We start from the raw sequence: 144,179 nt of genomic DNA, 5'->3' as shown, positions 1-144,179 counted from the left end.
TGGTTGAGGGTCTGGTTATCTATCTGGCTCACCTCCCAGGATGCACAACCCCGAAGTCCCCAGCTCAGTAAGAATCTGATGTTGTAAAATGAGACTGTGCTGGTTTTAACACCAGCAGGAAATAAAACTACAATAAAGCCACTCCCCTTCCCCTGCCCCTTCCCATAAGGGGGAGGACAAAAAGGAGAGACTATAGGTTGAGATAACAATTTACTAAGAGCACAAAGCAATGGAATAAGACATGCTCAATATAGTTATATTAACAATAATAATAAATAATTAATATAGCAATATTAACAGCAAAAGTATACAAAAAAGAGGTGTTTTACCCAAAAAAAGGTATTCACCATGGGAAACAATACCAAGATGGTGGCCACTCTGTGCAGGTCATGCCTGCATGGTTTCCCCAGACAAAGGCGATGTGTGGCTGTTCCCACCCACCTCCCTCATACATTTGGGAACAAAGGCAATATGACGAGGGAGCTCACATGGCGAACGCTTCCCAGCCCCAAACAGCGAAGAACACTGATCTCCTGCCAGCCGCCTCCTGGCTGGCGCTGTTGCTTCAGCACTATAGGAGCAACTGAGTTTTCGCCACTGTCCCTTTCAGCACCAGAGGTCCACAGGTGCAGTTCAGAGACAACAGGAGGGGGGACTGGCAGGATAGCAGAGGGACCGAGCCTGCAGGAGTTGATGCCAACACTTTGCCAGAGCAAGGCAAAATAGCCCTTTCTGAACCAAACCATGACCCCCAGCAATGACACGACCGGTAGAGAATAACAACCTGGTCACACCTACACAGCACTAAACTCCCCCTCCACTGTAACCAGGACAGAGATAAAGGCACTGGAGACTGGGAACCCTACAGCAGTGGCCATATTTTCTAGCAATCTTTTTTCTTCTAGTTCCAACAGTGTCCAATACTATCTAATGTATTTTTTTATCCGTGCGGTGGGATTCAGTGAGAGGAGGACATTAATGCTCCCATGCTTTTCTGAACATGGCTGTCATCCCTGGCAACATTTTCCTATGTCCTTGCTCATGGTGTAGGGAGCTAGGATGGGAACCCCTTGACAAGGTGGTTACTGAGCATAAAGAATCCAAGAACTATGGAGAGGGGGGAAATGGCAGTTTGTGTTACTAGTACCAACATACTGCTTGGTTGTACCTTCTCCCAAATGAAAGAAATGGCTTAGGAAAAGGGCAGTTTTGATTTCATTTCACAATCCCTCAGACTCTGCGAAAAACAATGGTGAAAGGGAAGTGAAAAGACACACAGCTTCTGAAACTCTGCCACAGGATACTAGAAGTACAAGTCATCCACAAAGATCCAAGACTGTTTTCACTAACGCAACTTTTATTAAAGGCTGCAGTGTTATTCTTGGGATCAAATTTAATAATCCAATGGTACTGAACCTCCTTGTGCTTTTGGGGTATTGATTAATCCTTTGATGCTCATTTGGCTAATATGCATGTGGGCTATTCATGAACTAATTTTCATAAAATTTGGATCAGAACGGTATCAAGCTACTCTCACTACAGCACAAGCAATCTAATAAAAATATCCCCATATGTCATAAGTCAGATATTAAAAAGAGGAAAAAAACAACACAAAAATCATGGACTTCATGACTCTCATGAGACTACAGAAAAGATTCATCCTTAGCTATAATAGCAAAAATGACCTTGGCACAGGGCACTTCCTGAAAAACGAAGGACTGGCTGGGGTTAATGGCCTACAGCTTTGCCTAAGGCCATCAAGTCTCCCAGTCAGTCATTAATCCCCCGGAAGTACCCTGGTGCCTTGATCATTTCTACTTAATTAAAGTCAGTGATCCCCAGGATGCCTCCATTTCACCAGGAGACTCTTTCTAGTTACTTCAAGGAATGTGCCTCTCAGCTCCCTCCCTTCGCTTCTCTCTCTCTCTCAAGAAATTTGACATGACATGTTCCAATTTCCTTTTTAATGGTCAATGTTTAATATGGCTTACAAATAATTATTTTTTCTTTCATCTTTGACGTGAACCCTTGGTCCAAAATTGAAAAATAAATTCTTTTTTTTTCCAAGGGAAAAAATACATCTGTGGTTCCCGCACGATGGACACTGAACCCAAAGTAAATAACTACCAAGGTTTAAAGAGCTTCCATCTTAAAAAACAAACAAAACCAAAAGCAATACCTCTAAATGAGGACAAAAAACCCCCAGAATTATGTCATGGAGATGAGCAGAAATCACACAGAATGATTTAATGGAAAGTCAAAAATGAGAATCTGCTCCTCTTGCCTTTTTCCCCATCCAAGTCTGGAAGCACTTATGAGACTTAATTTAATGATTATCAGTGGCCCCACAGACTTCAGTGGAATTACACATATGCAAAGAGGTAAATACTTGTGTTTTCAGAACCAAAGCCTATACTTACATAAAATAAACCAAACAAGCCAGAAGGGCCACCAATGTAGCTCTCTTCACAGAATCAATTTCATCCCACCGACACTTTGTTAACAGCCTGTTTCAGTTTACAAAATACAGATCTAGACTTTGAAATTTCAAGTGATGATCTGAAAACAGGCTACGTGTTAAAATTACACTCATGCACATCTGAAAATTGAGGTACAGAGTCAGCATCATATACAAGAGCCTGAGATGCATTCATTATCCCAAAGATCTGATAACCCAAGTCCTGATCTTTCAAATCGTCGGCATCCCATGTGGTAGGAGGCTGCAGTGCATCTTTAAATTAATATTCACACTTAAACTTGTACCTACTGTACAGGGTTCATGCACCTGATGATTTGGAGTATTTAAAGTCCAATTTAGAACTCTGCAGCCTACTTCTAACTCTATAACAGACTGCACCAACACTATAGGTAATAGTTCCCTTGGTTGGCCTAAGTTCACACCAGGATTTTAACTTTGTAAGGAAAGCCAATGGCTATTCCAGACAACAGCAAAGGAGGCATTCCAGTAGCCTTTCAAAACTCTACATTGCAATAGGTCATGATGTATAGCTACTCCGGCAAAATAGCAAATATTACAAGCATGTGCATGTATGTATGGCCCAGCACACACGATGGACAAATAAATACCTATAACCTATGTGTACACACTATACACTTGGGGTGGGGGGGTGTATACATAGGGAGAGATAGAGAAGGCATGCATAATTTTGTAATTTCCTAATACTATCACAGAACTAGAATATAACTAGACTGATTCATTATCCTAGCAATTTTGCAGAACAACTTGACAAGCTTGTTGATTGTCTACAGTCAGAACATTCCATAAAAAAATAAAACTGTCATATGATAGCCATATGTATTGAGTCAGTATTACCAATACTTTATTTCATGCTAGTCAAAAGCAATGACTTAGCGAGTTAGACTGTAAATCCAAATGCATTTACACATTGCATCATAACTGACTGCTTCAGTCACTGACAGCATAACTGAACTTGATTGCTATTGGTCTGATCACAAATGTAAATTTTCCTCTCATGATTATAATAGCAGTGACACGTGTTTTTAAGATACTTTTGTAACTATTTAACACCACTTTCAAGGCATTTATGCCTGCTATAAGAGCAATTATTATTAATTATTCCAACTGAAATAGCCTGTAGGAGTTCCAGTTCCTGGAAAGACTTGTGTAATACAATTTCCCAGTCGCAACAAAAGAAAACTCACATGTGCATTGAATATACAAGTTATTTAATGATATTCAGATCATCACCTCAGTATTCTTCAGCAACATTACAGAAGTTATAGTTATCATGGGTTCCTTTTAAAGTTGCCCTTTCTGGATATAAATAAGCCTTGACAAAGTCTGCCCAATCTTTTTGTTATTTCAAGTTTGCCATCACTAACGCAGGAGGTGAACCCTCTCCAAGGAAGGATAGCTGTGCTATAATGAAGATGGCGTGATCTTGACAAACATAAAAGAAAGAGGTAATTCAAAATTTCAAAAGCTGCAGGTCTGAATCCAAACTTTTTCAGAATATTGACTTTCTCATCTGCTGTTTTGGTTTACAAACAACAAGCAAAATGAGCCTATGCTGAATAGACCTCTCTGTCTTGAATTTATCAGGATGGATGAAAGAGCTTTATGCCTCTCAACTAGCACTAGTCAGAAAGAAGTACATCCCCACACAATGCAGAATATTTGCAACTCTGAGATAGCTTCTATCCCTGAATAAGTACACCCTGTTTATGACATCTAACTGTTCATATTTCATTTGCTACTCACCTTTCAACAACGATGCTTTTCTTACAATGGAATGAGCTAGGGAAGAATGACACCAAGTTAAATGCAAACCTTTTCTGATACCTCCAATACCATAGTATTGATTAAACATTACTATTTGCTGAATTCCACCCATATCAAGCACAACATAGCATTAAAATATCTCCCATATCCCATTGCATGCTCTTCCACTAGACAACAGGACATTTCAAAAGTCTGAGATGGTGCCTGCAGGAGCTCAGTTGTGACAATAGAGAAGATACATTTTGTACATTAAAATGCTTTATTGGTATTAACTTGGTATTTGTATTAACAAATGGATCCATGTATTTAAAAAAGAGCAGTTTCACTAATCATTTTGCTGATCAAAAAAATCATTTGCTAAGTGGACAAACTTTAAGCCTCTCAGTGAGGACAAACTTTGAACAGTTAAATGATGCTCTGGAAGAATTCCTTCTCTTGAGCTACAGCTAAAAGACCTGTAAAAAATTGTTATTTCAACACTGAAGCAGTTTAAGTGACTGACTGAAACCACAATATATAAGAAGCATAACTCGAGCTTGGCAGATCAGAGCCAAATAAAAAGTGATGATAAGCGACATATCCAACAATGTAGTCTCAGTGTCTTGTCATTAACACAATTATGTCAGTACAGTCAATCAGCACTTTGCCTTGACTTTAAAGTAAGATTGTGAATACATGTTTCTAGATTTGGAGGGAGTAGGGCATAGAAGAATCACTGAATTTAAAGCCATAGTTATTCATGGCTTTTTAGGAAAACAAGGTTATCCATTTATTATCTGCTTTGTGCTGGAATAACGCTAAAATGATTCTTATGAGTTCAATACCATCTGTAATAGCCCTCTGGCTATAAAAAACAAAGGGACTCAAGATGAAGCATTCCTTTCACGAATGAGAAACTGATTTACTACCTGAAGTGATAATTAATGCCATTCAGTTTGGTTTTGAGTAGGGATGAATAGGATAAAATGACAATGCTTTCCTCTTGAAAAAGGTTCTTTGCTATGTGCTGGGAGGACTGACAAACATATGCCATCAGCAGTGGCAAGTGATGGCATCTGCCAGAATTAGTTATCCTAAGCAAATGATTTTGAAAACGGATCACCTTTGTAGCTTAGTGACAAAGTCTGTATAGAGGCCTGGATAGGCAGAAGCACATTCTCTATACCGAAGCAGGGATATAGCCTCGATGCTACTGTAGTTCACAACAGCAAGAATTTATTACAGAATGTTCTTCAGGTAAAATTTGCCTGCATAGACTTCCACAAAAGATCTGTCTGCTTCAAGACATCAGTTTATTTTTAGATAAATTATTAAAATAATGCTGAGATCCTGGCCATAAGCTTCCAGATGTTGGGATGTTCAGAAGGTAAGCTGCCTAAAATCCTTAGGTTGTGCCTTACAAGGGCAGCTATCCTGAGAAATCACTACTGGATTCCAAAGGAGCAGCTAGGACAATATCCAACAAACCAAATCCTCATAGGATATAAATTAAGCAAGAGCCTTGGTTTTGCTAATGAATCAGATCTGCCATATAAGATGCCAATATTCGTGGTACTTTTCCCCTTGGAGTTGCTCTGTAAGGGCTTCTGAACTAACTGCAGTATGCTGAACAATAGGCATCATTCTGCCCCTCTGGCCACTCGGACCAAATCTCTGTAAGCTTTTCTGACCCACTCCTGGCTTTCCTGACAGCTCTACATGTAATCCTTTCCTGATCCCCACTCAGCTCTCCTGATACCATGATTTCTGCTCTATCCCTCATGCAGCTCTAATATTTGCTCTAATAGTTCTTTCTCTGCTTCACTTTTACTTCCTTCTCCATATACTTAGGATCCAATACCTCTTCCAGTGCTTCTGATTCCCTGCTCCTCTGACCTTGTGTCAACCAGGACAAAATTGGTCTGATCCTGTCTGATCACACATTTTTCTCTGAACAATACTGTATATAGCTACAATCCTCTCTTTTCCTTCTCCTTGGTATTTTGATCCTTTCTACCTCCATTTGTCCTGTTTTGATCCACTTTCAGCTTCCCCTGAGCCTCTACATTCCTCTCTGAGCCTTCTTTTGCTACACTGGATCCCTTCTCCACTCTTCCTGTGTGGCTCCAATTACCCTTCAACATTTCTTTCTCTCTCAAAATCCCCTGAATCTCAGCTCTGTAACATGTAGTATATTTAATATATGTGTACTGTGAAATCTGTGGGAATTTAACAGCAAAGAAATACACTGCCACTACTGCTGTAGAACATGACTGTGAAAAAGAAAACAATATTTACTACCCATTCACAACATTTATTTCTCAAATACCTATTTTAATTGCGTTTTGCCTACGTTGTTAAGATATGGGCTCCTCATTCTAGTTTTAAATTAACACTGTTAAATCCTGCACCCTGTAAGCCTCTATTTTGCACAAGTTAGATCCTATTCTCATCATCCCCCCCACCGCTTTGCTCACACAGGTACATTGCACTAGCAGTGGACACGCACAATGAGGACTAATGCAAGGTCCATCAGCTGCTATGAGTGAAGAGCCATCCCTGGGTGGCCTGTGAGCCATGTCCCTGCAGTGCCCGGCTCTGTTGGCACTCAGCCTGCATGTGCTGCTCAGGATGGCAGGGCGGGAGCTCGGTTCAGAGCCCATTCATTCAGTCACTGGAAGTGGAATTATTTCTTCATTTGCCAGTGGAGCACGACAAGGGGCTCCCCACGGACCACAATACTGCAGGCCTTGTACAGACCCATGTGCTCAACAAACCACAAACACTGGTAAGTCCTCACACTGCAGTGGAGATGTGCTAACGAAGGCCTTTTGCTGAGTGCTCATACACAGGTATTTCACATCAATAAACGGGAAGTTTCCAAATAGCTGATGGTTCAAGTACATGTTGAGTTAACATTTCTCTCCATTTAAGATTATAAAGCATCAGCAAAACTTCAGTAAGGAACATTAATTATCAAATGTGCCAGTTTTGTGGCTATTAAGTACCTCGTTAGATTCAGTTTTGGAAAACACATTCATGAGTACTTTTACACAGGACAGAACAGCACATTTGGCATTGTTTAACCCTTCAACATGACCCAAAAGATTATGTTTTAAATTTATTAAAGTTTTTTTGGATAATTTTCAATTTTGAGGGTTTTCTTAATATACAAAATTTAAAATGCATTTTAGCAGTTCTTGAAAAACAGGCAAACTAAAGACATTAAAAAATGGCATTCTTATATTCAGTTGGAATAAAATTTATCCCTAGAGCTGCTACATGATTTTCATTCATACCTACAGCATTAAAAGCTGGTTAAAGATAAAAACATTGTCTACATATTGTATATAATCATATATTCATAAACACTCATTACTGACAACAACGCAAGTCTTTCTTCATGTTTATATTAGCACAAACACTTGACATAGAGTCAAATTTTTCAGCTACAATATATTTCCTTTAATCTGTCAGAAAGAAAACCTTATACTTCAACAAAGGCAAAAAAAAAAAAAAAAGAAAAAGAAATTAAACCCATATTTAAAATATATCATCTAGCCTAACCTTTACTCCATTAGGGAAAATATGCCTGCAAAAAAGATTAAATACAAATTTGCTTTGCTTTTAAACCTACTTAAGAAGCACCTATCCTATCTGTTCGTATAAATTCCAATGGAAAACATGATGACATGCAATTACCAATCTCAATGTACACAGCTATGCCTCGGGGACTTAGTGGTTCATATTTTACTGTTCTGTAATCAAATACAGAACTAATGAGTAAAAATATGCTTCCCCCAATAAATTCCCAGCACCTGGACAAGTGTCTGACAATGAAATGGAGGATGCTCTCACAAAATTCATTCTGCAAAGCTATTAAAGTGTTATACTTGCCAACAAGTGTTCATTAAACAAGAATGAAGGATCTTTATGCCACTTTCCTACCAAAGGCTTTTTAATATTTTAATGGAGAGTAAAGACTATTTATCTGAACTCTGATCAGTTAACGTTCAAATCTGTTATGAAAAAACAAGGAGTCCTTTATAATACCTTTCATAAAAATCCACTTTGCAATGCTTCAAATAAAGACTAAGAACTGTAAAAGATTATGTTGCATATAAACAAAATCAGTAACATTTTGAAATTATATGGTTATCCGTGGAGCTCCTTGGCACATTTGAATCATGTTGTATTTTTATTTAAAGAGTGGTTAGCAACAACCATGATACAAATGTAAAACAGGATTAGAGATGACATCACTTGTGCAAGAGCATCTTCAGACTGCAGAGAAAGAAACCCAAATTTAATGGGACAGATGAAAGAAGTGGGAGAATAATAGATTATGCAAAGCTAGGCCATATACCTGTTGGGGAAACAAAAGCACTAGAAGAAACATGCCTGGAAGACTGGCTGACACTCTCTTTATCAAAAGGAATTGAAGTTTGAATCTAAACCAAACCCACACCCAATATAACCTACAAAAATAGAAGGATAGATCAAAAGTGTCTCTTAGAAATAAAAATATGGATCAATGCAAGACTTTGCCAACACTTCCTTTTGCAAGAAGACTGATGACTTTGGATTTGGGTTTAGCCCTTCAGAATAACACAGATCTGATATATTTGCCAGGTTGAAGGGTGAGTAAAAAGCACCATTCACTTTTCAATTCCAGGTTTTTACCCAAGGACAGAAGAAATAGAGGCCAGGTCCTCTTTTACAAAATCCAGTCAGATGGGAAATGGGAGGATCCCAGTTACTAGTGCTTTTCTTCTTGGGCCACTTCAAATTCCCAGCGCTTGTGGCAGTGTATTAACCAACAAGATACGTAAGAATATTTTGGATATGGTTTTTCTCTAGTTTTCAGCAGCCAGCATAAAACAGAAAATAGTGTAAAAGGTGAAATAAAGATGTGGAATTATAGACTGATCTTTTGGCTATTAATTTCTGATCCCTACTCCCAGGGTTAGAGGCCCTGGCTAAAAGCAGGAGGAGCACGGAGAACAGGAATGGGAGTCTGCTCCCAAGACCTGCTTCCCACACATTTTCCTTGAGCTAGCAGCTTCTAAACCCGTATGTTTCAAAAGCTGATTTATATGCATTTATTTGGAACCTGGTGAATTTGGTGGTATTTAACAGCAAATGCTTTGAGTTGCTCTCAAATATCTGCAGCATTTTGGAGGAGAGCTCTCCTCTTCACCCTTGATTCCTGTCTCTTCTCCTCATTGAGCCTGATGTAGCTTCTGAAACTGATGGAAAAATGACATGAGAACCAACGGAGCTTGGATGTGCTTGTTGCACAGCTTCTAATTGTCTTCTGCAGTCCATTTGCAATGTACTATCACATAGGTGGCTACTTCACATTTGACAAAAAATAGAAAGCTTTCTTCATGCTAAAAGAAAGTAATGTGTAGCAGTGTGGAACACAAATATAAAGAGGTGAACTTTTAAAAGCTGTAAAGGTAGCAATGTGCAAATACACATTTAAACTGCAAACCCCAACAATTATGTGGCAAGTACCCAACTGTGTGCACAGGTTTCAGTTATACAGACATGTGCATACTTTTAAAGGACAATAATTATTTTATTGTTTTAATTTAAGCCTCTGCTTCTGAATGTTTCTGAATTCATTTTGGGGAAAGCCAAGATTTCTTAGACTAAGCAGGTGTATGGTAGACTCCACCAAGAGTGATGCTCATGAAGTAAAGTACTGTACTGTGGAAAGAAGTATTTTTAAGGCACAAGAAAGTTAGGGTTTAATAGGGTGTGAAGTTGTCAGGGAAAGATTTGTGAGGTTGGGAGTTCATTTTAATGCTTACTAATTAGAGTAGAATTGGCAGCTATAGTCCTGAGGAGTGAAGTACCTCTGCCAATGGAATACATTAACTGGCACATAAACAATAGAAGTACCCACTATCCTCCGATGTGCAGAAGGAAGAGGTGGCTAAACCAACAACATGAGCCTGGGCAATGCCAGTCTGTGATCTTTCCAGCATGAAAACCAATGAACACACGCAGTGCTATCCCTCAAAGCTCAGACTTACTTTTGATTGCATATCCAGACAAGCCTCCTGACTTATTATTGAAAGACAAAATATTTACAGTAGCATGAAACCCAGCTCCAATTAAACTTTACTATTGATTAAACTAGGAAAAGGACCAGGATCCTCAGCTCAAACAGTGTACACCTTGTTCATTAATTGCTGCCCTGAACAGTAGGTTTGTTTGATATTTAAATTGTATTTAAATTATACTTATCCACAGAAAAGTAAAATAACTAAAAAAATAAATCTAAGACAGTTTTTCTCCACCACTTTTTCTAGTACAAGTGTTCCTTTATGGAAAAGATCGCCTATCAATAAGAACAATTTCAAGCAGATTCTTAACCCAGTTATATTATCACCTACTGTGATTACTACATTAATGAACATATGGTTAGATTCATTCCCATATCAGCCTTGGAATACTGATGTAACACTAAAAGCTCCATCAATGACCAGCAGTCACATGAATGCCCTAGTGCATATGCCAACACTTTTGTGGAATAAGGCTCTGTAAACCTTATGTTATTGCATTCATGAGCTCCAAGTAGAACTTTTTAATTGAACTAGCTTGGTAAAGTACCATGCACAATGATGGAGCTGTATAAGTAATACATAATGGTGAACAAATAATGTGTGAGGGAAACTTTGTCATGTTAAACTTATATTTAAACAGGTGAGACACAGTCCACTAAATTCTCTGCATGAGTTTACTACATTGAGTTTACTATAACTGACAGCAGTTACTCCTCAGCTGCTCTTCTACTAGTCAGAACTCACATCCTGATTTTGTTGCAGAATTCTCAGTATTTCAGTCTCCCACCATACTCTTGCTGGGTTGAGCAGCTGTTTGGGTTAGTGTATGTAATAGCCACCATAAAGTTTAAAAAATCAGTGAAACACAGGCAGGATCCATTGGATGAGTGGTACTGCTAGATATGACTGGCATATTTCCAATAGTTCATTTATGTAGGCTTTAATCAGTATGTACAATATTTCTTTCCCTAAAGCAAATCCATTTTGTAATCTTTCACATGTAACTCTATGTGTGCCTTTTGTCATTCTCTCCAGTGAAGCTGATTCCTTATATGTCTTTTTTTAATGCACCAAATAATGACATTTTGGTGCTAAGTATACTTCCTTCATGTATTTCAGAATTTAATTGTGAAAAGTAAGGCTTTCTAATGGTCAGATAATAGTTCTGAAGCTCTAAAAAATAGTTCAGTTGTATCCATTCCCTGCACCTCTCAGTCCCCCAGTGAGGCAGGAATAATTCTCCTTTTTTTACAAATGGTCAAACCAGCTATACAAATCTGTAACCACAGGTAAGACATTGAACAATTTATTCATAATAATATGGGATCCCAGCTGCATGGTCCTTCCCGTAAACTAAAAAATGCATGGCAAGAGAGGACTGAAGGGTCATAATAATTATATCAACATTTGGGTCAATATTTTGCTCTGAGTCACAATAATTACACATAGTCTAACAAGCATCTGAAACATGGACCTTTTTAAAAAAAATTATTTTAAAATGGGGAAGGACTGTTCAAACCAACATTTTTTTTTAAAAGGAAGGACAATTTTTCTAGTCTACAACCAGGCTGCTTTACATACAAAAATGTCGGAATGCTTGCTGGCCCAGGAATAGCCAATGAATAAATACAAGATGACACATTTTGCCAGGAACAAGGGATGTACCATAATAAAGTTACAAAGTAAACAATTATTATCAATTGCCTTTTTGATATTCAGAGGGAAAGAGGATCACACTCTTCTTTACACACAACTGTGTCAAGGAAAAATGAATAGCAATTTTTTTACCTCTCCAATTTCCAGGAAGTCAAATAGACTGCTTTCATACTAAAACCTGGAACAAAGATGGGGTTTGTCCATTGCATTACAATATCTTACTTTATAAGGAAGTATTTGACAGCCTTAGATTAAACTCCTGAAAGCTAATGAAGATTCCTCCTTAATACACATATCTTTTTTCCAAGTTTGGGCTTGAAGTGACAACATTACAGAAATACCCTGAAGGTTTTTATTTAAATAGCATCCTATAAAACAATGCCCTCTTGTCAGTCAACACTAATTCAGCAGAAGTGAAGCTATAAATCTGTCCAAAGGCCAGCAAAGTGCCTAACTTGGCACATCCCTAATAAAATTAGGAATGTGAGTTTATTACATGAACCTTAAGTAGGTTTGGCCAAGATATTAAGGTTTTTGCTTGTGGCAACCATGGCTAATGTGGATTGGTATTTTCATTATAACGCACCCCACAGCATTTCTCAGTAACGTCTCAGGTTTCCAAATTGGACAATAATTTTCTACACTATATGACACATCACTAGGTGTTACAGATGAAACTCTGTCACTTAACTAAGTACAGTTTAACTTAAAGATGGCAAAGACTTTTCAATAATGCTAATTCTACTGAAAAATGAGGCCAAATTAATTAATACTTCTATTAATGTAACGTGATTTCACTTTGTTAAAGTAAAGAAGCACTTACAGGCTTTTAACCCAAGCTCAGATGCATTGTTTCAGCTCAAGGCAATTGAGAAGTGATTTCTACTGTAATAAGCTGAAATGCATGTTAAGAAAAATAGTGAGAAGGTATATTATGCAGTCTATATTTTAGTTGTTTTTAGCCAAATATGCTTCTCAATTATATGGATACAGAATGTCTCCTCAGAACACTATTCTATAAAGCAGCTTCATGCTGTAACTCCCCTCTGACCATCTTCCACACCAAATTTTCGTGTCACAGAAACATCTTTCCTTTGAGGGAAGAAATATACTCTGAGGTTCTCACCTGGCTCAAGAAGAACATATAATCCATGGCTTCTGCAAAACAAAGGCTTCTGTTTATTACAGCCTGGTACCACATGTGGTTCCAAGCCACACACAGCACTGCAACCACTGAAACAAGAGAAGATGCATCTTAAGATGCTGCAATACCAAACACATGAATGTGCAGAGTTGCTGAAGTTCACTTCATGAAAAATACAATACACTCTGGGAAGGAAATATGATTGATTTCCCTTGAGTAGACTGTTTATCAGACAAACACATTTTGCAAACTTTGACATAAATTGTTAGTTTTCTTATCATACTGACAATATAAAACCAGTACCTTTGTAGAAACTTCCTGAAAACTCTTTAATGACCTCTAAACAGTGTTATCTTATCATCATCTGACTTTCTACTTCAATAAATCATTTTAAAATAGGCAAAAAGAAAAATAGATATCAAAAATATGAATTTATTTTCCATAGCTTTAGTATTTAAGATGTGAGGAGTCTTCTCACAGAATAGTTACAATGCTGATAAAGCATTCACATCTTTGTATTTGCAGTCATTTTGCAAGAAAAAGAACAACTCTCACCAAAGAGCCTCAGGAGAAATGAAATGAAGACTTGCAGTTTTCAGGTCCCTGTATGTAAAGGTCTGACAGCACTGTTCACTTTGAAAGGCAATTGCATATGCAAATCCCTACTTGATGTCCATAATAGAAAGATGCAATATGGTAACATTTTGTGTGTGCAGTCTGCTTGTGAACATATCTAGGGACCTGCATGCAGAGGAGGCCAGAGCCAGCACACACAGAGGTATCCAAAGCACATTGTCAACACTTGGGCTATCACACAATACACAATTAATATTTCAAAACTTTTAAAATAAATTTTTGCTTCAAACAAATAATCTCTTCTGTGCCTGCATTTGCAGCTGTTATTTTAGCAGTCCATAAAATGTATACAAGGAACGCATTGGGTGACAAATGTTCACCAAATTAATGAGTAGATAGAAAACATGCAATGGACACTTCCCACCCAAAATAAAATAAGTCACTCTAAGAATCAAAATTGCATAGCCAGGGACAGGAAAAATACCACATAATCTTAGGGACTAAGAAAAAGTGTATATGCTTCTCAGAATCTGAAAAATCAGTCTTTTCAAAGAACCTGTGTAAAACCAAGAATATTTTATTGGAATTATTTTCAGTGCAAATTCCAAACAATAGGTATTTTCAAAGATGTTGCAGAGCTGTTGGACACTTTGAGAAGACATAAAACACGTTAGTTACTTGTGTGAATAATTTAGAGCCCTCTGCATGATACTATCATCACAAAAAGGCTATGTCTAACTGCTTATTAGTAGGAAAACACAAAGTGCCTGTAAACCAACACAGCTCTACAATTTTCCTGTTTTCTTCTGCTGTCTGGGAAGAGTCTGCTGGTAACATTGTAGTCCCAGGACAGCTGTCTTCCCCTGTAGCACAAACACACTTGAAAGCACCAAAGCAGCTTTGGAACTGACCAGACATCCTGGCATCTGCATGCCTTTTGTTACTTCTTCCCCTGCAAGATGAAGGTGCACCAAGGGTGAGAATTGGTGTGATGAGAAAGGCGTATCCTAACCTCTGTGGAATGATCTGAACCAACTCCCGTGTCTGGATACCTCAGAACAGTGTGGACCTCAGTTCAGATCAGAGCTCCACAGAGTAAGTCACATTTTCCTTTCAGAGCTACAATTAAAGTATCTCCCTTCTTCTGTGAGAGATTTTTGCGCAGCATTGTACTGGATACTAAAAAACCTCTCTCGATCCTTCTGATCCCCCTCGATAACTCATTAAATTGACAGAGCAAAGCCTATTATCTTACTTTTGCCAATTGCACAGTGATTGTGTGATCTAGAGAAGAACTCATCTGATATCACCAACCAAACTAATATTCCCTACTGATCTTTATCCAATTTACAAATCCCCCCTCTCTCCAGAGATGAAAGGCCAGAGCATTACTCCAGGCTCCCCTCCACAGCCAGCATCTCACATGCAAAAATAAAGGAGGTAAAGAAACACTATGAATCTTGCCTTAAAGCTGACAAACCCTCTCATTGAACAAGATAGTTTATTTCAATTTAATATGAATAATCATATGCAGGTCTGGAGTTTTAAAGTCTTACAGCTCTTCCTAATTCTATGTCTCCTTATTACAGACAGTACAGGAATAAAATATTTCATCACGGTCTTTAGTAAAAGTGTTTTGAATAACCCACCATTCTGCTACACAGCAATTCCTATCCAAATTCCCATCCACATTAAAACTATAGGATTTTGGAAACTACACTGACATGACTAATTGAGACCAAATTAAAAACTGTATTGTACAAAGCTAGGGGAAGAAAAACAAAAGAGTGTAGCATTTTTAAGGTATGATTTTAGAGAATAGGTATTATAGACAAAACAGAGATTCAATTAAGAATTATTTTACAGCTGCCTTTAAAACAATAATTGTCCCCAAGCCTTTGATTGAAAATAAAGTAGTTAGTTTTTCTTTCCAGTGTTTACCATCTGAATTACACATCATGTAAAACATCATGTTAAACATACATACATATTGAAGAAGAAAGTCCACAGTACAGTGTGACATCAAATCGCCTTAGTTATCAAAACTTAATGAGCTCTGAAATAGATACAATCCCAATACTGCAGGTCATAAAAAAGATTTTACTTGTGACCTACATCATTCACATAGAAGAATTAAGAAATTAGGACATCTTTCCACTTTCCAGTCATTGTCTAAGTGCCTATTCACAGAGTCTGAGTCCTAAGGGCAAGGAAAAGCACTAGATTTGGCAGGTTTTCCCTATATTTTGAGACATCATTACACAGATCTGTCACAGCTCTGCTCTGCTGACCAGTTTGCACCAGAACACTTCCCACACACACCACCGAGATGAGCAACGAGTTGCAAACTTCATTATGGTCATGGTAGGAAAGAACACAGTACAGCTTTCATTATAAAACACAATATGAGATACAAGATCAAGTGAGAATAACAATCCTCCAAAAAGTAACATGTAGCTTCAATTTTAGCATTTTAGCCACATGCTTCGCATTTACAGAAAAATGCAATTTCTGAGTACCCGGTCAGCTTGGTAAAATTGTGGAATTGAAATGTAACAGTGAGCAAAACCAAGCCATGGGGTCACCTCAGACCCAGCTACACCAAGCAGGGCACCAGCACAACTCACCACCCAGGTCTAAATGCTGGTGAAACATGTCAGGCCTGCAGCATGCTGTGGAAACCAAGATGCCGAAGCTTTGTGCCCAGGGCTTATAAGAATTAAACTCAAAGAGTACAGAGAGTCAAGCAATAGGATTTTCTATTACAGAATGTCACCAATATATATATATTAAAAAAAAAAAAAAAAGACTGTTGCGCTTCTCAGTTTGCTGTATTGTGTCGGACTACTGAAGTCAAGAGAATCCACCATCTATTTCCACCAAGATTTACTGTTAATTGAGGAAAGCTGAAAAACCAGAGCATCTGAGGCTGTCATGGGCACAACCAAGGATGCAAACAAGGAAACTACTGTTCTGACAGTCCTCAATCACTGACAAAACCAGTTTCTGGTTACTGAAGGGATGGCCACCATGAGAATTCCAATGAGCTTCATATATTCCATGTATGTACGGTGACAAAAAGGGAGTGCTTCACTCCTGACTAGGCTTTGATTCAATTAATTGTGGTGAGATTAAGGGAAGAGAAAAATGGAAGAGAAACAAGAAATCTGCCTGCCAGGTTGTTTATATTCCAGCAAGAAGCACTTAACAGTACTTCACTAATTCTCAGCTGCTAAATGATCAACCCTCACAGCTCTCCCGTAGATATCCAACATGGCAACTCTTCCAATATAACCTCTTTTAGCTGGGTAATAGAAATCTAAGCGGTACAGCGCTGACACTCTACCCCACCCTCACCCATGTCTAATGATACTCTAGTCCTGTCCTGTCCACTATAAAATTAAAATAATCACTTTCTCCTTGAAAAAACCTACATTACATGCCTGCAAAAAAAGGCTATTATATCCAATGTATGTACAAATCATCACCTGATCATATTACTACAGCATATTTTAGACCAGACTGGTGAAAAGCTCCCCTGGATAAAAACATGAGAGCAAAATCACCTAAAGAGCCAAGAAAATAATTTTGGAAGGACTTGTTTCTTAGATTTCCCTAAGTGAAAATAATAATTAAAAAATAAATTCCATACACAAGCAGAAACACTGTTAAGCTACACAGTTCCATCTTGAATATGCAAATATCAGACCTCAGTCCTACATCAGCTTGAAAAAGATGATGTCATGCAGAAAATTAAGATTATCTGATGAAATAATGTTATGAAAAGCAGTTTGAGAAGGTAACTTCTTGAATATAAGTTTTATATATTTCCACACCAAAACACAAGTGGTCCAGGCAAAAAAAGTACGAGACTTTAATATCTTGATCACATTTTGCTTCATAGAAAAACAACTGGGAAATCAGGATATATAAAAGCACATTTTTAATTAAATCTTCAGAGATTGGTGTATTGAAAGGAACTAAATGTTTCATCACCCTATTAATTTAGTGATATGAAATTAATTTCACGTTAATGTGGATAAATAAGGCTGCCTTTAATGTTAATTTCATAAAGCTAATGTCCCATTCAGAAATTAAAAAAAAACCCTAAACAACAGTGTGCAAGCTATCCAGTCTTCAATGTTGTACTCAAGGGCCTTGAGTAAGTTAGAATCCATTTCCAGCAGCCTGAGAGATGAAGAAGCTTTGTCTGGGATGAAAAAGTGGTACTGTAAGAGAGCAGATTTTAGCTCTGTTCTCATGGCCTAAAAGGGGAATTTGTGTCAGGACAATGAGTGTTGTAGATGTCAAGTCTTTTTCTCCTCCCCCATTCTCCTCCCTGTCCCGACTAAATCAAAAGACCTGATCAACATTTCCTCTTGCCTTCAGTTTCCATCCAGAAGACTGATTCTTTAAAAATGACAACAGCTTTAGCATAGTAAAATTACTGCACTTCAGAATCTCCCCATGCACATCACACAGTCTCTGCAGACCTAAGAGAAGCATATTCATGGTGAGCAAATGCAATGAACCTGTTATCTCTTTCTTTCCTCTTCAGGGGATGAGAAAAGGAGAGTTGCAATTCAGCAAATCACTCTTCATACAGAATTTTTCAAAAGGGCTTCTTGTCCATTTAGAAAGCTAGAACTGCAGCTGTATAGGGGAAAGCACTTACTAATAAAAGGAGTTGAAGAATGGGGCTGAAACTCTGAATCTCCTGACCACTAAGGAGTCAATTCCCGCTGCCTTGCACGAGGGGAGAGCAGTGAAATCTTAGCAGTGGTGCTACGCCTGGTTAATGGGGTAGGGAGCTGACACGGGCCCTTTGCAAAGTGGATTACAACAGAATGAATGACCTGTGCTGGATGAATTATTATCATATAGTTCCTTGAAATATTATGCAAGTTACAACCTGTTAAACCACATTTCTGGAGTCTTGTCCTTCTTCCTTCAGGATCTGGGACAAAGAAAAGGTGAAATGCAGGAGAAACTACAAGTGCATTTCCTAAGTTGCTACAGCCGTTGTTTTGATTTCTAAGGTTTTTTCTCCAGCAGGAGAGAAAGCCCGACAGGCATTTATTGGAACAGAAGTTATTGTACTGGATTTATGGAAGGAATTCATTTTAGGAACATAGTTAGAGGAGAAAGAAAAACAAACTACATACAACTAGTCTACACAATCCAATGAGTTCTACTGTCTTACTACCTTTACATGGTTTAAATCTGTTCTTTCATTCTTCCTTCCACCCAAAAGCCAGGAATGTTTCCAACATAGCAATAAAATAGAATACAAGTAAAGCACCAAATTAAAAATATTACAACCTCTACATTGCCATGATTCAGCATTTTTCTCTTCCTTGTGTTTTCTGATTGTTTGCTTGTTTTGCGGGGTGGTGTTTTTGTATACTTCAGAATGACACTGACAAGGTCAGGTGATAATGATACAGGCTCAGAGAATGAGTTTAACACTGGGAAAGGAAATTCAATTAATCAAAGAAACAGATTACTTCCCTAAATTTATTTTATTTGTCCTATTCTACTTCATTCCTTACCTCTCCACCTTTTTCCATCTTGACTTCAAGCACTTTTAAGGATGCATCTTTACATTCTGCACCTTTCTCTTGTCCAAGGCAAGGGAAAGAACACAAGGATGATCTTGCCCTATGAGGTCACTCAGCAATTACTTTTTTGAAAACACTGCACTTTCCCTGATACCGTCAACATAAAACTGAAAGCTGAATGGGTTGGGTCAGAGAAGTTTCAGTCATCTTGGCAAATAATGGTTTCTGTTGAGAAAGGGTCCATAGCTAATTCTAATGTACTGGGACACATGACAGCTCCTCATGCCCACCTGGCTGAAGAGTTGTACACGTACACTCTCAATCACACTAACGGATTTGGGAGGAATGTAGTGTAGATGACACTTACTTTATTAATTACACAACAAATTCAGTTGTATGCTCTATAGTGCAATAGAAAATGTCCAGCTTGTAACTAGTAAGCATACTCCAAGAAAATGTCATAGTTTTAACCCTGGAATTAGCAGCTTCTTCCCTTGCTTGGGAGAACAGGCTGGCGTAACCAGTGTGAGCAGAGGAAATGAGGCAGTGCTGTACCTCCCAGCAACTCTATTGGCCCCAAGAGCACTGTGACAGCAGTCCCAGTGGGTACAGGTGTGTATAGTAAGCCAGAAGTGGTTCCAACAAAGCTGCATATCCCGAACCCAGCGCTTCTGCACCATTTGCACAACAAAGACCCAGAGAAGCCCTCATTTACTGGTTTACTGCAGTCAGTCACTTACAAGAGGAATCAGTCCTCACAACACTTGTACAAATTCAGACTTGGCAAGTTCACTGAAACCAACAAATCAAACTAAGAAAACTTCACTGTGTGGTATGAAGTAGTTTGAAGAAAGTGTTAAAAGAAATAGACTTTCTTTCCTCCTTTCTTTCCCACCAGACAGCACAGTTTCTTTCTGAGAATCCATGTCATCATTCAGCTGTTTCTTCTGAGAAAGCCAGAATCCAGAACAGAATCTTCATGAAAGAGAAACCAATAAATTAGAGCTCTTTGTGAGGAATTTGCCATTAGTTCTGTTTCTCCCTGCCTATTAAGATTCTTTATTTGCTTCACCCTGAGATTTCTGCTACTCATTTACTATTAGCCTAGATAAAATGCTAATAAACAAAATGTCAAAAAATGTATTTGTAAAACTTTCCCCTTTACGCTGGGCTTGTTTTTAAAGGGACCATAGAACTAAATATTAACATCTGGTGAAATCAGGATGCTTGTTTCCCCTAAAGACTAAGTTCTATTTCAGGCTTAAAAACAACTTGTGAAAGAACTACCTCAAGTCTCCTTATTTCTCTGTTCTGTCGGGCATGCACGGACAACTCTACTGTTCCACAAATTTCAGCAACTGTCCCACCTCCCATCAAAACCAAACAAGAATACTCATATGGATATATATTATACAATGCTACACTTTCCACAGACTGTGGCATCGCACAGATGTTTTATAACGGGATTGTAACATTTCATTAAGCTCCACAGATAAGTTGTCAGTACTTCTACAGAATCGAACAGAGAAACTCTCCAGAACCTTATTTTTGCTTTTTGCTCCCATATCAGTTTATGTTTTGTTAATGCCTCACTCCCTACCATTAGACTGCTGTGGAGCAATTACATCAAAGTGTGTGCTCTTTGGTTGGGTATTCCCAAGGGAGTCCTCACTTCAGCAGATTTGTGCCAGTGAAGTTCAAGTGTAGGAATGGGTGGCATCCCAAAGTAACCACTCCTAAACAAAGACACATCAGAAATTGTCACTATGAATTAAAGAGTCCAGGAGTGAAAGCTGCAGGCAGCTGGCCACTGAGAACAGAGACAACCTGTCATTAGCTGGGCATAAAACACCTAGGTAGAGTGCCAAACTGAAAGGACTCCATAGGAGACTCTTGTATGTTTTCTCATTAATCTTGACCATTCAGAACTTCTGGAGACTGTCATTTTCTTTGTGTAAGACTACTTGTTCAGCCTCTTTAAATAAACATGCAGTTGAGATGCAAGACAGGAAGCAGTGGTGAGATACTCCTCCTTTCCTTACCCCCCAGTTCCTTTTAAACTGGAACATATGATCCCCCAGCAACAGCTAGATGTTCTGTGGGGTTGGCATGACACATCTCTCCAGCCAAAACTGTCACTTGTCCTAATACAATTTGCTAGACATTTTCAGAATGAGATGGATGGGAAACACAGCTTCACCTGCTTTTATATGGAAGTAGAGCTCTGCAGTGAGAATGGCTGATATTTTAGTTTTAGAGTGTGTTTTGTGAACCATTCAGGTGGGAGGAAGAAAAAGCAGCCCTGAACATTTCCATCTTGCTTGGACTCTAAATGAGACACCTACAATAGCAAACAAAAAGGTACCCTCAGGACACTTTTATGCATTTATTATAAAACAAAGATTAAAACAATTATATGGAAATTAAGGATAATATGGGATAATATGGACAATTTGTCTTCCTCTCAGTCAAACAGTAACATGGCCTAGTTCAACAAATAGCTTCACAGCTTGAGGCACACTGCCTGCAAAATGATAAAATGGCTCAGGCTGTGAGGACAGCCTGAATGGCTCAGCTCTGGTAGGTGTGTCTCAGAGAGATCTACAAAACATCTGCACTATTAACCCTTGGCAGAAAAAAACCGGCAGGTTTTTTTCACAAGTTTTCACAACGACATCGATGAAAATACAGACAACTGCAATTATTCACCAGCTCAGAAACCTAAAGAACCAGCATGGTGAAACTAACAGAGCTTTTCTCCCCCATCACTTTCCACTCTTCTCCTCATTTCTAGCCAAAAAGAGTAGCTCCTAAATGTCTGCTCTTTACAGAGCTTCAAAATCTGTTGTGATTTTCCTCTAGTTACCAGTGCCACACCTATGCAAGTCATTTTACTCCTAAAGGAAACTATGTTTGATTAAAGAAACTCCTCTAAGAGTGAAATCCTTTTACAGCGGTAGGGTTGGAAACATTCTGGTTCTGAAATAAGGCCTCTCTATTCTGCTGGCACCAAGTGACAGCCTATTATTATTATAATCCAGAACACTTCTCACCACACAGAAGTTAAACTTGGAGGCAACTTCAAAAATATGGGCCCTGGTTTCAACTCAGATAGAGTTAATTTTCTTCTTAGTTGCTGGTACACTGCTGTGATTTGAATTTAGTATGAAAATAATGTTAATCACACACTCATGTTTTAGCTATTGCTAAATCATGTTTACCCTAAATCAAGCATTTTACACTTTCCCATGCTCTGCCAGCAAGCAGGTGCACAAAAAACTTGATGAAAACACAGCCTGGATAGGTGACCTGAACTGGCAAGAGGCATATTCCACACCATGGAATGTCATGCCCAGTATATAAACTGGGAGTAGTTGGCCAGAAGTTGCTGATCATTGCTGGGGAACAGGCTGGGCATCAGTCAGCAAGTGGCGAGCAATCGTATTGTGCGTCCATATGTCCATCCATCCATCCATCCATCTCTCCTTTCACTACAGTTATTACTATCTTTTTTACAGTTATTAAACTATTCTTACCTCAACCCCAAGCATCACACATTTTTCCCCCCAGTTCTCCTCCCCCCCAAGGTAGGAGGAATGGGCAGTGAGTGGCTGTGTGGTACTTAGTTGCCAGCTGGCATTAAACCATGACAATATGCTGTTCTTGGTGGGGCAGGCTCTCTCCAGGTAGATAAACTTACAGGGAAGAAGAGAGCAATAACATAGAAGTGACAAATTTAGGGCTGCCTTGATGTTCCAAACAGAAAACAACAGGGGTTGAGGGAGAGAGGGGAATGATCAGTAGCTAGAAGAAATCACCAAAACTCATATTACCCTCAAATTTGATAAATATTCACCTAACCTGTTACTATCACTAGCTTTTCTTTTGGGAATGGTTTTCCACAGCTGGCGATAAAAACATTGATTTAATTTTCATACTTTTAGGAATGTAACTAGAAGAAGCTTTCTGCTTTTAGATACAAAAACTTAGAGAACCTGTGAATTATTGAGTTACAACACCCTTTGAGGTACATTAAAACACAAGGTTTTCATTACTGCCAAATACTACTTATCTTAAAGAAACTTATTGCTTAATTATACTTTTTAAATGTTGAAATAATAGTGATTTTTATTATTATAAATAAAAATTTGAAGTTTATCCAAACAATAGAGCAACTTGCCTTCAGAAAAGCAACATAATGTTACTTCTTTTTTTTTATTTTGCTTTGAGTAATACTGTCACAAACAGTCTTCTTGCTGTTAATGGATACACTTGAAGTATGGTAATACTACCCAAGCAAGACTGTAGCACAGTTTCTCCCTTCGTGAGTTTAAATGTGACCTACCTTATTAAAGAATCACAAAGTCCTTTTCCATCCATTTTTACAAATGTTTTGAATATAAGAATTCATCAGGATTTAGGGGATTAAGAAATCACTGTCCACAAAAAAAAAATCTGCAGAAATTTTCATTAGTTCTTTTATGAGTTGGCAGCAAATACTCTAGCTGTGAACTTTTATGAAGCTATAAATATAAAGGACCTTCTGATACTGGTGTGATGATAATTCTAAATTTCCTTTTTGCAGCTGCAGTTGATCCCCTGTATTTGGTAAAAAAAAAATCTCTCTTTTTGTAATTTAACAGAGAAAGTTGGCTCAACTACTGTATTGCCTTTGAGCACTCTGAGTGGAAGTTCATGAATTAAACCCACATGGCACACAACCCCCATCCCCACCTTTCCCTTAAGGTGGCTATAAAATGTCAGTAGAAAGCCAAGCTGTTTATTTTACTTAGCATTTGATTTTGTAAGTAAATGAGTTTCTAGTGGGGCGTATCTTTGTAACCAGCTCCCTTACATCACTAAACTTTTATTAAGCTATGCAAGAAATATTAAATCAATCATCGAATATTTAAATTCAATACTAAGCATGAAAAATAAGAATATATGGTAGGCAATATATTCCATAAAAGACTAGGATGTTTGATCATGGGGGAAGAAAAAATATTCTTTGCTACTGACAGCTTTTTACAAAACTTGATTCCCCAGGGGTTTTATTTTTTGGGAATAAAATTTAAGAAGGGATTTTGTCTACACATTCGAGAATCTCTGTGGTGAACAGTATTCCTAAGTTACTCTGATAGATTTGTGCTACTCTAGATTTGCTGGAGTACTGTCAATATATTTCACTTAATTGCCCAATAAGCAAGATTCATTTTCCTCACAGTATCTTGGAAGAAGGACACAATCTGAGACAGAAAGAAACTGGAGCAGCAAAGAAGCAGTCCAGAATAAAAGCCATCTGACAAGAGAAACAGATGTGCTGGCCTACAATTACTGCAGTAGTAGCACAATACTTGTTTTTCCTTGTATGGTTTCCTAGGCTTCTCAGGAGCTTGAGCAGAAAAGAGGTAAAGTAACCAGGCTGCCCAGATCTACTCCAAAACTCACCGTGAGATCAGTTGCATTGGTTCGTATCTCTCCCAAGGCAAACCCAGTATCACCTTAACTAATGGAAAGTTATCAATCATGCAAAAGAAGAAAGCCACATTTAGATACCCACTCCTTGTATCTGTAAATCTAAGAATTGAGATGTCATATTTCATTCACTGACTCTGCTTGGGATTATGAAATAAGGTCAGCAAGCAAACTCTGCAGAGAATGTACTTACTGGACTGGACTAATGATGGCCTACAATCTACATCTGAAGAGCTTGGCTAGAGTCCTGCACTCAAGATAAAAGATACTTCAGAGCTGAAATAGTTCCTCTGAGTACCTGCTATTCATCTCCACTGATGGAAAATATAGGGAGTCCTATATGTCCTTTGTCTCCATATATGGTGCATTTTCCTATGATAAAACTGGATAATGCAGGGTGCTTGCTGATATATCTAAAAAGTAAACAATTATTAGTCCTTTTTTTCCCAGCATTATTCTGTAGTGATTTGGAAAGTTCAGCCTTGCAATTTAATATATGAAATATGTTTCGAAAGAAGCTATAAGTAGCTTCAGTGATGAGAACAGAGGGTCCCTGTCCCTCTTTCTATGGTTCTATTTTACAAAGCAGACCACAAAAATGAAACATTGGAGATTCTTATTTGCTATCATTTTAATAGTTGATAAATGGATCTCAGCTCATGTACACAATTTTTCACAGAACCAAAGAATCATTTAGGTTGGAAAAGGCCTCAGAGCCTTTTCAAGTACAAACACTGACTGGTCACCACCTTGCCAACTAGACCATGGCAGTAAGCACCATGTCCAGTCATTTCTTGAACACTTCCAGGGATGGTGATGTCACCACCTCCCTGGGCAGTCCATTCCAATGTTTAACAATCCTTTCCACGATGAAATTCCTCCTGATGTCCAACCTGAAATTTTCCTGGCACAGCTTGAGGCCATTTCCTCTTGTCCTATCACTTGCTACCTGGGAGAAGAGGCCAACCCCCACCAGGCTACACGCTCCTTTCAGGCAGTTGTAGAGACTGGTAAGTTCCCCCTGAACCTCCTTTTCTCCAGGCTGAGCTCCCCCAGCTGCTCCTCACAGAACTTGTGCTCCAGACCCTTCCCCAGCTCCACTGTCCTTCTCTGGGCTCACTCCAGCCCCTCACTGTCTTTCTTGTCACGTGGGGCCCAGAACTGGACACAGCACTCGAGTTGGGACCTCACCAGTGCCAAGCACAGGGGGACAATCGCTGCCCTGGTCCTGCTGGCCATACTATTGCTGATACAGGCCAGAATGCCATTGGCCTTCTTCAATTTCAAGTTTCCTTTGGAAAAAATACAGTTCTAAGGCGCCTAAACGCACATTATTACTGAATAGTGGTTTATTAGGTGCTTCCAACAGGTGACTGTAATTAAAAATACGGTCACATCTAAGGAAAGTAATCCAGGTGAACAGGGGCCTCCATTTGTCTCCTTTACAGGAGTTAGCCATGTAAAGTTCAAGAAGTGCACAGATATAACTTAGAAACCTAATTAGGCCATTAGAAGGAAACTCCATTAAAAACCACCCTTCAGCTTTAACGATAAACTGCAGCCATTACAAATTTAATACTGCAGTAGCAAGTAATACTGCCATTGAATAATTCAGCATTCTGTAACATAACGCGAGATGAGAGGAATGAGAAAGCACAATTGCTATTTTCATTATGACATGCCTTTTTGGGAGGTATAGTATAAACCTCATATCACTAACTATTTTAGCATCTTATTGGCAGTCACAATTAGACAAAATGTAGGACTTTCTAAGAGCAAAACAAGTTCTTGGCTAGATTTCTTCAGCCCGATATACTTCAGACTTTTATTTATGGCTAAATTGAAGCTGGATGTCAAATCTGGGTCCCTCAGAACAAAATCTTAATAATTAACTGGCAAAACTGAACATGATCGTTTCTGACACACCTACGCTGGTAATTATTGCTTTGAGGCCATTTACTAATGAAATTAATGTATTCATTGCCCTAACAAATTAGCATAACTCATACATAATGCCCCACATTTCAAGACCTTCCTAGAAAAACAACACTTAATACCGCAGAATGAAATGGCAAGGGCATTACATGGAGACAGTATTCACTGAATTACTACATGTTAAAACCACAATGGCTAAGTGTTAGCTATAAAGTAAAATGTAAACACAATGTGGGTATTCAAACCATTAATAGTGTAGTCGAGAGTATACAATCGATGATTATCTTTGCACTTCAAATAAACACACATTACAATAGCAGTAACCATGGAATGTAATTAACTGGCTACTTTTAGAGATATGAAGTATGAAAAGGAGGCAGTGCTGAAGCAATTTCTTCTTCCTTCTCAAATTCATAATAAATACAGTGTGGCTACTGTGCTTTTTCACTCATATTTCCATTCAGATTAATTCAGTGCCTGGAAGTGGCTACAGCAGCCATAGGGTCAAGCAACAGCGAAAGGCAGGATTAAATGCATTACCTTTGGAAATGACTAAAACATTAGCACCAACCTATTGCCATTATTAATTGGTAAGATTCCCTGAGTTTTCTATTTCTCCATGCAGAACAGAGGTCACGAAAGCAAACTACCATGTGGGTAGATGCAGCCCCAGTTTGATGGAGGGCAAGATGGAAAGCACATCTGCTATGCTGGCTCACCTGGCAGACTAGGGGCTGCACTGAGGCCCCCAGGCCACAGACCTAACATGCACTGCCACTGACAGACCACTTGCATCCTGTGACCTGCAGAGTGCTGGTATGAAGCAGATTATGTAGGAGGAGCCATTGCTTTTGAGCAGGAATAGTCTCTGTATATACTTGAAATGATAAACTTACTTTGAAGGAGAAGATGGGGGCAAAACCACAATGGGTTTGCAGAAAGTCATCTATACTCTGCATTGCTCAGAATTGGCAGATGGGAGGCCTGAGAGCTAAGGAAAATTTGACCAGGTCTTTCTTCCACACGACTGAGGAGACAGCCCTAAGGTCAGTTACAGTAGGGTTACTTTGCTTGTCTTCTCTACAACTGTCTAAAGGTTATTTCCTTCTGAGAAGCACTTATTAGGAGCATATTCTTGTGCCACCCTTTTCTCCCCTCCTACACAAGCACAAATGCAAAGAAACACAGAATTTCTTAGCAGACCCTCAACTGCATCAGTTCCTATTGCTACAAAGGAAAGCCAAAAAAAAAAAAAATTAAAAAAAAAAAAATCCAAAGGGAATATTATGGAATAATCACCTCAAGCAAGAAGTTTCCCTGGAACCCCATGCATATGTGTTTGGCTCCTGCCCACAAGCATAAAGTTTTACATCTTTATTAATGTTTTTAGTCTAGTCAATGTAATTTAGATTCTCTCATTATCCATACAAATGCCTGATCTTTTTCAACCCTCTTAAGTTCTCCACTCCCATGATATTTTATGCCAATGAGTTCTATATGCTAATTAAAAGTTGCACGAAATTTCATTTGACCAGTTCTCTATTTCTTACTTTTCACATTGTTCCCTTTCCTCTCCCAAAAATTCCTCTCCATTTTAGACTTCCTCATTTTGCAACTTTGCCCACTTTGAATTAAAAATCCAAGTCTCTCCTACAGTAGTCTTTCTTTGACTGTATCTAGATTTCTTCTGGTTTAACTTCATATTTTTTCATTATTTGTTTTTAAAATAGAAAATAACCAGAACACAGGATAGCGTAAGAGATTTTTCTAGCCTCTTGAATTTGCTTTAGACACTGCAAACATCCCAAAAGCACATTTTAGAATGTTTAAACAGTCCAGCAATAGATTCCCAGTGTTGAATCACAAAATTTCTTGTATTCTTTCTCAGAAAGACATGAAACCTAATTATACTGTGGCTATTACTAAGTATAGATTGATACCTTGAGGCAATTAATGTATGACTGAGAGCTCTCTGTTTGTGCCTGTCTGAAGAAGCAGCTGATCTTTGGCCTAATCTTGCAAATTGTCAAGAAACTGCTTCTTTGAACTTTGGCCTGTTGACACACAAAGCCATTTTATAAATGGGTAAATGCTACCTCATTAATACTCCTCACAACTGCACAGGCAGGGAACAATTTTCATTTACACTACCCCTTCTTTACACTCAAACAGTCGATCTCTTATGTATTTCTGTCTGTGTTATATAAAGCCAGAGTAACAGCAAGCGGCATTAGTGAGAACAAGAATCAGGTCTTCAACACCATTTCATTGAACAAGCAACAACGAGTATAAGGCTACCTTTTTTTTTTCTGGTGAGTTTTCTTCTAATTTAAAAATAACTCCACACCAAAACACTTTCACAAATTTTAGATATTCCTAAAATATTTAAAAACACTGCACTAGAAGAGCAGCAGTTCCCAGCCAAGCTATTGTATACCTGTGCATTGAGAAAGAATAGCTGGTTGGACCACAGAAATCACAGAATCACAGAATAACAAGGTTGGAAGAGATCTCCAAGATCTTCGAGTCCAACCCATGTCCTAACACCTCAACTAGACTATGGCACCAAGTGCCATGTCCAGTCTTTTTTTAAACATAGCCAGAGATGGTGACTCTACCACCTCCCTGGGTAGACCATTCCAGTAATTTATTATTCTTTCAGTGAAAAACTTTTTCCTAATATCCAGCCTATACCTTCCTTGACGCAGCTTGAGACAGTGTCCTCTCATTCTGTCAGTTGCTGCCTGGTGGAAGAGACCAACCCCCGCCTGTCTACAACCTCCTTTCAGAAAGTTGTAGAGAGTGATGAGGTCACCTCTAAGTCTCCTTTTCTCCAGGCTAAACAATCCCAGTTCCCTCAATCATTCCTCATAGGACTTGTGTTCCAAGCCCCTCACCAAACTTGTGGCCCTCCTCTGGACACACTCAAGCATCTCAACGTCCTTCCAATCTATACCCCGTCCTCATGGCTGGTCTGTTCTATGGCATTTATAGCCCTAGACTGAAATACTCCCACATTTGATCTATTTTGTCCAGCTAATAATTATGAACTACAATATTGCATTACTATCAACTGTTTGAGTCACATTTGTGTGGTGAAGGTCAGTCCTCTTTCATCCCCAGGCACTTAGTTCACCTGCTTTTCACTTTAGGGCTCTCATTGGTACACAGGTTTTATTTTTGGCAGCATGCCTACTTTTAGTTAATTCCTTTGTCTGACATGTTGTTACTTCCCTCAAATATGCCTTTGCAACCTTTCTTCCTCCAGGTCAGGTGTAATTTCTGTTCTATCATTTACTACTGGATACAGAGTTACCTTTGTATTGCTGACATTCCCAGCAGATGTCTTTGTCTGACCCAAGTGCTCCTCACCACCTGTCGCCTTGCTTCCACATTTGGCTATAAATAATCCTCCCCTTGCTGGTTTGACTATAAATAATCCCCTCCCCATCCTGCTGGGTTTTGGAGTCAGCTGGTTCCAATTTAGGCAAGGTAGAGCTTCTCTTTCCTTTACAGAGTTAGAGTTCCCTCTCTTTGTTGTGTTACCCACACAGAAATGCTACCACTGCACAAACTCACAGAAATGTATTGGTAGATCCCTAAATTAAATCTTTTGCCTGTTCATCTATGTTTTCATTCTAGCACCTCTCACATCTCAAAGTTACAGTACCATATGTACAAGAGACACTGGGCTGTGCTTATGATCAAATTGACCTCTGCTTGCCTTGCTTCCCACAGGAGGGCCAACATGTTTACTTTGTGGTCAAGTCCTACAGGGCACCCTCAGCTACATACCTTGCACATATGAATGTGCTTGTGGACCTGGGCAGGTCAGGTCCTCACCAGGATCCATCTGTTCTAGCCCACATACCCTCTGTAGGTGCCACAGTCAGTGTCTGGACATGAAGGCAGACGGGAGTTCTTAGAAACGAACCCAACATAACTTTCTGGAGACTCCCTGAAGCACGTTATGGGTGTCTAAAGTATGTGGACAGGTATCCATGATCTTGTGAGTTGTGAGCTCTCGTGACTGCAGGTTTCTATCAGCACAGGTGCTTTGCAGTTTTACTCAATGAGCTGCAATTAGATCCTGACAAACACCTGTCTGACATATCCAGAAACTGTTCCCTTGGAGCTCAAGTATCTGGTGCTCAAGGAAACAGGTTTCTCTTCAGCATTTCTCATATAAGATCTGGCATTTTAATAAACATTTTGCACATTTCAGAAGCAAAGAAGTGCATTAAATTCACTTCAGTAGTTTGGTTGTGAACTGTACAGAGGAACATGGTATGTTAGTGTACATTTACTTGTTTCCCTTTTTAAAAAAGATAAGATGGAGGAATGCTTTAGTCAGACTAGTGTGGCTAGCATGAAGTTCAGAGGGAGTTAGTCTACATACCAGCAGTCAGGATTTAAGAGGCTGTCTCCTGACAGTTCCTATAGAAAGAAGGGAGAGGGGAAAACCAAACAAGAAACATTCCATCCTACCCTACCCACAAAAAAAAAAAAAAAAAAAAAAAAAGGTGCAGCATGGAAGTTAAATCCAATTGAAAGACGCACATGATTTTTCTTAATGGACTGTCTTCCATAGCTTTGGCACACCACTTCTTTAGGGAGTCTCTTTCACATTCCTCTACACAGCAGGTAGCTATACCAGGTAATAAATGCTGCTTCTCAAGGTTTTGGCTCAAGACTGTCCTACAAAGGATGAGGCAGAAAACAGGCAGCACCAGAATTTGACTTGAGAAAATATTCTGTGTTTATGGCATCCTTGGGAAAAGCAATGACTGCAGCAGTAGTAGTGGGCCACCTGCAGCAAAATAAGCAGTAAGTGAGAATTAAAGAGGAAAGAAAATGCTGACTGATTTTCTCAAAGAAATTAAAGAGCCAGAAAAAAGTGATGGATTTGCTGGGGTAAAAATTTTTATCTTCAGTAAAAATTTAGAGTAAAAGCAGAGATTAAGTAGTGACTAAGACTGTGGAAAAGAGCTGGTGAGAGAAAGCATAGTAAAATCTTCAGAAGATAGAGGTGTCTGTATTTATTTAATGGCATTATGCCACTTTACATGTAGTGAAAACCTATATTTAGTGCCATGTATTATCTAACCTAGACAGAGGCATTGTGTGATAGGGGTTAACGTGGAGAGTGCCAAATTCGGCAGTGATGTCCCTACATGCAACTGGAGGCACTAATGCAGCATAGCTGGAGGAACTCTGTGTGACCTTAAAGGCTGTACATACAAGTCTTGCCTGCAAAACCATGAGAACTTTTCCTGCTATGATTATAAACTTTACTAAGTTAGACTCTCACGGAGTTATATAACCCTATGTGGTAGTTAATGAAGTGCTGGATGTAAGAAAAATAACTGCAATGTTATTTTGCCCCTGGTATGCTTTGCCTTATAAGGATTGAACCTAGAGCTAACTCACTTGTGTTTTGTGATCTCTATCATGCTGCAATAATAATACCTAGCACTCTATAGCACTTCTCACTCATAAAAAGTGCTTTATAAACATTATCTAATTATTAATCTTCACAACAGTCCTGTGATAAAGGTATACAGGTCAATTTAATGTTCTCTTTTAATAAACTACTAGTACTTTATTAAATGGAAAAGTATAGAACACATTAAATTCACTTAAGAGAAACAAAAGTTAGTGAACAAATTGCAATTCTCCCTACAACATTCTAGATGGGCAATACACACAGCAAACTGTCAGTGATCACCACCTCAGAGGTCCACAGAACACAGTCCATATAGCAAATACTTCAATTACCTAGTTGAGACTCATTGTTTTTCCGGTGATAACATGAATAACATGAAAGCAGAGAGACTACAAAAACAACTGAAGTTCCTTGATCAAGACCACACTATACTAAGTTCTACACAAGCAAAGCACAGTAGTCCCTACCCTACAGAGCTGGAGATCTAGGTATAACACCAAGGGGTAAGAGATGGGAAATAGGAGGAAATCAATACAGTTAAGCAGCAGTCATCCCTGCTCATACTGCATCTGCCTACAGAAACATACACAGAGCAGTTTTACACCAGTATACTCCTTATCTCATTAGTACCCTGTAGTTCTCTCTGGTGATACATCTCAAGCTTCAGTGTTTACGATCAAAGACAGGACAAGAGTTTGGCATTTCGTTAAACACATCATACAACTAGTCCCATACTAGCTATTGTGAAGAAAATTAACTCTACCCAATCTAAAACAAGTACATTTACTCAATCGCAAACTGAGTTTTCCACAAGGTCACCATTTTACACAGTGCGTGGCATGGTGTCTGTGGGGTGAATCGATGCAGGGCAGAAGGCTGCTGCCCAAGGATGAGATGGGCTGCCCCACGCATTGGTGACATTCAGTTATGTAATGAGAGAAGAATGTAGGGAGGGTGGGAAAAAAAGGCAATTTCCTACTCCAGGTAGTTAAAAAGTCACCTCAAAGAGTTTGGAGCCTACATCTGCTTTTTTCATAAGACAGTCTATGAGATGCAGGACAAGTTTCCTAAAGCCAAGCTTTTCACTCAAGGTCACCTACTAGCTGTATGTTCCTCATGTGCTCTGTGCCCAATTGAAACTGGGGTCTGCCCTGCTCAAAGCGCTGGTCACTCATGAATGCAGCTGAAATTAAAGGGAGCTGTGCTTTCAGCTTACCACCACTACCAATGTTAAGTATTATGCAAAAGATAGGAGCAGGATGTCTCCTGGATTCCCAATTAGTAGGTATTTTCAAGTAGGTGCCTTGATTTACTCTGCCCCAGTCTCCATCTGTCAAATGAGGACAGTAATTCCTCCTCATTTCACGGCCTGTTGTGAAATAACTTCATTAATGGTTTTTGAAGCACTGTAGTGTTGAGTGCTATGCAGAAACCTAGGAGGAAATTAATAGTTCTGTCTCTGGAGCAAGTTCTGAAAAGCATGCAATAAAAAGGCCCTGAAGGCACACACTTAACTGAAGAGAAAAAAAAAAAAAAATATTGGATTTGATACACTTGAACAAAATATTTGAACTGCTCAATGAGTGACTGCTGTACTTGCATTATCCAGCAGATTTCATCCTGATTTTAAACTCTCAAGTCATAATCTCAGCTTTTATTTGTAAATTACCATGTTTCTAAAAATTCAGATCTATCCAGCTCTCCACAAATACCATAGCATGGAATCCTACTGATAAGCCTGTGACTCAATAGCATCACTAGGAATATTTAGAGTCGCTGTACAGACCTCAATCATTCCAGCTCATGAAATAAGGCAACAATAGCATCTTTCTCAACAGGAACCCGTACTTAAAGGAAAGAAGATCACACTTTGACAATAGATTTTGATGGTATACTGAAATAGCAAAAGAAAGATGCAATTCAAGGGAGAAAAAGTGCTCAAAATTTTACACAGAACAATGCATATTCACTTCCTTTCCAGAAACAACCAAACCATTTTGATCATAGTCTTTCCAAATGTTTTGCCCGAGGAGGAAGCCCAACATGGAAGTTATCAACCCAAACAGTTAAAGTTTGTGAAGAAATTTATTTTAAAAATCCTGTTTACAATAATTTATGAGAATTTTCAGGCAATCTTGATGACAGTCAAGATTCTCTGCCCTACCTAGAATACACATACTCACACTGTTCTACACAGTGTTTTGCTTGCTGTGCAACTTATTTTAATTCTCTCCTAGCACATCTTCTTCAGTGCTGAGGGGGTTTTATCATTTATTTATTTTTATTACACACTCCCGAGCTGTTTCTAGGGAAGAATATTTTTCTAGGGAAGAATATTTTTCTAGGGAAGAATATTATTCCTTAGCTTCCCTTAAACAATATACAGATGACTAATCACTGTGGCACCCAGGAAAGATACGTCAGGTAAAGTAAACATTCTGAAAAGAATGAACCCTTGAGCTATCCCTGCCAAATACTCTTACCTGGAACTGTCACAATGATTGTGGTGCAACCAAAGAAGGAGCCTTTGATGACTGAGGAGTTATCTGAATTAAACTGCTTGGTGAGAAGAAAAAAGCCTACTGCCAGTTTGTCTAAAGCAATGCCATTTAACAGAAATTATAGAACCACAGGACTGCCATTCTTGACCATAACACTGAGGCTATCAAATGCATTTCTAAAAATGTGAGTGAGAGAAAACGTTATTGTCTGCTTTACTGCCGCTTGTTCAATTTGCTTAAAAAGTACAAATGCAATGGCTGGTTTTTGGCTGAATAACATTACGCTAGTATGTTTTATAAGAGGCTGGAGCTAAAACTAGAACTGCAGCTCCCCCACCAACAACCTAGAAAAAAGGACATTTAGTGCCCTACATACCTTCTAAATCCAGACTTTATAAAAATCAAGTGTGCAGAACAGTGCTTTATGTTTATGATTCCCGGGGTAAAGAAAGTCCTGAATATTATGATGTTACTCCCAATATGAAAGAGGAGGCAACCTTTTTTAGGTGTGCTGAAACAATCTAGTTTAGGCGTGCTATGGTACAAACTACTTGTTCTTTGAAGTTTCTTAGAACTGTTCTTATGTGCATATCAAGTCTAACTTCTTAAATCTCCTTCCCGCCCTAGTGCTGGCTACTCAGCCTAGAAAACAACTTCCCCCTAATTTTAAAGCAATGTTTGCAATGTCCTCTCCATATTTCCACTTTTTGTCCCTAGCTGTCTTACTTTATGTGCTTCATCTCTATTTTGAGACCAAATCCAGTCATCTGAGTAACAATTCTGATGCCCTGAAACCTGTCGTGCAAAGCAATCAAAAGAGGATGTTGTCTGAATTAATGGAAGTGTGAAGCCTAACATATCAGATATGGCTGGCATGCAGCCTGTTACAGCGTTTAGGAGACCAACACCCCACCTCCCCCAGAGTCCCCACAGATTTGGGGGACTCACACTGTATATGCAGCCCAGAGGCAGAGTAGAGAGCACAGAGGCAGTTCCAGGGACAGCAAATGTCCACAGATCTCCCAACTGACAGTCTCCCATCCTGAACTACTTCTGTCAAAACTGAACTCCATCCTGTCACCAACACATCACTGGTGGAGAACAAAACTCTAAGCAAAATACTTGGGATAGAAGAGAGCTCACTTAACTGGCTACAAAACTGAATTCACAGCATTGAACACAATACTACAGTACAGTATTAAATATGACACCTCAGACAAGAAGTAACTGATGTCCCAGCAGTAGGCTTAAAACTCCTACTTTCTTAGGGCAAAGTAAAAAACCACAAACCAACAACCAAAAAAACCAGCAACTTAAAATGGGCAGATTCTTTCTCCTCTTGCCACAATTCCTTACAATAGTTCTTCATCCACAGTGGTCTCTTTGTTATCAGGCAGCTAGTATTTCCCTTTTCCAGATGTATTCTCATATACTTTGTGGTACAGACAGTAATGGTTTGTTTGGTCCTCACAGGCATCTGGAATATAAGCCTGTGGAATGCAGCTGGGAGCTGCATATGCACAAATGCCTGTGCTGGAGCTGAAAAGACCAAATCCACTTCAAAGGAGGAATGGAGAAAGTCAGATAGTGGTTGGACAAGAAGGATGATGTGAAGAAAGGGAAAAGATAATGGGAGCTGTGGTTTGAATGTGACACTTATGAGAGGATTAATACAAACAATTATGACCAGCTAGCAACAGTGTCCTCTCAGGTGGGCTGCATCTGACCAATGTTAGCAAAAGCTCCTTGGAGCACAGAGTCCAGTATGAATTTTCGGTAATTTACTCTGATATGAAAATAGACCTAATCTGATAATATGCTGCTGTCAAGAATCAGTGAGAGGAAAATATCTCAGGCCATATTTGTCTATCAACTCACTCTTGTTGTCTCACATAAACTCAAACTTATGATCAGACACTTATTTCTTCATGGAGCCACCTCTGAAGTATACAGTTCAGTAACATACCTCAGAAAAGTAGCTTCTATTACACAATAAAGAGAAATGCAACCTCTTTACTTTTCAAGCAATTTGTCTCATTACTCCCAAATTAGAGTAACAACCCCTTTAAAATAACAGAATAAATCCACCCCTTTATTTGTTTCAAAGGCAGAGGAAGTAAACATCTTTTAATCTCCTCTATGGCAGGAGACAGCAGACTGGAGATTATAGGGGTGTACATGTCCACAGAAGAGAGAAGGGAATTCACCCACAAAACTGTAGCTGAGGAAACAACAGCTCGAACTCCATCTGGCATGTGAGAATGACTTACAGCCCTGGATGCTTGTGTTTCAATGAAGAGATTCAAGAGAGAGCTGATACGGAAAAAGGACTCATTTCTAATACACTTTTATGCCTTGGAAGTGGTCTGTCAACATTAGAATGACTTACAGCTATGTGCTGTATTCTCCAAATCGGTATTTCTCATTTTCCTAGTACTTCTAGAGCACTACCTACACCATGCTTTCCTGATCTGTAGACTGCCAATTTCACATTAATAAATACTGTCAGAAAATTGCATATAAACAGTTACGTCATTTACCTATGCTGTAAATACACTTTGTGTCAGATTATCTCCTATTCAAGAACACTAGAAAAAAAACCCACACAAACAAAACAGATAGTTAGTAATTAAACTTATTTAAATAGTATCTTTTCCAGCCAAGTACCCATAAAACCTTCTAGTATCGTCCTCCTGGCAGCATTCAAGAATAGCAAGGGCAGATCTGTAATGAAAAGTGAATGCCTGACTATCCTGAAATCTATTTCATATTTGATAATTGGCACCTTTCTTCCATTTAGAGTTTTCATATTATGCAAATGCTTGTATACTGCGAGTCAATGAAGTATAGAAAGATAAGCTTCAAGTACATTATGGACAATCAGCACAAACTAGAGATCAGGATCCCTGGGCCTCCCTGAGCCTTTGGAAACAATCAAGGTTCATGGTGTTCAGCCATTGCCTCAAGGGAAATACACAGTTTCAGTGAGATAACACACTCAAAGTGACATGAGTTTTTGTAGCAAAAGTACGACCGACAAAGACCTGTCCTTCATAAACCAGCTTTCAATAATATGGTTATCAAATCCAAATTATACACTTTACAGACCCCAAATGTGCCCACATTTCAGACCTTGAAACAGAAAACCTGATTCTTACATAAGAATTTATTTATCAATCAAGTTTAAATGAGGTTCAATAAAAGTCCAACTACAAAAGGCAGCTCTGCAAGACACAGAAGGTTCAGCAAAACAAGGGCAACTTTAGCTGGTCTCAAACACAGCCTGAAGTAGGAAAGAAGGGGAGAGGGGGAGAGTGAGAGAGAGGGAGAGAGAGACAGCACCAATCTCTTCTAAAGAGGTGCACCAGTGACAGGATGGGAAATAATGGACACCAAGCTGCAACAAGGAATATTGCAATTAAATATTGTTAAAAGGGGAAAAAAATAATCGTTAGGACAGTAAAACACTAACACGTAGGACAGAGAGATTGGGCAATCCCTGCCACTGGAGATGTTTAAAACTTGACAGGACCTGTCCTGAGGAACCTGATCCAAACTGGCCTTGCTTTGACCTGAGAGCCTCAATTCTTGCAGACTTGCCTGAGGGCTTGTGGCCTTCACCTGACTCCAAGGTGGAGTGGAGCAGGCCTCTCCTTGTGCTCAGAAGAGAGTGAAATCTCCTACACCATGAAGCAAGTGCAAATTTTAACCTGGAAAAACCTTGGTCTTTTGCTTTGTGTATCAAACTTAATGGTGGTTCAAAGTATGTTAAAGAGTAATCAAATAACTGATAAATTGCCTAGACTGCTAGCAGGCAAACTGCCCCATCATAACGGCATCTTCACCTGAAAAAGACTGTGAAACAAGCATGTCACATGCTATTTCATAGATGTATTAAACTACTTACTGTAGTGGCTTCCTTAAAATCCAGTAAAAAGTGAGATATGGTACAGGACAGAGACAAACACCCTGCTGTGCCTACCTGGTTTCCAAACAAAAGCCCACAGAGCAGAGAAGGAGAGAGGCAGTTTAAGTTCATAGTAAGTGCGGCTCCACTGCAGAAGTTCTGGAAACATCACATCATCTCAAATTCATTAAATCAATTTTCAGTTCCTAAATATTCGTGACAGATTGCCATACAGCTTAGATTACCCATTCTCTGTAAGAAAGGGAAAGCTTAGCTAATATTTCCCCAAGAAATCTGAGGGCAGCCTTTTTGAAACACTTTGTGTTACTCAAGAAGGAAATGAACACAACTTTTGAAGAAGTGTAACACTGAGGCACACGCTGTTCACAGAAAGTGACTTGTCTGTGGTCTTATGGGCTGAAATAAGAGCCAGTTCATACTTCAACTGTGATATCAGAGGGCTAGGTCCCAGTAGGAATCCAGTCAACATAATAACACTGAAGAGAACATATTGTCTTATATGGGTTTTATATTTCCTTCTACAAACAGCTCCAGAGACTGTTAAATACAGAAATCAACCTAAAATGATCAAAATAGAGTGAACTTAATAGCACATTGAAATCCATAAGAAAGTTTTGAATTCAAGATTATAGTGAATAAAGCACTAGAATGGATTGCAGGAGAGACAATACAGAAATGAAATGCAACCACTAAAGGTTTATGAAGCATCTCTGTTTTTCATTGTTCATTTCTTTTGCTACCTGACCTTCATGTTGCAGAGTTTCAGAAACCAGCATTTCACACTATCCATATTTAAAAGTGACCCCTACAGAATATTCTCAGTTTAAATAAGAGTTTGTGTTTTCTTGGTTTGTTTTGGTTTTTTTTTCAGTTGTGGCTTCTGTGAAGTGCCCACCAAGGAACCAGATCAACCATGCCAGTCTTGGTTTTCAGTACCTCTCCTTTCTTCACCTTCAATGAGTCTTACATAAACTTTTCTGGCTGGAACTATAGGTAGCCTACATCATGGGAAATATTTTTCCCTTACATTTTAGAATCCTATAATTTATAACATGAAATTCAAACCAACATAAATTAGTAATTCAATCCCTATATTCCAATTTAATGAACCAGAGGTTTCATTACTTTATTGTTTTGTGCCAGTGGACCAATCATTTGGTTTACAGATGGAATGTAGTTCTTTGTTAATAAATAAATGCATAAAAAAATAAAGGTAATCTCAATGCAATTATGCTGATATCCCTTAGGAACCAGAATGCAATTATTTAAAATATTATTTTCTTAGATTACTCTCAAGAAAATAAGGAAAGAAATATGAAATTTGTGTCCTTTTAACTTAAACTCATTTTGAGAGCATCAGCAGTGATGCAGATAGTCCCCAGTGGCAACTGAGAAGCATGTAGCCAGAAAATTGTTATTGGATTACAGTTCTGGCTTCATAAAATGTGGCTAAAGACCATTTTAGACATCCATGGAATGACCCATTGTCATAACTGGTATGACAAACAAGTGACAAAGTTACTCTATTCAGCCATTTTGAGGATTTTCCAGATCACAACAGTAACTTGGGGCTGTATCAGCTGACACAGTTTTGATTCAATTATAAAAATAACTCACAATAAGAATAATTCTAGCATAAATAATTGGATCTCTCCAGAGGAAAAGAAAAATTCCCACAAACACGTGCATATATTTTCAAGTGTTCCTGATGTATAAAGAATTGTGAAGTGATAGGGTGATCAGAAGTCAATTCCAATAGAGAACTATCTTTCAAACTAACTGGTCTTCTTTATTAAACAAGATGAAAAGGGCACCAAAGGACACTGCATGATTTTTAACAATGCGCAAACTGAAACCACTTAGATACCACTAACGTTCATACGATCCTTTTCATTTCATTTTACAGTCTTTTTCAAACAGACGATTTCCTGGATAAGAATCCTGCCTCCCATATTTTAATCTGCTGATAAAACCCCACAACTAATGTGACTATATAGCAGATACACATGTGCATACTTAAATAGATGCAAACAAGAAATAAAACTCTTCACCTTTACATTTGAGGTCACCAGTGACCACTGGTAACACAGTAAAAATCAGAACCTTAATCAAAAACCTAACATGGGATTTAATTTCCTCATGTAAGGTCTTTGTAATTTTTCTTCTCTGCCCATTACACGGTATGTTTTTGCTCATATAATTACATAATTAACATCCTCAGCACCTATTTCATCCCTTGTTAATTTTTCTAAATATTAAAACAGACATGCTCAAGGAAACAAACTTGGCAAGTGAAGAAGCATAAACAATTTTAAAGGAAAAAATAAACCTATTCACATCCTGATAATTGCTACGTATCACTGAGCACTACTACGTGCTTGTAATCCACATGATGGCCTTCTGACTAGAAGTGCACATGCAAGAACACCTGTTGCTGGACTGACAGAGATCACCTCAAAGTGTGGGTACAAGGAGGCCTTGGTTATGTTTATCTGTAAGCAGTGTTGAAGCTTGTAGCACCAAAGAGCAGGAGTGGCAGTTGATAAACCACACTGGTCTCACAACACCGTTGGTTCCCAAATCTTTTTTCTGAAAATCAAAAGGATTTGGGATGGGGTGGGTAGGTGGAGAGAGGGAGATAAACTTGGCAGCTAAAGGCCCTTAAGATTTTTGCAGTTTATCCCACAGGCTGAATTCACATTTAGCTCCCATTGCTGCATGACTGTGATCACAATTCAATTGAAGATATGAGTTTGAAGATTAGGGGCAAGCAGAGGGCTCCTCCTTCACACCTCTGCCATGAAAGAAGAGAGCAAGTAGCAGAAAGTCTATAGTAAACAAAAAACTGGTAAATTTCCCAAAGTTTTAATCAATTCACCCTTGGCAAGCAAATTGGCAGTTTTATTTCTTCCTCCACAGTGTCCAAAAAGTAGTTCTGTTCACCCTTGTGAAAAAAGGAAAATTTCAGATGGGTTCCATTTAGTGGGGTTGCAGAAACCAGATCTGTATTCATCCTAACATATGGATTGTCACATGTAAGATCATATTTTAAAACTGTTACAACAAAAATTACTTTGTTCCCTGAATGATACCACCAAGTCAGGGAAGGTATTGTTTTTAAATGAAAGGAAGAGGATCACTAACTGTTGTTTGCATCACAAATATACTTTTAAACTTACTGCTTCCATAGAGGATACTGTGTCTGTATGCAGATGCATAATGGCATTTGATACAGCAGCTTGCAAATAGAACTAGAAAGTCCCTCTTGTTAAGAGTTAGCACTGAACTTGTTTTGTTGCATTCACTAGCTAGTACAATCTTAAATTATACCAAGCTTTGTCCCCCAGTATACTGTGCTGACCTGCTTATCCCTAGACTTCTGTTTAATTATTCAGAAGTGCACAACAAAGAGGAGAGTCCAGTTTGAACCCCGATGACGTCTCAGCAATTTCTGCTTCCAGCACATACTATTTCAATAGCCAGTGATCACTGGAGTTAAAAGTGCACACAAGCAGCTGAATAGGATGCAATTCTTATTCTTATGATGAATATCAGGGTCAGAGGTGAGTGCCAGATAACACATAGCAGATGTGGAGGGAGTAGAAGGAATTCTGTTTACTTTGGGTGACCACCTACATTTCAAGGGGGGTGGGGGAAGCTAAAACTTCAAGATAAAGACTGTTTAAAGGACAGCATTGTACAATATTTTGCAGGACAAAGGTACATACTTGCATATTAGCACAAACTATAAATATAAGATACAGTGTGGCCCAAATTAACCACCCACAGAATGTGACTCTTCATGAAACAAATAAATCTTTTGAAAACATGCCTCATACTATATGATTACTTCAGCTGATATTGAAAAGTTCCATTTCTTTTTGTGGTGCCGGTATTTCTTTCCATTTCAGAATTTTCTTCAGATATTAGAAGCAATGCAGCCTTACAAATGTGAAATGGAGAAAGTCTGATCTCAGCCTGAGGGTAGTTCTAGATAGCCACTGAGAAGACTCTGCAAAATGCAGATGACAGCACATTTACAATCTCTCATTATGGGACACGAAAGTACTGCAAGTTATTGCTAGCTGCTTGGGCTTAGATCATCAGTCCAGACTGTGCAGAAGGGACATGAAACTGCTCCAAACAGACAGGAGGTGATTGTTACAAAGATGATGCATGGAACTGAAGATCTACAAAAATTCTTCAAGTTGGTAAAAATACCAGCAGCCATTTAGCTGCTCAGCTTTTCACAGACCATGGCAAGGGATGAAGAACCTTTTTCCTCAGTACCATCAGCTGTTAACTCCCAAGCAGCAAGGCAGCAGCTACCATGAGAGACAGGTGAGAAGACTGATCACTTCAGTTGTACCAATGAGTTTACTGTACAATCAATGACCTTTGTTTCCCCTGCTCCCTCTTCCTCTCCCAAAGAAACCATGAAAGCAATTAAGCATCTTGATGTTTTCCATATGGATGTTTCTACAAGTTATAAGGTCAAAGTGGACCAGTTAGGAGAACTTAAAATCATCAGAAAAGACTGAAAAGGAGAAAGGGGGCAGGGAAAGCAGCATTTTTAAAAGAAAAAACAAACAAACAAAAAACACCAACCAAAACTCCACCCTCAAACTAAACTATCCAGGGACAAGTTGCATTTTCCAATGTTCTACAGGCATCTATTTCCTGAACTACTGAAAGCTGTTTCAATAAAGTCTCAGCAAACAAATGGATAGGTTTTGTTGAAAATCTTGCCCCAAATCATTACATATAATTTTTAAAATAGGCCTAGTAGTTACATTCACATAATATGATCCAATCAGTTCTCAAAATTGAATAAATGGGACTGTCATTGTAATTTTTAACTAGTACTTATAGAAAAACTAATAGAGACTAGTCATCTGTGGAAGAACAGATCTCAGAAACAAGTTCAATCCAAGGAGGAAAAAACAAACCAAAGTAATCCCACCACACAGATGTCCACCAGTTGGCCTGCTAAATTAGTTGTTTTATTTATTTCTTTATAAGCTTTAGTCTGGATGTTGAGTATTCAATCTTTTTTTTACGAGTGAAGTACACAGCAAGAAAGTAAGTTTGGCAAATGGCCTCTCAACTACACTGAACTCTGAAGATACAGTAGTACAACATTTTTAAGTATATACACTGTCTCATTTAGAAGATGGATAGAAGTGGAGGATGGAGGGCAATTTAAGTAGAAAATCCAACAGTTTTCAGTTTTAAGTCTTCCATGCAATGTACATCTCTTCTCAGGTAACACTAAAGATAATTTAAAAAGATCCCAAGTCTTTAAAGCTGAAATGAATTTGCAGCATGAAGTAGTCATTCTTTTTCAAAATCAAAACAATCTGCAGAAACAATTCTGATATTGCTAAAGTTTGGCTGAAACAAATGAGCAAAATGATAATTATTTCTCAGAAAGTGGAAGGGAATGTATCCCCACACCTCCATGTTCACTTCTGGTCTGCTGCCACACTTCCACTTTGGCAACCAAAGGAATGCTGTGGGCACCATATAAAGGCATGTGTGGCAGCCTGAGGGTTAAAGTAGACGTTTCTTATCTTTGACAGATGGTTAATTCATGGTCATTATTACTAAATTCAATTGCTCAATAATTTAGATATGACAAACGTGTGCAGAAATATATGCCAGGGTACCCTTCCAGGAATCCCAAAATGCAGTATTTCCTCCATGCTTTCACCATACATTCTCATGCTGAGAGTGACAGATTGAAACAAATGTAGGCTTTCTGAGCACTTCAACTCCCTCCCGCCACTCTTGCTACATTAGAGTGGTATTGCAGAGAGTTACTGTGTCTCTAGACCCAGGATGGATGAATGGGCTTGGCTAAAACAACTATTTTGTCAGTATGTGTAATGCAAGCCTAATAATTTTTTTTTTAGGCCTAACTTTTCCAGTTCTGTGGTGCAAGTATCACCACTAAAGCAATCACCCGGAACTAATTTGCAGACAAGGTCACAGTCTAGTGCTACTAGGTCTCCTTAAGAGCTGTCTGGAATGGCTTTAAAACAGACCATATCTAGCTTAACATTTATATAAACGGTGAGCTGTGCACCCACTTCTACCACACAAATAAAGATTCAAAAAGTGAGGCCACGCAACAAGTTGCCATTCCCTCTCCATTACCATCCCCTATTCCAAACCCAGTCCATTTTCTTACGTGGTGACAGGCACAAACATATTTTGGCAAATGTTTCTTAAAAAAATAATAACAATTAAAAAAAAAAAAAAATTTCTTTTACTTTCCATGAGTTGATACAGGAAACTGAACTTCTCCCGTTCTCTGTTCCCACTGATATTTCTAAATTGGCTAGCCCAAGAAAGCACCTCAAAACACCTCTGCAGTTCACTCACTGAAGTTGAAAGTCTTCCACTGACTTCAAAGGCATTTGGATCAGGCCCAAAGTCATCATCCTACCATGTGAGCATAGACTACCAAGCCACAGCATGGGCAGCTGCACTGCCAAAGCAGTGCAGGAAGCTTACAGAACTTCAGGTCTCCAAAAGCACATGCTCATTACTTTGCAGAACATTTTGTGAAGTGTCACCAATTCCTGTGCTGATATAGGTTAATTTACAGTTTTTTTAATCTGAACCACAAAATACAGGAATCACAGACTGACTTTGCCTTTGACATCCTATGTGCACAAGTTTTCTGTTCCCTCCCTGTCCAGAAATTTCATTGTCTTCGTGCCTGTCTATAAAGCTCTGAGATGTCATATTTTCAGTTAGAATATGAACCTCCTATAGCAGAGACCTTGCCTTTACTTGTTAGTAACTCACTTGGTACACTATTGGCATTACATAATATTAAAGAATTTGAACAACAATAAGCAGGAAAAGTCTCTGTGCTATCTTCCACCACAGCCATTAAACTTACTCAGAGTACTTGCATGGCAAAAAACTCCAGGCAAACATGTGCAACCTGAACCTTACCTGTAAGTTTGCAAAGTATCTCAAGCCAGAGAGGGAACTGAATCTAACCTTCTGTATACTCAAGGCAAGTGAATCCTTTAAAGCAGCTCAGGTAAAACAACCACAGTGTCTCTTTCAAAGACCTGTATTAGCACCTGAATCAACGTCATCCTGTTTGCGTGTCTTTCACACCATTCTAAATTACAGCTGCTTCAACCCACAGCCACAGTGGACCTAAAAGATGCTAAGATGTCTCAGGCCCTAAAGCTAAGGAGAGTTAAAGAACAACACATCTCACAGGAATTTCTCAACATCTCATACAACCTACCCTTTGGCAATCAAATGCTCTGACGTGTTGTGGTGTTTAACTGTCTCTCATTTTCTTGCTCTCTAATTGAGTTTGTAAACTCTGCTTATAAGAAGTTTGTAGAACTGAAGTAAAACTAACAGAAGAGTTCCATAATTTCAACATATGGGCACCACACAGCACTGAAGGTAAGCAAACTGGAAGAGAAAATGTGCAAATTCCTCTTGCCTTTTGCATCCAGGCAAAAAAACTTCTGGGAAGCAATCAAATTATTTTAAGTTACAAAAGCGCAACAGAACATCACAACTCATCTCTTCTCAAAAGATAAAGCTTTCTTTTGTCTCTAATTAAAAAGATTAATAAAGTAAGAGAACACATCAGGTTTGCATCAATCATTGCCCATGTGGTTCTTATTACTGTAATTAAAAGTTATCTCTTCAAAATTGTTGGATGAAAATGCCATGATCTGCAATTGAAAACACATTGAAGGGAGTTATCCACCTTATTTGACTATTTTAAGACAGTCAAATTTAAGAATACTGTGAAGGTAATATTCAAAATAGTCCTTAAAGGCAATTTGTCAGTAAAAGTGTCCTATGAACCCTCTATAGAAGAATATGAATAGTGGTAAGGCCTTCCTTAAAAAAAAAAAAAAATTAACCAAAATAATGAAGATTTTTCTAAAAGAAGTTACTTAAAACTTAGACACTGAAATTCAAATTTTTATCTTCAGGGCTCTTTAGGTCCTGTATATGTTAGAAGTGCTCATTTCCCCTAGGGTTGAATCTTTTAATGTGTTTAGATTTTCACACTGAGTGGGCCAAATTTCCAATAATCCTGAACAAACCTGATTCTTTTGCTGACATGTCACCCCATATTTCGTAAAAATTAATGCTCAATTTTGACATCCAGCTTGCACAATATATGGGATTTGGAAAATGGGTGATCTAAAGAGAGATTTTTTGCATATGCAGGACTGTAAACTTACAAATCTGCGAAACAGAAATGCACTGCAAATAGAATGTATAATTTAATTACAGTACCTTTCATTCAGACATTAGTGCACGATAGTTTTAACATCAAGCTAATTACATCAAAGCTAGTAGCATGCTTAAAACCAATGTTTTTTAAAGCTTTCTTTGTGTAATGTAACTTAAAAGGGTTTTTTCCCCCCCGCTCTCTTCTTTATCTTCACTGAATGCAAGCTTTACATTTTGGCATAGCAGACAGTGACTTCATGGAGTTCTTTTCAAAACTGTTCAGGGTGTAAAACCACTCACTACTTTTGAGAAAGGTTTACTGGATACCAGTAAAAAATTATTTAATGGGTAGCTTCTGTAACATAAAGAAGAAACCTTTTCTTTAACAAATCACAGGAAAACAACAAAGGGTGTTAAAGAAGGACTTGTTTGGGTTTTATTGTGAAAGAGAAAAGAACATTTTCCTGCCATCTTTATTTACAATTGAACTCTGCTACCAGTTTCCTTCTGTAGTTTGTGAAATCCAGTAGTCTCTTGCATCTTCTTTCCAGTTACCAACAGACACCTTGACCCATGCACATTGGATTCTTATGACAGTGCATTTACATGACAAGAGAAGAACAGTCTGTGTCTAAAGGCTATTTAGAAAACTAAGATAGACTGTGCAATTTGTCCAACAATTCTCAGCTATTAAAACCAACTTTAATTTAAATTTTTGCTCAGATGGAATTATCCAACTCTCAGGGAAAAAAAAAATAACAAGGAATACAAAATGAAAGAAGTGCAGAATTCTTAAACAAGACTATGGGAGGAAAGTGGCATAATGTATTCACTGTGTGTCTCTAAAATTTCCTGTAGAAAAATCACCCTGTATCAAAGAAAGTGTGGAGAAAAGAGAAACAGTGATGCTGAATATGACAAAAAGCTTGTTTATGTTTAATACATAGGAGAAATTGTTCAAGGACAGTTAAATGTGACCCATTTAATACACCAAGGTCTCACATACCCATGGTACTCTGCTGAGTAAGTGCTGATCATGCAAATTAAGGCTGCCTGGGGATACACAGTGCTTTTCAGTTGCAGTTTGAATTTTCCAAGTTCTCAAGAAACTTTTAGAGATGTGGATACACGTTACTGGGTCACTAGGGCTACTTCCGTTTCTTCAGTTGTTGGCTCATTTTGAAAATTCATTTGTCTGACATTTTTGAGTCTTCTGGCACACAGATTCATTTCCAGTAATGTAAAAATCTAATTATTGCTACTAGCTGTGTAATTTAAAGTGCAGATAGGCAAGTCAATATGAAAAGGTGTCCCAAGACAAATATTTGAGCTTCAAGAGAAAGGAGGAATAAAAATCTACTGGTCATTGTGACTCTAATTAACCCAAAAGTTCAGCAGAGTCTAGGAGTCCTCAAAGTTAGAGTGTGCCCTCAGTATTCACTGCATTCAAGGTGTGATACCTTCCGGACTGCCTTACACTTATTGGCTCAGATTCTTTCCCAGTTCACAGTATGCTTACAAATCCCAATAGCCATAATTTGGGTTCATTATGTCTGAGCAAATGCAAGGAAATCCAAACTACACATCACCTCTGAAACTGGCATCAAACACCCAATCAAAATTTTACAAGGTAGGTAAAGATTAGCATATGAAATGAAAGGGCTAAGAAAAATATACAAGTTAGAAACATCAATGTCCATGTAAGAAGGGAACAGTGTGCCCACTGTCTGAATACAAAAGAACACAAAGGCAGATAATCCTTTTTCATAATTTTACTATAATTATATAATTTTATCCTTTAGGGAAATAATGCTCCAAAACAAGTTGCCCTAACCCCCATTCCCCAAACATTTCTCTAGAAGATTAAACTGTGTTTTTCCTATGGCTATTTTTAGTAATGGCATCAGTAATTAAACATTCCATGGTCTGGGGCCCCAAAGAAAACATCACTCTAGGTTCTGGATGTGTTCCATGATATCTTGAAAAAATGTATGCAGCCAGTGTTGTGATCCCCACTGGATCTGCAGGGACCCATTAGGATCATCAAAGCAAGCATGTGGTTGTGACAATGCAAGCAATTTAGCATTACTCACTGGAGCTGAAGCAGGACACAGTGTGAAGCCGCTATTGTTCTCCTTGGTTTTTCTGAAGACACTCAAATTCAAACCTACTCAGAGGCTAATACACACGGAAATCAGAACCAGAGCCTGAAGCCTCTCAAGGGAAAAAGATTAACAGGGGAATGAAGCTGGGGCTTCCCCATCCCCACCCCGCCCAAAAATGACCATGAAATATGAAAGATTGCTAGAAGCCATTTCACTACAAATCTCTTTTGAACTGTTTGTGTAACTGAAAAAAATGGATTCTCTTATCTTTGTGTTTACAAAAATACAAGCTGCTGTATACTAACAGAAAAGCACAAAAGCCTGCTTCTATAGCTTACTCAGGATGACCTCCTTCCCTTTGCAGAAACAAATCTACTTATAAGGTAATTGTTGTAAAACACTTTCAAATGACTGTCTGGAAAACTACCTCAGCTCTTAAGGCCAAAGCAGTGGCACAGTCAATGAGTGCAATGGAGTTCAGGCTAGACACTGGCACAGCTAACATGATGAGACATCAACACTTTCTTTCAAAAATGATATTTCATTAGTAACCAAGTGAAAAAGGAATGGGAGTGCTTGAGGACACTTAGGGTAGACTGTGTGTGCATGTGTATATATATACCCAGTACTTTTGTGCAAGTAAACACACACATTGTCAGAAGAAGGATACTCTACTACACAGGGCACTGAGATAGTCCTTGCTAGTGATATTCTCTTTATGTTTGTGTACTTATAAAACCAGTCCAAGATACAAATAGTTCAGAATGACAAACTGAAAATAAAAAAAGAAGATCAAACACACGAGGAGACAGTACACTTAAACCCCCACTTATTAGTATTAACAGTTATGGTGTGAGAATGACAGAAAGTCGACCTTGGTTAGTTAGTGGTTTTAAGCCACAGAGGCAAAGTGGGTTTCCTATAGACACTATAAAAAACTGCACTGTGGAAGCATTTATGGGGTACAACTTTCAAAGTTCACAGTGAGGTTTTATAGCTATCTCAGACCTACTGGGCTAAATCCTGAGCCACTGAAATCAACACAATTCCACTTAGTCTAGCAGCACTACACCAATTTACATCATCTGAGAATCTTGCCCAAAAAGTGCAATGGGACTCCTGTGGCCTCAGCTTTCACAGAACAATCTGATACTATATAACATAATCTGACAAACCCAAGAAATTTGAAATTAAGACTTCTGCTCTCCCCATATTTCACCCACTTCTGTTTAAGTGCATTACTGCAGAGGCCTTGAAATTACACAGTCAGTGCACCAAAACAGAGCCACAAGAAAAATACTGTTGACTTCAGCATGACTCATTTATTTCAGCGAGATCTTATTTAAGCAAAGAGTGAGTCTGGGCTAGGTTGAGTGACCACTGTGATATAAAAACTTTACAGGCTTTGCACAGTCGGGTTTCAGATGATACCATCCTATGTGTTATGGCCCTGAAGTGGGAGCCAAGCTTTGTTTCGTCAGGATTTCAAATGTAAACACTTAGATCTGGATACCAACTTCCTCTTATATTGTAAATGATGTCCCCAAAATTCAGAACCAGAATGTTATTCTTGGCTGACCAAAATCAAATAGAGGGATGTTCTAGAATTATAGTAATTTTGAAAGAATCTAACTATCCAAGCTCACTTTATCAACTGGCACAAAACTAACATTACTGCATTTACTTCAGTCAGCCTAAAAATCTCACCTGAGTTGAAGGATTGACCCGTACATATCTACAATCTCTGTTAAATTACTTGGTATCAGTGACATGAAGTACTAGGCTCTGGCTGAAATTTCATGAAAGATGGATTAAAGGCCATCTCTGGACAGAGACCATAGGGCAAAAACATATTTCAGAAAAGAAAATTTCATGTTTCAAGTTCTCTTCACAATGAAAGGTGACCTTTGATATCATTCTTGCCTTGCACTTTGTATGAACTCCTTTTGCTTTCAGCACAACTCAAACACAAATGAGCACTCTCTTCATTCTTTCCTTAGCATCTCCATTTCAATATTCCAGACTCAACCGTCATTTACCCCAGCAGTCCCCTACTGTGCATCTGTCCCTCAAATCTTAAATACCTGTCCTCCCAATCTGTTCTGAGGCCAAGTCCAAATGAGTTTTGTGCATGTAAATTCTATTATCTACAAGCATAAATGACAGAATCTACTGCCTATGCATGCAAATGTTAGCTATTTAGACCAACCAATGTGCCATTGTGTATTAAGGGGCAAAGGTTTTTGTACATAAAGAGAAGCCTATTAAGTGTACCTTTGAAACTGCGGCCCTAAATTTATGTACAAGAAAAAGAATCACCCCTGCCTCTAGAGAGCAGGTATTTCCAGTAAGTATAATTTTCATGTAGCTTACATCTCTAGATAACCTTCAGAGGTTGAGTTACCCTTGTTCATAGCTCTTCAGGATTCACCTGGCCTTTGGTAATACTAGAGTGTATGTGCAATCTGTCCAGTTAAAATGTTCAGACAAAGAAACAGCATCCCACTAACACAGATTATATGCAGCATACGAAAGATTTCAGGTCATAAAAACATACAAGCAAGTTTAACAACTTGCTCACCAGGAAGACACAGTGATAGGTAAAAGAGAAAGAGAACTTGAAAAGCCAGATGACATTTCTGGTCTGGGGTTGTTTTTATTTTTAACTAAGGCATGTTTTCTTTTAAATGCTGCAAACATCAAAATTTTTATGTCTATTCACCCACAGACAGGTAAAATTAGATGATAGACTCCCCCTTCTTTTCTTCTTCTTTTTCAAATCCAGGAATATTAATTCCAGGACTGAGAACTTCTAAAACACTAAGTTTTGCCTTAGGCCAACTTACCAACTATCACAATCCCCTCTTGAAGAGGTCTGAAAATGGAATATTTTATTTACCCTTTATTAAGGAAGCACATGGTTCATCCTCTACATCTACGAAGTCAGGGGTTGGGCTCTATCAACTCAGTTCTGTTGCCAAGCTGTAATGAAGAACTGAATTCAGTTCAGCCTTCGTCTGTGTTATCCACACATTTATATACACCATTATACAGACTCCAGTTATCACTCAGTGCATGAATCAATCCCTTAGCAATTTATGATTTATGCAGCTTGCTAGAAGAGAAGTAGGCCATGCCAGCCTTGAAAGCACTTTAGCTTAGTTGTTTTTACTCATGAAGGACATGTTGTCCTGTAATTATTCTGTCATTTCTTAAAAGGTGAAATTCTTAACAGGTTCATGCTTTCTGTGCTGCTATGTGTATGTGTGAGTTTATGTCTGAGCACGTCTCACCAAGTAAGAATCATCATTCCAAATTACTTTACAAGGAGCTACATAGAGCTGGACAGCTTAAAATGTGTTAAATATCCTTAGAGTTTATATGGATGGGTGCAGGGGGAGCAGGGCCAGAACAGGATAAGGGGGAGGCAAGGAAATCATTAATATGTTCCAATTACTGCCCTGATTGACAAAATACACAACTGTATAAAAGTGTCACTTTCTGTTTTGATCCTGTTGATAATGTAATGTAATGCTGTGTTTACTTGTATCATTTAGTACAGGCAGTATCAGCAAAATGTGCAACTTTAAACAATTATGCAAATTTTCAAGTAATGTGTTCAGAGAAAAACTGAAAGGAGATTCTGACATTAATCAAAGATCTCAGGCTCTACTTGCAAGAGTTCTGTAAAATATGGGCTAACGTTAACGTTTGTGGCTGAAAGGCAAAGATTTTTCCTGCCTCAAATTAACTGTATTTTTAGTTTATCTGGAAAAGAAGCACCAAGAATACTAACTTCCCTGTTCTACAGAAAAATCTGCCATTCAGCTTCAAGAAATAGCACTAAGACATGTAACATCTCCCCTTCCTTAGATATGTCAGAATATTTGGAAAATTTTAATAAACTTCTAGCATGATGTATAAATTCCATGAATCATGGGAGCTGTACAATAGATTCTCCCTAAGAAGTCCTGCTGTGCCTAACTAAATGCTTATCTGATATACTGGCAACATGAAGCTAATGAAGTGTATAAACACAGCATACTGAACTTTTGCAGTGGAAAAAAGGTCAAACTGGACCTCAAATGAAAACAGGGGGAATCCAGATTCTTCTGATACTTCTGGCTAGTTGGGGTCTCTTATAAGTGGAGATTAGAGAGAAAAACAAGTCTGATTAGGATCCTTCAGGCCTCAGATTAAAATTTCAGATCTGTATTTGTTGGAAACTGCTTGTGTGCTACTCAGCCCTTGCTGTTAACCAGGGAATGAAGCATAAACTGGCCAGAGAAAAATCATGTTCAGTATGACCATGAAAAGGAAATGCCGTATCTTTCATGAGAAAGAATGATCTTTAAAGACATCTATCCTGCTCACCCGACTACTGGCAGTCAGGCAATATCCAGACTCCTAAGATTATTATCTGAACTGCTCTCTGAACCTCTGCTTCTGCACTGTCAGCTGCAATACATGAGGGCAGTTTACAACAGAGTGTTAGTTACACACTTTGAATGTCCCAGCTTTTGTCAGTTTAAGTGAGACCCTTAATGTGTTATATTTTAATTTTGAAAGGATTATCAAGAAAATCTACCCTTTCCGTTAACTTTCTTTGAAAAACGATTAGGAGTTTTAGAAAGGATCTCCAAATATCCTCACTGTGCCTGGTAAATTATCCAGAATGAAACACATATTACAGACAAAAATTAAGAAAATGCAGAGGCAAAATACAAAGTTCTCAATCTGAAACTACAAATAGCAGTGTGTTGTTTGGGAATGAAACGTGAGCAAACATTTTAAATCATACTGAAGTTTTCTTTCTGTTGGTATTTGGCTCTGTATAGCCTTATTGATAAAACGAGCAATTTTTCTTTTTATGGGGTTAACAATTACACACCACTCAAAAGAATTTGATTCCTATTAGCTGACTATAGAACTTGCAAGGAAAGAATCCCATTGTCTTACACAAATGTTACCAGTAAGAGTCCACCTAAGAAAGGCTTTGGAGAACTGCTAATGAGTCTTCTTTAGCTACTTCTTCCTAAAATACCACATTTTGTAATCTTGAGCTCCAACTAATTTTCCTGGTATTACGTGTGGAAGTCACTGTGAAAACTAGAGATAGGATGTAATGAAAACTTCACTCATAAATATGGTTTCCTCAAACATAAAAATCTGGCAACGCTCAGAGAGCAGAGCAGGAGGTAAGACAGCTTTCATATGCTGCTGTCTTTAGTGCTTTTAATGTACATTGGATAATTATGTACTTCATTTCTTCCAAACTGAGTGAGTTATTTTGGTTTAAATCTATTTGCGGAGTATCTGGCTATGTGTCTCTCTTAATTTAGTATAGTATTCTCTGGTCTAAAGCAAGCAGCTCCAAATTAAATAAACTAGCATACCTTTTGCAAAAAGCAACCGACTGCATTCCAGTGAAGCCCCTTTGAAAGCTATGTCAAATCTCTGCTGACTCAGGGAGGAAAGGACGTCATTCCCTTTGAATTAGTCACCCTGGTAGAGATTAATCCTAATGAGCTTTTTTACAGGCTTGGCTGGCACACCCAGGATTTGCATAACATACCTGTGATTTCTCAATATTTAGCCCAAAATGTGTTCGTTCAAATGCAGATAGATATCAGCTTTTCCAGAAACCATTAACTACAGCATTACTGCAAGAGCTTATCCAGCCTAGAGTGAGCCCAGCCACAGGGTGCTTCTGCAGCTTTGGTAAGCAGCCATCACACAACTAAGTACTGTAAAATCAGCATGGGCCAACACTCACACAAACACCCGTGTAAATGACACATCTCACAAAAGGTCATGGCATTAAAGAACAACAGTGTTCTCTTTTTCTTTATTTCATTATCCTCATTATCTTCCTCATATCTCCCTATTTCACTGATTTTTGGCAAACAGTGGGCATCTATTTGATGTCACTAGATTGTTTGCAGACTCTGTGATGGAGTTTCAAGCTTCCTCCCAGCTGTATCCTGCCCTCATTAGGCAAACAACCATCCCTTGGCCTTTTCCACCCACCAGCATGAGAAAAGACTAACAAAATTTCAGTTCACAGAGAAAACAGGAATTGCACACCTTTGATCACTCTTGAGTTACTTTACTCTACAAATACAACGCCCAAGAAATTTTTACTGAGGGAACAATACTAAACTAGTAATCCATATCTACAATACCATCAGACCATCAGAGAAAAGATCTGTCATGCAAAAAAAATGTTTGCATGCAACTTGGCTCAGTTCTTTTGAAAAGAAAATAGCCATTACTAGGTGCATAGGCTAAAGCAAGAAACCTAGCCTATTCTGGACCAAAGGGGTTGGAAAATAATTTTCAGATCTGAAGAATTTTAAAAGAAGACAGTAACCAGCTCTTCCCAGTTAAATGAGGGTACTGCTAGCTTGGTTCCTGCAACCAACCTAAATCACTGCAGTGTCCCATGGAGTGAAGCTGTGTCTTTAAGGTAGCCAAGTAGCAAACTGCTTTCCTCAGAAATAAAAAAAAAAAAAAAAAATTATAATAATAATAACAAAGTCATCACAGCTCACAGTCTAATAAACTCCACAAAGGACACAGTCTGAAACCCATCAGTTTACTGAGCACTAGTTCATAGTCCCAAGCTCTCCAGCTATAGTCTGGCAATGGCAGCATAAGAACACAATATATAGCTCAGTCTCTATTAACAAGAAATAAAGTAGCACAGCTGTGTTTCATCATGACAGACCACAGCCCCAATGATCATTCACTGTCTCTCCCTGAAGTACTCGCCTAGCAGCCTGTATTCAGATTTCTACTGCCCTTAAGGATTCCTAAGGTACATACCATCCTAGTAGCTAAGGATGTAAATGAAATACTACGAGTTGTACACCTGACTTTTGGACATCCAGCCGCTGAAGTGGTACGCAACAAAACTTGTGTTAATGTCTAAGTTTCCTAACAAAGAATGAGTACTTTAGGAAGTGCTGGCAGTAATGCCTTGGCATGGGGCTCTCAGAAGGAGTCATCAGAACTAGCCAGGAAGATGCATGAACACAGGTTGGATCTAAATCTCTACCTCCCTGAATGAAAGATGCTCAGGCATCTGAATAGACCAAAAAAAAGGTGTCTCCAGCTATCCTGGAGCTACATCACAGAACTGTCTGCACCACAGTATTTCAATGAAAACAGCAGGCCTACTCTTTTATTTTAAATGGAGTTTTATAGCAGTGCCCTTTCTTTTTAAATCTAACAAGACTGGATTTGAAATATTCCAACAAATGCCCAAATTAGTATCTCCTGTGCATGTTTCCTAACCACCAGGCCATCAGACAGCCAGCATGGAGGGGCAGGGACCCACCATCTCTCCTGACAGTCCATCTCATCAGCAGCTCTGTGCGATTCATGAATGTTTTGAACAGTGCTCAGGGCCTGGTGACCTCAACCAGGGCAGAAGTCTGAAGAAAAACGAAGCCTAAAATCCTTTAGGAATTCTCAAGTCTCTGGACACCTAAGACACTATCTGGAAACTGAAATGCAGTGTTGTTCTGTTGCTGCATACCTATGATGATTTTTTCATGAAGGAGAGCTAAACCAATTCTGCCAGCTCCATGAAGCAGGAATTCCCTTTCTCCTGTGTCCCACAAGCAGGCTCTGACAGAGACATTGCCAGCTGTCTCTGTTCACACAGGCCTCACTGTGAAAAAGCCAAACAACAACACGACTTTCATTCTGCACCATTTAGCTTTGGCTGAAAGTGTAATCGTGTGTCTGTGGTTTTCCTGTTTGGGTGCCTAATTTAATTGGCTGAGTCCACTCCTTCAAGTGTGGAATGGACTCTGAGGGTATGAGGAATTAGTATGTTTCTGCCAGAGACATTCCACCCGGATCCCATGTTTGTTTAACATGTACAAACAGCTAAAATAAAATACTTGTTGGCCTCTGTAATAAACAGAATATAAAATAGTGTGAAATTAAGCAAGACCAGCTGGGCTCCAGGAGAAATGAAAGGAACTTACGCTACACAATGATCTGGAATGCAGACACACTAAGATGGACTGCTATTGATGTCTGGTTTTGATGCATTTTATATACAAAGTACTGATTAGATCTAGCTACCAAATTAGACCCTTTCATATCCATATGTCAGTAATAAACAAAATTTAGAGGAACAAAACAATTGCTCTGAAAGCCAAGTTGACAATGTTGCATCACTGGCTGTAGAAGTGTGAAGTCATCACAGCAGTGATAATGATTCCATTCTTCCAGAGGCAAAGAAAAGGGAAAAGACCAAAAAAGAACATTAAGAATTCTGAGCTAAGACAGGATTTGTCCAGCCCTCAGGGAGTCATGAGAATGTCAGGATATGTGTCTGTATAGAATCTGTGTAGGAGCATTTGGGCCTCCATATATATACTGAAACCATAAACCAAGCAACTGCTTAACTGCTGGAGAACTTTAGAAAGTTGTTCCCTACAACACAGGGCAGGATGAAGGTTCTCCCTCTGATGGGATTTTTCTTCCTCAATTGGGAAGCAGAGTCAGGGACTCTATGATACAGAGGGCACGATTCTATCTCATTGCATAATGCAATTTTAAACAAAGAATTCAAGCAGAAAAGTGATTTAAGTTGCAATTCCTGTGAAGGATGCTCTGTTACACAGCCCAGATTACCCCTGTGTCTTTCTTTGGCTAGTCACTGTGCTCCAAACCTTTCCCACTTCCCTTCCCTTGGGATTATACATGTGGCATTGTGGCTAGTTGCCCTTTCAGCAAACTTTTCCTGGCAGCTGGACATTTTAGATCTTTCCCAGTTTGTTAAAAACAATGTATCAAATGCATTTATGTTTCCAATATCTCTTTTAAGAAAAAGAGGCTAAATGAGGAAATAAAGTCCTGCCCTTGGAAAAGCTGCATGGGAAATAAAAGTTTGTCAGGGCTAAATCACTGACAAAATAAAATGTCTGGGGGAACAGATTTAGAACTCTGTCAGACAAATTACTACTTATATTTTATTTTACTGGCAGCTGGATTGTTTTGATGTTTCATTTTCTTTTAAAAAGAATAAACTGGGAATAGTAAACAGGATCTACTTCTTTCTCCCCGGTGTGAGCTCACCGTTGAATTTCCAAACCAACAGAATGGATTTTCTCTCAGTCACAGTGTAGGCACCTGCTTCTTACCGCCTAAGGGCAAGATTCCTCAAATCATCCATAGTGAAGCCTAAGACCCAAGATGCCGCTTCCTGTGGAAGATCCTGTCTGTACAGTCCAATGCCACTATGCCTCTGAAGGCACAGGAACATCAGGTAGGTAACAGGAAACAGCAGCTTTAATGTTAGCCCAGTGATCATTTAAAAACACCACTTCCATCCATTGCTTATTCTCCCACAGTTCTTCTGTCATGAAAGAAAAGATCATGATGACTCATTTGCTAGAGAAGCCAATATGGGGGACTGACTCAAAATCAAAAGAGTAAAGAATTTCACAGCACCACCTGTATCAATGGCAGAACACACCACAGCATCACCAGTCTGAATATCTGTACCATAAGTTAGAATCTGGATGAGAAATGACTGTCACTTGAATGTCTCTTCCCACCCTTTATTATTTTCCTTTATCTAGAAACAGTTGGAGTAAAGCAAAACAAACAGAATTTTCATTCTCACCCCAGGAAAACAATTTTGGGAATTTGTGGCCACCCTGGATGCCCATTCTTCTGGGCATGCAGACCCAGACTGCTCTCTCCAAACTTGAGCTTGATAGACACATGAAGGCATGCTCCAGTGACCGATAACATACACTCAATCAGGTCTTATTGCCTAAAGAGCATGTAATGCTCTGGAATACAGAGCTTCATATATTGCCATTGTAAAGGTTTGAGAATGAACTAGTAATGGGGATTGGTCACATAGTCATGGTAGAGTGGATAAATCACTAAATCATTCATTTATATAGTACAATACAGTTACAGTAATAATACTGTACATATGGTGAGGGGCCCAACTGGGGAAAAATATTCTTCAGCACCCTGCACAGTCATTCAAGAGCTTCGTTTTAACGTCTTCTATCACTTACTAAAGCTGCACAATACGTAAGTACGTCAGCTTTCTGCCTTTAGGAACCTGACTCCAACACCTTCTTTTCACCCTGCTGCCTTGAACTTACGCTTTCAGCATCAGTTAGCATCATCCAGCAGGAGCTTTTAAGAAGTCTACTTTTAAGGGACTCCAGAAGTAAGGCTGGGGATTAAGATACTTCATCCAGAAGCTGAAGCTAACTGGACTAAAGGTAGCAAGGACATGGGCTGCCTATGAAGAAACGCAAAAGGATTTTATGAGGTGAATTGCTGGGTGACAAATTGATCAGTGAAATTTAATGTAAGCGAATGTAAAGGGAAACAAATGGAATCAACAATTCTGACTTTATATTTAAAATTATGGTCTCCAAGCTCATTACTGCACCAAGAGGAAGATCTGGATAGCACAGTGTAGGCAACAGAATAGCCAGATAAGTAACAGAGATAATATAACAGATAATGAAAGCCTTAGCTCAAGGAACAGTTGACAGAAGGAAACAGCAGATTAAATGTTAGGAATCACTGTGAAAGTAGAGAGCTTGATTGCATCAGTGCATAAATCCACACAGCCCTTATACCTGGTTCTGATCCCACTTCTCAAGTAGATATACAAATACAAAAGGCATGGAGTAGAGTGACAAGGATAATAAAAGCTGCAGAATGACTGCTGGACAGGAAACAATCAAATTTGCTGGCACGGTCCAGTATGGAAGACATGCCCCAGGGAGGATATGATAGACACCTATGAAATTGGAAGTGGCATGGCAACAGTAATAGGGGATCCATTCACTGCTTCCTCCTATGCAAGATCTCAGAAGCATCAAATAACACGAACAGATCCCACACTCCCACACTCAAATCAGTGAAATGTACAGTCAAGCTGTGGAACACCTTGAAGAAGGATGCCATAGTGGATGCAAATGTTTAAACAAGTTCTGTGACTGGATTCTTGAGGAAACAATTGTGAAGGTCTACCAAGGAGGAAAACCTCTCTTCTGGCTTAGCAAGGCTAGAACAGTCTGTCTGTGTTCAGAATAGCATTTCAGAGGGGAATAGCTACATTCTTCAACTTCTGATGACACATGAGACTATGATGGGGCTAGATGAGCTTTTGGGTCTAATATGACTCACCTCATGTCCTTTCTCAATCATCTGCCTTTCAGTGTGGACCAAGTAAACTGAGTACACAAATCCTCCTCCCCTCACAGCTCTGCAGGCTGAAAAGGCTTCTATCCTCAGCAAATCATCGTTGCCTCACTGCTGGGGGCCATATCAAATCTGTTAACTAGGGCTGCTTCTTTATGCCCCCACCTGTTTTAGTGAAAATGAACCCTACTTACAGTGACACTATTATTTAAATCAATCAAGACACTCCAGTTCACTTTTTGAGGAACACAGGTTAAGGGTTCTCTTCTGAACAGCTCAGTCACCATACAGGAGTAGGGAGGCGACAAGCATCTGGAAAGGCAGAACAGACTACAGACCTGTCTTTCCTTTCCACATTCCTTCTCCCAGAAATGAGGAGTATCAAATCTCTCTGGATCAGGAATTCAACTTTTGTGAATGAAGATGGTTGACGATTTTTCAAAATGTTCTTTTTATGTTCCTTTTGGTTTTCATTTTCACTGTTTCTTTGTCAGACCCCTTTTTTCCACAGGAATTTTATGTTTGAAAAAAACCTAAACAAAATCTCCACTTTCAACATGAGATATCTGCCACTCTGTGATTCATTTAAATACTTTACTGAAAACATTATCAAAAGGGTTGTTACAATTGGTTATGTCTTAAAAGAGTGAACTCCTTCCAGTAATATTCTTAGTACCTCAAATTTATTCCAGAGTATACACTATTATTCAAAAAGAGAAGCTGTTCTATATGCTTCAAAATGAACAATTTAAAGCTAAGAATTTTCACTGAAATCACACTCACTCTTAGTGAACTCAATGCAAATAAGGAAATACCCTAAATCTGACTGCAAAATCATTGTATTTTTTATCTATTTAAGATGTGAATACTACTATCAGTGAAATATTAGAAGATGATGCTTCCCATATTTATTTTGACTTTTTTTATTTGTAATCATCATATAGGGAAGATTTTTCAGAAGCCTCCCTTGGTAGTTTCGTGTTTAACTATCTGCATTAAATTGCAACCCAGTCTATCCAGAAAAGCATTTCTGCCCTTGAGAGTTCAAGAAAGGAACCACCACCTTACAGCCTTTGTCTGCTGCTGTGGAAGGAAGCAGCATGGCCCCCAACAAACACCTTTGGGGTTAAATTTAAAAAAGAAAACTACGTGATTGCCTTTATACCCTATTTAATCAATCCACACCCTTCTTCATCAATCCAGCAGCATCAATAAGAAATTAAGGATGAAGATCAGGGCTGTGTGCTAATGACCAAAGCTGAAAATGTATCCCAGTTCATTAAACATTTTCACTCTTTCTGTCTTCAGAGTTGATAATATGTTTTCATAAGCAGGCAGGTTATTAAAACCCAAACTTCCTGGTGAGAGCTGGGACATTATCCATTAACTTGTTTCTGAAGAGAGCTGTCCACAGACAGATGAAAAGGAGAATCTTTACCTCACTAACTGCTCATAAAAAAAGGTAAAAAGTGGTCCTCAAAAGATGGCCTTCACCAAAAACCTGAAGTTTCAATTTAAATCTTGATGAAATCACAAATAAGTAAGAACAAGGCCAACAGGCCAATTACATACAAAGGCAGCATATACCATACATCTTTGTTTCACTATACAACAATAGAAGAGAACAAGCACTCCAAAGAAACAGGGGAAAAAATTGAAAATTTTAGTATTTTTCCCTGTATTTGGTACTTCTATGAGAATGTTCTTTTTTCAGGGTCTGCATCTGTAAAATCAGGAAAACCTTACAGGAGGGAAAAAAAAAGCAGACTCTTTGACAGAACTACTGTTCTCAGTGATTCATTTGAAAGTGCTGAACTCATATTCAGAACCTGAAATCTAAGAACCACCAGATGGGCTGGCATTCAAACTTACATGGACAGAGTGATTTTTTGAGTTGTGAGGCATTAAGTAGTGGAGGCACTTGCTTTTCTCACCTATTCCACAAGGAAACTAGGAGGAGAAACATAGAAGAATTAAGAAAAGAAGACTTAGTATTGTTGGACTACAGCATCTTGCACTGCTGAACCAGAGGTTGCTTTAGAAAGGAACTTAAAAATTTTAAATGAATCTTTTACAGTGAATCATTTCAAGATGGAGCTGGAAGAAAGACAAAACAAATAAGATAAAATTGTGCATAGTAAATTAGTTAAAAAAGAATATGCTTATGTACTGGGAGTTCTCTCACAATAAGAGGGGCAACAAAAGGTTCTGCCAAGTATCAGCATTATTGCCAAGGGAAGGAGGAGGGAGTTCATGAAATAAGTGTATGAGGGAATATCTATAGGTCATATATAACAAGCATGGAGAAAGCCTGCAACCAAAGGAACTACACAAGCACATACTCCTGTACACTGCTTAAGGAATGCAGAGGGTCACAGACCTCTTCTATTTCAGTTTAGGAGTGATTAAAAAACGCTGTCAGCTGTCCACACCCAGCTGGGGAGATGCCTGGTGGGCAGGATTCTCCTTAAGCCCACGTGGTATCACTGCTCTATGCAATATACATTAATTTAACCCGCACTGCAGAATGTGCTACCTAAAATGAGCCCAACCAGACCAAGGGCTGGAAAACCTGGTACTGGTTCCCAGGAGCCAACCACTGCTAATGGCCAGCAGCTGCAGCCACAGTGCAGGATGGAGAGGAATGTGGCTCTCATGGGTGTAAGTGGCAAAAGAAATGTATGCAAGTTAGCAACCCAACAACACAAATGGACTTCAGGATCAGGCAGAATTTTCAGCAAAACAGACAACAGGAGTGTGTAAAATAAAGCAGGCCGGATCTGCTTTAACTCAGCTTTCACCCTTCCCAGCACACCCAGGCACAAATGAGCATCCCTCCTGGAACCAAGGACAGAACAGGGCTGCATTCATTCCAGAGTAAATTACTCCCGTTCTTTGCATAATTTACACTAGTCTACCTCTTACAGTCACAAATTATAGCAACTTGCATCTTACAGGTATTTACAACCATGAGGTACTGGAGTTGGGTGAGGGAATTGTGATGAAAAGAGGAAAAGCTACAGAAAGCTCAAACAAAAGATCAAAAAGGCTCTGTCAATGTAATAAGTGTAACAGTAAACACTCTAATTTCTTCACCATATTACTGGAAGTGGCGTTTCTATGGTAAACAAATTAATATTTTTAATTCAATTTACTTAGAACTACCTATGACCTCCATTTACTTTTGCTGTTTTTCCCAGTTTGAACAATGAAAAGCAATAAAGCAAGTTTCACTTTTGCTTCCAGCCAGTTTCACTTTCAGAAAAGACTATTTATTTGTTAAAAAAAACCCCCACAGGTCGATTTCATTGGAATCAAAAGCTGCAAACATTACTGTTGACCTCTGATTCAATAACAGGTTTATGGAACACTTAGGTCTAGGTTAAATTAAGTTGACAGAGTTTTGATAATAAATACTCAATTGATTTACAGAGAAATTAATTCAGTCCAAAGTGTTAGTACAGCTATTTGTTAAAATTGCAGATTATAGAATTTTACAGAATCACAAAATTATTGAGGCTGCAAGGCACCTTTGGAGACTGCTCAGTTCAAACCCCTGCTCAAAGTAGGGTCAACAAGAACAGGTTGCTCATTGTTGTGTCTAGTCCAGTTTTGAATGTGTCCAAGGACAGAGACTCCACAACATTTCATGGCAATCTGTTTCACTGTTCATTCACCCTTACAATTAAAAACACTTTTTTTTTACATTTAAGTGGAATTTTCTGTATTTCAGTTTGTACCTTCTGTCACTTGTTTTTTTGCTTGTGTGCTTCTGAGAAGAGCCTGGCTCTTTATCTTTCATATCCTCCTGAGCAGCAGGCCCACATTTTCCTTTGCCTTCTTTGTACTGACAATGCACCTGCAGGAACCTTTCTTGCCACCCTTTCCCAGATCCAACTCCCCAACGGCTTTAGCTTTCCTCACTCCATCCTTGTACATTCATACAGTACCTCTGAAGTGCTCCTGGGTGCCTCCTTTCACCTCTGGCATACTTCTTTGTTTCTTTTTTGTTTAACAGAAATTTAATGTACACAGAAAGCTATGCCAGCATCCGATTTTGTAATTTTGTGTGGACAGACCCATTAACGCAATTGTTTTTCTAGTACAGTGCAATGGAAATATCGAAGTCCTGTTTATACGCTTCTAAAACTTTTAAATAAAGAAAAAACCCAACCAACCAACCAAAAAGCAGAAAACTGTGTCTACAAAGGCACAGTACTGTGTCTTGTTCTTACAGTCTCTTCCATAGCACCCTGCCGTACACCACGAGCTCCAAAAGCTGGAGGCAGGCTATGCTGTTGTACTGCTATCAAGTCATGGCTTGTAAACTCTGAACAAAGACTGGCCAGTGAGGAACTGCACCTGTAGTCCATACAGTCTTCCTAACATCAATTAATGAACAAATAAATATTCCCTGATGGATGAGCCAGACAGTAAATATCCCATAAGTTCCTCCCCAGCCCTATTCTCACAGGTAGGTTGAGGACTCTACGCACACTCCCACAAACACTGCTGGAAGGCCTTGGGCCCATTGCTCCTTTGCACTGCTGCCTTTTGCAGATGTAAAGGCCAACAAAATGTGAACATAAAAACCAGTTCTCAGGTGGTTTAGACCACTGAACACCTCCAGAGACCAGGACACTAGCATTGCTTCTGCTCCCCTCACTGCCCTCAGTATGTGGCTTGTACAGCTTTAGTTCAGCAAAAATACCAACAAGCACTTTAAATCCTTCCACCAGAGAAAGCATCACCTTCTCTCTTACTTCCAGCTCAGCTTTTTGCTCCTAAGTTCCTCAGGTTTCTCTGTGAAACATCTGGGGCCCAAAGCCTTGGGTGGCCAGCACAGTCACTGTGAGACACAAGTCTGTACACTCATATTTGGAGCACAGTTGCCCATCTCTGCCTGCAAAACTGTGCCTACAGGACAGGCGCTGCTTAAAAACTGCTGCTGACACATCACAGCTGAGAAGGACTCACCGTCACTTGGCAGAGCAGTGCCACCACTTCCCCCTCAGTGGCACAGTTCTGCCAAAGACATCCTTCAGGGACAGAGTTGGGGCTTTGGATTTTTCCGTTTTTTTTTTACTTTCTCTTAGGGAATTTTCTCCCATTTGTTGCTAAGAGACAATAACTACTGATACTTAAGAGAACAAAGATGTGGCTGGGAGGAGGGGGAAAGGTGTAGCTGGCTACTCTCTTACCTGGGGGGTCTTCTCTTGGGAAGTGCAGAGTTACCGAGAGGTTTTAGGCTGGGGGCGAGCAGTTGGGCGAAGATTCTAGCTATCTCAGTATCGGCATCAGAGCGGAGACACCTGGAGTGTCTGTGGAAAGAACTCGCCACCACCGCAAAATTCCATCTCCTGCTGTCTTCTCCTACCCTTGCTGCTTCCGAGGTTCCAGCTATAGGTCATTTCGCTATCCAGAGGGGCACCAGGACTGGCTGCCTGCCGTGAATTTGTAAAGGAAGCCCCCCTTCCATCCTTTCCACTGGCTGCACCCGCCACTATCCACGTGAGGGAGACACGACTGAGCTCGCGCCACAGCGCCCCCTGCAGGCGCGGGGCATCCATCGCACCCACCCTGCCCGGCCGGGAGCCACCGGCGCCCCTGCCGGCTGCGAGCAGAACTGCACCAGAGGGGAAAGGGCTTGACAGCTGCGAGAAGGCCGGGACTGGGTTTCTGCTTTTGTTCGGCATTGCTGCCATTGTGGTTGTTTGTTTGCCTTGTTATACATAGACATACTAGTAAAGAACTGTTTTTCCTTTTCCTATATCTTTGCCTGAAAGCCCCATAATTTCAGAGTTATAATAACTTGGAGGGAAGGGGGTCACATTTTCTATTCCAAGGGAGGTTCCCGCCTTCTTTGGCAGATGCTTGTCTTTCAAACGAAGACAGGCAGGAAACTCCTTTGGGAGCAGGGCAGCCCTCTGGGAGTGGAATAAAGCTCTAGGGCAAGAAAACGGTAGCAGAATAAAAAGGAATCTAAGCAAAACTTCATTCTTTTTAAAATCAGCACTGCTAGTCTCTGCTGGTTCAAAGACACAAAGACTGGACACTACAGCACCAGCTTTTCATTGTAGAACAGGATTATGTAACAGCTGGCTAATTTAACAGAAGGTTGGTCAGTAAAGAATTATATCAAGTTGTTTGAAATGTGTAAATCCTTGGCTTTGGTTGGTTTTATCTACCTCCATTCTCCCCACCTTGCCAGTGCTGGTAACAGCAAGACCAGACTTCAGACTATGACCACCAAGGTTGCTCTGTCTCCCATGAAAATCCTCCTTAGCAGTGTAATTCCCTCACTCTCCATGTGGGAAATACTTATGAAGGAAGAGATCCAGCTTTACATCGACTCCACAGTAACTACTAGCCCTACAGGTACTACTAGCTACTACTAGATACTACCAGCAAAGAATAAACAAATGCAGTCAAATACTTAATAATACGTTGTTTTCTAAAGACATGGTTCATCTTACTTCACTGTTGTCTGTAAGGGTCTTCACTGCCACTGCATCAGAAAGGCAAGGGGTTTTCCTGCCTTAACATTAAAAAAAATGAGTCAAACACCACAGAAACCTACTGCAGCAGATGAGATGTCATTACGTAAGTGATACCCTTCATCTCAACCCAAGCTTAAACTTCCCTTGGTCTCAGTGACCACTTTGCCTGTGTATGGACAACAGCACTCATGGAGTGCAGGCAGGGGAGGAACACATGACAAGTCGACATTGGCAATGCCACCTGACTCTTACCAAGAAATAAATGGATCTATAGTTCTTGAAGTACGCTAAGAATGAAGGCCAATAGATTCCAGCATCTGAAAACATGAGATAGTTCCGGGGGGTGATTTTTTGGGGGGTGGTGGCATCAGCATTTTATATCCCTTTCAAAATTTGGTCAAAGACCTCAGCCATGGTTGCCACTTTAGTGAGGTCTGTAGTTGCCTCTTTCTTTCTCATGTCCTTCCACCATCCATACACAGATAAGCTCTAAATCATACGTAATTTACTTCCACGAGCCTTTAAAAAACATTCAGCTTGTTTATCACTGCTTGTCATTTTCTAGTTTGATGGCAAGATTACCATCAGTTACTGTTTTTAAGAGGCATACAAGGGACATTTGTCTTAGCATCTGTTTCTTAGAATTCTGTCTCCTCTCTACTAAAACTGGATCCAAATTCTGTGCTGTGCTGCTTTTGCAACAAATACAAATAGATTCAATAGCAAGGTGAAATATTTGCTTTTACTCTTTTAATGCAAAAAAAAAAAAAAAAGCTTGGGGTTTTGCATGGTTATTTACTGTTCTTTGCAAATCTGGCTGATGGAATAGTACTCAAGGAAAATTAGTGAGAAAAAGCAAGAGACTCGAGAGGCGCAAGCCAACAGAGCTCACTTTCACCATTCAGACAACATTTATGCCACCTGAGAATGTGGAATAGCTATATTAACAGTAATTTGCTTTTATTACAAGTCCTGTGTGTTTAGACACTCTGGAAAAAAAAGCCAAAAAAACAAGTATACAAACCTCTTTTTTTGCTTGATTCCTTCCCCTCCCACCTCTGGAAGACAACTGATTCTGACAGGCAAGAGGATCTAGCTCATTACAAAGCTGTATGCTTTCTCACTTCTATTTCCCATTACCCACTTTCTACTTCCCATTACCCTTCCTACCTTAACTCCTTATACAGGCTTAGAGTAAGCACCTTCACCAGGTGTGTCATTAGGATGAACACACAGAGGAATGAATATAAGGGGTAGATTCTAGAAAGATTTTTAAGAATTCAGAGCTGTTGTCACTCATCTAGTTCTTTGACCATTTGAAAATGTCTTTTATGATTAAAACCTTCCCCCCCACCCACATATATGTCCTCGAAAATTGAACAAATCTTATTTTTATTGTGTTTTCTTCCAGATTTTACCACAGCAATCTGGGCACCTTCCCAAAATGTATGAATGAAAATCTCATGCTGTACAGCATCAGCAACACTGAGAAGCAGCTTAAAAATTTTCTCTTTGTCTCTGTCCTGAATCCAAACTTTGGCATATCCATGTCACACATCTGCTTCTTCCAAACTGGTGCAGCAGAGGTGGTTGTGTTTGTGTAGGAAGTCAGAGCCACTGGCACCAATGAGCATTCGCACAGCTGGCTTGGCCCCAGGAAGGGAACACTTTCCCTTGGAAGAGGAACTGAAACTATGCCTAGGGAAGCCTGCTTTGCCTCTGACCAAACTAGCTGTCTTAAGGAAATGCCAGACCTTACTGCACTGGGGTCAAATGTAGAGTTATGTGGCAGTTTGATAAGCTACAGTACACTAATTTATTGGCTATTTTCAAAAATATAGAGGAAATTTTATTACGGATTACTTTGCTTTCCTGAAAACTTTTTATAATTAAAAACATCTGGAAGACATTTCAATATATCATAAACAAGAGGAAATCCAAAGCACGTGACTTCTAAGAAAATGATGCAAATACCCTTCTGTGCCAAAATTTATAGTAATCTGTTTTTCTTATTTTGTGGGGGGCATGGGGGGAGAATGAATAGAGGATGAGTCAACAAGGAGAAAACTACTAGTGTAAAGAAATATTAGGTACCACTGTTTCATGAAACATACTATTTTTTATAAAACCCAAAATTGCTAAAATAAATTTGCCTTATTGTTGCCACTCTCCTCCTCCCACCATTTAGTTTCCAGGGAATATAGCATTCTGGACTGGATAAATGATGACAACAATCCTGACAATATAAGGAGGCTGTGAGTGGGAAAGAAGGAAAGGAATAAGAATATGTTTTGGATGATTGTAGGTAAAGGAAACTACTGGTTTGATCTGATGAGTACTATGCTTTTTAATTAATATCACTAAATATCTACAACTTTTATGACAGTTCTTGAAGAGATAAAATAAAACAAAACAAAACACCAACACAGTCCAACATATTACTATAAATCTGAGTTTGAGTAATCTGTTGTCTTATAAAACACAGTAGGATTTATGGGCTCTAACAACAAACACAGCCAAAAAGCTTTACAAGAAACCTCCAACACATTTACTGAAACCCCCAACAATTAATTACTAAGTACACAGAAAATGAAGTAATGCACAAGAAAAATAGTGAAAATGTTTATAACCAAATCTAAAATCCATGGGAAACTTAAAACTAGTGTTGGGTTCCCTGGAAATACACAGGAAAACCAAGCTGAACTGTCTCAAAGTTCAAGAGGTTTTATATCTAGAATTTCAGTTGAGTGCATGAGCAACTATCATCAAGTTTATATGGCCCCTAGCTGCAACTTCACCCAAAACCACTATCTGAATTCAGAATTTTCATTCAGTCCTAGGGTTGGGTTTTTCCAGATCTGTTGCTCTTGAGAACAAAGTTGGTGTGATGTGGGAAATAATTTCCTTTCACCTTGCAGAGCAAAATGTGAGCGAAACGGGTTTGATGCCTTCTCCCAACAAACAGGAGAGTGGCCATGGCAAATCTGGGCTGAGAGCAGTGACCAGCCCAGTCAGCCATGAACTGTGAGCTTGCTAGAGCTGTGCTCTGTGAGATCCAGCAGCTCTCTTTCCCAGAGGAGGCTGCAGAGCAGAATGGAATGACGTGTACTGATTGCGTTCTGCTAGCCTTGCCCACCTTCCTTCTATGACAGCTCATGGCTGTTCAGTCACAGGAGCACCAGAACATCCTTTACTGGGGAGGTCTTAACATGGGCCAGAGGAAGTGAGGTCACATCCCTGGTGTATGTGGAGAGGAGCTCTGTGTCTAAATCCTAGAACTTGGGGTAAGCCGCCTCCCTGCTTATTGAAATCAGATTTTATTATTAAATCCACCTTGTGTGAGACCACTGACATTTTACTGTCCCTTTCTTTTCTAATCAGTTTTAGCAGTAATAAAATAATTACAATATCTGTTATTTAAATTGTTCAGTTTATTATCACAGGGCATCTAAACTAACTTTACATGTTAGAACAAATTTTGCAAATCCTACCTTTCAATGGCATTGCTTCAGGGTCTTCACAGACTCAGGTATAACTTAACTGCATTGGCGACACTCATAAAACATTTTAGAAGTTTTTTCCCAGTACTTACAACTTCCTTGAAAAAATAAATTTATTTTTGAAAATGTGATGAGAATTTTAAAAAAACAACAGCAATTCCTCTAGCCTAAAATAAGCACTAATTATGAAATTATAATATGTCAAATTTTAATAGAGAATGCAGCACTTGCTGGTGAACCTTACTATATAATTTAGGGAAGAGTTGATGAACTATGTTCTCACAATTTCAAAGGCATTTAGTTTGTTGAAATAACTTGGTTATGTACTTCATGAAATTAATGTCTTTTACCAGCACTATATACAAAGAAGGCCCAATTCTGACTGAGTACTCTGATTACTACTGTAATGTTGCCATTGCATCAAAATAGGATAAATACTAAGGTCTTTCTATTTCCTTGTATTTTGAAAATAAAACATTTTGGAGTGAGAAAAAAAATTATGCTCTTAAACAATACATGGTGTTTAATTAATCGCAGGGAAGGAATTGTGATAATGTTCTGATTTTTTTTTCCCTTTAATGAGTATTTGTGGACCAAGTCAGAGTTCTGGCAACATATTTAATAATCACATTTATCAAAGCAAACAGGCATTGATACTCTTTCTGCAGATGAATAATACCTAAATTATGCTTTGCATAATACCAAGTATGCTTGCATTTCTTATGAACAATTTTGGTCTTAAAGGTGGCTTGCAAAGTAAAACATTTATTATTAGCAATGAAGATTGTGGTTGGCCATTTAATGACCTGACACTGTATCTGTTCTTTGTTTTCAAATGAACTGATAAGTTTTAGGGAACTAGCCAACCTTTACCTAAACAAAAACTGTTCTTGTAAATGTTGGCAAATAGTACAATGGGATATGAGTTTTCTTGAACCAAGCACAGTTCTGACAAATGTTCAAAAACATTGTCTGGGCACTATTCAGCCAGCTCTTGTACATGGTATTTTTAGTGTAATGGAAAAGACTCATTAACATTTTCCTATGAGAAATCTGAGTTTGTAAGGAAATTATATTTCCATGGCATTATCACAAATTGAATCCCTTTATCCAAAATAAATTAAACATTTGTTTCCTGGAGTACAATACTGGAATGAAAGAACAAGTCAAATGGCTTAATCAATAACTTTTTAATTTTAGGACTTGTCAGCTTTCCCTTTCTATTTCAAGTTTTTCCCTTCTAGCATCAATGATGACAGATTGAAGGGATATGTAAATGGGTGAAATGCCTCAAACTTGCAATACAGTTGGAAAATATAATTTCATTTGGGAAATCTCACCTCTGCAGAAAAGTGTAAAAAAGTTCCAAGGTGTAATTGCAACAGGCGAAACAATCCCCTGTCCTAATAGCACCTGCCAAGGACATACTTGCACTGGCATTTTGTTCATACTGGCACAGAAACCATCACTGAGGAAAGGAGGGGAGAGCTGGTGCTACAGTACCAGGAAGGCCTGCCACGTCCAACCCCCACCTCAGATCCCTCTGACAAGGCAAGGCTGGCTGTGGTGGGGCTTTTTACTGAAATGACTGACTATCTACAATGACAGCCACTGCCTTTGGGCAGCACTAACATGATTCTTCCCAGAGAGAGTAATACTGTCTGGCGGGTACCAACAAGAGGGACCTGCAACATTTTATCCTACTGTGGCTAATTTTGGAAGAGGTCATTCCTGTCTGTGACCTCTTGTTGACATCCAGGTGCTTCTGAGGCAGCAGGCATACTGCTATTTGTACATGTTGCTATTTCTAATGTGCACTTTTATTTTGGGGTGAAGGTGCAGTAGAAGAGAGAACCTGAGCAAGTGCTTCCCTCAGCTGGATCTTGGGTGTCCAGACAATCCAATGAATCAATCGATTGAGGTTTTGATCAGTATAAATAACAAGTGCATAAATGAAAAACCTCCATATGATTACAGAAAAAATAGCATGGTTGTTTCTAACACTGAAATGACAGATGATCTATAGGAAACACATTTAGAAATCGAGTGCTAAAAATAACGGTGCAATGCTGTGCAGTAAGAAGAAAATAGTTACTCTTCTCCCTTAATCACAGGAGAGCAACATTCCTACCCAGGGAGGCTGGACTAGAATTGACTCACCCCCCTCTTGTGTGGTTTCCTGACAGATGATCAGTTCATTTTTAACTCTTCAGGAGTGCAGTCAGGTTATGGTACTTTAACATCCTGTCTTCTGTTTATTTCTTTCACCCTGCTTTCCGTACTCCCACTGTGCTGTGTCTCATCTGCCCTCACCATACTGCCTCTTCATTTAATCACGCATCAGAAGTCCCCTTCTACCCTCCCATCTCACTACACTGAGTCTAATTTTCTCATTCACAGAGGAGGCTGTCCTCTCCTCCCTGCTTTAATTATGACTCTGCATTAAAAATAAAAATAATAAAAGCTCATTTTCCTGAGACATAAGTTATTGATGCTCTGGCCCTGGAGAAATATACACACATTTATTTGAAGTAATTTTAAACATTTTGTTTTTACCAAAAATATGTATTTAAGTAAATGAGAGCTGGGAATGTACCTTTCTTTTTTGGCTGCCTGGCCCCCTTGGAGCTTTGCCTTGGGTGTGTAACTGAGAGACGGTCATTCATGCATGAAGAATAGAGGCTTAATTAATTGGACTGGAATTGTAAAATGGTGTACTTGATGTGGGTAAGGCATATTCCACACTTTTCCCCCATAAAGATTGTGACATTTTTGTGGAAGTGTTGAAGAGTGGGTCCAGGAGCCATCAGATGGATGAGACTTCATTAAATAGGTACAGCAGGGAACCCCTAGTCCTGAATCTCACACAGATTTTTCCCCACTCATTCATTTAATTAACTCTCAATCTGTATCTATGGCTCCAGAACAATTCTATTTAATTTTTATGTTACATGTTATATGTAATTTATAGTACATAATAAATAGTTTGTGAGAGGTGGAGCCATGAACGGTTTGAAACAGGTTTTCCATGTCCAAATGAAGCTGACACAGAAATAATTTTTCATTTCTGCCAAAATTAAGGTTCCATTTTTTTCTTTTCAGCCTTGAAAAATGTTGTTAAAAAATCCCAAATCATCCAGGAAAGTTTATCAGGTTTCAATAAAATAGTGACTTCATTGTTAGCAACTGCTTATTTCAATCGTTCATGAAATGGCTCTTTTCTACAATATAAGCATTGCATACAAAATAAAAATAAATGGCTTCAAAATACTGTTTAATGATATTTATTATAGAAATAAATTAAAAGGCATTTTGGGCCCTCTCTCATTCCCTCATAAAGTGCACTTAGCCTCTTTTTAAAATACACTAGTTCTGTGGTGGGAAAATGAGTCTCAGAAATGTCTCTTGTACTCTGCTACATTTTAGAGTGGGAAGGAATAGGTTCTTAGAGGTAACTTCATCCACTAGGAATGAGAAATCACATCGTTTTGTGGTCAGCAAGTATTTTAGAAAACAATGGTAAATGATTTTCCTTTAAAAAATATGTCCTGTAAGCTGACTGGTTGTTTTCTTTTGGTTTTCCAAGACCTGTATCTTTCAAAGTTTCATGAAGCACCCTGTCATATGTGGCAGTCCCTAAGTTTGTTTCATCTTGAGGTATTTTAAGATTGGAATACATGTTATTTCTCTTGGAGTGTGCGATCCACAGTCAGTGAGTGTTTTTAATGACCTTCCATGCAAGATCAAAGTGTAAACAACATCCTTATCACACCTATCTCCTTGTGGACAGTGGCCCTGGAAAAATTTTTTTCTCTCTCATCCAAGATATTTCAGGGTGGAGATTTGAAGCATTGATATCTTTTTTCTTTTAAGCTACTGGGTTTACAAAGCTGTTCCTCATGTTCAGAACAGTTTGAATTAGAAAAATAAAAGGACATATGATAAGCCATAAATGTTTAACAGCAGAGGAACTTTTGGTAGCATTCATCAAGGTCTCCTTCATTTTGTCTCAGTGATACAGTTTATACACTATTGGGACCAGAATTCCATCATTCCTTATGAAGGTGAGGGGTAGGTTTTTATTCCTGCATCACATCTATAGATGTCATATTAGTTACTCAAACAGTCTGATGTGAATACTTGAGTACTTCCTGAAACTAACTATTGTGAGCTGTTTTGAAGCCTTGAATTGCTACCACCTAGAAATGTTGGGTCATAATAATTAGGATATGCAGTGACACTTGTGGTCTAAAATAAAGACTGGTTTGAACCCTGTAAAACAGCAGTAAAAAAATAATTTTCCCCTTCTCACAGTTATGTGGGACCAAGGATTTTATCACCATTCTGTAAGGGTCTGAAGCCCAAGTGCTGCATGTACTGAGCAACTTTGAAAATTTAGCTATTATTGTAGCTAACCACCTGATGTATATATAGCCCCACCTTATATAAATTATGTAAACATCTTGGTTCTACAAGTTTGAGCTGGAACTCTGTAAGCTGTCTCATGAGACTTTCAGTTGTAGCTTGAGCTAGAAAAGTATTGTGATTCCTAGGCTTTCTTGTGGTAGTCTGGCATTTCATATTCAGGCCTGGGCAAAACAGGGATGAGCATATATTTGCAGAAAATAAGGAAAAAAGAATGAAAACCAATTCCTCTGTAAATATTATAAACCTCAAGGAAATGTTCAGGTATGAGGCACTGTAAATGGTTTATTCTTTCATTATCTGCCAAACCTTACAAACAAAATAGCCAAGGTTTCCTTGCCTGCTTCTTAGAGATGCCTCATACAAAAAACACTATCTCTTACATCCGATTTCTATGCATTCACATGTAAGTTGAATGTAGCAAGTATAGCTACAATAGTTAGTGCCAATGGATCCTCACTGCTGGGAGGCACACTCTCATCTACCAATAGCTTTAAGTTAATAAGTGTACTGCTTTCCATCAGAAGAGACAACAGAGAAAAATGTACAATTTATTATTTTTTTATTCTAAAGCCACTTTAATTCCAAGTTCCATGGCTCCAAAAGTGTCCTGCCTTTTTATGAATTGGGAACAGACCACATTCTCATTTCTTTTAATAGATGAATAGATGAATGTGAGGTAAGAAAAGCCACCAAAGAAACAGTGTGTATAACGAATTAGAGTAAAAGGAGATTGATATGCTTCCAAGATGGTGATGTAGCAGTCCATGCTGAGTTTACAGTGCTTGTGGTTTATAGCATGTGTCCTAATTACTTCAGCTTAGAGCTAAATTGACTTTGAAAATCCTGAAAGAGTTACTGAGACTGTAAAATGTGATACTTTGACTTTAGTGAATTTTTTCCAAGAGGCAGAAGTTGAATTTAAAAATGGAATTCCAACTTGCAATGCTCCTTTCTGAGGCAGGTCCAGGAAAAATGTCTCTTTGGTTCAGCCACGTATTTTGATGCATCTTAGCTCAGAAACCATGTAGAGAGAAAGTTATGATAAACAGAAAAGACAGACATGCAGTTAGTAGCTGAGTTACCGTCTTTAAGTAAGGACAGTGTTACAAGACAAAGAAGTCTGCTAAGCGCACTTGAAGTACAAACATAGAGCCAGTTCTGGCATCTGCACAGAGATGATGGGACAATCTTCAGTCAAAGGAGAGTTGGGAAAAGGGGAAAAGCATATCCAAACATTTCCAAGTTTAAGCCCTTTCAGTTTAAAAAAAATAACACCAAAATAAAAAGAGTAGAATCACAAGATTCCCCAAACCAGAGATTTTTTTCTAGAGCAAGATGAGCTCATTTGGAATCTAAGATGGAAAAAAATGGCCATCTCCTGCCTTGGTTTCCCTAACAAACCACAAACAGCTATTTGCATATCACAGCAATGCATCTGAACTCCTACCATTACATAAAGCTTTCCCAGCAAGTTTTCAGTTACAGACACAAATAGCGGCCTTTCAAAAAACTGGCGAGCTCGGATTGCTACCAGTCCATTGGAAAAAAAAAAATGGGAGCAAGAACATTTGATACAAAAGGTAAGGTTCCTGAGGTATACAATACCACAAGAGGGATAAATGAGCTCTCTAGTTTGAGTACAAGTCACTGGTGAACCTGCTATATATATTTCATGGCTCCTTCTGAGATATATTTGCACTACATCTTGTTAATGTCAAACTGACCCACCATTCTGAAAGGTTCTGCAGAATGTCATAGATTAGTTTATTTGCTTCTCAATGTGATTTGTATTTAACCAATCTTCCCTAATCTCATGACATTTTTGCCTGCTGTGCAGGTGAACCTTTTCATTATTAGAAGTAGCTGTGCTTGGCCTGCCTGCTTCCCATGTAATAGGTAACCATAACAAATATTTTATTTGAGAATAAAATTTATATAAATGATACAAAAATTTGATGTAAATAAGTACAGGGGAGAAGTTATTGTGGCCTGATGGGCAAAGGAGCCTTTCTTTCATGCACTGGGACCAGTTCAGCAGTGTGTGTAAGAAAGCTATCTCTGTAGATTGTTTTGGAGTCCTCAGTCCATATGAGGGTTTAAAGGGTCTGAGTGTTTTACTGAGAATTGGTCATGAAACAGTTTGGCCAAGAGCCCCATCTCTTGTACATTTCTGTTGCTAAACTGCTTTTGAGCAGCCACAGCACTGATGTAGGATGAATGTCTGGGCTCAGACCGAACCAGTCACATCAGGAGTCAGCAGTGAAGAGACCAAGCTATCCAGCCCAACATGTACCACCAATCAATGTCACCTTTTCTCAGGTCCAGAGTCTCTCCATTCAGGACTATATTCTCTCATCCTAATTCTCTTTCCTTATAGATAATTTCAGCTTTTTGTGATTTCTTGAGACATACGCATCTCTTGCCTCCTTGGAAGAGTTGGAAGAGCTGCCCAACTAATTCACTACCCACTCTTTGTTCTTTTTCTTCCAGGTCCTCAATTTAACAAGATTGTGTCAAGCAATTTACAGGCTCACTCAGGACTGAGTAATACTGACTTAGCTCAGTTTTCCCCAGAAGCATTAAAGACTTGCTAGAGTTCATTACAGGCCCTTAGGAAACCAGAGGAAAAATATCTGAGGGAACAACACTTGTGAATAAAAACTAACTCTTAAATCTGCAATGCAGTTGAACAATTATACACCTCACTCACCAAATAACTTTCAACAAAGTAAATGGTAACAACATTAAATTTTTTTTGGAACACTCAAGTTTGTTGAGCAATACAGCTTTCATTTTCTTGTTAAGGGCCACATATCCAAGAAGAAAATACATCTTTCAGTCTCAAAGCCTGTCATGTGAATAATGGGATTGCAGCACTGGAGATAATTTATACAAAATTTAAAACAAAAAGTATTTTTCCTAAAAATTATATTTTTAGTTTGCACAAAGTTCTATACTTTATTAATCTACTTGTATCTGTATATTCTAACAAAGAAGCTTTCATAGTACAATGCATACAGATTTGTGAAAATTCAGATTTATTTACAAGAAATCACAAGTATGTTATTCTTAATAACTTAAACTGAAAGAAAGCCTTCATTTAAGTGACTTAATCATACCCAGAAAGCATGTAATAAAATAATGACCTCCATTACAGATTATAAGTAGCAATCAAATCTCTACAAAATAATGATCAATCCAGATAATAGGTCTGATTACATTCGAAATCGTGTGCTTATACTCTGTTTTATTTCCAGAGTGTGAAATAAAAATTGACTTATAAAAAGATGCTGGGCCAACAACCAAGGGGGGTCTAAGTACATTGAAGAATGGCAATTAAGTCTGGAAGAAGTCTAAATTGGGGTAGCTTACTTCTTCTTCCAGACCCCTCACTGTGCATATCATACCACTTTAAACCCCCTAAAGACTCACTTAGACACGTTCACTGAGATTTAGTTACTTAGGTGAACTAAGTAATGTGTAACTTCCATATGGCCTTTAAATATGATGCAATATCCAAATTAGTATAGCTCATATTCCAAGAGGTTGGAAGAGAATAGTAAATGAAGAAAAAGTAAAGTAAATAAAGAAAAGCAACTAGCTGGAAAGAGAAAGAAACTACAGCAAGACGCCACCTTTCCAGTGATCTTTTTCTGGTTTGGCAGCCTTTGAGGTACGCCAGTATAGCCCACAGTGCAAGTAGCCAGTGGAGCTTAACAGATTCCAATGTTTCAAAAGCTGGTTCCATCAGGGCCTCTTAACTCCCTGTCTCCCAAACTTTTTGGATGTGCTAAAAACTCTTTGACTTGCAATCACATGTCTGACAAATCTGCATGTTGGGATCTTTCTTTAGTTATGGTTTTGCTCCTTCTGCTTTTCTATCTGACAGAAGCATGAAGTACTGACATGCTAACCTTCCTCAGCCTGCCATAAGGGAAATATAAGATTAATTTCTCCACATTTCTGCAGTTACCAATCAACAACTCTCATTTCATAATTTATATGTCAAAGTCTTTACATTTTCAGGGCAACACCTACTATCCCGACTGCAAGAGTATAGTCTCCCTTGAAATATTAAATCCTAGGTACTAAAGATAAAAGACATATCCATATGACAAAGAAGAGAGAGATGCAAACCTCTCTTTTTGGTCCAATCTGACTGAAACGAGCCAGCTCTGGGGCAGATGTAATTTAAAACTACAGTAACTGCTACTTAAGCATTCTATTAGGGTATATGAAGACTCCTCTTTCCAAAGGATTCTCGATAAGAGCCAAACACCCAACATTTGCAATTAGTATGGGATGCAATTTCTACCTTTTTTTTTTTTTTTCATTTAGAACTAATAGAGCCCTACCCAGGTTCTCTCCCAACTCCCTCAGGAATTACTGAGATTGCCTTGTACTCATCTTTCATGTAACCACCATGCCACAGTTTATGCTGAAGGGGAGGAAACTCCCTTGTTCACTTTGTTCTGGAATCCCTTCTAATGGAAGCCACTCTGCAAAGCCTGATCAGCAGGACAGGGAACAGAGCAAGCATGACTACAGCTTAGTTGTCAAAGGACAGGGACTATGTACACACTTTTGAGAGATACACTTTTATCCACAGAATTGGAGAGACCTCCCATACCACCCAAAAATACTGTGTCTGTGTCTGGGAACAGTCACCCACTGACAGTATTATCAATGGCCTTTGCAAATTTTCATTTCACTATCTTCATTCAGTATAAAAAAGCCTGGGTTTGCTTGTTCAGTAGTTGTACAGAACCTACAGTAATAACAACCAAAACATACCTTAGACACTGCATTGGTGATTCATGATGATGTGAACAGGTTGCTCTAAATTCCTAACCTGTTAAAGGAAAATTAAAAGCTTCTCATTTTGCTAACAGAACGTTTTGTTTGCTCATTTGCTTCACCCCAGTACAGTCTCAAAGAATAGCCTGAAGCCATTCAAACAGCCCTCAACAAACCTGAATATCTGTTTTGGTCCCCACATTTGCAAACTAGAAATCTAACTGAAAGTCAGGTGCTGATTAATAGAGACATCAAAGCCAAGGCTTTAAGAATATGTTTGATCAGTACAATGAGGTTTGTGTGGGCGAGACACCTAATTCCAATCCATTGCTATAATTCATAAAGCTACAGAAATGACTAAGGGTTGCAGGTTACAAAGAACCAAGAGAGCATGTACAGAAAAGGCAGAGAGAGCACAGAAAGCCATCACATGCTAAGTTAATAGAAGCAGCTTTAAGACCTTATTAACAGCATTGTTGAAAATAAAATAGGAGAGAATCTTCTTTATAAATATGTTAGGCAACTGCTCAATCTGCAATCCACCCTCTAGGCAGAGGAGAACAAAAGCTGGTGAGACTCAAAGTCTGAGAGAACAAGATGGTACAGCATCTTTTCTGTCCACTTACCATCAGCTTAAATAGAATCTTACTTCCTGGAGATACATATAAACATCATATATCACAGCATGTGCAGGACAAACTAGTTCAAATTCAACAGTTTTCTCCATAGGACCCTAGCCTACCAGGCAGGGGTCAAGAGGGCCTCCTTGAGTGCAGGTTTGGTTGCATCTCACTTCAACGTGAGGCAGCAACTCCCATTATCCTCTGTAAGAAAGCAATCAGCTCTCCACAACAGTGGGCACAGAAGTAGTTTTCAAAGTCAAAATGGTGCTGTGGCATGCTGTCAGCTCACTACCAGCGCTGTGGGCACATTCACTTCAGTATGGCACTATGCCAGTGTTTGCATCATAAACACAGGCCCCTCTCTGGTTACAATGCCAGAAAATACACTAAGAGTGAGCTTTGAAAATACCTTGTTGGGAAAGCTCAAAATCCCATAAGCAGGTCTTGAACATCATAATGCTTTGGGAAGGTGTTATTAGTACCTAGAAAGGGCTCTGGGCAATGAGAGCTTGTGTGCTCTCCACAATGAATCCACAGATATTCAGGTAATCAGTTGCTTGTGGGGAGAGCTGACGTGAGCTAGTTCTCTGAAAAGAGCTTATGGATAACTATGAGGAACCATAATTGCACATTGCTCATATCTAATACAGCATTTTAGCACTAAAGTTCCAATTGTAAATGATAATTGAGAGTTGTTTAATAATTGAATAAATACTAAATAATAATTTAATAGCATACTTTGTTTACAGATATCTGTATATGATATGCTCTTTTAATACCACAAATAGCATCTATTTGCTTGTCAATACTGTTCTTTAGGAAAGTCATGTGGCACTGTAGTATCTGCTACGAAGCAGTTGCAGCCTTATGAACTCAGACTGAAACATACTACTATACATATTGATTCTGAGAATAATATTGTCACATTGCATAATTTTATCAATTTAATTTCTAAAACATTGTCAAAATAAATTTGGAAATCGAATTTTTAAGAAAATTGATCTAGATGCCTTATTAACTACATTTCTTTTTATCTAAAATGAAAAAAAATTTGGATTCCTCACATTCTACAGTAACTGTTTCTGTATTACACTGCCAGTATCTCAGGGCAGAGACTGTCTTATGTTACATGCATGCAACACAATATACATACTTATCCCTCACATAGTATTCATAATAAAATAGTAACAGAAACAGAAAACCTAAACATGAGCTCAGCTAAAAGGTCTATAAGGAGAAAAAGGCAGATTAATCAGATGTGAAACAGAGTTCTTTTATGAGTCAAGAACTGGGCTCAAGGCTGAGCTAGGTTTTCACCCAAACCTGTAAGATACGGTGTTATAAGGAGTTATCTGTCCCTCTGTGAATGAGATACAAATATTAGGCATTATAGCAAAGACCCTGCAGAAATGGTTCACGCTCCTGAACATTTTTTTCAAAACCTCTTTCACATCTAGAATGGATCTGGTTTTCGTCATGCTATGAGGCATGGGAAAGCATGGGGCATGCTTATCCTCAGAGAGTTGGCCCTATCCCCAACTATGCAGAGTTAACATGTTGATCTTCTCTATAGAGCTATGAGGGTGAAAGGCTCCTCTCTGCTTTCTCTCTAGACTCTGTAAGTCAACCTACTAAATTGAGGGCACTTTCTGAGATGGCTTTTATGTGCTGCATAGAAACGGAGTAATTAGGGAATCTGTCAATAAGCATACACTACAGACAACAAACATGGTGGGGAAATTCAGCTTGATATACCTCCTAGGAACATACTTGAGGAAAGCCCTGCAACTCGGGCAGTTATCAAAAGCTGCCACTGTGTGAGTTAATAGAGAATAGCTAAAAATAAATGGCCAGACTGAAAAAATGCTGAATGCAGATCCAGAGGGACTGCTGATAAAATTTCTCTGCAAATCTCTACCCAGACAGTAGAGGGCTGCAAAATTTCTCCAGCATGGGAAAGGTTTAACGTGACAGAAGGCACAACTGAGCCTGTGCCTGATCCTGGGGAGAGACGCGGCTTAGCCCATTTCAGATACAACAGGGCAGCATTGGTCCAGCAGGAGCCATTTCACAGGAAACAAGTGATGTGGACAGGCCTTGAGCACACCAAGTGAGTGACTGAACCTTGGGTGCTTGCAGGGCAGGTTTGGCTTGCCCAGTGCCCCTTGCTTTGACCAAATACAGGGCAGGGGAAATGGACCGATGGAGAATTATAAGGGAGAATTGGGTTGTGAGCTGTAAAACCTGCCTGCAGAAGCACATGGCAGCACAGAGGAGCACACGGCAGCACACAGAGGCTTGTCTCCACCGGACCCTGGGGGAGGAGGTGTCATGTGGCCGACCCCTATGGAGAGGAGCCTGCCGGGAGCTGACAGACCAGTGAACAGCGAGTGATCACCCCATAAAAGGACACTGAGAAAGTGTGTTGCTGATGTGGCAACACGGGATAGGTCATGCCATATAAGGAAATGCTGTGCCTTAGAAAAATGTATAAAACCACCTCACGCCTTTGAATAAATGATTCAGATTCCCTGCCAGTCTGGGTCTGAGATTCAATCGCCGACAAATGGTGCCCCGTGTGAGGAATTTATTATACGCCTATCTGTGCATCCATCGGTGAGCCCCATGGGACTTGAAGTGCTGCTAAAGAAGCAGGAACGCTGGCCAGCAATTAATCCCTACAAGTTGTAGGTGAGCCATGAGGGACATAGGGGATGGAGTATCCCAGGAACAGAACGTCCCAGAGATGTTAAAACAGATTTTAAAGAAACATGGCAGGAAAGTTGAGTCTACAGATTTGAACAGAGTCTTGTTCTGGGCAAAAGACTGTAATTCAACTTTAGAGAGAACCAATATTTTTAATCCTTGGACATGGGACACTTCAGATGCATTGTGGAACCGAGTTACATGTGGCGACGCAGAGCTGACAGAGCTTTTGTGTCAGTGGAAGACAGTGTGTAAGCCGCTCACAGCACATGTGGCACCTGGAGACTGGACAAAGAAAGCCGCTTGTGCCACCGCAGCAGCCATGCCGAGCCCTTCTGCACTGCCAATGAGTGACCGTAAGTCTCTCAGGGCTGTGGGAGGAGAACCAGAAGATGGCCCCTCGTCCCTTGACCCGTTTGACCCTGGAGGGAAGCCGGATGGTCCCGTAGAAAAGCTTGCGCCGCCCTCTGCCATGCGGCATCAGCTGGAGCTGGGTCACAGTGAGTGGCTGGAGCTGGGGCGTCCCATCCTGGTAGCGTGTTCCCTCTCTGTTTGCTCTCTGCGAAACTGCAGCAGCAGCAGCAGCGGCAGATGCGGCAGGGGGGACAGGGATCGCGCGACACCAGGGAGCACACGCTGGCAAGCACATGGTGGTGTGGCACCAGCGAGCACATGGCAGAGCTGCGCCGTGTCGGCAAGCGCATGGCGGCGAGCCATAGTGGCGAGCACATGGCAAAGCTGTGCCACGGCCGCACCCAGCAGCCGCCCCCACGCCGCGGATGGGCAAGATTGGCAGTGCTGGAGGCTGGCGGGGCTGCGGCTCCGCTCAACGCATGGCGGGGTCCATGAGCGGCTCTCTGCATGTGGGAGGTGAGGAGATGGGCCAGCGGACCTCTGCTGGCCGCCCGACCTGCGCAGCCAGCGGGGCTGGCGCAGCTGGTGGGGCCCGCTACAGCCAGGGCTCCTGTTCCCTGCGGAGCCTCAGGAGCTGATACAGTGCTAAGAAAAGAGGACTAAGTGGACCAATAACCCCTTCCCCAGGAGTGGGGAGGCTGCAGCATACAGCATTTGCACCAGCTTGTGCGAGAATGGCTGCAAGCTAAGTATGTTGTTCCTGCAGATAGTCCATAAAATCTCAGACTGCTTTTTTTTACCACACCACCTTGTGACAACCTGCCTTGTTCTGAACAGCTTCCACGTTGCTGCTTCCCTGATTTAGAAAAAGTTACCACTAGAATGAAAGACTGTAACCCTCTCATCCTACAGAACTTCTAACTCGAGGCTTTTGTTGCCTTTAAAACCTCTTAGAGAGTTAATGTTATAATTGTCATTTTCTAAGACCTAGATTTATATATATTCTGTGAAACAGTGAAGTTGTTAAGCATTTAATGATATTACCTTGCTTATTTTTACTTGTTGTATTAGATGTATTATTTCACTGTTCATAGTAAGAAAATTGCAAGTAAGTAGCATGTTACGTCACACATTTTCCTGAATTTAGTAAGTTGGAAGATGTTCGTGTTACATATTGTTAGAACAGAAAAGGGGGAAGTGCAGGAATGGGAAGTGCAGGGATGGGGTGTGCCCCCCACGAAAGGACTGTAAAGAAGTCTATATGTTCTTAATTTTTCAATCGTATTCAGAATGATATTAATAAAGTTTTAAAGCAATTTTATAAGTATTTTAGAGAAACCCTCTCAGTCAAAGCTTAAGGCTCTGACCAAGCCCTAGCCATGGCTGACTAGGAATTTATACTATCAAACCCAGGTGTTTCTGCCCTAAAAGTGTAACCAAGTCATTTTGACTTGCTAATTTGATCTCATAAAAGCTGGATCCTCTTTCAAAGTAAACTTGAAAGTCTTGCCTAGGAAAGACTTTCTAAGTCTTCACTGTGAAACTAGACCTTCCAGCAGTTGCAGACTGTGAGTGATGGTAAAAGTTTTAGACAACTTTATGTTGTTTCTCAAAGTTCTATCTGTTCAATCACTGCCATAATTCTTATTTGTATAAAACACAAAAAGGGGAATTATGGGGAATTATAAGGGAGAATTGGGTTGTGAGCTGTAAAACCTGCCTGCAGAAGCACATGGCAGCACAGAGGAGCACATGGGGGCACACAGAGGCTTGTCTCCACCGGACCCTGGGGGAGGAGGTGTCATGTGGCCGACCCCTATGGAGAGGAGCCTGCCGGGAGCTGACAGACCAGTGAACAGCGAGTGATCACCCCATAAAAGGACACTGAGAAAGTGTGTTGCTGATGTGGCAACATGGGATAGGTCATGCCATATAAGGAAATGCTGTGCCTTAGAAAAATGTATAAAACCACCTCACGCCTTTGAATAAATGATTCAGATTCCCTGCCAGTCTGAGTCTGTCATTCAATTGCTGACATGGAGCCAACTTCACACCTGGGCTGATTATGCCCTCAGGCCTCAGTTAGGTTTAGATCCTGTTTACGATCGAGAATATGCCTGATTGACTACAACACATTCCTGGTTCCCTGTTTTGTACAGTGACCCCTCATGACTGCTCTTGGCAGAAACCCTGCTCACTTTGCTGCCTTCATCATGAGGGCTCACAGCTTTCATGAGTGCTGGAAACATCAAACCCAAACCACAGGCTAGCATATGGTCACTTTTGGACCTCTCCTTAGTGCTTCAGTCACTATTTTTTGCCATTTTGCTTTCAAGGAAGACAAGGTAGGAGATACTAGGGTTCTCAAGCCAATTCTCCCTCCCCAGAGTCACTCCAAAACAGGTCCAGACTGTTTGGGGCAGCCTCATTTTATATTTGCTCTACTTATGGGCTATTTACTCCCAACAGCAGCAGTAATTAGTCTCTACCTTACATCACCTTTTGCTCTTGTCTGGGTTCTACATTTGTCATTTATCTGTCTCTGTGAGTGATTCAGTTCCTGTGTTACACAGGAAGGGACAATGATAGTGCTTGTTCTGAAGGTGTAGCACAGACCCTGCTCTATCAAATGCCTAAGCACTGATATACTACAGAGCTCACGGCAATCCCTGGCAGTGGGGTCATTCACTATAAATATTCAACAGAGAAATGCTTGGAGAATAATGATACTGAGATATTGAAGGGTGATAGTTCTAGAGAAACAAATTACCCCCCAAATTGCCTGTATGATTTCCTGCCTCATACACCGAAGCATCAAGGCACAGAATAGCCTTACTAATGGTGAGGGAGATTTGGGGCTTTTGGGTTTATTTTGCTCAGAGACACCAAGTGTCTTGAGAGAGATAACACACTTTATCAGGCCTTACAAGAGAACTGGAAAAAGGAGATACATTTTCCAGAACACAGGACCTGTATGATGTCATTTAGTGTTTTGATCCTTTGAACATCATCACTCTTGGCTCAGTTTGAGCACTGCATCTTTCCAAAGGCACTAATTGATTTGGCTCTGTACAAGATGAATAAGAATATCGCAACTGAAAATTTATACTTGACTAGAATGCTGAGGAATGAGTAATATACCTCTTTTCCACTAATTTCTACAATAGGTTCTAATTAAATATGGCAAAGAAAAAGATAGGTAGAGGTTGCCTTATTCAGGAACAAGTAGATCATCCAAGCACAAATTTGTGGTATGGCTGTTTGGCATTTACCTCTAGCCTAGAAATTTGTACCAATTATCTTACCATTACTGGAACATGGTACATCACAGATTGCATACTTCAGGCATATAATTTCAAGGGCAGAAAAGACATATCAAAACCATCATTTTCTAATTCTGTAGATGAGGGTTTGTTTACACAATCTTATACCATTTCAGATGATTGGAGGCAAGATCAGTAGAAAAAAATAGCTTTACTATAGATAATGTGAGCCTCGCCAGGCCTATTTCTTAAGGCTTATATTAATGTCAATAGAAGTTTCAAGGGACTACCCATAGGATACTCTTGAAAATAAGATGTCACATTTCAATGAATTTAACCCAAGGCACAATTTTTTAAGTGCACACTGTAAATACTAAATAAATTTGTCTACTCCCTTGTAGCTGCTGCTTATTGTTTGAGAAATATTTCAACTTAAAAACTAAAAACTGTGAAAATTTTGGCATGTGCCAAAAGAATTTTAGAATTTTGACATAAACTGTGATCTAATTAAACAATAAGACCTGACAAAACAGTCACCACTGTCTGATAATGACCTCCTGGGGCAGTTAAACATACCAAAGCAAAGCAGAACAGACTGAGAAGGTCAGCAGCAGCACTAAGAAACCTTTTACAAGACATCTAATCACTCTTGTAGCTCTCACTTTCTTTGTTTTCTATTTCTTGTATTTAAAAAAATAAAATACACAGATGGAAATATAGGAAAGACATTGTTCTGATTTATCTGCATACACAAAAACTCCAAACTATAACTATGTGGTCTATGTAAATAATCCTAGTCTGATGGGCACATTATTTTGCAAATTTTATTAAAACATAATTATTGTTCTCATGTAGCATAATGAATACCAACATACTGGGGCTAAGAAGAATGTGATGGAGACAGACTGTAGATGGTACTTACAATACTGCTAGCATAGGTATCCATCTAAAATGGAGACTAAAATATGTACAGTTCTGCATCCTGTCATATAAAAGAAAATGTTCCAAGTTCACAGTGTGGACAGAGTCTCTTTACATGTGTTGCCCTGAGCTAAGCTATTCACATACACTGCAGTATTTTCAGGCATCTTACTAATATGGAGTGAGAGTAACTAATTTCAGTGAGTTAAGCTGTGCCCCTGTAATAACTCAAAATGATGGATACATTCACAGGTTAGTTCAAGGGTCTTCTGTGCTATATCTAAGTTTACACTGCAGAACATACTTTCATGGGCATCTTCGTTTTCATCCATGACAAAAGAGAGCACTGCTTAAAGTACAGAACTAATCTGTGGAGATGTCAATACAGCTTATTTTTTATAATGCAGTTAAGTAACTGGAAACAGCACATGCATCTCCTCATAGCTGAGGGGAATATAGCATCTCTCTTTACAGACCAGCAGTAGGGACCATCCCTTTGTCATCTGCTGGTTCTTTGAAAGACCACTGGTTGAGAAGTGCTACGTACAACATACCTCAACAAAATACACTATAAATTTGATTTCTGAAGTCAATTAAAAGTTTACAAGTAATACCAAAAGGTAATTCCTTGCAGAAGGGTAGGGACTATGTCCTGGTATAAAGTCTCTTCCTAATTTGGAGAAGTCCACATAAATACATGCATGTGCAAATACTGAAACTGCATGTAACTTGCTGCTCTGTAACGTCCCAGCAGCATGGCAATTATTCCAGTAACCTTATTACATTTACTCCAAGGATAGGATTTCCTGGATTCCAGAAAATTAATCCCAATATGCTAATTTTTTTCTAATTAAGAATATCAGAGTACATGATATGTAAAACTTGATCCTATTTGCTTTTGTATACATAAAGAAGATTCAGTCACCCTAAATCATTCAGTCCTCTAAATCATTTTGGATTGTTTTTTAGTTTTTAAGAGCTGATGCTGTGCTTACCTGCCGACTTCCACTGGGGTTTCTGCATGGTTTAGTCTAAGTACTCTTGATGCTGGACCTCTCATGCTATGAGCAACTTCAAAGGAGAGAACTAGAAAAGGGATTGCTTTTCTAAAAAGTGCAGTATCAAGGAGAACAGATAGCATTTTGAACTCATGATATCATGGACAAATCACAGAGAAAATCTATTAGAATGAGAGATGGCATAAATTTTAATATAAAACACCAGCAGAGGTGCATTTTTTTACTGGAGTAGCTTTGAAATTGAACAGTCTCTGTTTTGTCCAAATTTATTGCTAGAGCCTCTAGTTGAAAAGTCGCCAATGAACAGAATCAAAGTAATCAGATTTTTACATTACAAGAACTAGTAAAATCCTGGTTCACAGCTATGATTTCCTAACGAAGCACCAGTACCTCTAAATGAATATCATTTCCTGCCTCAAGGCTCCCCAGTGTTTTAAGTACAGTGCCCATTTATCCATCAGCATTGACCAGATACTGTTGGATTATGATCTGCCCTTTGGAAGCAACATAAAGCAGGTAAATTTTTTTAAGGTTTAATGTAGCACGTAGTTTATTATAGTTTTTCTGGTCAAAGGAATTTTTCCATAAATATTCCAACATAACCCAATCAAAACACAGTTTTGATTTCTAAAGCAGAATTTTTTCCTGATCTACAATTGGTTGATTATATTATTAATCTAAACAAATATATGTGTTCAATCAGTGTTTTGATTAGGAGGCTGACAGTCAAGTCATTTAATAGTTCTGATCAGAGGTAACAAATTTAAGCTAAAATTCCGGAACAAATTCAGACCAAAATTATGTCAGCTTCTACCAATCTATGCCAAAGCCCAGTGCCCTGTTCAGTGGTGGCAGCAGAGGAGTGAAAGTACCACAGCTGCCCAAAATGTGTGCTAGACAGCCAAGAAGCAAATGGCCGGAGTAACAGAGGAATGCACTGATTCAGCAGCCGCTAACAGCAAGGCTCATATGAAATCCCAACCACAAATTAAATTAATCTCCTTCCATCATCAGAAAATACCAAAGGAAGGCAGAGCGCAACGAGCCATGCTGAAACAAGAAAGTGTTATTTATATCTTCCAGACCCAGCACTGGTGAATTTGGCCCTTCATCTATAAATTACCCATTTATGCCTTTAATAGGTATTTCAGGGCCAATGACTTGTAAGACAAAAAAGAGGGTTGAGACTCATGCAATGGCTCAGTGCAGTTATGTGTTAACCAAAAGGTTCAGCCTTTGCCCTAAATTTTCTGGGCCAAATTATAACATTAATCAGAATGTAGTTCATTGAATTGTATGGATATATTTGAAGGCTGAAGTTCGTTCTCTGTTTTGTGGGTTTCAGTACCTCCAATAGCACAATATGTTCCCAAGTAATATTTCCATGCATTTGTCAAGATTTGAGGATTTCTGGAAAGAAATGTATGCTTGGGGCCATTTTGTAGTTTATTATATCCCAGCATCTGAGGTGTTAACTTGTTTCATTGTTGATCTGAGTGGAATTCTGGCAAACAATGGGATTTTTAAATGATCAAATAAAAATAATAAAAAGCTTTCTTACATTGTAAACCATTCTTAAGCATGCATTTTTGGCATTTTGTAAATGTAAAAATACCCGGATTAAAAAAAAAAAAATAGTTTATAATTATATGGGTAAATTAATCTTAAAGAGCAGGTTGTCTGTCCAAGTTACAACTCCTAATAAACACAGAATTATAATAAAACTAATGAAAAATGTTAACCACAGAGGTATCAGCAGGCCTCACTGTAATTATTACTGTGATTTGCTTATTGACAGCTATAATAAATTCTAGCAGACAGAAACTGGAATCTTAATAGCAATTCTTAAGACTACGTTTAAGTACTATTAGATACTAACTAGTAAGAACTGTTAGGCTGCTCTTACTTCAAAACCTAGGGAAAATATCCCCAGAAGGAAGACTTTTTTTAGCCCATCCCTTTTCTTCTTTTCTTGTAAGAGCTTAACAGGCTGCAAATATTTTCTGAGAAGCAGTCATTAGGGTGATGTAAAGGGCTACAGCCTACTCTCTGGTACCGTGTTCAGAGAGAACCAGCTTACAAACAAGTTACCACAAGGTAACACAGGGTGGGAACTTACAGTGCATCGGCTGCTCTCTCGTAATTGCCTGTGTGCATGCTTTTATCCTGTGGTTACTTCAATACTTGTTTATCCTTTCTTCATAGAGAGGTAAACTGCCTTGAATTATCTGATTAGCTGAGGGGAGAGAGGGTGCAGATGGGCCGATCCTCTGAAGCAGTTGATGTGCTGTGGGTCCTCTCCCTGACCCCACAAGAATGGGCTCCAAGCTCTTCCAGCACAAGTGACCTAACTCCAGCTGAGTGCAGTGACTCAGGATTTACATCACTGCAGCTGCAAGTAAACCTGAGCCCTTACTCTTCATCACGTAGGGCCATACTGTATCATCAATTTTTAAGTCAAAGTCCCAATAGGAATCAGTTAAGAGATCAGCCTAAAAATCAATGACACAATATGGCCCAGAGATAGCAGCAATCCTTCCTGTAGATCTCACATCTTTACTTTTAAATCTCCTTTCTTGGACAGACCTGGCTTGTTTTGTTCTGCTCCTGCTATATCTGAGTAAAATCAGAGATGGGAGCAGAGTAAAACATGGCATCTGAATTCCAGTTACATGGATATAGCTGAAATTTGAACTCAGGCCCTGACTCTAATTTTGACAAGTCCCTAACATCACACAGATGTCCGGACCCTATGCTTGTCAATCCTCCTAAAGCAGGAGAATACAAACTCTCTAATAATGATGGCAAAGAGCAATGGAAATAATTTTCAAGAGATAGCCACTACTTTGCAAGATCAAGTATTATCACTAGGAGATAAGACACTATGGCAATTCTTAAGATAGGAAGTCTCACTGACCTTCTACCTTCAGCCTTCACAGAGCTTCAAAGCAACTGGACTTTCACTTTGGTTTCCCACACACAAATGGCCAGAGTTCAGCTCTGCATCTGTCTCTGTAGCTGGAAAGAAGAACATCTCATCAACAGCAGTCTCTCTGAGTGTATCTTCCTGAATGAAAGACTCGTGGATATCTTTCAGCAGTGCAAAGAGTTTACAAGTTCTTCCTGTTCAGTTCCCCACGGTCATTTGCTGCTGCTCAAAGAAGCTGGTGTGTGGATATCTCATTTGAACACAGTCAAGCTGGCTGACAGGTGGAAGCTCACAAATGCAATGAAAAGTACTAAGGCAATACAGCTTTCTTCAATTAAGTGCGTTTAACTGGTTTTTAAAATAGCAATACATTTTGAAGACAAAAATACCACTGTCAAGGCCAGCTATAACTTCTGTGAGGTGAATAAGATTAAAAAGATTTTTGGCATTCCTGCCATGGGGACCCCACCCCACAAGCGTACCACAGCAATCTCCACCTGCAGCGGCGCAAGGCAGGCTGTGTGTGTCTGTGCATGGAGGTGTACACATGCCCACGTGTGGTTTCTCAGCCAAAGTGGATTTAGAATCCCATGGCTAAATTCTGCACTCATTTACACCCCCTCTAATCCCAGTAAAATTAGTGGGATAGTAGGCATGTGAGGAAGCACAGTGCTGGCCTCCAGACTGTGTGATTCCATTCAATAAACACACTGAGGCACTTGTGCTGAATGAATGCTTTTACCTTCTCCCTTTAAACCTGATATTTTAGATATTAAGAGAAAATAATTACATCCTCCTCCTGGGAGGTTTATTTCAAATCCTTGCTAGGGCCCCACTGTGGCCAGTGCTTACATTTTTCAAAATTGATTTTAGGCAGTATAAATAGTCTGAAGCTGCACGTGACATTCCCTCAGCCGAACAATGACACACTATTGCGGAAACATTTCCCAGCTCAACATGTGGGTTTGTTTTTTGGCATCACTTAATCATTAACTCTTTCGTCCTCTGCCAACAAGAGATGCCTCTACCACGTGAACAAACTTATTACTGTTGGCAATTAGAAGAGGACCTCAGATTAATATCTTAGTATAGAAACTCACACTTAGAAGGGATTATGCTGCTGTAACTTCACAAGTTAGAACTTGTCAGCTGAACAGAAGTAACAGATCATGCATGTGCCTTCAGCCAGTCCTAAAGGTAGACTAAAATACATTAGCCTTAAATTACCTTCCTGGTATTGCTTGCTCCTCTCGAGCTGCATGCACAAACACTCTCCATTGAGAAGCAAATCAAATTATTTTAGCCCCTATTTCACATGAAAACTGTTCATTGCAATTCCTTGTTTAGGTGACAGAAGAATTTTAATTCTTAAATTTACTTAATGATTTCTATTTCTGACTCTCTTCCTGGGTAGCTAATCTGGGAAAAATAATAAAAGAAAAAGACAACTGGTTTTTCATGAAACAGGCTTTGAATACTAGACTTTATGTTCACCTCAAAATAAAAATCCATATAAGTCTTTATTTCTAGGTTGGCACTCTAAGCCCATAAAGCAGGGTTAAAGACCTGTATATGAAGAAAAACCTATTTAGTAACTTTAATGACTGAGGTGTGTGGATCAAAGGCATTCAGCACATTTTAACTTCCGGAGGTAAATGCTCCAAGTTATAATTTTTATGTTTGATATTTACACAGACCTTTTTTTGCTGCAGGTCACAGAGATTCTGTCCATCCTTTCAGCTCTTACCTTTTTATCCTGTTTCTATGCATGTATTTTTAAATCCAGGATGTTATGAGGTGACAAAATGCTTATGGTGATTGATGTAAATACTCAAAATGTGAAAGCAAATAGCTGCTACCCCAGCTGAGCACCGTGGCCACTAATAGCTTGCCTAAAATCAACTTCTGAAGATGTGAGGCACTGATGAAACAGTACAAACTGTTTCATCATTCCACATCTTGAAGTCTAAGTCCAGTAGAAACAACTAACCTGGCAGAATCTGCAGGGCTCTTGAGGAGCTCTAATATTAGCAGCCCTCTTGCTTCTACCACATGCAGAACTGGCTCACTACTTCAATTAAAATGTAATCTTAAAGGCAAATCCCCAGAGGCCAATTTCAGTAGAAAAACACTTCCACAGATTTTTATTGGCTCTAGACATGGCCACTGGTACTCCTAGCCATGTCTTGATATGATTTTGGTCTGACGAAGTCTGAATGCTTTAAATCCCTGAGCTTAAAACTCCTTCCTATGAGCTGAATTTAAAGCACATTGGTATGACTGTGCTATGCACACAAACACACATCAGTGAGAACAGCAGCGACTGCCTTTCGCTAAAACATTTGTCTATTGATTTTGTTACAGTATTAGTTACAGCCATATCTCGAGTCTGTGCTGTAAATCTGTTGCTGTTTAAATGTTTAAATTATAGTATAAAACTCAGATCATATTGATGTTGTGGGTAAATGATGCTTTAGCTCAGTGAGTTGCTGGAACAACGCTTAGCCAACTCTCTGAATTACTGCACTTCCTAGACATTTTGTACTTCTGGAATATGAGCAGTTTCAGCCTCTGGTTTTCTAACATTACAGTTTGAAATGTTACAGTAGCAGCTTAGGAAGAGCTCCTTGCTTCCACAGTAAACCTTTCTGATGAGTATTTCAGTTTGTTTGCTATGTTTAATTAACATTTGTGTGCACATACACACACATGCATGCACACATTTCATTGCTTATTTATAAGCACAGGGTGGGAATATGATCATACTATATCAAAAAGAATACAGGAGAAAGAGCAGTAAAGCATGTAGCCTGAAAATCTTCCATCAAACATCTTGAAGTTGCTTTGTTTGTTATACTGACCTCCATAAGTTGTTATTGCCATTTGGCTCTGAATTATTAACAATCAGTAGAAAGATTTAGCACCCTTTCAACTCCAGCTTTGTCTATATACTCTAAGATAAAAACACTTTACACTCTATGCTAGTTAGAAAACATCTGTGAGCACCCTAGCACTCAGCTTCTAGTGGTAACCTTGTTAGTGTTCCACATAACTGCATGTAACCACTCAGCATGACAACCTTTTGCATTTCTCTTTATGAATAATTTTGTTATACCACATCCATTTTCGTGTGGTCTTTATTACAGCATGCGACTACATCTGTTAGAGTCCCCACCAGAGAATTATTCTTCTTGTTATCCTTCACAGTGCTATGTATTGCCCTCTCTGGACTGTAAGCTTGGCACTTTTCAAAGCCCATTCGGTAGGGTTTTTTTTCCCTTTATTTTCTTTAAAATTCCAGCAAAGAATTTCACAGGTAGCAAAATAAATATATGACACATATATCAGAAGCAAATTTATCAGAACAAATGGAAGAATTTCAGGTGATTGTGGGATGAAAATGGAATGAAAGCTGAACACTTAACTTTGACGTAACATTTTATGTGGAAAGTTGTGATGTTTTCAATCAAAATTTTTGTTTTCTCTTGAATGACAAATAAGAACAAAAATGGGACCTATCCACACAATTTTATTTGTCCCAGTTACCAATTTAATTACCACATAAATTGGAAAATTGAGAAAAGAGTAGGAAAAAAGACTCAACATACTACTCTGCTTTCACTAAACTGACAAAAAGGACCAGAATTTGAGGGGAAAAGTATTGCTACTTGTGGTGGACTGTCATATCTCTAAATTTGGTTTTATTAGAAAATATCATGACCTTCAGGGCATGCTTTAAAACCTAATGTTCCCAGGCATGTCATAGAGATTTGTAGGTGGGAACTACAATCCAAGCTCCTTCCTCTTTGCTAAGCTAATAAGGATGATATACTTTGGGAAATTGAGGTGTCAGGAAAAAGGTTTTTCAGCAAACTCATAATTATAAAAACAATGAGTCATCAGGCACAGATGATGACATTACACCAAAAGTCCAGAAGATCTTAAATATAAATTGGCTGGGCTGCTGGCAGAAGACAAGCTCTTACTTGAGAAAGGTGCTGTTCCAAAAGAGTTGGGCCATGGGAATGTTGTCCCTTCAGTGCATAAGTGACATCGCAGAGTGATCAAGGAATGAGTGTCCTGTATCATCCCTCACCAGGTGAATTTGGTAAACTGATTCAAATAGGAAACCAGGACTCAATCCCTTGAGATTCATCACATCCCTGTCAGTACTATAGCAAGGTAAGGAGAGCTGCTTGACACAAGGTAACTCCAGGCAGAAAGATCCTGTGACAAGCTTCTTCATGAAAAGCTACTGAAGAAGCCAAGTGGTTAGGAGGACATACTGCTGGGGTAAAACTTGTGTAGCAGAAAGCTGAGTATGGCATTCAGGTCAATTTTCTGTATAGCTGAAGGCTAACTATTGAAGACTTCTTCTATTTCATGGCCTGTTAATGCTCTGGGAGGTCTAGGAGCAGTGAGATGGCAGCACCTGCAGGGTATGGAAGAGTATCTCAGGACAAAGAAGGACAATGATGATATGCTGAGAAATCACAAGCAGCAATGCAAATGGACACAAAATTAATTGTTTACAATGGTAACGTACATCAACATAAAAAAAGTGAACCTTTCAAGCCAAGAGCAAGACCTAAAAAAAGCAAATGAAACCCCAGTAAAATCTACAACTGCCAGAAGAAAGGGAAAAAAAAGTGTTGAGTGACTAATGAGATATAATGAATAACAATCAGATTGTTTGAATGCTCTGAAAAGACTAAGATTATTTACTCTAAAAGGGAGACAAACGAGATGAGGACATACTGGAAGCATGCTAATGAATGGCACAGAGAAAGTAAATCATGCTTTTTCAGTCATGATAAAGAGCCAAAAAATCTTTAGTCAAGTTAAAAGTTGGAGAATTCAAAGTATCTGGTACCATTTATAGCCACTGAACATAAATGGCACAAAATCCAAGACATAAAACTCATGCAACTTCTACAGCAACAAACAAAAAAAGCTAGTTATCAAAATTGAGTTTTAAAAGCACTGTTAAAGGAATAAAGTCCTTTCTTCCAAATTTAAACCAATCTCAGAACATTATGTATTATCAAGGCCTTGAATACTGTAAGGGAGAAAAATCATCCCACACCTTCCTAATGCAGGACAAATGAAGACACTTGTTATCTCAAGTGTCTGCCATGGATTGCTGTCAGAGACAAATCTGAAGTCCTTTCCAGAGTGCAGACAGCTCCATTTCTTTGTTTTGATTGTATTTTTTTCAATTTGCCAAGCAGGCAGGTCAACACAGCAGAATCAGTAACCAGCTAATAGCAGGTGAATGTTAAACTATCTGCTGTCACTAAATAATTATATATTCACAATGTTCACAACGGAGAAGGTGGTTATTTTGCTATGTGGACTATAATTCAGACCCTCCCTTGTACTCTTCTGGCTGTGAGAAACAGTCCACTCCTCCAAGTGCTGCTGCTGCAGATGCTGATACTTCAGCCCTTCACAGAGGATGTTTCTCACACAAATGAAGACTTGCTTAGCTACATCACACAAAAGAACTCACTGCTTGCACTGCACTACAGACTTTATTTGACCTGGTATGAAAGCTGCTACTCACCTTATTACCTCAACTTCAAGAATATAAAAATGAGTGCTACAATATTTTGAACCACACTTTTCACTGTAAATTCCCAAATAAGGTGCTTTGATATTCATAGGAGAAAAATAGCTGCCAAAACAGTAATCTTTTCTATAAAATTACTATAGAAATTCCATATGGTTCAATGCCAGATTTTGTATAGGAGAATCCAAAATTTGCTGCAGTCTATGTAGAGGAGACACCTGGGCCTTTGGTTCACACTCCAGAGCCACACATTTATTAAAAATAAATAATACTATAGTTTTTAGGATTTCAAAGAAAAAAAAGCATAATACAAAACAAGTGAAACAAATGCAGATAGAGTTGCTTGAGTTTGGAAGGAGCATGAAAAAAATGACTCAAAATATAAGCTGCCCTGGTCATCTCAAAATGGACAAACTCTGAAACCAAAACTATATTCAATGTTAGCATCTGTAACTAATTCACTAGAGTATATAGCAAAGGTGAGGAACATTATTAACTAAAATCTACCGAGGATTTCCCAGACTACAACATGCCTCCCTGGGAGAACATATGTGAAAACATGGCTATACACAATACAGAAGGTTAAAACAGGTACATCATAATCAACACACTGAGGCTGGGTTGTGGGAACTCAAACTTTGAGCAGCTCATGAAATGCAGTTGTAAGAGCAACTCAGAGTGCATTTCCACAGCAGCTTGCAATTAGACAAAGTATGCACTGTTCAGCACTACAGACAAGTTTAAATAATACTAGCAAGTTTCATGACCCAAATGCAGTGGCAGTCACCAAGTATTCTATGGAGTTACCATTTTTGTGAACAAGTAAGAAAGGATTATAATGAATTTTGGAAAATTCATGAATAGGATGCTTAAATCATTGCTTCCCTAAGTAGAGCAGAATTCGACTTCTCAGTAAAAGTTTAAACAAAGTTTAAAGCTGGTCATCCCTAAAGCAAAAAACTGATCTGTTCCTATCAGTAAAAGAAGGAAAAATTGGAATTCCTTCAAGAAGATCACAATGCCTCTGGAAGATTATCTGTGGAAGGTTTACAGATTATTTACACAAGACCTTGTTACCTAAGAGGCTACAAAGAAAATCAGATGGCTCAGCTCCTACCTTAGTCATTATCCATACTGATAAAGTTTTAAACAATTTTGCTGTGAAAACTTTCATAAGAAAGGCATAGGACTTAAGTGTCCTATGGTGGGAATTCTTACTAACTCACTGTGATATGTTTTTCTAAAGGTACTGAGAGGTCCTTGGATCAAAAGCTCTACCTATGCATATCGTATTATTGTATGTTAACAACAATAAAAACCTGTTTGGGTAAAAAAAAAAATTCTTGTTTGCATCTTTAATTGTGAGAACTGCAGGGCTAAGCAATACTAACACCTTCACAATTCCAACAGAGAGAATACAGTTTTCTCCTACAGTGTCACCCAAGCGGTACACAGTAATATACAAAAACACATGTATTTGTAAGTTTTAAATATGTAAGCCAAGGTACAAACTGAAGTATTTCCCTTCTTTCAAAGGTACAGGAATATATCCCATTCATAAATAAACTGTTCAAAGATTGCACTGGGGCTCAGATGGCACACCAGCCACCATCTCTGCAAGACAGTTGGCCTACTTGGCATCCCCAGTGCTCTACGAATGGCTCAGATACCTCTGGAAAAATAAAAGAGAAGCATCTGAGAACATTGGGGAATAATGAGCAGTGATCTGCTTGTTATGAGATGTATTAATCATATGGCTTGGAGGAGAGGTAACAGATGACTTCATTTAACAGCATGGTTACAGTGACTCACTGCCAGGAATGGAAAGAGGTGACCAAGCCAATCGGCTGACTTTCCACTCCAACATTCCTTACCCTATCAGAGAGCCCTGGCATCTCTGCCACCCTGGGGCATGTGCAACAGCTGCACCCTAAACATATTTTGCTCACCTTTTCCCCAGTGTACAAAGAGCAAAAAGGTCAGTATTTCCTCTTGACCACAATCCTTGACCTAAACCATGGTAAGACAGAAGACATGAGAAAGTGGTGATGACCAGTCCATTTTAAAGCTCTGAATTGCTTTGTCCACAATGCTCCACATTGCTGACACAGGCCAGAGCGGACGAGAGATGGAGAAAAGTGTATTCCAAAGCAAACGGATCTATCCGTTGGCCTCTCAGGAGGAGCTGGCTATATATCCTCGAATGCCTAATGTTAAGAAAATTTATCTTGGTAAAGGCTCAGGAAAATGTATGTTTTTATTTTACCCAAAGTAAAAATATCGGTCAATGTGAAATTAAAAAGTGAAAATAATACTCCCCCTTGTAAAAAAATTCCAGCCTGCTACACTGACTGTATCTTGTAGACGTCTAAAACAAATAACATGAATTTTATGGGGTTTTTTTCTACTAACATTTTATTGGTATTTATAATGTAGTACAGAGAGACTTTTAAGAGGGAAAAAGGCAAGTCACAATAACACACCGAAGCATTTAGAAAAGGCTGTGGTTGCAGAGGACACAGACCATGCTACCTTCCTCTTTCTTTCAAGGTCAGTAACAGAAAACAGCAGGCAAGTAATCCAAATCCTTTCTGTTGCCACTGAGGCACAGAGTGGCATAGAAATAACATTTCAGACAGTCACCTTTCCACACCTCATATTCTGATTCCAGCAAAAGAACTATGTCTTCAGACCCACAGAAGTAGTATGTGTAGATCATCATTAATACAATGGTAGCAAACAATCAAAAAAGCCCTGAAACACAGTAGGCTGTGTTCAGCTCAAAAAGTAGTAATGTGTAGGAGAAGGGTGAGCAGCCTGTGTGATAGTCCTGTAACTCAACAGAGTTCTGAGCACATTTTTCTCCTAAGTGCTTGAGACAAGTATCAGTAACTACACTGTCTGGAAAGGTGAAACTTGTAATCATGCTTTTTAAATCTCTGACCAGGTACCCAAGACATGTTTGAGATGTAGAAATGCAATTGTTTGTGGCACTTGTTGAATATAGCAGATTTTATACCTGAGTGCGTGATTGATGCTAGCCAGTTAATCCTTTAGAATTCCCATAAATTAGCACTTGAGACTTCTCTTCAGGAGAGTATTGGGTAGTTTGTTATCTGGATTTTACAGTTATTGACACCTGACTACTTTTTCAGCTGCTAGTGTCATCTACTACAGTCTTAATCAGGAAAATTTAAGCAAGAGGTCCTTCTCCCAGCCTTGAGAACAATGGTCTTGAAATGAAAAGCTCTGGTGTCTTACTTCAAATCCAGTGGCTGTCCCTATGATCTCTCAAGGAATATCTGGTCATCTGGACTTGGATTAGACATGGAGCTAAGTATATAGCTGCATACAGAAAGAGATAGGCCTACATCAAGCTAGCTTAAAGATTCAGCTGACTATCTAACACCCCAGGCTGGAGCATGAGGAGCTCCTGTTGTTCCACTGGGTGATTGGGCTGAATTCTAAATCATATTTCCATCATATTTGAGAAGTTGTGGCAGTCCAGCAAAGTTCCCACTGGATGAAAAAGGGGAAACATCACCTCCATTTTTAGAAAGGGAAATAAGGAAGACCTGGGGAGCTACAGGCTAGTCAAGTCTCACCTCTGTGCCCATCACAAGCACAGAGTAGATCCTCCAGAAAACGATGCTAAGGCACATGGAACATAAGGAGGGTGATTGATGACAGTCAATATAGCTTCAATAAAGGCAAATTTTCATGATAAATCTGGTGGCTTTCAATGACAGGGTTACAGCTTTGGTGGATAGAGAAGAGCAACTGATGTCATTTATCTGGACTTGTGCAAAGCATTTCACACTGCCCCACATGACGTCCTTGTCTCTAAACTGGGCAGGCATAGATTTGATGGATGGACTACCTGGTGGATGGGGAATTGACTGAATGGCCACACTCGAAGAGCTGTGGTCAACAGCTCGATGTCCAAGTGGAATCCAGCAAGTGGTAACTGGTGGTGTTCCTCGGGGCTCAGTATCGGGACCGGCTCTGTTTAGCAGCTTTGTTGGTGACGTGGACAGTGGGAGCAAGAGCACCCTCAGTCAGTCTGACAATGACACCGAGCTGTGCGGTGTGGCCGACACGCTGCAGGGAAGGGATGCCATCCAGAAGGACACGGACAGGCTGGAGATGTGGGCCCGTGTGAACCTCGTGAAGTTCAACAAGGCCAAGTGCAAAGTCCTGCACCTGGCTTGGGGCAATCCCAAACACTGACACAGGCTGGGCAGAGAATGGATTGAGAGCAACCCTGAGGAGGAGGACTCGGGGGTTTTGGTTGACAAGATGCTCAGCACGAGCCAGCAATGCGCACTGGCAGCCCAGAAAGCCAACGCTATCCTGGGCTGCAGCCAAAGCATCATGGCCAGCAGGTGGATGGAGGTGACTCTCCCCCCTGCTCTGCTCTCACGAGGCAATACACAGAGTGCTGTGTCCAGCTCTGGGGCCCCAGCATAAGAAAGACATGGACCTGTTGGAATGGGTCCTTTTGAGGGCAATGAAGATGATCAGAGGGCTGGAGCACCTCTCCTGTGAAAACAGTCTGAGAGAATTGGAGTTGTTCAGCCTGGAGAAGAGAAGGCTCTGGGGAGGGCTTAGAGCCCCTTCCAGTACCTGAAGAGGCTTCCAAGAGAGCTGGAGAGGGGCTTTTTCAAGGACATAGCAATAGAACAAGAGAAAATTCCTTTGAACTGAAAGACAGTAGGTTTAGATTGGATATTTGGAAGAAATTTGTCACTGGAAGTATGTTGAGGCACTGGAACCAGCTGTCCAGAGCAGTTGTGGATGTCCCGTTCCTGGAAGTGTTCAAGGCCTGGTTGGATGGGGCTTGGAGCAACCTGGTCTAGTGGGAGGTGTCCCTGCCTTTGGCAGTAGCATTGGAACTAGATGAACTTTAAGGTTCCTTCCAACCCAAACCAATATATGATTCTGTGATATACAATGAACAATTGTTTTCTTTCCAGTACAAGACAATATAACCATTGGTTAGCTCAAGTTGTTTCAGTAAATACAGGGTACTGAAGCAAGTTTAGATTGAATTAGTTATATTAATGCCCACAGCTCTCAAGCAAGCATGTTTCCACCATACTGCCCTTAAAAGTTTTATATTTGTGTATTAAGCCAGAAGTTCTTTCACAGATCTGCTTTTTTCAGAACCATAGTCAAAATAAAGACATTAAAGTAATAAAGGCCTGGATTCCAATAATAATATGTTAATTCCAATACCACAGAATGGTAACATTCCTTCACATTTCAGCAAACAATCTTTCTTACTTTCTTAGGCTACGATGACTAAAGCAGTCTCTGAGGGGGTGGAAAGGCATGTAGAAATGTTCTGGGTTGCAGCTTGCTAACCATTCCAATGGAAACAGCCTACTGCCTCTAATGAGCTCACTATTTTAAAACAAAGATATTGCACCAACTGTAGAGCTCGCTGGTGCCACCAATTAGTGAAAATATAAGCTTAGTTATTGTTCCTTCTAAGGTAAAACTGTCATTTGAGAGCATCAAAGCCACTCTCATCGTTGCTGAAAGCACACTTCACCGTACCGTCTCTGTGAAAAATTATCCAGAGGGTGGAAAAATAAAAATATATAGTATATTAAAACTAATGCTATGACGGCTGCTATCCAGATGCAGTTGTTAGCTCTTACTCTTCTATAAAGGGTCTTTTCCAACAAATGATTCTATTTCCAATAAATGATTCTATGATTTAATTTTCTTAAGCATGAAAGCTCATAAATGTGTGACTTTTATACTGGACTGCCTGTCTGCAAGGCATAATGTTTGATTTAGTGCATTAGTTTAACATTAGATATTAGGACATAGAAAAAGATGGGAGATTCTGATACAGTGTCAGACACATCAACACCACCTTTCTCATCCGACAGTGAAAGTTGGTCTGAGATTAAGACAGAGGCTGTTACTGGAACCAGTAGGAACATGATGACCATGTTACATCACTGCACAATTTGGCGAGACACACAGAAAATGGGGAAAGAGCTCAAGGATTTAGGACAAAAAGCACCTTGAGAGCAGAACCTGGATAACAGGGAAGAAACAGAAGAGACATAAATATTTCCAGGTACAAGCCCAAAAAGAAACACAAGTAAAACAACTAGGGCAAAAATGAGTGGCAGGCTCTGTCAGAGCCATTTTTGTCCCAAAACTAAAGAGAATGAGAAGATGAATTAGAAACACATCGGACTCTGCTCATATGACAAACTGAAATCTCCACAAGAAAAACACAAATGGGCTAGGTAGCTTGTTTAGCTCCTAAGGGTGCAAGAGAGGCAGTCCTGATTGAGAACCTATAACTGACCATGAAACTCTTAGTTCTGTTCTCAAAGAAGTAGAAATCACAGAACTAAACAGCACTTTCCCTCTCTGAGGCTGCAGCTATTCATTTACCTCAACTACACACATGCACCTTCCTTTATTGTCTGATCAGCCAGGTAGCTCCATCTAGGAAGTGAAAAGGAGGCAAAATCCTAGAACCCTTGGCCTTCTGTAAAGAAAATACATAGTATTTACTTAGGAACTAGCTTTCTGTAAGTAACCCATACCCCCAAAGAGATAACTTTTACATCATAGTTTTGCACATAGTAATTGACATTTGCTTGCATTTTATAGGAAGACCTGGTTTAAACCAAACAGCATCTGAACCATCTCAAACTGCTGGAAACTACAGTTCATTGGGAATTCTCCAGTGACATTTGCTTGTCAAAAATGCTGGTTCATAAAAATCTATAAATTATCCCTAGAGTATTTCAGCCAGCACCTGGTGACATCCTGTCTCTTAGGCAGGTCTTAGCATGCCTGGCTTCTTGCCAGCCTGCCTGCTGAGCTGTTGGGAAGCCCAGTTTCCCAGACTGCTGTATGCCCTTCCACTGAAGTTCTCAGTACTGGTACTTCCCTGGAAGCCTTGCCAACCTCAGTCAAACCAGAGCTTTTGGGATCAAAGACCCTTGCCTCATGCCGGAAAATGGATTGCACTGTAGCTTGTAGGTGTCTGCAGGATGACATCTGTCATTATACTGAATCCCAGAGCTTTCAGATTCCCACTTCTGAAATCTGTTCGGGCTGCCTGACTTCAATACTGCTCCAAAAGTTGGGAACCAAGTGGACTAGAAATCTTAATTCCTTGCTCTCAGGACAGATAGTGCAATGAACTGTGGGCTCTGGAAGCCCCAGAACCAACAAAATTCTCCCCAGTTTGATTCTTCCCTGCGACCCACAGCACTAAAACTGACCAAAATTATGTCAGACACCATCAGTCAGTCCAGCCTTCCCTGCAGCACAGTAAATTTCAGATATATCACGTTTCCTGTGGTTTTGGCTTTTGTCAAAAAATGGGGGGTAATTCTCCCCTCTTCCTTCCTCCAACCTCAAAGAAAACATTAAAATCTGTGGAAGAATGAAAATTTTTTTTCCCAGTGAGCTCTACCTGCAGAAGAGACATATTTGGCTATTTCATGACAGTATCCAGAGATCTGTGTAATGCAGACATTGGTATTTCCAGGTCTGTTTTCTACAGCTCTTCTCTATTAGGAAGAGATTTATTTTCCTTTCACCAGCCAGAGGAGAATGCACCTTGCCCTGCAGAGGCATTTTTAAGTTTTGAAATAGCCCCTTCTATTTTCAGCATTTTCTTTAAGATTGCTTCAGTCGGTGCTTGATAAAGTAACCTGCACAATATCAAAGGGCTGGTGCAGAAGCCCCAGGAAATCATAATTTTCCAAAACCTTTATGCTAAGTCTCTCAACGCATGCTACAGAAGCTAATACAGCATGAACAACACTCATCCTATTAAATCTTTGGGTTCTTGTGTCTAAAAATTAATTCCTTCAGGGTTTGTTTGTTTCTAGATGTCATGTGCTCAGTCCAGGATACATAACATTTCATCAAGAAAATGAAGAAAAAAGCAAAGGTATCTTTGAGAAATATAACTGAAAGACTGCCAGAGAGCTCAGAGAATGTCAAAATGGTGTGCAATACGCCCAGACTTGTTTTCCTTTCCAGTTAACTGAACATTAGGCATAATTCAGGGCCTGATTCAGTGCAAAATACACTGTCAGTTACTCTACAGCAAAAGCTTGCGCAAGAATTCTGTAACACTGAGCCTGAATAAGTTCTTTGCTAAATGTCCTCAAGATTCCCAGTATGCACATGTAAGCATGGCTGGAAATGGGGAAAGAAAAGAGAGCAGACTCCTTACGACTGATAGGTGTAGCAGACCAGAAGGTCACAGTGGAGGGTGGGAGGAAGCACTGTTCTGCTCCATTTGGGCAGAAGAATTTTGTGTTTGTTCAGAAGCATAAGAAACTTCGAAACACCATATAAGGGCTGGGACTCAGGCCCTGCTTGAAAAACCTGCTGGATCTGAGCTCTGTGCATAACTCATATGAACATTAATGAGAGTTAAATGCACGCATTGAAAGAAGAATAGACCCCTTAGTGATTTGTCAAGATAAAATTCAAAATAACTTTGAATGCTCAGAGGTAAATATTAGGTTTAGGAATTAAAAACAGCAGAAGTAGTGGAACAATTGCCTATAATGAGATCCAGGAACAATCTACCCACTGTACCAGGTTTTCATTAGAGTTATGGCCTGCAGCCATACCACCTTGGGCTGTGATCTTAAAAGCTAAGACCGGTTGGGCTGCTTAGCATTTGGAAGAGAGACCTCCAAGAAAGCTTACCACTGCAGGAACAACTTAGTGATGCAATAGACAATGTTTTCCCTTCTCATTCAGTATTGGATTCAGGTGTTAGGGGATCTGAAGGTCTTTTGTGTGAGATCTAAATCCAAGGATCTGATGATCTGTGATCAGTAAAGCATGCCTGTTATTTCCCATGAGTGTGCAATGTCACTTTGAAAAGACTACTGCATTTCACTGTAGAGGTGGTTGCATGTCAGTAATAGATAAGAGCTGCCAATATAATGTAATGATCAACTTCACAGTGAAGTTGAAAAGCTACATTTGCCAATATGGGGTAAGTAGTTTAAGTCCCAAAAGCTCCAGAGAGGTGCTAAGAAGTGTTTGCTGTATTTTTTTAAGGGTTCATGTATACCCTAAAAACACCGTTCCATCTTAGAGCTCTGCAAAGGGAGGGCACTTTTAACCCTGGGTTTACTGTTGATGTCTCCACATTCATAATTCTGTAAACCCTGCATGCACAGCTGAGCTGCCTCTGCAGCAGCACCTGAACCATCAGAGCCCGCAAAATGGGCTTCAGGAGCAGCTCCTGAGGAAGCTCAATTGTCCGGCTGACTGGGAGAACAGCATCCTGTCCTGTCCCTGCTCTTAAACCTGCTGGGATTTAACCCCTCAGGTATTAGCCCTGCAAGGATTTTGGTGCATTGAGTTGTAGACATTAAATAGTTCCCTATAGTTGAATCAAGGGGACTACTCACAGTGCAGAAAGTTAAAGATGCATCTGTGTCCAAAAAATGAAGGCATAAATGAGAAGTACAGCTGCATAAATTCTGATGTTCTTGACTTACTAACCTCCCTGGTTGTCATACAGAACAATGTACTGGCACTGTTCTGCTTGTCCATGTAGGACATGATCCTGCATACTTCTGAGAGCCCTTGAATCTGTAGTGCTCAAAGGGCTGACTTCATCAGGAGTTCACTGAAATACATCAATTGGGCTTCATTGAATGCAATGGGATTTGAGAGCATTTGGCAACCCTTAGGAGGCTATTAGCACTTTCCAGAAAATGGGCCTTAGACAATCAGGTCTAGGAAGTTCAGACAGGTTTTCCTCTGGGTTTTGGGGCAATTACTATTTCTATATAATAAATATCTGCTTTAATTTTTTGTTTCAATTTTAAAATGTATTTTTGAACAGACCTTGAGCTGTCTATTAACATTTGGTATGATACTGGAACTGGACACAGCAAGTCTCTGGTACTTGTGAGTAACCTACTGGTGATTTGCCAGAACTGAGCTGCTAAATTGATTTAATATGGAATTTTGTCATAATATGACCCAAACCAAACATCTCTCCCCTTTAGCATGATGCTTTTATTTGCATCATGTAGCTGAATAAAAAGGTCTGTTTGAGATATCCATACAATTTACAGTAGTTGCTCATCTCTGACTTTTTGCAGAGAAGAAAGCCATGAGTTTGTTGGCTTTTACACTCCAGGCTATGTCATGACTTGTGCTTGTATGCAGGCCGTATTTGCTTAGTATTCCAGTGTTACTGTTGACTTCATGGGAACAAGCAGGGTCACATAAAGCAGCTGGTGATACATGTTTGTGAGGAGAAGGGAAAGTGTCAGCATGCACTACCCGCTGTCTTATATCAAAAACTCTTCCAACTTACTGTAAAAGAGATTGGAAGCTGGAGCTGTAAGAAAAGTGCTTCTTTTAATTTTTATATTTTCCTTTACACTAAATAAACTTAGCCCTAGGACTCTTCTTGCCACAGGCATTCCTCTTGAATGAGTATGCTTGATATCTGTGTCTCTTATAATGCTGAGAAAATACTGTGTCTGTTCAGCACAATGAAAGCTTTACTACACAAAATGCTAGTTAGGCTCCTGTGAACTGACAAATTGTGTATGAAATCAGTTATTCAGGAACATCCTGGTGATCTGCTTAAGTGTAAGGACCTAATTTTCTACAGACAAAATGGTGGGCAGGGAAGAGACATTAGCAATTACTAACATCTGTTTTAACCACTGATAAGGCAAGCACCTCTTGCCCATTCAGAGACCTCTCATACATGGAAATGCAACTACTTTTTCTCCAGAAGTGCCCTGTATTTGCAATAGCTCCAACTTCGTTTGGGTAAATGAGACTACCTGTCTTCCTTCCTTGACTCATCATCCAAAGACCACTGGAGTCCACAGAATTTATTAAATCAAATCAAACAGGTTATGGATTAGTCCCTTAAAGAAAGACAATTTTGCAGGAAAATGAAGCATTGTAGTTAGTACACTCTGACAACAAAGTATATCATACTCATAAATAGCAGGATGCTTTAACACTTGCACACTGGTCCTCCTTTGCTTTGCTGTTTTTAGGTTTGTAACTACAATTACTAGTAACAGCAGCTTTTAACACAAAGAATTAAGTAAAAGTCCAGTACTCAATATAATCAGAAGAACTGAAGGAAGCATGTTCCCAAGTAGTTTCCAAATGCTGTTCTAATCCCTCCTAAAATCCTAGCAGCTTCTACAGCACGGCAAGGGAATCCTTATGCTTCAGAAATACATCTTATTTATCTATGCAATAGGCAGTTCAAGGCAATAGAAAAATCCACATTAGAAAGAAGCAGAGTGTAATGCTTTTATAGCATCCTATATCAGCCTTCACACCAGAAAGATGTAAACCACCAAATGTCGAAAGAGCGTATTATCCAGGATAAACTGAGCACTGCTGCCACTGTCAACTGCTTTAAGAGATGCGCACTTGAAGCACTGACAGCAATAAGTGAAACTCCTGTTTACATTTTTTAAAAGAAATGCACACCCACTTTTTTTTCCCCAGATAATGCTGTAAAGTTTTACAAAGAGGTTACTCAAAACAACTGCAAATAAAGTGCATGTACATAAATAACTTTGTCTGACTTTTTGTTTAATGTCCAAGATGATTGGAACAGATTGTATCATGAACTACTTTCCCTTTGGCTAATTAAATAGCCGTCTCTACTTACCATAAAGCATATTCTTATTAAAACAAGTATCTATATTCACTCTGTTGGATAAATTACTTCCAAGTAAGTGCCATAAAGCCCATTACACTCCTGCTTTAGAAATGGATCAGGTCCAAACAGACAATCAAAGGATTTCACTGGGATTATTTTAGATTAGAAAAACTATGGTAGACATGAAGCACTGACAAGATCATAAAGACATAAAGGATAAATTAGCAGTTACATACCAAAGTACTCCAGCAGTTTCTAGCATATTCAAAAAGGTAAAAAAAAAGAAGGAAAAAAAAAAGGAAAAAAATCTTATTGTACTAATCTAAACGTAAATTGAAATCTGTTTATGCAGAAATCAAATGTCACCCATACAAATCAAATAGCTATTTCAAAGCTTAAAACCCAACAATATAAAAGAAATAACTAAGTTCACCAACTAGCTGAGCAGGAACTTATTTCTTTCCACAAGTTCCTTTTTAAATTGAATTGAAAAGACCGTGTTATGATCGACCATATTAATGAGTCATTATTGTGTAACTGTATTTTTATTGCAGATATATTACCTGCTAAATGATGCTGTTTTTCCAGAAAAAGTTCACAGTACAGATTCTATGGGAATGTTTCCTGCTGACAGTTCCTAAATCTTTCAGAAGCTGTCAGCAACCTCAGAAATCAAGTCTGCAGTACCCTAGCAAGCAGAAGCATATGCACAGGCTTTCTATTTTTAAACAGCAATCCAAACCATTAATGAAACACCTTAAACATAAAAGATTATTGAAAATAAGATGATCCTATCTCACTTGTCAATCTAAAGGACACTATCAATTACATGTAATCTCAGATGCAATTTCTATAAATATAATTTGACATTTAAAATACACTTTTTTCCCTCCACGAACTTCTGCCCAAACTGATTATCCTCAGACCCACACTAACAAATCCTCAAAACTAAAATAAGTAACATCAAGTAAAATAAACATTTCCACAGAGAACACTGATCCATGGGGAACACCCTGTCTTTTCTGTTTACCTATATCCAGCCTGCTTATAATACATTCTTCACCCATGCAGCTCATTAAAGAATGGCAAGTCAGCCAGAAGCTTACAAGAAATTAAGCAAAAAGGGCTGTAATTGCAATCAATTACTAAAGAAGACCAGCCAGAATTTTGAAGAGTCCCCATGCTTCACTGTAGTGTTCTTGTTCTGCTTTCTACATTTTTTCTGAATGAAGACACCGAAACTGAGAGTAACTCTTTGCTAGAAATAGGATTGTACCAATACCACAGTGTCCTATTATACACTGAACATGAGCACAAACACTCCTTACCAAAGCTTACTAGAGAAAACTGATTACCATTGCTTCCATCAAACCAAGATGACTTTCTTTTCATTATAGTGGCCATTTTCAAAGTGATGCTTAAGAATTTACAGGCACAAACTCTGTTATTGGTCGATTGGATTTTTATGACTAATTTCCTCATTCGCTGTTATGAAGATTTGTCTACATAAACTTGGGTACAGAATATCATGACTACATTTTACCATGTTCCTTTGTTTGGGATTTTAGCTAGAAGATAACTTTCTCAAGAGCATAATGTACTCTAACATACAATTTTTTCAAGCTGCTTTTCAGCTGGCCTGAGCAATACAGAGTAGCTAGGAAACTGCCACAGTGGGAAAGGGAAATTTCCTCACCACAGCCAAGAGCCTGAAGGTTTTATTACCTCTAAACCAACCTCTCCTATGTTCTTCAGTGCTATGAATCAGGACAAGGGTCGTAGTCCAGAAATCACTGGCAGGCAGAACATTTTCTGTGAAGACCATTTTGTCTGCTGATCTTTGCTTAATAAGTAGCAATTCAAATAGATGTGGACCATTCATTTGATAAGCAGTCATTTCCACCAATCTTGCAGATGCTGCTTTGAGACCTAGTTTAGTAGTCCAGCCCATCATCTGTGAAAGCCACTGGCTACTCACAAACAAGAATAAACCAACTCATAACTCCTGGATGGAACCTCATCAGAACAAACTGCAACTGTTTGGAAGGGCAGACAAAATCTGCAGGTTTTTAATCTTCTCACCACAGATGCTGCAGGTTCAACAGTTCCATACTCATCACATTAAATAATAAGGGGTTTTTTTGGCTAGTCTCAATTAAGTTTTCCGAATGAACACGTAGCTGCAGTTGGCACTATAGAAAATGCTGTAAACACAAAACCCATGGTCATATAAACTTTGCTTTCAAACTGAAACCCAAGAAAAGAAGGTGAAAATGGGGATTATGATTTGCCTTAATGAGAAGAAGGAAAGGATGGATCATAAATATAAAGCCTGTGCATGGAGGTACATGGATATATTTTATACACACACTTGCATCTATATGTATGCATGTATATACTTCTGGTCTATATCTATATTGGGCATTTTTCAGCAAGTAAGGAAACCCAGTGCAGGATTTCAATTTTGCACAAGATTTACAATAAGTAAAGAATCTAAAAATACTTATAGTTTTTATTTTCTCATTGCCAGTTGCCTCTTTGCTGCTATGGATTGATGTAAACATCTTCACACAAAAACCAGGATTTTGCCTTCCACCCTAACTTCAGGTGCAAAACCTTCAGCTGAATTTTAACAAGCTAACACTTACAGATCTGTTCCTATGTTTTCTGGGGTAATAGCATACTTTTAAGAAAGTTTTGGAGACACCAAAGCACAAATGCTCAGCAGAATATGGTTTGTCATATGCTGTCCAAAACCTTTTAGAAAACAGTCAGTTTTGAGGATTACTTTTAGACCTTCAGCAAGTCTACAAAGCCCTCCTTTCTTTAGGTTCCCCGCCTACAAAGTTGAGACAATCATCATACTTCCTTTGTAAAACCCTTTGATACCTACTGAATAAAAATCACCTAAGGAACTGGCACAGATATACATATATATATATGCAATCATCTCTGTAAGTGAATTAAAGCTATGGGTACAAATCCATGTATAGAACAGATTGGCAAGTTAATGTTCCTACAAAAATAGAACTATAAAACTATCACAATATTCATGGTCAAACTTTGTTTTCTAAATCCTATGGAGCCTTAAGTCAAAATTGAGCATTATGCTATATACCCTATATTTTGAATAGACAGAATTTCTTTAGAAGTATCTATTAAAGTCTTAACACAGGGGTTTGTCTTCAGTCTCAAACAAGCACTGTAAAGAAATGTACCTACGAAAAACCACTGGCATTGTCACAGCTAAGTTTCTCCAATATATCATAGGTTGCTCACATAATTGCAATACTTATGATTGGAATGGGTTGATTAATTTTTTTTTTTAATTTTCCAAATTGTTTTCCTTTGCATATTGAATTTCAACTATTTTGTCCAAAATTTTGTCATCGTTTCCCCAAAGGATATTTTAAAGGAGTTCTCAGAACCATTATTCAGATACTTTTTAAACATACACCAATTTTGAACAAAGCAGGGTTACATTTTGTTTTAAGTGCCTTAAGTCTTCTGAAAAGGATTGATTGTATATGATACACACGAGCTCACTTACTAGAATTGTTCATTCTTCTGAGGGAATGTTCAGCTATATGCCTCAGGGCACAATTATTGGTCTGAATCACTTTTTGAGGTAGTATATTTTGGTGAGTGTGTGGTGGTTACTCATAGGCAAACACGGACTAGCAGGAGCCGAAGGAGAAGCAGCAAGATGAATGCTAATATTTATGAAGTTAGAATTCATCTACAATTTAGCGGGTGCAAATGCAAACTTCTAACTATCATGCAAGAATTGACAAAACCCAGTAAGAACCAGCTCAGTTTAAAGTCTGCCTGTGGTTAAAAAAGCAGGCATAACACCTGCTAACTGTTACATAGCAGATTTTATGCTTTTTATCTGATTTTCTCCATATTTTTTATCTCAACAGGCATCTACTATCAGCTCTGCTGACTGACTGTGCCCTCTAGCCAGTCCTTGCAGCCATCACCTTGTCCTTCAGACTTTCATCCTTCCAGCACACCTCATTTGTAGCTATCACAGAATCTCTTTTTGTCCCTCCGCAGTCCTTCTTGACTAAGACCTGGTATCTGTAAAACCCTTGAGATTCTGCTCTCCAAGGAGCTCAAATTCCCATCTTCCTCTCACTGTTGTTTCTTTCAGCTCACAATATGCTGTGCTAGAGGCCAACTTTTTTTTTCTGTCAAGGTTTAACAAGCCTTGTAAAATGTGTTACTTCAAATCTCCTCATTTTTATCATGAAGTGAATGAACTACTACTAAACACTTGGGAATTGCTAAAATGGGAAGAAAGGAGTTCCCTTCTGCTGCGGCCTCTATGTCATGTCTAGTGGCCTATTTCAGTTATTTCAGCCTTTCCCAAGAGCAAGTCCTCTCTCTCCTACAGCACCCTTTTCTTTAAAGCCCAAATTACAGCCACATGCTAGTTCCTTGTGAGTTTTTATCTCTAAAATGTGTTGTTCCCTAGGCCTAAAAACATGATGAGAATCTATAGCTGAAGGTCATGGGAGGTATCTTCTCTCTGTCATAAACAAGGGAACAGGAATCCATGTCTCCTTTGGACAATTCCATCTAATCAAGCGCTGCACCTAACTCATAGGGTGCTCTTTTGCTTTGTTCTACAGCTGTGTTTAGGACTTCCTCTGAGCAGTAAGGGATTAACACTTACTTCTTCTTCCTCTCCTCTGGGGTACAGTGGATATCCCTTAGAATTCCACCACTACATCATGCCAAGAAGGGAATGGGATGGAGTTAAACCAGAAGTTCCCTAGATGTGAATGAATGGCCCTATCATTAGATGATCACACTGACTACCTTCTGCTTAGTTTTAGCAGAAAAGTACTACCCAGCATCTAACAATAGAGGTCTAATAGCTCTCTGGCTTATGGTTGCTACTGAAATAAAGCAATGCATCCCTCCATGCCAGCAATACCTTCTTTATTAGGGCCTGAATACATATTATTCTGAAAGTCACATTGCTAAGAGAATCATCATTTAGATTTTCCAAAAACCTTGTGAATATACATGGCCTAGCAGATAAGAGAGTCTATCTTTCCTACATTCTGGTATTGACAACAAGAATAAAGAAGTCATTAAATATTTTATTAAAATAAGGTTATTTCTTCAGGTTTCTTTCTTTTTGCAGTATTATTTATGTCAAATAAAAGATCCACCTAGTCAAGTATCCTGACTCTGACTATGTCCATCAGACACTGAAAAACCACATGAACAGAGGTAAAAATGTAGTAACATTTCTCCAGAATACTTCCCCATCAGGAACACTAGCACTAGGGTTGTATACAGTGATCCTTGATGCATTCCACTCGCTCAGTTCTGATCTTCCCCTATCATTTTTGAAATTGTGCAAAGTTTTAGCACTATGGGATAAGGATTTCCACACTGATTTGCCTCTTCTGCTCTGATGGATCACCTTCAATCAGGAAGCATCAGTCAGAATTCCAGTTTCTTTTTAAACCATACAACTTTTACACATTCTTGAGAATAAACAAGAAAAAAATTTTTCTTTATCAAACACTTCTTCCTTTAAAACACTACATCTATGCTATTACATAAAAATACCCAAATAAGGCTTAATATAGCAAATAAGAGATGACAAAGCAACTAAGTGGTGTTTGTTACAGAAACAACAAAAAACCCAAACAATCCAGGAAAGAAACTTCTGTGTTGCTTTCTTTAAAAATATTATCAGTTTATCTGATAGACTGTAGGCTCTGAGGTGCCATTAAACATATTCAGCCATAGCACGTACTGCCATGGCCACGCCCAGCTGTCCTCATGGCCAGCACTACTGCTCAGGGTCCTTTACTACTGCAGGAAGACATTATCAAGACCCTTTTTGTGCCTGCTGGCTTCAGAGGCACAGGAAGCCGAAGCAAAGGATGGTATAGCCTATAAAACACATGTGACTGCCTCCGACAAACTTTCTACTGTGTTTCTGGACAGGGACTCATGTAGAGCAGCATACAGTTCCTACCATCACACAGTAATTTCATGTGAAATCTTTACCACCCACGCAGCATGGTGAGGCAGTGTTGAAGACAAGAGCTTCCAAGAGATATTAGAAGATATAAAGTATAGGCTTACACAAGTGCCTTGTACAGGTAAGCACCCCCTCCACTGGCCTTAAGATATCTGCCCACCAGACTAGGAGTAGAACCTGTACATGCACGCAATTACACACTCCAGAGGGTACATATGCATACACTGATATATTCACAGAAATGCAGAAGATGAATGCCAAGCTGTAATATGGCAATATTTTCTCTCTAGAAGTGTATCAATACCGGTTTATTTTTAAAGTCTATAGCTGATTTCAACTGTGGGTCATACCAGCTTCATCTAATAGCACACTCATTTATCAAATATGTTGTACTACATCACCAAGACAAAGTGTGAGCTGCTTTCTAAATCAGCTGTATATGCCAAGAATATTTCGGACAATGCCACCTGCTCAAGGTATTATTTCTGCTAAGATGTGTCTTAAAGCCCTCTTGGCTGTGGGGCTGCTTCCACTTTTCAGTAAAATCAATGGATACCCTTGACTTCAGTGACAACAGAGTAAAGTTTCATGCCGTAAGAATGTAATGCCCACAATATTTGTCAAAGCAACTTCATTCTGAGATCCTCTGTCACTGTGAGGAAAACCCAATTACTGGCTCACTTAAACTGAATTGTGGTATAAGACCAAGTGCTAAATCAAATTCAGGCATACACGGCCTAGGATTTAAGTATGTATTTTAAAGGGACAGTTAAATAGTTTAGGCACCACATTCACCAGTTAATTCACGTTTAAAATAAGTCTGATGCAATCTGAAATATGTAGTATGTCTATACTTCAGAATGAAATGTTTGTTGAAATATCTGAGGCAGTTCAGTATCAGAAATACATACCCCACAATTGTTCAGCACTCGGTGACTCCACTTGCTCAGAGAAGCTTGTTTAAAGCTCAATTTTATAGCCTGGGAGTGGTTGGTATAGAAATACACGTGGTATTAAGTTCAGCTAGTTAAAATACATCCGTTCGTATCTGCTGGGATGGACTTGGAAGTCCTAAATCACAAAAGGCCATAGAACTGATGTATGAAGGACAGCTAGACTGAGAGAAAGCCAGTCCAGGATAGTGAAGAGATGGAACATGCCAAAGGAGAGAAGATAATCACATGAAAATTGCATTAGTCTGGATTCTATATTCCTTTAAAATGCTCCTGGAGCTGCCCTGTGCCAGTAAGCTGTTTCCTGAAATGCCAGCTGCCCATTTCAGACTTTAGATGCATATTTTTTAAAACTTCTAGAATTATTAAATAATTAGAAAATAAAATGAAAATTAGTATAACTACAGTACAAATTTTTTTTTAGCAAAAACATTATTTTATGCAAATGTAGGCACAAGGAATAATATTACATTCATGACTGCTAAGGTTGATAACGGATATTTGAATGCCAAATTTTAAAGATGAGGATTTTTATTAAATTCATACTTCGAAGATTTCAGTGGCACACAACTTGATATACCTCTATATCAGCAATAGTATAATGTAATGAGAAAGAGCTGATACCTTGTGAAGTCAACATCATAATCTGTTCTGGTACAGGTGAAATTTAAGTGATTCCTACTATTTCTGCCACTTACCTCAGCCCTTCCCTTTTATCACACCTTATGTTTGTGTTGATTCTCAAGTAGGCCACTGAAAGCTTTTTGCTGACAAGAAAACCAGGTACCAGGGTCAGCCTTTCAACATTGAAATGTACAGCTGGCCTCACAAACCATGAAAACATAAGGTAACAGTGCCTGTACATCAAGGTCCATCAGGTGGTGGATATCAAACTGCTGTTCCCAGTGCTGTGGGCTCCATATATTAGCGGTCAGAATAGTTGAATCAGCACACAAGTCCATTTCTTGAAAGGTATTAATCTTTTTAAAGGTGAAGAATTAATAACAGTGAGAGAGAGAGAAAGGGTGAGAGTAATGCAATCTGTTACAGGACTGGGAAAGTGCAAATGAAGATTAGAGCCCTAGTTAGCTGTCGCAAGAGATTGCAGCCTCTGGTGAACAAACCCTCTCAATTCACTGGCATTTGTCACTCTACTGCATTCTAGCCTAAATTACATTTAAAATAATTTTGAGACAGTGGAACTGTTCATAACCTGTGTATAAAAGAGTATGAGTATGGCAGGAGGCTAGAAGTAATGAAAAGGGGGAGATAGATTCTTTATTGATCAACATGTACACCTTGCAGAAGAAATAGGCAGAAGGGAGCAAAGCAGTATGGATTTTTGAGCTTGTATTAAACTACAAGATGAAAATAACTGCAAGTACAGGACTGTCTGTAAAAATTCAGAGACTCAGCAGGGCTTTTAAAATAATTTGTATTTCTCTAATCCCAGTCTTCTATTTCAAGTGTTTCAGAAAAGACAAATGAGGATCAGGAATAGATCTACAGAGGAGATGCAAGCAGGTCAGATGCTTTAATATGGTCAGCAGCTACACTAAACCCTTGTAGGACCAGAGCTGTAGGACAACAGCTGGAGCCTCCAGTTTAGAAGTCCTTTCTCATTACTTCCCTCTGCTGCTGAAATTAACCCATCAAGGAAGATGGAGCCATTCTGGGTTTGGGAATGTGCCAGGCTGAGGACACAAGGCTTTTGCCAGCACCAACACGTCCACCAGCAGAGGAATCCTGGATCTCAACAACCACTGCCACACAGTGCAGTAAAAGTTTGCTTAAGGGAGAGTACACATTTTTCCTGCCAGTAGAGGTGCAGGAAAAAGTTGTAAAGAACTTTAACAGCAAGTACCTAGCCCAGTGAAACAATGGATGACTCAAAAGAAAGATCTTCAGGCAGGCTAGTTCATGCCAAATCCCTAAAGAATAATTTTGGGATTGATTTTGCTTGTGCTGTGCGGACTCACAGCTGTTATTTTTATGTTATTACTACTACATACTATTGACATATATATATATATATATATATATATATATATGTAAATATATTTTTTCCTTCATTTGTTTTACCTAATCTGGTTTACAGCTTCAAGGATAACCTGTGCTAAGAGAGCCCATACACCTATTTTGTGATGAGGAAAAACTATTGGTACAGTTATGTCCTGTCTTTTATCACAGTTCTGTATCCCTTTATTCTTCCCATAGGTAGGACGCTTCACAGGTGCACCTGAGAGAGCTGCTCTAAACCCCTCTGTTCTCATTTACCTATTTTCCCAGTTGCTGAAGTGTCCCATGAACAGGCTTAAATCTTTTCAATCTTCTTCGAGCTTAGTGGGAGAACTCATGTGGAAGAGTTGAAAGACTGAAGTCCAAATATTTCATTTTAGCCTTGCAAATAAATTTATGTGCAATGACATAACATAATGTAATAGAAGATTTTTTGTTACTATTTCAAAGAAAAAAACATGCAAAAAGCACTGTAACTGTGTTGTACGGTAAGCAGCCTTCATATAAACCATGGTCCAAAACACTGTACAAAGTTACATAAAATAATGGTTTAAGTTACATAATGCAGTTACAAAGACATTGTATGATTAATATATTAAAGTACTTGATCATAAATCCAACCAGAGAGAAATTAACAAGCACAAGCAAGGCTGAAAATACATTTTAAGATGGATGTGAGAGGAGATGGAGAAACAGTGAAGCAGACACACAAAAAAAAAAGCTTGGTTCATGGTGGTGAAGCACAGAAGTGGAGTCTTGTGATGAGAAGCTGTGGTTAAGGACAGAAAAGCTCTTGGCAAAAAGGGTGGGAACAAAGAAGCTGGTGTTTCACTGTCTTGTTGCTCATCCTGTCAATTTACCCCTAGGGGATGGGATAAAGTACAGTCAGATTACACTGGTGGTACTTAGAGCAACTGATTTTGCTCAGATAGAAAAAGGGCTGGAAGACATGGAGATAGAAGCAGAACAGGTCGATTGGATCTGAGAGGACCACTGTGGCCACAGCTGCAGGAGTGGCAAAGGCAAATGAAGATGAGAGGATTTAGTGAGCCGGTGTAGAAGAGCGAGCTGTTTTGTACCTGGCACATTCTATATTCAGCAGGAGCAGAATCAGAGTTCCTGGAGGATGTGTGCTGTAGAGGTGACATTCAGAGGCAATGTGAAAGGTGATGCAAAACAGGTCCTCTGCATCAAGGTGAATTAGCTGCAGTCAATTACTTGTCTCAAACTCAGTCTATGCATGTCCTGGTAACTAGTGTGAGTCCTTTACTAGGGTCTCTGAATTGGCTTTTCATAGAAAAAATTAAAGTCAACTGCAACAATTAGCCTAAATACACAGTGTCTGTGAATCCAAGTACAGTCCTCTCCTGCTTTCCCAATTAGCATATTGCTAAGAGGCAAACCAAGCAAGGCTCTAGAGAAAGTCTGAGGCATAAGCAAAGTGATCTCTAAACTAGGTGCCTCACAAAGTCCACAAGCAACTTTCAGCTTCCTCCTTAGGCAACAATAAGGAAACAGGTAAAAAAGCTTGTGGTGAGTTCCAGGTACAGAGGCACCAGTAGCTTTCTGGAAGTCACTTGTAGTCTGGGCAGTACTATACTGACTTAAGCTCCACTGATACAGAGGCCATCATGACACTAATGACAAAGGATTTTAAGAACTCATTTAAGAACTCAGATTCATTTCTTTTATCAATTTTGCGACATGTATCTTTGCTCTGGAGGCAATGCTGGCTGGGATCAGCACCATTTTCCCATACCTTTTGCAAAGAGAAATCCCTGCTGTAGCACCAAATATCCTTTTTATTGGTAAAGGCCTCCTTTCCTTTTTACCTGCTCAGGAAGAACATCACCTCTCACCTCACTCACCCTGTACCAACTGCCACTGACCATGGGTGACTAATTTACAAGGTATTTTCATTAGAATGCAAACTCACCACAATTTTACATGAAACAATAACTGAATATGATGTCATATTAATAGATGCAGACTTAAAAGAGTGCAAACAGAATTCCTAACTGTGCTGCACAGATCCTTGTGACAAGATACCATCAGTTAACCCTCTGTAGTAAGCAGCAGTGACCTTCCGCTCAGTATAACAATGAGAGTCTGCCACTAAAGTCTCGGACCAGTCTTTGTGCCACTTTTCCTCATCCAACATCATATGCTGAAAACATTTTCCAGACAGAGAGCCTTGTCTTTAAAGATACGATACAACCAGAAAGAAAATGGGAAGCAGAAAGATAGCAATCCAACCCAGTTCGATCTAATTTTTAAATGAAGTCAGTGGTTTTTTTACTGTAGTTGCCTGCTTACTTATTCAACTCAAATTCACTCTTAGGGGGATCTTGTCAATAAAGTCAAATCAGGCTCTCTGTGAGCAGGGAGGTTTTTGAGGGTCTTTTTTGAGGGCTTCATTAAAAGCAGACAGTTCCTCTAACCTTTTAGCAGAACCTGTTATCTGATGACGTGAATTAAAGTCTCTCAAATGACTAATAATCATATCAAGGCTGCCATGTCAGCTTGTAGATTTGAATAAGAGGGTCTGAAAACATTTGCATGCCTCGATGTGCCAGTGCTAAGAAGCTAATGTGATAGTGCTGTCATAAAGCACTGGAAAGACATGACTTAATGTAATCTGTCATGTCATATGCTAATCTTCAGCCATTACTTGAGTGCTGTAAGTAAGTAGAAAGCATTTGGGAGAAATCCTTTTCAATTTCTCTGAGTACCACTTCTGTTGCTGGTCAGCTCAAATGGGTTTTGTGCATTTAATGCAGAGCTCAAGTCAAGTTGGTTTAGGTCACACTTAATTAACCAGCACATTGATGGGTTGGGCTGGTACAACACTATGGAAAATGGATATTCCTGATACTGCCTAACAAGTAAATATTTCATATGCTGATGGAAAAACCAAAACCAAATAAAAACAAGACTTCCTCAGTCTTTGATAAGAATGTGTCCATTTCACAAAACCACTGACTTTTCAAAAAGATCCTGTTTTCTATGCATTTCAGCGCCTCACTTACCTTGTTTCTATGTGTAAAGACAATTTAAACAAAGATGATTATAAATAGTTAAAGACATTTCCATTTGTAACTGCAAACTTTTAAAGCACCTCATCTGGGCTTGTCATTTAAACTACAATAGACAAGAGGCAGCTTTAAATGCAATGTACTTTTTAATAAGAACAGAGAAAATGATCAAAGGGAAAATTTCACTTTACTTATTTGTTTTAGGAAAATGGCACCAACATTTTTTTAATATACAGAAGGTAGAAGAGGGAGAAATACTCACAGTGCTAAGTACAGCATGTGGAAAAGAAAATGAAACATATTAGTGCGAATGACAGAAATTTCAGGACAATTTTAGCAAAGTGTGAAGGGATTTTGAGTCAATACTTGAAGGTTATTTTAATAATAGCTACAGCCTATTCAAATAAAAGCTTAAGAACCCTGTGCCTTTTGCAGCTATGAGGATGTTTAGCAGGGCTTAGCAGTTTTCAACCTGCCCCAGCTAAACCTGAAGTCTTTGTGCTTAAGGATTGCAGATCATTTAGATTAGGACTGCCATAAAGAAACGTGGGAATATTACACTCACGCCGAGAACAAGAAAACTTTCCTTATTCTGTTTTCTTGGTGGTCACATTGGAATCAAATCCTACAAAAGTCAGACATTTCACAGATCTACAGGAAACAGAGATAGACAGTCTTTACAGTATTAGGTCATTATGTTCATTCTCTTGCCAATGCTGGATTGTTCCCCATAGCAAATTCTGAAGTGCTTCATTCAGCCTAAATTTGAAACAACTCATTTTAATAGGGCTTCCACCATTCCCAAAGGGAAAGCATAAAATATTCTTACCCTCCAGCATCAAGTGTGGCCTTCCCTTTTTCACATCTAAGCCCCCATCCTGCCTTGCTACAGCATAGGGAAACTTGTTTTATAAATTCAAGCCTCAGTTTTCCTTGCTACTAAAACACTTAAGAGTTTCTGATCAAGCAACTGATCAATTCTTCCCCCTTTGGAGGAATAAAAAGATACAAAATATGCTGTTAGCTCTGGGAACAGCAATCCTTCAGGTTTTAATACTGCGACGTTCATTTACGGTCTCCAGCTAAAGATCGCCTTTCTTACTACTGAATGGGTTTAATCCTTTGAAGACTAGTCTTTTAGAAACTTTTTTCCTGAGGTTCCTCATCTGCTAATGACAGGACTACAGTGAAATAAAGTCCTCTGACTTTCTGCATCATAGAGTGTGATGGCACGTCTTCCTCCTATTCTCATTAGAAGTACCAGTTGGAAAGGCAAGGACTTAGGGCAGATGCAGCCCCAGGACCTCAAGCCTTCATCAGTGCAGTAAAATCAAAGCTCAGCTCTTGGTGATCTGTCTGGCTTTAAGTCACCTGAGTACTTCTGCTGTGGAGTAACTCAGGACCAAACTAGCCTGGCCTTACAGACAAGAGTTTTAAAGAGTGCATTTTCCTGATTATTGAAAGTCATGTCTATAGTCTAACAGATGTCACTACCATGAGGCTTTCTCAGATAAACAGCCAGAGTACATCAGCCAGCCAGCTTATTTGTATTTCTTTTTACTGTTTTCTCATCTAAAGTGTTCATCATTCCAACTTCTTGATAATGTTTGTTAGTGTTACTTTAAGTCCTTCCAAACTATTGACTGACTAGCTTTGGATATAATGTCCAGAAGCATTGTTGAGATGAAGATCATCAGAGCTGTGAGAGGAACTGTGTATCTAGGAAGTGAGGCTAATGTATTTCATTGTCCTGTACTGTATTTAAGGGGAAGCATTCACTGTTTCACTCACCAACAGATAGAAGGGACTATTATCACAGATAAACAGACAAGCAAGCTAGACTTCAATTATATTGACTTGGTTGTCTGATACTGATCCTTGCCAGGAAACATGTTTTTCAGAGTATATACTTTTTACTAGAGAAAAATATCTATTCAAACTCACACTGGGCTTTGTCTTTGCTGTATCAGCTTGAGCTGTAACTCCTCTTTTGCATATAACTTGAGTTCCATCTGCACATAGTAGCCAGGTTTTGGAGCAGGACCTAATACTTACTAAGTTGAACTCACCCTTGCAGTGAGGTGACTTAGGAGGCATTTTAAAGCATAGGTGATACTCTCAGTCTATTTCCAATGCATCATTGGCTTCCGAAGGCCGGTCGGTATTTGGTTCACCTGCAGAGGATACCATGAAGGAATGTTTAACACCACCTACGATGGTACTTGCCAACCAGGAGGAGTGTGCTAAAACTACCTACTGATATCCATTGTAGCCAGCCATCGGGAAGAAGTATTTTCAGTTACTGTCATCTGAGCTGGCAGGTTATGACTAAAAGTCTGTGTGCATGAGTACACACACAGACTTATCTAAACAAAGCAATCAAGGTCTGAGCTAGTTCAAAATTACTATTTATTGGTCTACAGAGTGGTATTTATCAAGTGTCACAAAAATATGGAGCACCAAAAAAGAGCATAAAGGTATCCATTATTGTAAAACGCTTACAATTGGTTTCCAAAATTTGTAATAAACTTTTAAAAGAAGGTGAAATGTATCCTAAATTTTTCATGGTTTATGTTCAATAGACTATGGGAAATCAGCTCAAAATGACAGTATTAAACTATGAATGTTTGTGTGCATCATTGCAGATAACTACCTGAAAGATGTAAATCAATAATATAACAGATGGGGGAAAGAGAGATTATTTTTGTATGCAAATGGAATGACTTAAACTAGTACAAATCAGAAATCAAGACTGTTCAGCAAAAGGTTTTCTGAAGGTTATCAAACTTGTATTTATTAGTGATTTTTCCATATCATTGAAGAGAACATTAAGACTGGAAAAATACAGAAGTGACATCCTCCATATTGCTTCCCCACATAGCAATATGATCTCCTCCTTCAGCAATATGATGCAGCAATATAAAAAGGAGACAGAGTTTATATACAGGCTAAGTAAACTAAGATTCAGAAATAACAAACAACACAAACAGATTATTAACAGACTGACGGCAAAAAGAAGCAATTAAAAGCAGAGAGAAGAATGAAACCGTTTAAAGCCTCATCAGTCCACTTTAAACTGTTTTTCTCCACCTGACTTTTTCTGAGTCATTTATGGTTTGATCTCTCTGTATGAGAGTGATCACAGTGGAGATACCAAAGGAGATTTGGTGACACTGAAAGACACCTTACAGGTTAGTTTTACAGGACTCTGATATCAAGGTAAGAAAAACACATTTGAGGATCCCTTTGTATCTATTTGCCAATTTTAAGGTAATTTGCTGATGAGATTTCTTACGTTCTATGGATTAATGAAATTAATATGAACTAATGAAAGAACAGTGTTTTACATTTTCACTGAAATATGGTCCTATTTTCTGATATAACACAAGAAATCCATACTCAATATTCTCCAGGTCTCACAAGATAAAATCTTTCAAATTAGGAATGAAGAGAGCTGTTTCCTCATTTGGAAAACCTAGCATATCAGATTAATCAGAAATACCAGGACATAAGAAAGTCTTCCCACTAGTACCACCGTCTTCCACAGGCTGAATATTTGTAGAACATCACAGATGTAGTTTCCCGTTCTCTAAATACATCTGGTAATGTCATCAGGCACAGTCATGTGGGTGGGTCCCCCCATTTTCTTTGGCCCAAGTTTTGACCTCCCCTAAAAAGAGGTATTAAAAGCCAGCAGGCACCAGTTTAGTTCCTTGCTTTTCCATAAGCAACAGGGCCAATGGCAAACAGTCAAAATATTCCTTCAGAAGCTTGAAGTTGCATTAATATGAGCTTGGGACTTTACCAGGTCTTTGAATGCAGAATTTAGACTTTTCTACTGTAACACTACACATATGAATGTTCTGAAGCTTTCATTACCTGCAGGCTTTTTTAAAAACAGAAGAATGTTTGATTTGGATGGTTGCATTAAATTAGGGGATATTAATGGATTATACCCACAGCCTCAATAGTAATTGCCAGTTGTCTACAAGTAACTACTTCTATATGAAGGCCAAAATTATCAAAGCAAACCACAAACAATAATTCACAAGCACAAAACATGTGCTCCCTGTTTATCTTTCTAGGTTAGTGCCTCCAGTCTAGGCAGAAACTTCATTACTTCTCAGATGAAATGGCAGTAGTTAGAATTCAGAAACCAGCTTTATTTACAAGTGGATGTACAGTTTTGGGGCAATTGTTGTGGCATGGCCACCTTTGAGACATATATATATATATTCACACCCAGACCTAAAATGAGTGTAATTGAAAGACAGCAAGAGAAAAAATATACTGGAACTTCCTATTGTACAGGCAAGTAGAGGGCTTCAGATTTTCTTTCACAAGCACATCACCCCCAATCCCAGTATACATACAGTATACATATATAGATACATGTACATATGTGTGCGTGTAGAAACACAAAACTTGCATTATTGTTTTATTGGATAATGCTAAAAATAATAGACTGCAAAGTGAAAGGGAAACAAAACATTAGAACTAAAAAAGTAAATATAAGAAATAAGTTCATCTGAACTCTTTATGGGCTGAAGCATCATAATGCAAATTGCTGTTCAGGAGTGCCAACCTAATAATCAACAGGATACTTTAACAAAATAGCAACAAACATAAAAAGTGCATCTGAATAGAACAGATCAGTTCTGAAGTCTGAAGAAAATTAACTAAATAAATATATAGAGAGGGTTCTTTTTTATGCACAGAGTTTCAAATGAGATTAATACACCTTAAAACTTTTGCAAATAGCTAACAGGGCAGTTGTGCCCCCATAGGAACATTTGTGTCTGAGTGCTGTAACTACTAATGAAGTCTGTTCACAACAAAATATTGCAACTTGTATTAACTGTGACTGGACACATGTATATTGGGATCCGATGCCTAATGCTACTGCAAACTCAAGTTTGTACAAGTCTACCAAAAAACCTATACCATGCATTTGCACACAGTCTACTAATTTCTTTAACAACTTCTGCAAACAGTTATAAAACTGAAGCTGCTGGGGTGGAAAAAAAAGTATATGCACCAGCCACCCCTAACTGGAAACATATCTATCCACAATAGTTACACAACAAGTAATGGCTTCTCAGACTTCTATTCAGTACAATTTGAAAAAAAAAACCAAAACTGTTTTTCCCTTCTAGGTGATTTTTCATTTTTTAAAGTTTTCTATTTTATAGTAGCTATGTACAGTATAGATGAGAATATGCCTGTATCAACACAAAATCATTCTGGACAGGAATATTCAAATGCTAATGCGTATTTATTTTATTAGTATATTTATTTTCAGAGTAGTTGTAGCTTGAGTACTCTGGGCATCTCCAAACATAAACACAGTTACATCTCTAAACTGAAGTCTCATATAATAGAGTTAACTTTGTAGTGTAAGAAACAACAGAATAAGAATATGAGCAACACCTCTTGTGATTTACTCACTGTTGTTTCCATAACTTTGCAAAACTTTTTTTTTTTTTTTTTTTTTTTTTTTTGGGAAGCTGGCCCTTTGGAAAAAAGTAGCAGAAGTATGGGTTGTGTTATTTACTTCAATGTTTTGAAATTTCAACACTGACATTCACTTTACATAGAACCAAGGGAGCCAAAGAGCAGGTGGAACAGTGTAAGAATGTGCTAATAGATGCCAAGGTAAAAGCTCAACTAGGTGAAAAAAACAACAGATCATCCAATCAGAGCAGTTCTGAGAACTGAGATGCTGAAAGTAAACAACAAAAGATTGGGTATCTGGAAAAAGATACCAGAAGAATAGAAATGTAATAGAAATGCCTCTTTCAAGAAAAGAGGGTGTAATAGTCACTCCCATGACGTTTATGCTTTCATAAGGCAGGACTCCTGTCAGGATCCTGTTTTCAGATAGGATGATAGAACAGAAATCAAGTTCTAAGTATGTGGTGGTGTCAATTTGGAAAAAATAACAAATTATGAAGAACAACATCATGAGATGTGGAAGCCATCTGATCTTTTAAAAATCCAAGTTAACAGATATTAAATGCAATTTGGTGAACTATTCACCCATGAAGGAAACAAAGCCTACAAAATGATAAAATCATGTAGTCTGCTGATCAAGGAAAGAGTATTTTGAAAATATATTGAAATCTTTGCTGGTAGAGAGGTATTTGTCAGGCAGAAAGCAGACAGGCATTCTCATGTGAATCTAGCAGTCTCCAACCACATGGTTATGGCTAGGGTGCAACAATCTAAATCCCATTTTGTTTTAGATATGAAATGGGACCACTGGGTTTCTGAGGTGTCAAGGTTTCTACTATCTGAGCCAAACTCAACTTCATGGATGGTGAAACAATTTTTTAAAGGATTTTAGACTTCAAAATAGCTGTTACTAAAGGGCTGTTCAGATGAGCTTTGAGTCAAATCTGTACAGAAGGCTTCAAAAAGGATTAGTCCACACACAGGAAACAGACACCAACATACTGGGAGGATCACACACTCAGTACTTTCTCCGTCCTTAAGAGTATTGATGCCTTAAGAGGCCTCCTAGACACAGAGACTAGACAGGAGTAAGGCAATAAAAGTAGGTATTTATTTGAAAGGCCTTCAAAGGTACCCCCTGGGGGCCAGAGGCTGTTGCCAAGATGGACCCCAAGAAGGACGACATGTCACAAGTTCTTCACACTTTTATAGGTTTGGTTCATTTGCATATCAGGGTTAATTCTCCAATTAAAGCCTCAGTTTAATGATGTAATTCCTCTCAGCTTACCCTCCCTTTAGAGGCTTTTTGGTTTATAATTTTAGGCCTAGGACGTCTGGGTGTCCTTGGAGAGCAGGCCCAGAGAGGCTTTGTTATGTCTACCCAGCACAAGAGAGTAGAAATTAACAGGCTACAAGAAACTTTCAGAGTTACACACTAAGCAGTACAGAATTTGAAAAATATAAAAGTTAAAACCTAAGGCATCAGTATCATTGGAATTCACAGTTATTACCAACATTATGGCAACTTTCCACATTATGTTTTTCTGTTTTGAGTGCCATGTAATCATCTGCAGAGTCAGCAGAGTTTGTTTATTCTAGACAAAAATCTATAAATAAAGTCTATTTTTATTAATACGGAAAAAATTATAAAAAAAATCAAAAAGCACAAAAATTCAATGCGAAACTCAAACCTTACAAAGTTAATACAGAGAGGAGAAAAAGCAAATAGCCTACCAAAATGTTAAACAAATTAGGCCAAAATGAGTCACCAGCAAGATCTTCAGATGTTTCATAACAGCATTTAGCTATAACAGAGGGTAAAAATGGCTCTCTGAAGTCTTTCCACACTTTTTGTTTAGTCCAGCCTAGGATAGCCATGGTCAAAAATTGAAAGCCTTCTCATCTAGAAGGACAAGTACCTTCCAATACACTATTGTGTAGCCTTTAGGGAAAGCAATGTTTCAAGCAGGCAACATTCTTTTCTACAACACTCCTCTATACTACTCAGAAACTTTGTGAATGCAAGGTGAAGGAAAATGACTTTATTTATCAACATGGAATCTCCCATTTCTTTTTCACTCCACCCTCTTCAGCATGCTTTTGCCATTATGGTATATTACCTCAGGATTGCTATTTATCCAAAGATTCTTCCAGAGGCAAGAACTGGGAATAAAATGGGGAAGAAGGGGGAGAAGGGAAAGGTCTCAGGTTCATGGCTTTGTCTGTGTGCTTATGTCCATATGCCTTTTTCCCCCTCCTACTGCCTTCTGCCAAATAAAAATATATTCAGTGTCTGCTATTGTATTGAAATGTCTCAGGCAGTTCATCAGTCTAGCACAGCTAATACAAGTTTTAGTCATTAAACAAAAAGTGAATACTTTTCTCTAGCTCTTTTTATGTATACAAATCACTCCTTAAAATTGTCTCAAAATGCACTTGCAAGCACTTCAACTGACATTACCATGATCTAGAGAATTCAGTTCCTGTAGTATATGTAGGTGCTACCACTCTTCTCTTGAAAAGCAAAGGTTGTTTATATTGAATGTCATTCATACACTTTCATCTTCACCCCCACAGAAGAAAGTGCCAAGATTCCGCTTTCAAAAGGATCAGACCTTTGACCAATCTGGTTTACCCCACAGGCAGAGGAAGGTTCAAAAGCATAACAGAGGAAGTCTGAGCTACTCTTGTTCTGGGAAACAGACTGGAAATGCAAACTATTAAGAAGAACCATGGCTTTACTACTCAGCACACAAAGGACAATATTAAACAATGCAATGAATGAAGTGTTTCCCAGACCTTCAACTATTAAACCTGCCACATAGCAAATAATGATGATCTACAGACTTTTCTCAATTTTTAATTAATGATGATGTCTTAGTTTAGGGTGCAAATATTCAAGATAGAAAGTGTAAAATCATGCAGCAGAAAAAATAAACATTGTCTTGAATAGTACACAGAAGAAAAATAATGTAATCAGGGTGAAGTTGGAAGCCTGCGGTCATTGGAAGTGAGGTATTTGGGACTGAGAAAGATTGCTGACAAGAGTAGTGTAAATGGAGTGTTGAATCACTTAACCACTTATTTCCTTGCTCTTTGTTTGTGTTGGCATACAGGAAGTCTAGCAATCTTAACCAGAAGCTGATAAAATCTGAGTGTGTGGCTAGGTAGACAGAGAAGCAGACGAGTAAAAGTGTAATATACATCAGCACAGAGCATAAATAACATTGGCTAAGAAACTAGAACAGCTTTGTTTCATACGTCACAAAGTAGAGACAGAAGTACCGTGTAGCATAATACAACACAGAGCTGAATAAAAGTGAAAAAAAATAAATTGAAGAGTTCCGTGACTTTAGCTCAATAGGAGGCAGTAGCACTTGGAAACTTATTTAAATGAGGTTCAATATACCTTGTATATCTCTGTATATGAATCATTCTGTTAGTAAGACACACTACATAAAAATTTCAGATATGCGGTCTGGCTCATGCAGTCCAGCTCTCCCACAAGGAGAGCCTGGATACATTCTCTGCTTTATGAATGAGTGTATCCAGGTCTTTTGAGCTCTAAAGGAACCAAAGAAAAGATGTCATGTTCAAAAAGAGTAGATATGGAAAACAGGTAAGCAGACTGTGTTTTATAATAATCTATCTACAACAAACCACCCGAGCACATACCAATTCCAACAGTGAATAGTACCCCTTCAGAAAGGCTCCAAGAGTACCTATTCCTTTTTTTTTGTTTTTTAAGTGGCAAGGTACCTAGTGTTTCCTCATGACAGTTCTCTGTCACAATATCCTAAATCAGTATAAGGTAAATAACTCATGATCTTCTTCTAAAATTGCAAAGCATATTCCAGTGAATCATGTATGGCATTTTGCATGGTTAATGAATTGCTGAAAAGAACTACTATGCAATGCTTAGGAAACCAGGCTTAGACTGTGCTGCAGTATCAGCTCCGTTCTTCTGGTCAGTTCTGTCTCATTGCTACGCTCAGAACACATACTGCTCTGAATGCTCTAATTTGATACTCTGCTGGTCTGACGTGATCAACACCTCAGTGACCTGTGCTTGGTTGTCTGACAAGAAAAAAAATTGGAAAGGCAAGTATGGCAATGGATAGGTCCTGTACTTATTGACTGGAGATGTTTGCAAAAGCAGAGAGAAAAATAGAGTGAAGGTATTCACACTGCCAATGTATAACAAAGGAGGATAGGCAAATACCCTATGTCATTAGTAAAAAGATAGGTTCTTCTTGAAGTTCACTTAGGGGAATAAAATTTTCCTCTGTGAACAATTTGGAAATATTTTGTATTTCTTGCCCCCAGTTTTTCATATTTTGTTTCATTTGTTTTTGGTGGGGTTTTTTTAAGTTTCCCAACTTGACCTTGCAATTGCAGACCTAAAGAAAAACTACTGTTAATTCTTTTTACCTGTGAATGGGACCATACAGCTGGATCTTCTATTTGTTCAAAAGCAAAGGTCTAAGTTCTGGAAGATGCTGAGTGCTCTCAGCTTGTTAACTTCATAGATCAGAAAATCACTTGACAGAGGTACAGATGCAATTATTTTTTGATTACTTGGTCTGCCGTCTCTCTGTCTCTCTCAGGCAGACTTTTCCCCTCCTAGACTGTTCTACCCACCTCACTATCTCTGTACAACCTCTTCTGAACTACACATGCATACATGTAACAGCCCCCAGATTCCTTCCTTCCCAGGATGGCTGGGAAACAACCCAACCCCTACAAATTCCCCCATTTTCTTCACACAGATTCCACTCTCTTTATAATCAACAAGCATGAAAGATAGCAAGATAGCAAGTGTCTCTTGGACAAAGAGTGTCCAAGAGACACTTCCAGCCAGTGTAGAAGCCAGGGCATGGCCAGAAATTGGACACTTCGCTGTATCACTTTTGGTTTTGCCCTGTAACACATCAGCAGAGCTTCCTCACAAACTGCATGCATTTTGACAATGCCTTTTTTTTTTAAGGCTGGACTCATATTTCTAAAGCATCATAATTTTTCATATCGCATTTCAAACTGTAAAATAATTTTTAAAACCTGTATTCTAGTCAAGAATTTACTAATTCAAATTTACCATTAGACAAGTGACACATCAAGACCTTAATGAAGAAGTGTTGGGGTAAGAGTTTGGTTAAAGACAGGATTTCAACAGGTACATTTCAAAGATACAATGCAATTTGAATTAACCTCCCTTTGGATTTGTGCAGCTGAACACAGATTTGTAAAAGAACTGTGCCAGTCTCCTACAGTAGCTTGTTCCAGACTTCCCTATCTCTGTGACATAGTGTGTATGAATTATATATAACATTATCCAAAATCTGACGGTATAATAGCAACAAAACCAACCCCTCCATACAAGTTGAGAACTGTCTTTCAGCCAGTATGCATGATTGTCTACATAAATTAATTCAATGAATAGAATACAGAATACCATTAGCATTTTTTCTTCATCTATCTTCATTTTCTAAGCAGCTCAGTTAAATAAAAAAAAAAAAGTGCTGGTTTTTTTTCATTGCTGTTAGTTTCACATTTTAAACAAAGACAGACCAACCTTAAGCCTTTTGATAAATATGATACCGTGGTAACTGCAGCATTCACTTTATATCCCATTTCTCCAGGTTGCTGTCAGCCAGATGTCACTTGCAATGCAAACACTAGAAAAATATGAAATAATAATTTCATACATCATCTATGCGAGCACGAGCCAGTCAAACATTCAATACAAATTCAGACTGCTACTACACATAAAGCAAATATTGTCCAAATAATATTTAGAATGATTGAAAGGCTTTTGATTTGGAAGTGTATTCTCTTAAGCTAAGTGGTCCTCAAGACCATCCATAAAATTCAATTGTTTCATTTTAAAATGTTTTCTGCCCAAAATTATATCAAATCCTAATGTCTCAGTAGAAACACATGGGATTGGATTGCTGACTGGGCGCCCGATGTCAGAGAGGAATCTAATTTTCCGATGGCATTTCCTCATACTGTCTCACCAAAACACAAAATTGATAAAATTTTAATGGATAATTTTCAGAGAAGGACATTAGCCATGATGCTGGGAAATAGTTCAGGAGAACACCATGTAGCATCAGAAAGGCAATGTATCAGAAGACAGTTTGAAAAAGTATTAATAAAACACATGCCTTACATTTTATATTTTTCTCTTGAAACTAGAATTCAGAAGGTAAGTTTTGCACTAACAGGTGCATCTCTCTCTCCAGAGCATTTTTTACAAGTGGTCTCCTTAGAATATGGGTGTGATATGTTACTTAAAAGGGCACAGTGTTCATCTTTTACTGGGGTGACACAGTCACAGTCAACACAGTCCTCTTCTTATTGAAATAAATTGTGAAAGTCATATTGACTTCAATGATTACATCACTAACCACTCCATATAACAAAATGTTTTTGTTAAGTAACTCTACAGAAAAAATTGCAATGCTGAAATAAATGAAACATCGCCCTTCTGGATCTCCTGATGGGGCAAGGTACTGCAAGCACTTAACATAACACCAAAAGCCATGACAAGATGAAAAGGACTAAATCCTACTCCTGGTGACAAATAAGTTATAGCAGGGAGAAAGGTAGTAATTAACTGTATTAGGTTATCACTCAGTAACAATGTAAAACATGTGTATGGAAATGTGCTATTTAAAATGTTTCTCCTCTGAATAATTTTCCTTTCGATTAAGTTAGGCCATTAATCATTTAAATTTGAGACTTATTTAGAAAATACAAGTGGACAAGTGAAAAACAAAGTGAAATAAGATTTTACTAACCTTTGTAATTGATTTTGAATTTATAATGGAAGTGTAACACTGGAATATATGGTGAACTAGACTGACTCAGCTTTTCAGCACCCATTTCTTGTCATTTATTACTAGTTGGGTTTTGAAATCTGTATATATATATTCAGTGTATTCAGGTGAGTGCTTATGCCGATAGAGAAAGGAACAGTAGCATTTATGCTTGGGAGGCTTATATCTGCTTTCATCAAGAGTTAAATCTTAAAAAACTTCAATAAATATCCAAGTAAAACTTGCAGAACATTAAAAAGACCACAACAAAAGAAAATCACAGTGATTAAAGTAGAGGTTTAATTTTATGGGGGAGAAAAAGCCTGCCCATACCACATGCCAAGTCTACCACAGGTTAGGATTTTTCTTTTACAGTAATCTGAAAAGCATCACCGAAGTCCTCAGACTTGTTAAAAACTAGGGCTCATCATGTAGCCAAAGATACTTCTGCAGCTACAGCTTTCATTCAGAAATGCTGACTTTTATTTCACTGCTCAGACGCCAGAGCCATTGTGAAGAGGAAGAAATTAATATTTTGGTAGAGTTCTTTGTGGTTCACTGCACCCCTCTTTCAGTTAGCCTTGGTAGGAGACTTCTCCAGATCTGGCCAATAAAATTCTTTTTGCACAATGCAAAATTCATGCTGGACTTGGGGTAATACTGTCCCTGCCCGGCTCCGTGGGGTCCCACGTGCCCCCACAGAAGCAGGGGTGGGTTCAGTATTACAGTCGGTAGCACAGAGCCGAGAAGGGCATTTGCGTGCGTTCCGCCAGGAGCATTTATTGCTTCTACGCTGTCGAAGGTTGCAGAGGCAAATACCAACATGATCCCGAGGTTCACAGTTTTGTCTGGGGGTGGGGAAAAGGTGGGACTAGGGAATGGGGACCAATGGAGAAGCTCTGGGGGAGTGATGAGAGGTACAGGCTGACAGCCAACCGGGGAATCCAAACTGGGATAAATTAACATAACAGAACAATGCATCCTGGGAGAATCCTTTCTGGTCACCCCAACATAAAGTGGTTCCTGTGGTACTAGGGACGTGTACTGGAAACTCTCTGTCCCTTGTAATGTATGTTCACTGGCCACCACATTGGGGGACCCTAAGACATGGCTCCCCCAAACCCCAGCTATGTGCTGAACATAACCAACCTATAATTGCCCATCTCATGGGCCAATCAGTGAGTTATACCTTCCCCAATGCTTTTGGCATTTTTGCAACACCAATCTGCTAAACTGCCACATCTAGTCTAACCTCCACACCAGTCACCTTTGTTCCTCCTGTAACTCAAAGGAGTTCCTCTTTCTATTATTAAAAACAAAACAGGGGGAAACAGAAGGTTGAAAAATTAAAGGCCAAGCTGAAGGTTTCTGTTGTGTGTCTGAGTGGAGAAACAAGACCTCCCTGGCTCCTTTGTTCATCTTTCCTGCTTCATCTTCTACAAGTGGAAGGCGGTTTCCATTCTCTCTGTTAATCAAAGGCAGCAGAAGAGAGCTCTGCTTGCATTGCATAAACAGTCAACTGGAAAGGATTTTCAGTGCAGAAAAGAAAGTTTCTCCAGAGAGGACTGAAATTCTCAGAGGGTTGGCAAGGTGTATTGTCTTGATCTGGCTACTCAGAGTAACGAAATCTAAACAGACTTTTATTAACAAGCCTTTTCACACCTCCTCTGCTCTCAGCAGCTGAGCTCAGCACTGAAAGAGAAACTATTGTTACAGCGGGGATTACTGTAACAAGCATATATCAAACCAGGAGTCCCGTGGAAAAGAAGTATATATGGACAGATTCGTGGTAGGTGTTTCAGAGATGTTTATTTCTCCAGCTGCATGGCCGGGGCTCTGCCCAGGAACTCTGCAGTCACGGGACCCGAGGGTCCTTGGCCACCCCGGGGAACACAAACCAACCAATGGGAAATGAGGCTGACCAGGGGCAGGGAAACCCCGTGCCTCCCCCCCCAGGGCCCCTCTCCCAGGGCTCCATGGCAGGGGAGGAGACCCCAACAAACTATAATGCAGTAACTTTGAGAAGCTTTCTGTGCCTCTCTCAAATGAAGCATGCATTGGCTACCTAACTGTGCATGAGCACAGTACAGCACCGGCATCAGCTTCTGCCAAAACTCTATTACTGGAGGAAATTGCAAATTTGACAGATTTGCCGCCCTAAAGTCATAATGGCCTCAGAATGAAGAGGAGAGTGAAAGAGCTAATTCCCTGAGTAGACTTGCTCTGCACCCTGGCTGATCTGTGCTGATAGCCTTTAGTAGTAGCTCAAGGGCTCAGAAGAACTCTTTAATTATCAAATTGACTTATAAGTCTATTTCCAGCTTTGAAAACACCACAGAACTTTTATTTTAACCAGAAAATAGTACACTGAAAACACACCACAGCTGCAGACATTTTCTCTTCCTCATTTAGAGAAAAACTTCAAGTCTGAGGCTTGTAGTTTTATCTGTTCCTTTTTCTTCTCAAAGGGATTTCACTTCTCTCAGTGCCAGCTGAACCTCTCTTTCCTGGTTCTCTCCTTTTAAGACTTTCAAGTTTCTAAGCAAGTGGATTAGGTGAGTAACTATCTGTCCAAGACTTTGTGGGACATATTCAGAGTAGCTAATACCAGGTGGGTAGATACTGGAGCAGACACAGCAGGATTGCTACAGAGGCTCCAGGCCGTTTGAATTACTGGTGCATCTGTGCAACCTAATCCCGTACTTCGACTACTCAAACAATACACCCCCTTGTATAACTTGCTGGTGGTTACCTGTATCAGGCACTTCATCAAATAAAATCTGAAATTATTACATTAAGTTATTCACACAATGAAGAAGGAGCCCTGCATGCAGAAATACACTGTGTTGGTTTCCACAAGCCGGACTTACTGATAAACTACAGCAAGAAATAATACCACAAATAGCACTTTGCAGTATTTAAGGTTGAAAATGTGTAGTTGGGCATAGGTTGGTTTTACATGTCTGTATTCTCTTTGCTTAAAGGTTGTTTAGAGATACATTTGCATCTCCAAGACAAAGTACTTGTTAATTACCTCATGTTTGCACTGTACTTCAAGGAAGGGAAGCTATATAAGTGCTAAGTGCTATTAACATCATCCCCTTCTATTTTTCTCTTTCAGCTTTTAAGTGAATATAGTGCTTGTGAAAGTTGTTGGATTGACAGCCCTGGAGACTGAAGTCTAAAGTGCAGCACACCCGCTGAGCCTAACAGAACTAAAATGTACAAAAGCTTCTCACCAAATTTTAAATACATGCTTCATTTAGCTATTGTTCTATGATGGCATGTAATACTACCACTGAAAGTTTTGCTGCTCCCATTTATTTGTTCAAACTCTTCCTTTATTTCCTACTTTTAAAAATAATTTCTTGCTGACGGGCAACACCCCAGAGACTGCTTTCCTGCCTTCAAAATCCTACGTTACAACAGAACGCTGCTGAAGCGTACCTTCATGCTGCTGCAGTCAGGTACAATGGTGCGTCCTGGCATTCACTTTGCACATCACAGAAAAGTACATTAGCTAATCTCATACAGTTTTAGTACTGATCACACTAAGTGCTTGTCTGCAGAAATGCTACTCTTTATTATAATCTAAACCTGAGGCAAGGAGACTTCTAATGGCAGATCTGCTCCTCTAGACAGGAATGCTAGCATTTCTTAGAAAACTAAGTCAATACTTAAACAACAATTCAATGTTTCCTGAGAAATGGGTCATCTTATTTTTATTTAAACACTAGATTTCCAGGAGTACACCTCTGACCACTGAAACAGGTTTGGAGTTTTTTTAATTTACTCTTTTGAAATCCTTTATGGTATACTAAAAGACAAATGCTACCTTCTGAAATGCCTCTCTTCACACAAGTACATTCAGATCACTTGTAAAGTTTTCTCTTGACTTCAGCTAGGGCCACTGCTCTCTCCATGAGACTACCATTCCTGTAAACAAGTTCTCTGAATTACACAAGTGTTTACTGGCTGTTGGTTTCACAGCCTCCTTTTATCCACTGTCTGCTTGCCTCCAGGTGGGACTGTTCAAGCTTTTAAGTTAAGGGACCGATCCTAGTTGAGTAGAGTGAGCACATGAGATGCAGAACATCTGCAGTGTGTAGAGCTGATAGTAACAGCTGCTGTTTCAGATGCTTCCAGAAGATTCCTTCACTTGTCTTGGCAAGTTCCAAAAAGCAAGTTTGGTGCCTGGGTCATCTTCAGTCCTGCATAACTTCAAGACCCAGCACTTACAGAAAGTAATTCCTTTCCAACTCCAATTACTTTCCAGTTCAGGAAATTTCTCAGGGCTTCTTGTCAGGGCAAGCAAGTCTTTTATGATTTCCAGCCTGCAATGCTGCTCCTTTCTATTTCATCTTGACTTGATGTCATTAGTCTCCTTTCACAGAAACCTGAGCATTCTTCTCCTAATTTATCTAGATGGTACCCTGACAGCAGATTCTTTGATCAAGATTTTGCCATTTATGTCTCTTCTCCCGTTAATCATTCTCTGAAATGAGACTTGTAGTAAAAAATAATTAAATCAAGTCTGACTGCCTTCAAATTTCTTAGCTTTCTGGGATTCTGGGTGCTCACTTAGGCCAGGCCCTTTGGAGACACAGTGCTTTCTCTAGTATATTAAACAGGCCCTTTGGGCTATTTTCCTTTACTAGAAGGTCAAAACAGGTTTTACCATTGGTGAAACTAAATAGACATTTACAGGATGTAGCTATGACATCCAGACACTTTGTTGTTTGGTAGTTCTCCCAAAAAGAATCCACCTTTTTCTATTTAAAAAAAATTGAATCTGGAGGCAAAGTGGCCACACAATTTCTTGTCTTTACTTCTTGGAAAACAAGAATTCTCTATTATGCAAAATGTCTACACTGAACTCCAGCTTCCCAGCTGTACTCTTTCCTTCAGATACTGGTTTTCTGTCACTTCTTATATGCAGAGGAAAAAGTAGAAGACAAATGATTTGTTGGAAACTGGTATTTTAAAAAATCTTTTTATAGATGTGGTCTATACCTTATGTTTATCTGCCTCATGTTTTGTGAGATCTGATTCTGAATGAAAATCTGCCAATTGTACAATGCCTCAGGATCTCTTCTCAGCAAGATGGTCCATCTCACACTGGTCAGACTTGTTCTCTCTTGCAAGTCGAATTCCAAGTCCGAGGCATTTGTGGCCTGGTTCCTAAAAGTCTAAAGGGCCAACATCCTCATTTCTCTGGCCAGTGGAAAGTCTCATTAAGAGTACAGCTTATCTGTGAATGAGATGAAACTTTCATCAACCTGAGTTGATAAAATAAACTGCCACAAGGGAATAATAAATATCACAATATTTAGCACCTTCCTCCTCAATGAGAAGCACATTTCTTTATGACTTTGCTGGCATAAGCATGAATATAAGTATGAGCCTAAACTTACTTAAACAAGAAGTGTTATTGACCACCTTCTTCGGGCTTGACAAAAAATAGGAAAAAAAAATGACACAACGTTTGATGTGCAATCACATTATTTGGTTCAAGGCCAGAAGGTGTTGACATTTTACAATGCTCAATATATTTTAGGAATGCGTGTATGTGTGTGTGTATATAAAATAATTGTAATACACCATGCAGATCTACATAGATATGGAACAGGGTTAAAAACAAACAAACAAACCTACATTAAGACTTTTGTGACATCCCCTATGACAGATCAGCATTTGTGCTTGAGCCAGAAATGATCATCTAGCTTTGTCAAACACCACTGTTTTTTACAAGAAATAGTTCACAGTCTGATAAATTCAAGGCAAATCATCATCCGGTTTCTTGGAGTACAAATGGCTGCATATAAAGCATGTTCTTGCTATTAAGTCTAAAGCATTACAAGACTGAAATGTTCTGTATCTCATCTCAAATTTTCAAACAATCCAATATCCAGTCTATGTATAGATATATTCTTGCTGTTTAATCTCTTAAAAATCAATCAATATTAATGTGTCTGCCTTAAACTTTTAAGGTCATTGTCTCCCTTCTGACATTTTTAACTACATCAACATCACATTATATCATTATAGACTCATGAAGCAATGTACTTTTACATTTTTGCAAGATAATGTATCTTTTGTGTTTCAGTTTTTATCATAATATAAATCTTGAAATGTAATTTGCATATCTTTTGTTTAGCAAAGGAGACCCCCATTTAAGACTATGTAATTTTAATACATAGTCTTAAAAGTGGATGACTTTTTAAAGGAAATGCACCAAAATATTCCAATTTATTCTTCAACTGAAGCGGCTGCTCCATCAGTTAATTAGTAAATTCCCTTAACAATACATTTGCTAACAATTATGGTCTGCCTGCCTTGGGCTTGCTTGACAGTAGGGTTGCCATCTGTTGAGAAGTCCATTCATGGATTTTAAAGGGCTATTTCTAGGCTTTTACTTTGAACATTGATAAACACCTCTTTGCTCTTCAGCCTTCCCTCTACTTGTCCTGTCTTTCCTGTCCTCTGTTCATCTTCCTTCCCACCCTGCTAAGAGCACCAGTGTACTCTCAGCACTGAACTGCCCCTCTGCACCAGCAGCCACATCCCTGCAAAAGGCTTTCAGGCACAGTCTGAGGAATGTCTGGCCCATTTTTAATGGCCGAGGTGCTCAAGTGGAGAGGAGGGAGGACACTTACAGACAGGAACAGACAGAAAGGAACAGGATCAATCAAGAAATTCAAAAGCAGCCATGAAGTAAACAAAATCAAGACAATGAATGGGAAATGGATGGTAGGAGCTCTGGCTCTGGATAGATGGGTATTTCATGAATTCCTTCAATAAATAGGGAACCTCTAGGGAAATTCAACACCTGGCAATCTTAGTGGATAGTGGTGCTGCAAAGAAAGCATAATGTTCACCCCTCTGGTAAATTCAAGCAATTAAACCCCCTTAAAAAAAAGGCCCTCTTAGGCTTTCTGCCCAGTAAACTCACAGCGAAAAGCAGCTTTAATAAATGTTATAAATCTCACCTCTGAGCCAACAGGAAATTCAAATGTTTTGCATGTGCAGGAGCCAGGGAGCTGCTGAAACAAAAGGTAAATGTGGCTATTAGAATAGGTTATACCCATATTCAGACTGGACAGCAGTAGAAGCATGAGGCTCACAGAGATGACAGGTATTTTATAAAGCATCTTTTCTAGTGCCACCTTTGACCATTTATGTTTGTGTTACACCAGAACTTTCCTTTCTTTGTGAGCGGACAAATTTGTTTAGTGATGGGTTTGCTGGTTCAATGAATACAGGATTACTCCTTACCATGCAACATTATTGGAAAGCAGTTCTGAGTTTCAGTGTTTTAGACATAAAACTAAATAAAGAAATGGCAACAAATATCTGTGGTTTCTAAAATGAAAAGATCAAAGAAAGGAGACTGCAGAGAATTTTTGATCAACACCCTGACAAGGGGTGTTAGTTTTAATAAACAGTAAGAATTTTAGGCCATTATTAAGTATGAGATGCAGTCTCAGCTGTGTTTCTAATTTCCTTTCTTGCCTTTACTGCTGTTATATAAAGCTCTGTAGTGACGAAAAATATTTATTGAAAAAATCTGAGCACACCGTTCAGGATTACGTTACTTCACCTGCCCAGAGCCTTCCCAGCCGATGAGAAATATTTGCCTCTTTGCCCTCCATGATGCCAACAGCTGCAAGCACATTCTGTATGTGGGACAAATCACTGGACAGAGCTGCACTTGTATAAGTGAATAAGAATTTTTTATGGAGTCTGAAGACTAAATGATCACAGAATGCAGTTCCTTTTGATTGTTGCTCTTTTAAAGCCATAGATAAACACAGCCAGATCTTTGTGCTCATTTTTTAAAAGTGAATTTAAGTATATAAAACCAATGCATATTTGGCAACATATCCTGTAAGAAGGAGGTTTTTTGAAAGTTTTCTGGGAAGATGTTGTCTACCAAGCTATAAATACTATACTTTTTGTCTACCACACACTACAGGATTGTGAAAACGCAGACGACCATGAAAAGTAAGACAAAGAAATAGTGAAGGAGAGACAGAAGTTTGGATGGAAATAAGTTATATTTGCTGCTTGAATTATTCACAGGAATCAGGGCAGAGGCCTGCTCATTCTTCTACTCTTAGTTTTTGGGGCAGGTGGGCAGAGAGGGTTGTTATGAGAGAAGTCTCTTCAGAAATCTCTTCATCACCCTCAATAAAAGCTGAGAATTAATTATTTTATTACAAGAGGGACACAAAGAACAAGTCTCTCTCTGTTATAATGACTCCATCTCTGGCTTTCCACCTATAGTATTTTTCCTTAGGGGATTATCAAGATTTTTAGTAATTATTACTAATAAGCCATTACTATGAATAATGGTAATTACAGTATCATTAAAGGACCCTAGTCATAATCACTGTGGAAGACTTATGAGCATAGTGAAGACCAAGGCTTTGCACATGCCCGAAAGTGAACAAGCACAGAGTTATACTCCAGAGAGCACTCAAAGCCTTTCAACCCTCAACTGCCAATAGCAGCATCAAACCCAGTGCTTGTCCACAGGCAAATGACTGACAATTTTTAACAACCTTTTTTTTACTTTTAAAAGAAAACAAAGTGAAAACAGGAGAATTGGTGGAACCCACATAATCCCATCTCTAGCCCCAAAATGATCTGGTTGTGTGATATCTGTGTTTACAGTAAATACTGTTTTAAAGAGCAGTGCAGATCCAGATACCAAATGGATCAAGGATGCATAGAGAACATTCAGCCATTATGGATATTCCATAGAAGGCAACAAGTTTTTGTCCAATACAGTTGACTTCATCTGTCCCTTATTTGACAGAATTCTAATTTTTCCTTCAACAGAGAGCAAAGCCCTGCCTGCTACGAGTTAATGGCTAACATATGCTCAGAGTGGACACACCTTAATTTTCCCACTTTTTACATTTCTTTTTATGGTTCTCTCTCAGGAACACATGCCCTCCCTTCTCTTTTTGCACCAGCTCTAAATCCTTGTCTATCTTGCTTTCCATCTTCAGAGTCATGACAGAACTCTTCTAAAAGTACTCTGCTGACAATTTCTGCTCTGGTTTTCCACTAAGATAAGCAGAACTGTATTTATAACCTTTTAACTTCACATATAACTTCATAACTTTCGTTTACAACTATATAAAATTTTATTTTTAAAGGATGGCATTATCTTAACATGAGCTATGAAGTCACTATATATATATGCACACACCTACACTACGTGAGCATATATACATATTAAATACGTATATCATTACAAATGGACGTATGCTTCTGACAAAACATGAAGAGAGGACTTTTCATGCTATAAAAAATGGTATTTGCAACTGCAATCCAGAATATATTGCAAAGGGTATTAAAGTGTGGATAGTTATATTTCAAAGAAAAACATTTTTCAATGTAACATGCTGCAGCTGTGTTCATTAACGTTTCCTGATCATGGGGGTCATTGTAAGAAACTCAGCACTACCTTGACAAAGGTGACCAGAAGCACTCTGCCCAAAAGTGCCCCTCCCTCTGCATTAGAGGAGGAATTGTAGGTCAGATGTTCACAGGCACATCCATCAAAGCCATAAAAATAGTTTTGTAATACTATACTTAAGAAGCTAAAATCACTTCAAAAATTACAGAAGCTGGTAATAAGCAACCTCTTTATTACTCTGGCATTACATCTACTTAATTTCTGGTTCAGTCCATATGCGGCTGAATTGCAATATACAAACTCTGGTTCTTGGTTGTCAAGCCCCATGTACCAGTTTACATGAATTTAACAACACCACAGGGCTTAAAAAGATAAGCATTCAGGGCTGGAAACATCTGACAATTGCTGTGTCAAAGCCTGAACAATGTACAGAGCAATAGCCAGTTAGGCCAGTTCTGTTATCTGGAGTACAGAATCTTTTCCAATGCCTCATTCCTAAAAATTAAGTAGGCCTGATAAGCCATATCTATTTGCATAGAAAAGTATCCTAAGTCTTTCATATTGCCTAGGTTAAGCAAGTTTTAAATTAATACCACAAGCAAGGTACTTACTAAGGAGGGGAAAATGCACATCGTGGGAAGCCCTATTCATTTCAGCTATACAATTCTGGAGTTTGGTTTAGAGCTTTAGGGTTTTTAAATATATTTTCATGAAACATTTTTGCTTGTTAGCTCTTTTTTTTCCCCAAATTCAGTTAAGATCTGCTTTGGATATGAATTTTTGTATAACAATATTTTTAAAGTTTTCAATTTTGACTCAAGGAAATTATCAAGCTATTATACGCCCCCATTCCTGTGTGAAATTTAAAGGTACCTCTCATGACTTTCAAGCAGTGTGTTCCCCAAAAGAAGAGAGGAAGTGCAAAAATATAATTGCTGAGATTAAGCCTCAAATTCGCTTCAACGTTCACTCATTTTTAAGAACTGATGCACTCTTAGTTCCCTAGTTCTACATCAGCCCTTAAACAGACAGAAGACACATTCTTTACTTTGTTGCTGCATGAGACCCTTCCTACATTAAACATTTTTGCTTGGTCCTTAAGCAATAAGTTAGTCAGAGTGAGTGTGACAGACAAGTTGCTATTTCAGACTTGAAACAGCACCTGGAGGGCCAAGACCTTTCCCACTTTAATAGTAGACAGAGAATCATGGTAGTGATCAGGGTCATACGGCAGGTGAGGAAGTCACTGATACTGAAGGATCAGATGTCACTGTGACAGCTGTAATAACCAGGGCTTATTTCCTTCGGCTAAAAACTATCCACAGAGTATGGTGAATACACTGCTGCAATATGTACCTCTTCTACCTTTGTGTCATGCTATAAACATTTAACTCCTGAAGGCTCACAGTGCAAGAACAGAGCAACTAATCCTTGCAAGACATTATAAGGGAGATATGTCAGAAGACGAGGGTTTTCTAAATCTTGGAAATTCAGCAGAAAAGTCATTATTTGCTTGTTATTGACAATTCATTCCTCTGAGATAAAACAACATAGTTACTAGAGGATCCCAAGGAGACAGCTGGCAGTGATGAACAGAACAGCACTCAATCGCAGCAAGTGAACATCATAAAATGGGCACCACTGGATTAAAAAGGAACCTTAAACTGTTTAGGGTACACAAAGGCAGCCTAGTCAAAACACTTCAACAATGATTTAAAATCTCAAGTTAGAGGCCAGTTTCAACCTTCAGGGAAGCCTTCTCTATTCATAAGGAGCTTAACTAATCGTAACTTTCCATGACATATCAGAACTGGATGCAGTGTGTCACAGCATGATAACTGAGCTCTGGAAATGTAACAAAAGATGTCTTTTTACAAAAATAATGGTGAGACTTAACCCCAAATTTTAATCTTTGAACTTGGTGGGGGAATAACATCCTGTTACTCATTAAGTGTTTCCATTAGCATGCAGAGAGTCTTAGGCAGGCAGCTCCTGTTTGTGTTACTGTGATGTGTAGGGAAGCACGTGTATCAGGAAAGGAGCAGATTTGTGAAACCTTGTTCCAGGATGCTACACAA

This window comes from Corvus moneduloides, chromosome 9, assembly GCF_009650955.1.
Source record: "Corvus moneduloides isolate bCorMon1 chromosome 9, bCorMon1.pri, whole genome shotgun sequence".
Classification (NCBI taxonomy): domain Eukaryota; kingdom Metazoa; phylum Chordata; class Aves; order Passeriformes; family Corvidae; genus Corvus; species Corvus moneduloides.
This window is presented reverse-complemented; position numbering follows the sequence as displayed.